The sequence below is a fragment of the Macaca nemestrina genome, chromosome 10 (genome assembly GCF_043159975.1).
Source record: "Macaca nemestrina isolate mMacNem1 chromosome 10, mMacNem.hap1, whole genome shotgun sequence".
Lineage (NCBI taxonomy): Eukaryota > Metazoa > Chordata > Mammalia > Primates > Cercopithecidae > Macaca > Macaca nemestrina.
The window spans coordinates 79,108,636-79,249,375 of NC_092134.1; the positions used below are offsets into that span (position 1 = coordinate 79,108,636).

The window sequence follows — 140,740 nt, forward strand, 5'->3', positions numbered from 1 at the left end:
CTTCAATATTCAGCTACCTAGGTATATATATGGAGAAGCTGAATTGTTGGATTTAACTAGAATTGGATTTTTTTCCAGAAGTTCTATGGAGGGCAAGAGGGACAAAGAAGTTAACAATGTCTGCAAGTTTATAGTTCTGGATGTGAAGGGGAGTGAGTGGATTATTTAAAAAATAAAAGGCCAGGTACAGTGACTCACACCTGTAATCCCAACATTTTGGAAGGCCAGGGTTGGGGGATTGCTTGAGTCTGGGAGTCTGAGGCCAGCCTGGGCATCATAGTGAAGCCTGGTGTGGTGGCACGCACTTGTAGTCTCAGCTACTTGGGAGGCTGTGGTGGGAAGATCACTTGAGCCCAAGAGTTTGAGGTTGTAGTGAGCTATGATAGCACTACTACATTCCAGCTTAGGAGTCAAACCCAGACTCTAAAAAAAATAAAAAAACTGGGGCCAAGCTCGGTGGCTCACACCTGTAATCCCAGCACTTTGGGAGGCTGAGGCAGGAGCATCACCTGAGGTCGGGAGTTTGAGACTAGCCTGGCCAACATGGTAAAACCCCATCTCTACTAAAAATAGAGAAAAATTAGCCAGGCATGGTGAGGGGCGCCTGTAATCCCAACTACTCGGGAGGCTGAGGCAGGAGAATCGCTTGAACCCGGGAGACGGAGGTTGCGGTGAGCCAAGATCATGCCATTGTACTCGAGACTGGGCAACAAGAGTGAAACTCCATCTCAAAATATAATAAAAATAGGCTGGGCGCGGTGGCTCACACCTGTAATCCCAGCACTTTGGGAAACCGAGGAGGGCAGATCATACGAGGTCAGGAGATCGAGACCATCCTGGCTAACACGGTGAAACACCGTCTCTACTAAAAATACAAAAATTTAGCTGGGCGTGGTGGCGGGTGCCTGTAGTCCCAGCTACTCTGGAGGCTGAGGCAGGAGAATGGCGTGAACCCGGGAGGCGGACCTTTCAGTAAGCCGAGATCACACTACCGCACTCCAGCCTGGGGGACAGAGTGAGACTCTGTCTCAAATAATAATAATAATAATAATAATAATAATAAAAATAAAATAAAATAATAATAATAATTTTTTTTTTTTTTTATACAGGGTCTCTCTCTGTTGCCCAGTCTGGAGTGCAGTGACATGATCACAGCTTACTACAACCTTGACCTCCTAGGCTCAAACAATCCTCCCACTGCAGCCTTCTGAGTAGCTGGGACAACAGTTGCATGCAGCCACACCTAGCTAATTAAAAAGAATTTTTTTTTTTTTTTTTTTTAGAAGAACCCTTTTGTAGAAGGGTCCCACGATATTTCACAGGCTGGTCTCAACTACTGAGCTCAAGAGATCCTCCTGCCTTGACTTCTCAAAGTGCTGGGATTACAGGCATGAGCCACCCTACCTGGCCTCAACTTTTATTTAAATTCAGAGGGTACAGGTTTGTCATATGGGTATATGGCATGACACTGAAGTTTGGGGTATGAATGATCCTGTCACCCAGGTAATAAGGATAGTACCCAATAGGTAGTTTTTCAGCCCTCCCTGCCATCAGTGGTCCTGAGTGTCCATTGTTCCCATCTTCAGAGCCAAGATTTGAGTGCCGGCATTTCTGACTCTGAAACTCATGCTCTTAGCCATTGTACTATGGTGCCTGAGACAAATTTTGTTCAATATCGTTTTTACCAGTGGCATGATCTCAGCTCACTGCAACCTCTCTCTTCCCGGTTCAAGCGATTCTCCTGCCTCAGCCTCCTGAGTAGCTGGTATTACAGGTGCGTGCCACTACACCCGGCTAATTTTTGTATTTTTAGTAGAGACAGGGTTTCACCATGTTGGCCAGGCTGGTCTCAAACTCCTGACCTCAAGTGATCCACTCGCCTCAGCCTCCCAAAGTGCTGGGATTACAGGTGTGAGCCAACATGCCTGGCCTATTTTATTTTTTTGAGTAAAAAAAAAAAAAAATTTACCGTTTTACCGTTATACTATTATAGGATGGTATAATGAAACACAAAATCATGTGGTCCAAATAGAAAAATATTTAAATGAGGCTATTAATTCTCTGGTACATATAATTGCAAAATAACTTAGAAAAGAGGAATATGGCCAGGTGTGGTGGCTCACGCCTGTAATCCCAGCACTTTGGGAGGCCAAGGCAGGTAGATCACCTGAGGTCAGGAGTTTGAGACCAGCCTGGCCAACGCGGTGAAACCCCATCTCTACAAAAAATACAAAAAATTAGCCAGGCATGGTGGTGGGTGCCTGTAATCCCAGCTACTCAGGCGGCTGAGGCAGAGAATTGCTTGAACCCAGGAGGCAGAGGTTGCAGTGAGCTGAGATTGCACCACTGCACTCCAGCCTGGACGACAAGAGTGATACTCTGTCTCAAAAAAAAAAAAAAAAAAAAAAAAGAGAGAGAGAAAGAAATTAAAGAGGACTATGTGTATGTGCGAAAGTAGCCAGAAAGAGTGTTGTAGACCTAGAGCTTGAAATGAACTCTCCTTGGAGAGTAGATTATAAGAAGGGAACCAACATTAATGTATTTCCTGTGTAAGCACTGTATGTGCATTGCTTCATCTGATCCCTTTCACAACTTGTGATGGAAACTCTGTTCTCCCTCATTACCAAGGGGAAACTGAGGTTCAAAGGAGGTTAGATAATTTGCCCAGGTCCACGCTGCTAGGTGCTGAGCTGAGACTCAAACCTAGATCTCTTGTCTACTCCATACTGCCTTAGATTGGTAGAAAGGGCCAAGGAAGGCATTCCAGGTAGAGGGGAGCAGCAGGGGCAAAGATGGAGGTCTGGAATGAGAAGGATGCCTGTGAAAAGAAGTTAGTAAACGGCCAGGGATCTGGCCTTCCATCCTCTAAGGAGGAGCAAAGGGTGGGACTTCCTAGGCAGTTCCACCCACTTTAAAGGGTTGCAACAGTGTGAGGTGGGGCGGAGGTTCTGGGGTTCCTGGAAGGTGACTGAAGCCCATAAGCCTGGCACTGCGCCCATGGTGTGGCTGGAACTAGCCCTGCCCAGTAGTGCTGGGATGGGAGAGCCATGGCCTGCAGGCTAGTTCCTGGAAGTCTAGCCCCCGTTCCTCCCCACCAACACTGGTGCAGCCTAGCTCTTGCTCTCCCCCACAATCAGGCTCTTCACTGGCTTCAGTTTGTCCCAAGCATCTCTCTACCAGAGTCTGACCTCCAGATAGGGCATTCGAAGTTCCTCAAGCCCTTGGGTCACTCTGGCCTCCAGGTATCTAAGCTTTCATCTAATAAGTAACAGACTAATTTTTGTATTTATCCCATTTTATCTTCCTAACAACTTCACTAAGTTGGCATTCTCATCATTGTCTCCATTTTCCAAGTGAGGAAATAAAGCTCAGAAGCTTTGGGTTGGCCGGACTTGGTGGCCCACACCTGTAATCCCTGCACTTTGGGAGGCTGAGGCAGGTGGCTCACCTGAGGTCAGGTGTTAGAGACCAGCCTGATCAATATGATAAAACCGCATCTCCATTTAAAAAAATACAGAAAATTATTTGGGCATGTTGGTGCGCACCTGTAATCCCAGCTACTCAGGAGGCTGAGGCAGGAGAATCGCTTGAACCCAGGAGGTGGAGGTTGCAGTGAACTGAGATCGTGCCATTGCACTCCAGCCTGGCAGCAAGAGCAAAACTCTGTCTAAAAAAAAAACAAAACAAACAAACAAAAAAAACCCAGAAAGATTGGGTTACCCAAGTCTATACAGCCAGTAAATGCCAGGACCCAAGCCCAAGTTTGTTTGTTTGTTTGTTTGTTTAGAGATAGGGTCTTGCTCTGTCACCTAGGCTGGAGTACAGTGGTTGGAGTACAGTTCACTGTAACCTCAAACTCCTGGGCTCAAGTGATCCTCCTGGCTCAGCCTCCTGAGTACCTGGCACTACAGGTTCAAGCCACCACACTCCACACGAAGCCCAAGCCTTTTTTTTGTTTTGTTTTGTTTTTTGTTTTGTTTTTGAGACAGAGTCTTGCTCTGTTGCCCAGATTGGAGTGCAGTCGCACTATCTCAGCTCACTGCAACCTCCATCTCTTGGGTTCAAGCAATTCTCCTGCCTCAGCCTCCCAAGTAGCTGGGACCACAGGTGCCCACCACCACATCCAGCCAATTTTTTTTTTTTTTTTTTGAGACGGAGTCTCTCTGTGTTGCCCAGGCTGGAGTGCAGTGGCCGGATCTCAGCTCACTGCAAGCTCCGCCTCCCAGGTCTACGCCATTCTCCTGCCTCAGCCTCCTGAGTAGCTGGGACTACAGGCGCTTGCCACCTCGCCCAGCTAGATTTTTGTATTTTTTAGTAGAGACGGGGTTTCACCGTGTTAGCCAGGATGGTCTCGATCTCCTGACCTCGTGATCCGCCCGTCTCGGCCTCCCAAAGTGCTGGGATTACAGGCTTGAGCCACCGCGCCCGACCCCAGCCAATTTTTATATTTTTATTAGAGACAGGGTTTTTGCCATGTTGGCCAGGTTGGTCTCAAACTCCTGACCTCAAGTTATCCACCTGCCTCGGCCTCCCAAAGTGCTGAGATTACAGGCATGAGCCACCATGCCCAGCCCCCAAGTCTTTTTATTTCTTTTCTTTTTTTTTTTCTTGAGGCGGAGTCTCGCTCTGTCTCCCAGGCTGGAGTGCAGTGGCACGATCTCAGCTCACTGCAAGCTCCCCCTTCCGGGTTCACGCCATTCTCCTGCCTCAGTCTCCTCAGTAGCTGGGACTACAGGTGCCCGCCACTATGCCCGGCTATTTTTTTGTATTTTTAATAGAGACAGGGTTCCACCATGTTAGCCAGGATGGTCTCGATCTCCTGACCTCGTGATCTGCCCACCTCGGCCTCCCAAAATGCTGGGATTACAGGCATGAGCCACTGCGCCCGGCCTTTTTATTTCATTTTATTTATTTATTTATTTATTTATGAAATGAAATATTGCTCTGTCACCCAGGCTGGAGTGCAGTGGCACGATCTCAGGTCACTGCAACCTCTGTCTTCCTGGTTGAAGCTATTCTGCCTCAGCCTTCTGAGTAGCTGGTATTACAGGTGCGTGCCACTACACCCGGCTAATTTTTGTATTTTTAGTAGAGATGGGGTTTCACCATGTTGGCCAGGCTGGTCTCAAACTCCTGACCTCAAGTGATCCGCTCACCTCAGCCTCCCAAAGTGCTGGGATTACAGGTGTGAGCCAACACACCCAGCCTATTTTATTTTTTTGAGACGAGGTTTTGCTCCATCACCCAGGCTGGAGTGCACTGGCACAATCACAGCTCACTGCAGCCTCAACCTCCCGGGCTCAAGCCATCCTTTCACCTCAGCCTCCTGAGTAGCTAGGAGTACAGGTGCACGCCATCATGCCCGGCTAATTTTTTTTTTTTTTTTTTTTTTTTGAGACGGAGTCTTGTTCTGTCCCCCTGGCTGGAGTGCAGTGGCACTATCTCAGCTCACTGCAAGCTCCACCTCCCGGGATCATGCCATTCTCCTGCCTCAGCCTCCCGAGTAGCTGGAACTACAGGCCGGCTAATTTTTTAAAATTTTTTGTAGAACCAAGGTCCCACTATGTTGCCCAGGCTAGTCTCAAACTCCTAGGCTCAAGTGATTCTCCTGCCTCAGCCTCCCAAACTGCTGGGATTAGAGGTGTGAGCCACCGTGCCCAGCCTCAAGCCCATGTGTTAAGACTCAAGATCTATTATGTACCACAAAACTACTTCTCTTTCTAGATTTAGAATTAAGCCCCAGGCCAACATGGTGAAACCCCGTCTCTACTAAAAATACAAAAATTAGCTGGGCGTGGTGGCAGGTGCCTGTAATCCCAGCTACTTGGGAAGCTGAGGCAGGAGAATCGCTTGAAACTGGGAGACAGAGGCTGTAGTGAGCCGAGATCGCGCCATTGCACTTCAGCCTGGGTGACAGAGTGAGACTCCATCTCAAAATAATAATAATAATGAGGCCGGGCGCGGTGGCTCAAGCCTGTAATCCCAGCACTTTGGGAGGCCGAGATGGGCGGATCACGAGGTCAGGAGATCGAGAGACGATCCCGGCTAACACGGTGAAACCCTGTCTCTACTAAAAAATACAGAAAAATAGCCGGGCGAGGTGGCGGGCACCTGTAGTCCCAGCTACTCGGGAGGCTGAGGCAGGAGAATGGCGTAAACCCGGGAGGCGGAGCTTGCAGTGAGCTGAGATCCGGCCGCTGCACTCCAGCCTGGGTGACAGAGCAAGACTCCGTCTCAAAAAAAAAAAAAATAATAATAATAATAATAATGATAATAATAATAAATAAAGTAGAATGAAGCCCCAGGGATTATTTCTTCTGGACTATGCTAGGCTTATCTATCAGCCTTCATCCATTTTGGTGTTAGTACTAGGCTCTGCTAAAGGGCATAACTCTTAGATGCCTGGGTATGGGAACCTCAGTCACATCCAACTCCCTTGAAAGCCCCAAACCCTTTTGTCCTGAGAATGGGCTTCAGTCTCCCCTTAATTCCTGAGTCAGTCGTCTAAAAATTCTTATCTGAGGAAAGAAACCTCCTCAAAGACTTTTAAAAATCCTATCCTTACCCAAACTGGAACACAAGGAACAATGAGTTAGATGCTTTAGGAAATCTAGTCCACCATCTGAGCCTCGGTGTATAACAGGGCCCTCCACTACTTTAGTAAGAGGGGCCTCACTATTCCCTTGGTCCCAGACCCCTCCACCACCTCCCCCAACCATTGGGGTAACCGCCCGGCTCTGCTGCCTAGGATAACGCCCAGCCCTCCCCTTGCCCCCTGTGGCTGCCTCCCCTTTCCGTCTGTTGAGAGAGGAAGCCAGGGGGTGGTGGGTGCAACCCTGCAGGGCACTGATAAAGGGCCAGCCCTGCCCCCGCCCTCTGGGGCCACTGCGGTCAGACCAGCAGGCAAGCAGGCAAGGCAGCCAGCTCCCTCTGGGACCCATGGCCCTCCCCTGGTTCCACCTCTACACACCCCGCCCTTCTCGGGAAGCTGGTTGCATAACTCAGTGGGGTGTTTGGCAACATTGCTTGTGGCTTGACCTGCTGCTGCTGGTGGTGTACACACACGTTATGAGGGTGAGGGTAGGGGTGGGTTGACCAGGTGTGACAAGAAGTCAATCTTTTAGGGAGTTAGTTAGCAGTATACGTGGAGAATGATAAAAGAGTAAAGATATGTGGCCATGGTTTTCTCCATATCGTATTCCATCTCTGCTACCTTTGATGAAGTGGGAGAGTCTTGATAGGAAAACCTTAGACATCCCTGCTTTAACAAGTCATAGGCACTATCCAACCCATTCAGGCTGGCTCCTAATGCTTTGCAATTTGTAAATCAAAGGAGACTTAAGGTAGAAGGGTGTTTGGTCTGGATTTCAGGAATCTGAGAGGAATGGGCTAAGGAACCATCCCTTCCTTTGAAGCCTGTAAAGGGTGTCCTGGAGGCAGGACACAGCCTGAGAACCACAGTGAAGTCCTCTTTTTCTGTAGGAGAGGAGTGAGGGTGAGATGGGAGAGCCATCTCCACCTAGCCAGTCCCCTTAGTGAAGGAAGGCTGTCTCTTCACTTAGAACACCCTACTTGACTATGTCTGTCCCTTCAAATAAGTAGTAGATGACCTCAAACACTTCTATGAATCCCTATTGTTTATAGGATAAAGTATACTCTCCCTAGATTGACTCTCAAGACATTGTATAATTTAGCCCCTGTCAAATTTTCCAGGCTTATCTTCTCCTACTTCCCATCTCATACGCCAATCTAGTAAACCCAAAGTATTGCTCTGTATTTTATGCCTCCATGCCTTCACATCTTTGCTTGGAATACTCTTTTCCCCTTCTGTGCCTGGGAAATTCTTAGCTTTTCTCCACAGCCTAACTTAATTGTCATCTTCTCTGTAAAGCCCTCCTTGAATTTCACTTGGCAGAATTTATTTCCTCTTCTGCTCCATAGCACTGTATATACACCTTTATTTTTTTAATTCAATTTTTTTTTTTTTTTTTTTTTTTTTTTTTTTAGCTAGAGTCTCGCTCTGTCACCCAGGTTGGAGTGCAGTGGCACGATCTCAGCTCATTGCAACCTCTGCCTCCTGGGTTCAAGCGATTCTCTTGTCTCAGCCTCCTGAGTAGCTGGAATTACAGGCACATGCTACCACACCTGACTAATTTTTGTATTTTTAGTAGAGACGGGGTTTCACCATGTTGGTTAGACTAGTCTTGAACTCCTGACCTCAGGTGATCTGCCTGCCTCGGCCTCCCAAAGTGTTGGGATTATAGGCGTGAGCCACCGCATCTGGCCTATTTTATTTTATTTTATTATATACACCTTATTAATGTAATTCCCTGACTAGACTTGACTGAGGATACAGACTCTCTTGCTCATCTTTGTGTTCCTGGGATGTGAAACATAGTAGACACTCAATAAATATTTGTTGAATGAATGAATGATGAGCCTTGTGTTATCCATAATTGTCTATGCAACAACAGTATCCTGAACTGATAATTCTTATTCAATAAATGTTTGTTGACTATCTGTAACCTGATATCATTATATAGTCAGCCACAAATGTGACTGTTACCATTCTTCATCCCCTCCAAGTGGCCCAAATAAGTATGCAAATGAGAGAATTATATCTGAGAGCCTACCTATGTGACCCAGATTCATGCCCAAGTCTCAAGAGATTCTGAACCCACATGTAACATGCAATGAAGTCATTGGATTGCCTCCTGTCCTACCTTGATCATGCATGTGCAGTCATGATCTACTGGAATAGGGATGGAATTCAAAGCATTTAACCATAGGTTTGGCATGGGCATTGGCCAATTCCAGCACAAGCAGGCAGCGCAGGAGACTCCTTATGGTACTAGCATTGCCTCTTTACTTCCATGGTTGTGTTGCTGGGTTGTTGGGGATCTTAGAGGAGAACTAGGCTACTGGTGGAGTCGTGGGAGACACTTAGAGGGCTCACAGCAGCTGCCCTTTATCAAGTAGGACAGAACATTTTCATTATTTTAACAGTAAACGCAATTCCATCAGAGCATGCTTGTTGAATGCCAGTCCTGCCTCAGAGTGGCACCTATCTGCTTCCCCAGTCTTGAGATGTTTCTAATTTAACTTGAACACCGTAAGAAGAAAAAAGGTAAGCTGCAGATGTCAGGATTGAAGCCAGACATATAGAGCTGAAAGCCATTACAAATCAGGAGGAAGAAAGGCTCTTTTCTCATAGTCTCTGAAGAAAGATGGGTTTGACCTGGGGCTTTGGTTGTGTAGCTTGGAGGCAAAAAGATGAATAAGTGGGCTGGGTGAGGTGGCTCATGCCTGTAATCCTAGCACTTTGGGAGGCCAAGGTGGGAGGATTGCTTGAGCCCAAGAATTCAACACCAGCCAAGGCAATATAGTGAGACACCACTTCTAAAAAAAAAAAAAAAAAAAAAAAAAAAAAAATTAGCTGGGCACGGTGGCGCTGACCTATAGAACCAGCTACTTGGGAGGCTGAGGTGGGAGGATTGCTTAAGCCTGGGAGTTTGAGACTGTAGTGAAACATGTTCACACCACTGCACTCCAGCCTGGGAGACAGAGTGAGCTCCTTTCTGGAAAAAAAAAAAAAAAGATAAGGGTACTTACTGGCCTAACAGAGTTGGGTGCCATGTGGCTGGGGTGCTTTGCCTGGGAGAAAGGAGGACAAAGGACATCTGGGGTCCCCTTTAAGGGAGGTGAATAATCTCCTTGCTGGGCGGCCCCCCACCTAACTCCCCTCACACACTGACAAAAACCTGGCCAAGAAAGAGGCCTTTGTCCTAGGATATCTGAGGCTGAGGGGGGAGGGGAGAAGGCTACAGGTGAAAGGACACATCAAAGCAGCCAGCTGCCCCTCCTCCTCCAAATAGTTCCCCTGCCCTTGTTCCCAGAGTCGAGGTTTTCCTTAAATGAAGGCTATGCCCTAAACGTCCACCTGCCTAGACAGCTGGTAAGCTAGACACCTGGTCCTTACCTTCAGCTGCCTTCCACCTTGATATGACTCAGTTTCCCCGTCCCTAGGAGAGCCATGGGGACACAAGGCGACGACAACCTGCATAAAGTTTAAAGGTCACGTTCGAGGGGACCATCAAGTTGGAATTCATCAAACGCATGGGAGAAACACAGACCTGGCTGGACTCCTGGGCTGAAAACACGGCTGTGAGAGGCTTGGAGCCATGTGTGCCCCCGCTGGCCAGGAGCAAGGTGGGGGCGGGGTGTGGGCAGAAACCACATCAGGCTCAAGTTTCCTCTCTTGGCCGAAAGGGGCAGGAGGAGAGGACAGCTACGGGGAAAGGGGAGGGTTGGAGGAAGGACTGAGAACTCAGGCTGAGGGTTTCAGACGCTGGTGCTCCTGCCTGGGGCTCCTGTGCTCAGCCCAGCCTGAGCCTCCATACTCAAGGCTCAGCAATGGCCCGGGGGCGGGGCGCGGTCCTCGCACATTCTCAAAGGTAGCCGGGATCCTCGTCCAGCAGTGTCAGCTCAGGCTCAGCCTCCCCAGAGACAACACCGGGAGCCTCATCTCTCTCCTCACTCCGCTGGGACTCTGCCACAGGTGCCTGAAAGGCAGGGTGGGTGGGGAGGATTCCAGTGGTATCTGAGGGCCAGGCTAGGGGGGTGAAGGAGGTGAGGGGGGAAAATAACCAACTTTCGGTATGTTCTTAGGAGACTTCAGACTTTTAGATCGCCCCTGGTTTAGGAATCTGATATATTTGGGAACTCCTCTAGGAGAAGACCTAAATGGTTTCTTGGGTGCTCTGGGATCCTTGGGGTGGCGGCTGTGAATGGGGACCAGAGAGTGGTCTCCCCAGGCAAGGCACCGCTGAGGGACTGGGGAGTAGCCAGGAGGAATCCTTCAACTGGTGGGCTACCCTGGGGGAACCAACAGACTACCCTTTCCCCAACTCCATTCCATTACTCTGCCCTGTCTAGGCAGCTGAGAAGGTTTGGGGAAAGCTGAGGAATTGGAAACACTGGATATCTGAACCTCTGAGAAGCGTTGCAAGGTGGGGCGGTTGGATGAGAGATCGCCTCTGGGTTCTTGCCTCCCTTGCCGTTTCTCTTCTCTGTGCCCAGGGGCAGTAGAGATCAGCTGGACCTGGAGGGAGAAGGAAGGCATCCCAACCCCAGCATAGTTGCTTCTAACTGGAACTCTTGGCTGCTTGGGAAATAGGGGCTTGGGAAGCAGTGGAAGAGAAGAGAGGAGGTATCAGAACTGCTGGGGCTGGGATCCCCTAGACATCGGTACCAAAGGACTGGAGTTTGGGGTCCAGGGATGAAGTGACAGGATAGCAGAAACTTGTCCCCCTCTCCTTTGTTTTCACACATTTGTTTGAGTCATGCATGTCCCCAGGGCACTGAGCTCACTATACTCAAATCTCTCTCCCTCCTTTTTTCCCCCTTCATTCTGTCTCACCTCTGTGTGCGTCTCTCTCTTTGGGAGTTCTCCCTAATCTTTCTAATAAGTTGCTTACCTGCCAACCCATATCCCATGTTTTACTAATCCCTCCTCATCCTTTCACTGCACCTATTGACACATGGAGAGGTGAGGTGGTCAAATAAGCCTCCGAAAAGGGATCCTGAGGCAAGCCCCCTCTCATTGTTCCCCCTTGTTAAGGAAGTTAAGAGCCCTGGGGCAGCAGCCAAGGCCAAATGTATTCCTCTCTCCATTATCCCTCTCCAAATGGTCCTCACTCTGTATTCCTAAGCATGAATCTCCAATATCATTCTGTGAGTACTTAGGGATTGTGATAAAAATCTTTCTGGGTAGGACCACCAGGATAAGAGTAAGGAGGATGGACTTTAGTCCCTGGTGACAACCCCATTTCTACCTAATCCACAATGTTGGGGAGTAAGAGAAGGAACAGACAACCCAGTGGGAGTAAGATGGTTGTGTGACCTCAAAATGAAAGCTGAACTAAAGTGGGAGCTTCTTATTGTAAAAGAAAGGGAACACAGGGAAGCCCACTTCACTTTCCCAGTATCTCCTCAGTTTCTATACCCTCTATGGTGTTCTATTTGATCCATCTCCCTGATCTATCCCACTGCCTGCCAGCTCTGCTGTCCTCTGAAAGGTAGGCTCTGGAGACCCAGAGGGACCTATGCCTGGTGTATAGAACACCACCCATTCTTGAGTGTCTAGGGAAAAGCATCCTGTTCCACCTGCCACCTGGTACAAACTTGCTACTGCACCCAAAAGCTGGTTGGAATGGATCCAGAGGTTCTCCTCAACTCTCTCCCCTCCAAACTCCTGCCTCTCCTTGCTCCCCCCCGCCCTTTTTTTTTTTTTTTTTTTTTTTGAGACAGAGTCTTACTCTGTTGCCCAGGCTGGAGTGTAGTGGCATGATCTCAGCTCATCGTAACTTCTACCTCCCGGGTTTAAGCAATTCTCATGCTTCAGCCTCCTGAATAGCTAGGATTACAGGTGTGCACCACCAGACCTGGATAATTTTTGTATTTTTAGTAGAGATGGGATTTTGCCATGTTGGCCAGGCTAGTCTCAAATTCCTGACCTCAGGTGATCCACCCACCTTGGCCTCCCAAAATGCTAAGATTACAGGCATGAGCCACCACACCCGGCCACTGAGGCACTTTAAAATGCTGATTCCTGGGTCTATGAATTAAATTCAGTAGATTTGAAGTGGCTTTCAGGAATCTGTGTTTTTACATGTAGCCCAGGTGAATGTGGCACACAATGAAGTTTGTGACTCCCTGAGCTAGATGCAACCTACAGCCTTTCACAGCAATTGGTTTCTAGTCCTGTCTCCATTTAGGGAAGGGACTGAATGAGAAGCAATTTGCCCAAGGTCATGTATCCTTTTTTTTTTTTTTTTTTTTTTATTTCAGTGTTTCACTCTTGTTGGCCAGGCTGGGGTGCAATGGCATGATCTCGGCTCACCGCAACCTTGCCTCCCTGGTTCAAGCGATTCTCCTGCCTCAGCCTCCCAAGTAGCTGGGATTACAGGCATATACCACCATGCCCGGCTAATTTTGTATTTTTAGTAGAGACAGGGTTTATCCATGTTGGTCAGGCTGGTCTTGAACTCCCTACCTCAGGTAATCCTCCCACCTCCTCCCAAAGTACTGGGATTACAGGCGTGAGCCACCGCGCCTGGCAAGGTCATGTATCTCAAGTGCCAGAGAACCTAGGTCTCCTGCCTCCTGGGGCAGGACCTTTGTACTGCACCTTAGAGTCAGATCCAAGAAGATAAAAGGAGAGACAAATGCGGGGTGGGGTGGGGTGAGTGAAGAACTATGAAGCAAGAGTCATTGTCTCTGCCCCCTAAACCCCTTCTCCATTCACTTTGCCTTTGGGCAATTTCCGCCAGAACCTGGGTGGAGGAGGGTGGGGTTCCGGTGTTGAAATGGCATCCTGGACAGACATAAACACCCCACCCACTCTGCCCACTGGCAGAGTTGCCTACACCAACTCCCATCTCTGGGGATGGCAATAAAACAAGGGGATGGAGGCAAGAGCTAGGGGAGATACTCTTTTAAAAGCATCATTTGTAGTTCCTACTAATTTTGTCGTAAGTTGAAGAGAAGATTCCAAATTAAATTGCTGTGCTGGGCCATCCTTGTGGTGAGTGGTCTAAGGTCATGCAATTTGAGATCATACAATCCTATCCTCTGTCCTTCTTTTTCTTTTCTTTTTTTTTGAGACAGAGTCTCGCTCTGTCGCCCAGGCTGGAGTGCAGTGGTACGATCTCAGCTCACTGCAACCTCCACCTCCCGTGTTCCAGCAATTCTCCTTGTCTCAGCCTCCCAAGTAACTGGGATTACAGATGCCCACCAACATGCCTGACCAATATTTGTATTTTTAGGAGAGACAGGGGTTTCACCATGTTGGCCAGGCTTGTCTCAAACTCCTGACCTCAGGTGATCCACCTGCCTCGGCCTCTCAAAGTGCTAGGATTAGAGGTGTGAGCCACCGCACCTGGCCTTTTTTTTTTTTTTTTTTTTTTTTTTGAGACGGTCTTGCTCTGTCACCCAGGCTCGAGTGTGGTGGCACAATCATGGCTCACTGCAGCCTTGACCTTTCAGGTTCGAGTGATCCTCCCACCTCAGCCTCCTGAGTAGCTTGGACCACAGACGTGTGCCACTATGCCTAGCTAATTTCTTTTTTTTTTTTTTTTTTTTTTTTTTTTTTGAGACGGAGTCTCGCTCTGTCGCCCAGGCTGGAGTGCAGTGGTGCGATCTCGGCTCACTGCAAGCTCCGCCTCCTGGGTTTACGCCATTCTCCTGCCTCAGCCTCCTGAGTAGCTGGGACTACAGGCGCCCGCCACCGCGCCCGGCTAATTTTTTTTTTGTATTTTTTAGTAGAGACGGGGTTTCACCGTGGTCTTGATCTCCTGACCTTGTGATCCGCCCGCCTCGGCCTCCCAAAGTGCTGGGATTACAGGCGTGAGCCACCGCGCCCGGCCTGCCTAGCTAATTTCTGCATTTTTAGTGGAGATGGGTTTTTACCATATTTCTCAGGCTGATCTCAAACTCCTGGGCTCAAGCGATGCTCCCACCTCGGCCTCCCAAAGTGCTTCCCCTCTCCCACGTTTCCTTCATCCTAGCCTGCTTCCCTTTACTAATATGGCAGGGTATGTCTGTGTGCGTGCACACACACACAATGTGTGACCGTAGAGATCAGGAAGACCTTGCCAAATCTACTTGGAGTCTCTTGCTGACGGCAGGGAAAACAGATGCAAGGAAAGTGGGTGTCAGGGAATAGGGAGGTAGCATGAGGAGAGGGACTGACAGAGAGAAGATAAGGACACGGGTGAGGGTTTGCTGAGAATTCTAAGCTATCCAAGCAGAAAGGGACCTCCAAGGTCAATTTGTCCAACTCCCTGGTTTTACAAATGAGGAAACAGAGGCCCAGAGAAGTGAGATGGCTTGCTCAACATCACACTGCTGCTTTGTGGCAGAGCTGCAACTAGAACTCAGGTCAAAAGAAAAGGGACTGGATGGCAGTGTGTATTCAAGGCTCTAGAGGGACATTGCCCAGAAGGAGAAAGAGAGACTGACACTCCACAGAAAGAACTGATGAATGTAGATTTCCAATAGAGGTTTGGAGTATGAAGATACAGGGGCAGGAGGGGAAGATGCCTAGAAGAAATTATAGTCAAGTGGAGTCAGGTTCTAGACCTCATCCTGCTATTATTTATCAGTTTCAGTCTCAGCTTCTGATGTACCTTTAGAATCTTTGTGAAAACCAGTCTTTTTTTTTTTTTTTTGAGACAGAATCTAACTCTGTCACCCAGGCTGGAGTGCAATGGCGCGATCTCAGCTCACTGCAACCTCCACCTCCTGGGTTCAAGTGATTCTCCTGCCTCAGCCTCCTGAGTAGCTGGGACTACAGACATGTACCACCCCATCACACCCAGCTAATTTTTGTATTTTTAGTAGAGACGGGGTTTCACCATGTTGGCCAGGCTGGTCTCGAACTCCTGACCTCAGGTGATCGCCTGCCTTGGCCTCCCAAAGTGCTGGGATTAGAGGCCTGAGCCACTGCACCTGGTGAAAACCAATCTGATAAACTAAGCTTGCAACATCAAGCTTAGTTCTTAACAAGTGCTTACTAAGTCTTTACTAAGGTTGTTGTATTACCTCAGAAGAGGAAAGACTTCTGGTTGTGTGGGTTAAGGTATGGCCCAAATGACCCTGTGAGGACACAGGACAGAGGTCCAGTGTCTCCAGAGCTCATTCCTTCTGTGCCTCTGCCGCCTGCAGCTGATAAACCTCTTATCTGGCCCAGGCAGGGAAGCCCAGGGCCAGGATAGGAGGAGAGGGCAGAGCTGCTATCAGCCACCAGGCCTGGGCCATATCTTTGAGAGGGGGAGGGGCTGTCTGCTTGGCTCTTTCCACAACATGCTCTTGGGGATCCTGAAGCATATACTGTCATCATCTTGGAAAGAAAAGGCTGAGAACTTAAAACTGAGGACAGAGGAGGAAAGCAGGGTGACCCCTGATGTTGCCCTAGAAAATGAAAAACAAAATACAGGAAAACAGAGAAACAGAAGATCTGACTCTGCCCTTAGCCAGGAAAACAGTTTGGGGGAGTGAAAAGTAGGGGAAAGAGTGGGCATTTTGCCTGGAAAAAAGGTAAAGACCTTCTGTGCTACCAAAGGAACTGACTGTGGCCATAGTTGGCGAGGTGGAGATCATACCACAGGAAAAGATTTTCCGTCTTAAGGGATTGGTTGATGAGTCCAGCATGAGTGAGGATGGGGAGGAGGCAGTCTCTCCTTCCCTCAGGGGAAGCTGGAGGGAGCCCCTCCAAGGAGGTAGTGCAAACTTGCTGATCCTAGCAGGTGTAGCTCTAACACCTCTTTTCCTTTGACACAGGTTTCCAGAGCCATCTAGGCTTTCCAGGAACCTGGACCAGACTCTGGCCCAGTAGGATGTCCCCGTGTCCTCCCCAGCAGAGCAGGAACAGGGTGATACAGCTGTCCACTTCAGAGCTAGGAGAGATGGAACTGACTTGGCAAGAGATCATGTCCATCACTGAGCTGCAGGTGAGTAAGGGCGGGATAGGGTGGGGAGAGCGTGTGTCAGAGAAGAGAGAAGCAGGGAGTTGACCTGGACTGAGGCAGAGGGCGGGAGCAAGCAGGGCTCAGAGCTGGTAATGCTTCAGGCACTGGGAAAGGAAGAACTGGGAAAGATCTGGATGGAAGACACTGAGGAACATTGAGGAGGAGGAGTGGAGGAGCAGTGGTGGGAAGGGAATGATCTGATAGGGAGTGTATGCTCTCTCAGCAGCCACTTGACTCACATCTCTCTCTATCCCACCTCCTGCTGTCCTTCCCTTGCTCACCTTCTTCTCTTCTGACATGCCTCTCTGATCCTGCCATCTTCTTCCGTCATTACCTCTGCCTGCCCTTGGCAACTGGGTCCGTTTACTCCAGGTAGCAGAGCAGTAGCTCAGGGGCCTCAGGAAGGGGAGTTGGACTATGCCAGGGTCCTCTCCTCCTGCTACTTGGACAAAGGGGTGTCTGTTGGCTTAACAATGATGCCTTTGTCCCCAGCTGGGCTGGAGCAGGGTGGCTCCCCGATGTGGGTTGGGGGCCTTGTTTCTAGCACGTTCTCTACTTCTCACTGCACCTGGGCAGGGACAGAGGGACTGAAGAGGAGACGGCAGAGTTTGTGCTGGCTCCCCAAGGTGCTTCTTAGCCCCCAGCCCACCCCCTTTTACTGCCCTGCTACCATGCCTAGCACCCTCAGGATCTGCCCTAGGCCCTCTTCCCACACAGCAGCTCCCTCTGCTGGGCATCCGGGGCATGGCCAGGATCTGAACTTGACCCTTTGACCCTAGATAACTGCAGCAGGAAAGGGTTCTGAGGGGTCATCTTGAATAACAAGGCTTTGACTTCCTGAAGGAAATAAAGGAACATGAGCCATTTCTTTCTTTTTTTTTTTTTGAGATGGAGTCTTGCTCTGGCGCCCAGGCTGGAGTACAGTGGCACGATCTTGGCTCACTGCGAGCTCTGCCTCCCAGGTCATTCTCCTGCCTCAGCCTCCCGAGTAGCTGGGACTACAGGCACCTGCCACCACACCTGGCTATTTTTTTTTGTATTTTTAGTAGAGACAGCGGGTTTCACTGTGTTAGCCAGGATGAGCTCGATCTGACCTCGTGATCTGCCCGCGTTGACCTCCCAAAATGCTGGGATTATAGGCCTGAGCCACCACGCCTGGACGAACATGAGCCATTTCAACCCAGTAAGAGCTTTTCCAAGGAGAGTTCATAATTGTTCCAGTGTTAGGTAGACTTTTCTGCAGTCCAACCTCAGTGACTTCCATTCTTGCTAAAGCTGCGTTTTTCGTTTTTTCTTTTTTTGAGATGGAGTCTTGCTCTGTCACCTAGGCTGGAGTATAGTGGCACCATCTTGGCTCACTTAAATCTCCACCTCCAGGGTTCAAACAGTTCTCCTGCCTCAGCCTCCCAAGTAGCTGGGATTACAGGCGTTCACCACCATGCCCAGCTAATTTTTGTATTTCTAGCAGAGATGGGGTTTCACCATGTTGTCCAGGCTGGTCTCGAACTCCTGACCTCAGGTGATCTGCCACCTTGGCCTCCCATAGTGTTGGGATTACAGGCGTGAGCCACCGCTCCTGGCCTTAAGCTGCGTTATTCTTGGAACAACTGTATCAGAACTTTGCAAGAAGCTTCCAATGATTATGGCAACTTTGTTTCCTTGTTACTATCTCACTGGGTCTTTCAGAAGAATCCAGCTTGGTCCTGAGAGAGTGTTGGTTTTTCTTCCTTAGTCTGTCTCCAAATCTCTTTGTGTCTTTCCTTGCAGGGTCTAAATGCTCCAAGTGAGCCATCGTTTGAGCCCCAAGCCCCAGCCTCATACCTTGGACCTCCACCACACACAACTTACTGCCCCTGCTCAATCCACCCAGATGCTGGCTTCCCACTTCCTCCACCACCTTATGAGCTCCCAGCATCTACATCCCATGTCCCAGACGCCCCATACTCCTATGGCAACATGACCATACCAGTCTCCAAGCCACTGAGCCTCTCAGGCCTGCTCAGTGAGCCACTCCAAGACCCCTTAGCTCTCCTGGACATTGGGCTGCCAGTGGGGCCACCTAAGCCCCAAGAAGACCCAGAATCCGACTCAGGATTATCCCTCAACTATAGTGATGCTGAATCTCTTGAGCTGGAGGGGACAGAGGCTGGTCGGCGGCGCAGTGAGTATGTGGAGATGTACCCGGTGGAGTACCCCTACTCACTCATGCCCAACTCCTTGGCCCACTCCAACTATACCTTGCCAGCTGCTGAGACCCCCTTGGCCTTAGAGCCCGCCTCAGGCCCTGTGCGGGCTAAGCCCACTGCACGGGGGGAGGCAGGGAGTCGGGATGAACGTCGGGCCTTGGCCATGAAGATTCCTTTTCCTACGGACAAGATCGTCAACTTGCCGGTAGATGATTTTAATGAGCTATTGGCGAGGTACCCGCTGACAGAGAGCCAGCTGGCGCTAGTCCGGGACATCCGACGACGGGGCAAAAACAAGGTAGCAGCCCAGAACTGCCGCAAGAGGAAGCTGGAAACCATCGTGCAGCTGGAGCGGGAGCTGGAGCGGCTGAGCAATGAACGGGAGCGGCTTCTCAGGGCCCGCGGGGAGGCAGACCGGACCCTGGAGGTCATGCGCCAACAGCTGACAGAGCTGTATCGTGACATTTTCCAGCACCTTCGGGATGAATCAGGCAACAGCTACTCTCCTGAAGAGTACGCGCTGCAACAGGCTGCCGATGGGACCATCTTCCTGGTGCCCCGGGGGACCAAGATGGAGGCCACAAACTAAGCTGGCCTAGAGGGGTGGAACTGGTGATGGGATTTCCTTCATTCCCTTCTGATAAAGGTACTCCCCAACCCTGAGACCCAGAAGGAGCTGAGTTCTCTAGACCAGAAGAGGATGACAATGGGAACGGGTGTTTGGAAGTTCCAAGGTGTGTTCAAAGAGGCTTGCCTTGACGAAGGGCTGGCATCTGTCTTCCCTGACTCAGCTTCTCAGGTCTTCAGCCTCCACCTCGTCTAAGCTTTGGTCTATAAAGTGCGCTACAGAAATAGCCTTTTACTGTGTCTTCCTTCTTGAGGGAGGGTGGTGAAGCTGAGATAACTATCTGTTTGAATCTTACCACGTTCATTTCATTCCCCCCAGAGCTCTGTATGAGAGGTACCATAAAATTTGGGCTTGAGGCTGGGCATGGTGGCTCACGCCTGTAATCCCAGCACTTTGGGAGGCCGAGGTGGGCGGATCACTCCTTGTGAGGTCAGGAGTTCAAGACCAGCCTGGCCAACATGGTGAAACCCCATCTCTACTAAAAATACAAAAACTAGCTGGGCATGGTGGCGCACGCCTGTAATCCCAGCCACTCAGGAGGCTGAGGCAGGAGAATCACTAGAATTCGGGAGGCAGAGGTTGCAGTGAGCTGAGATTGTGCCACTGAACTCCAGCCTGGGCGACAGAGCAAGACTCCATCTAAAAACAAACAAACAAAAAAAAAAACCAAACAATTGGGCTTGAGCAGTACGGGGATCTACCACCTTCACCTCCTTTTCAGAGTAAGGGGCCATGGATGATCTGAAGAACCCCACACTCCCTGGTGGTGCCCTATTTGTAGAGCTTGGAGAGCTGCCCAAACTGGCTAAACACCCTATGCAAAGGTTCCTGATGTTTACATCTCTTTTCTCTCAATCCTCCCAGCACAAAAAAGCCCAGAATGCCCATAGGCCTTTCTTTTTTTCTTCCCCTCCTGCTTGCCTCTCAGCCTGGGTCTTAATATGCCAGAGTTCTCTCAGAAGATTGAATGGGCTATTCTTGGCTGGAATTTATACATCAAAATTTCAGAAGATTTCACACCCAAGCTTTGGTAAAACTCGCTCCACAGTGGAGTAAAATATTCATTCCTAGGCCGGGCGTGGTGGCTCACGCCTGTAATCCCAGCACTTTGGGAGGCCGAGGCGGGCGGATCACAAGGTCAGGAGATCGAGACCACGGTGAAACCCCATCTCTACTAAAAATACAAAAAATGAGCCGGACGCGGTGGCGGGCGCCTGTAGTCCCAGCTACTCGGGAGGCTGGGGAAGGAGAATGGCGTGAACCCAGGAGGCGGAGCTTGCAGTGAGCCAGGATCGTGCCACTGCACTCCAGCTTGGGCGACAGAGCAAGACTCCGTCTCAAAAAAAAAAAAAAAAAAATTCATTCCTGTGAAACGTTTTCTCTGGTTATGTTAGACAAACACTACCCAGATCTTTACTTTTTTGAGAGACAATTTCACTCTTGTCGCCCAGGCTGGAGTGCAATGGCGCGATCTCCGCTCACTGCAACCTCCGCCTCCCGGGTTCAAGCGATTCTCCTGCCTGAGCCTCCCGAGTAGCTGGAATTACAGGCATGTGCCACCATGCCCGTCTAATTTTGTATTTTTAGTAGAGATGGGGGTTTCTGCATGTTGGTCAGGCTGGTCTCGAACTGCCGACCTCAGGTGATCTGCCCGCCTCAGCCTCCTAAAGTGCTGGGATTACAGGAGTGAGCCACTGCACCCAGCCAACACTACCCAATTCTTGTTTTGGGGCCCTCCTTTTCTAGAACCTTAAAGATCTTGTTTGTTTTCTTTGAGATGGAGTTATGCTCTTGTTGCCCATCCTGGAGTGCAATGGTGTGATCTCAGCTCATCACAACCTCTGCCTCCTGGGTTCAAGTGATTCTCCTGCCTCAGTCTCCCAAGTAGCTGGGATTACAGGCATCCACCACCACGCCCGGCTAATTTTGCATTTTTAGTAGAGACAGGGTTTCTCCATGTTGGTCAAGCTGGTTTTGAACTCCTGACCTCAGGTGTTCTGCCTGCCTCGGCCTCCCAAAGTGCTGAGATTACAGGTGTGAGCCACCGTGCCTGGGTTTTTTGTTTTTTTTGAGACAGAGTCTCACTCTGTCGCCCAGGTTAGAATGCAGTGCTGGGATCTTGGCTCACTGCAACCTCAATCTCCACCTTCTTTGCCTCAGCCTCCCGAGTAGCTGGGATTACAGGTGTCCGCTACCATGCCTGGCTATTGTTTGTATTTTTAGTAGAGATGGGGTTTCACCATGTTGGCCAGGCTAGTCTCGAACTCCTGACCTCAAATTATCCACCTGCCTTGGCCTCCCAAAGTGTTAGGATTACAGGCGTGAGCCACCATGCGTGGCCTAGATATTTTTTATTAGTCTATTTTGTTTCTTCTTGAAACAGAATATAATTGACTAAGTTTCAGATTCCTTAGCCATATCAGTTAAAGTCCAGTCAAACCTCCCTGATATGACACAATCTCCTTGCTTGGAGTTGTATGGTCTCCAATATTCCCAGTCCCTGAGTTACACAGCTTACTTCTTCAGAATATTTTACGTTTACTTTTTATTCAAATTTACTAGCTCCATTCCAACATTAAAACCTTACATCCAAGTTCTGATCTAGACACCACAGGCTGAGGTGGGAGGACTGCTTGAGCCCAGGAGCTTGAGACTAGCCTGGACAACATAGGGAGACCCTACAAAAAAAAAAAAATAATAAAAAATAAAAATTAGTGGGTGGGTACAGTGGCATATGCCTGTGGTCCCAGCTATGTTGGAAGCTGAGGTGAGAGGATTGCTTGAGCCTGAGAGTTCGAAGCTACAGTGAGCCATGATGATGCCACCGTACTCCAGCCTGGGCAACCGAGTGAGTGTCTCAAACCAAAATGGGCACCACAGATACTGAGACCTAAAAGCAGCACAGTGATTAGGGAGATATGGAACGTGGTCTCTAGCCTAAGTTTAGGGAATGAAAACAACTTGAAGCGCTTCCTATTTTATTTTTATTTTTTGAGATGGAGTCTCACTCTGTTGCCCAGGCTTGAGTGCAGTGGGCTGATCTCGGCCCACTGTAACCTCAACCTCCCAGGTTCAATCAGTCTTCCTGCCTCAGCCTTCTGAGTAGCTAGGACTAAAGGTACATGCCACCACGCCTGGCAAATATTTGTATTTTTAGTAGGAAGGGGGTTTCGCCATGTTGGTCAGGCTGGTCTTGAACTCCTGGGCTTAAGCAATCTGCACACCTCGGCCTTCCAAAGTGCTATCACAGTCACGAGCCATCCAATGTTTCCACATTGTTTTTCTCTTGTTTTTTGTTTTGTTTTGTTTTTGAGACAGCATCTTTCGCTCTGTTGCCCAGGCTGGAGTGCAGCAGCAGGATCTTGGCTGACTGCAACCTCCACCTCCCAGGTTCAAGCGATTCTCTTGCCTCAGCCTCCCAAATAGCTGGGATTACAGGCACCTGCCACCACGCCCAGCTAATTTTTGCATTTTTAGTAGAGATGGTTTTCACCATGTTGGCCAGACTGGTTTCGAACTCCTGACCTCAAGTGACCCTCCTGCCTAGGCCTCCCCAAGTGCTGGGATTACAGGTGTGAGCCACTGCGCCTGGCAATGTTTCCACATTTCTTTTTTTTTTTTGAGACGGAGTCTTGCTCTGTTGCCCAGGCTAGAGTGTAGTGGCATGATCTCGGCTCACTGCAATCTCTGCCTGCCAGGTTCAAGTGATTCTCCTGCAGCCTCCACAGTAGCTGGGATTACAGGCACGCGCCACCACGCCCTGCTAATCTTTGTATTTTTGGGGGGGTGGGGGGACAGTCTCACTCTGTCACCCAGGCTAGAGAGCAGTAGCGCGATCTCGGCTCACTGCAACCTCCGACTCACCGGTTCAAGCAATTCTTCTGCCTCAGCCTCCTGAGTAGCTGGGACTACAGGCACGCGCCACCACACCTGGCTAATTTTTTTTGTATTTTTTAGTAGAGACGGGGTTTCACCATGTTGCCCAGGTTGGTTTTGAACTCCTGAGCTCAGGCAATCTGCCCGCCTTGGCCTCCCAAAGTGTTAGGATTACAGGCGTGAGCCACTGTGCCCGGCCAATTTTTTTATTTTTAGTAGAGATGGGGTTTCACTATGTTGGCCAGGCTGGTCTCAAACTCCTGACATTGTGATCCACCCGCCTCGGCCTCCCGAAGTGTTGGGATTACAGGCATGAGCCACTGCACCCAGCCATTTTGTCTCCCCATTTCAAGTTGCAAAGGGCAGGGGCTTGGGCTAGCTGTTCAGAAATTTAATTAGTTCACCTAAGAGATGTCAGGTACAGACAATCCCCGTGCTCTCATGAAAATCACTAGTAAGACCATCTCACACACACGCACACACACACGTTTGGTGTGCTGACCTAAACAAGGTGGAACGTAAGTTTGAAAATAGAGCAGCCTGGGTTACATGGTCCAGTGGTTGCAGGAACTTGGGACAGGATTTTACCTTCAGCCTATTTCCTGATTTAGAAAATATGGAATTTACTTTTCACAATCCCATATAATGAAGTATGTAGCAAAGTACATGGAATGAAACAATGCTTCTCTTCAATAGGCATGCTTTTAGGAAACTACTATCCTCCAGTTGCCCTTTCCCTTCAAGGAAATCTGATTGTCCACAATAAAACCTCTAGTAAATGCCAAGTCACAAACTGAGACCCTGACATTACTTCCAAGTACCACAAGGCTGATGGAACTTAGTCCCACATACAGCTATTTCAAAACAGCATGGGTGTTAAGAGGCAAAAATTTCCCAATAATTCTACCTCCACTTTTGTTAGGTTCAAAACAGGCTGGATAAACTTTCCTTGAAAATATCAGAAAAATTTAAGTGGCCAGGCACAGTGGCTCACAGTTCTAATCTCAGCACTTTAGGAGGCTGAGGTGGGCAGATCCCCTAAGGCCAGGAGTTCAAGAAGACCAGCCTGGGCAACATGGTGAAACGCTGTCTCTATTAAAAATACAATTAGCTGGGCACCTCTAGTCCCACCTACATGGGAAGTTGAGTCAGAATTGCTTTAACCCAGGAGGCAGAAGTTGCAGTGAGCAAAGATTGTCACTGCACTCCAGTCTGGGTGACAGAGGGACACTTCATCTCAAACACACACACAGAAAAACCTAAGCATTTGCTAGAGGGTACAATTATTACTTCCAAGATAGCCCTTACATTTTTAGGCTATCTTTGAGAGGCTAAGTCTTGCCTCCCATTCAGTTTACTTTCTTACTCCTAGCTTGATAATTCTACTTTAGTATGAGACAGCTGGCCAATAAACCCAACTTGTTTGCCAAAGATGAAATCCATTATGTCCTTCTGCAACAGATGGTGAGCATAAGTCCCAATAGAGACCTACTGAGCTCAATGGCAGTGCTACAACTTGATTTTCCCTTGCCAGGGGAGCTAGAAAAAGGACATGCTCAATTGGATCAACAGTAAAGTTTACTTATTATAATGAGCCAAAAATTACTCCAGCAGGGAAAACTTATTTCTATTTTCATTAAACCATAAAGCTGAATGGGATGAATCTAAATATAGCAATTCACATTGTAATCAACCATATCCTCTCTAACCTGAATTTCAACGTTATTAACCATAGATATCACAAAGGAGGACAAAACAAGCAGAAATAAGTCAAATACAGTTTATTTAAAAAAAAACAAAAAACCCCATTTACAAAATGGAATTTGAGCTGCAGAACAGCTCATGTCAACTGCATGGCAGTCATAACGAAGCACAGTGGCTCAGATAAAGGTCTTCACAAGGATGTTCCTGCAAAAGGCAAAAGAGGTTATAAAGTATTTATATAAACAGAGGTGAATGACTACACAATTATATCCATTGTCACTACTGGGAACACCTGGTTGTACCAGTAACTTTTTGCAATTGGATGAGATTACAAAATGTTTGGTTTGAGGTACAGCTTGTCCTTCTCCCTTTTTACTTTGGGAACGCAGGGCATTCTTTTGCTGACCACTAACTTGTAAAAAACTTACCTTTCTGCCACGAACTTGGACAGGTGAGTTTCTGTTTTTAAGAGCTGATAAGACTAGTAGCAGACTCCTCCCTAGAAAAGTAAACAGCCTTTAGAAGTAGCTCTCTTCTAAGACCAAGTCCCATCTCAAGCTAAACCCCCCATACCTCCCATTGATAGCCCACCCATCCCCCCACCATATGGGGAAGAGTATTACTTTGAGCCATTATTTTAAGGAAATGGGTCAAAGGAAGATAAATAAAAGGGCAAAAATTAATATTCACAGTACAAATAATGTGCTCACTTCCTTCAACTGGGAGCCACCAATAGGGTGTCAATTTAAAACAATTCATCTCCAGAAAAACCAAGTTCAGCTTAACTGGACTAGTTTTGGCTCAATATATTAAGAAAAATGTTTAACAGAAAACTGGACTTCAAGCCACTATATGGATGTAAGTAAAATCTGTTCTTACCTACCCGCATAGCAATAAAACCTTTCCTCCTGGTTCTGACTGCTAGTCCTAAGAGTCAGGTGTGCCTTACTCTTGTCTGCCTCCTTCCTTGCGATGATCACTGAAATTTCACTCCCTCCTAGCTTTCATGGAGCGTGCCGTGGCCTGCCCCTGGCTTATCTGTACTCCACATACCACAAGTGTCTACTCTCAGCTGTAGAGTGTCTGAGCTCGGAGCCATTCGCGCTATACTTGCTAGCAGTTCCTAGTAGCTGAACATCTCTCCTGGATCTTTAAAGGCATTGTCACGAATCCTGAGGTATCTGCAAACTCCCTCAATAGTTAAGGTTCCACCTGCTATTGCAAACTCAGCCAGTATCATGGACTATCACCCATGCTTTCCCACCCACCACCATCTCCCACCCACCTCCCACCACCCTCCTCCCCAAACTTCCAACACACCCATGTGATGGAATATACAGTACTATTGATAAACAAATCTCTATGCTACTAGGTACAATAGCACTGAAATTGAGAGCACCAAAGGTAAGGCTCAAAAGAATCTATGTACAAACAACACATTATTGGATATTAACTGTTAAAGGTTTAGAAATCATTTTCTATACAATTAACATTTTAGGTAGGTTGTGTGACCTTGTGCCATAAAGGGAAACTGCAGTTAACACGAAATTACATAGAAAAATTTAGTTTCTATTGGTATGGTTTTCATCTCCAAATTAGTAAACTGATAAAACCTCTGAAGGCCCACCCAACCAGAACCCAAACTGCAGTTTTCCTTTAATGTAAGCCTATCTTTATGTTCATTAAATACTTTCTGATATTGCTTATTTTTAAAAGGCCTCCCAAACACTTCAAATCTGTGGATTTATGGAGCGGCATTAGCCAGCAGCTAGTTTCTATTCCCTGGCAGAGCTTTGAACTTGAATTGTGATAGAAGCATTCAACATCATCAAGGGGAGTGGGTAGGGAAAGTCCAAATCTCTGCCAGTCCCAAATCCATACAGTTGTCATTTCATTCAAGAGAATTAAATCGTTTATTGATTACACATGATAATGGATGATACACAAGCTTCATTCCCATCTATAATTTTATCTGGTACCATTATTCAATTTAGATATATTGCATAGGATGTGCCAACAATCACTTTTATAACCAATAATTCCATGATTTTGCTTGGGTAATCCCTTTTAACGGTGAACTTCAGGTCACAACAGTAACTATCAGTTCAACTACACCAAGGTTTCCGAAGACAATGGCTTCTCCACCCAAGCAGGTTGTATATAAATTCCAAATAGAACCTGGCATCACCCTGAAGGAATTCTAACTTCACACTGTTGGGGAAGTTTACCAAGATGGCTTCAGAGTAGACTAACTTTACACAGCACATTAAAAAAAAGACATTTATTCAGCGTCACGATCAGACTATTACATTTAGCAATCAACAGCATGGGTGCAAAAAAAAAAAAAAAAAATCTACATTAAAACCCTTTGTTGGAATGCTTTACACTTTCCACAGAACAGAAACTAAAATAACCTGTTATACAATTAGTCACAAATACAGTCCTCGAGTTTTTTGCCCATACACATGAGTATTTGTCTAAAACATGTCTTCTTTGTAGCAGCTAGGCCCTGCCACCACTGTGCTTGGCTGAGTTCACAAATCTGTTGTAACCTGTAGCTTCCCTGTCACTTCTCTGGCTCTCCTCTCCTGCTAAGCTTTGTTTCCTGTTGAACAATATGGAATAAAGTTGTTAATCTAAACATATTAACACTCAAGGCTACAATCCAATATCAAGTTTGCTTCCCACAAATTTTGCTGATCTGAATATTAACTTTATATCCACAATTACTGCAATTATAATGTTAACTATGTTGCACTGCTCAGCTACATTAGGGTTATTGGGTTCATCAGCAATTTAAAAAATTATGTCCACACACAAAAAGGTGCTTACTTACCTAATTAAAATCTTCTGCCACTGCCATAGCTACTGCTGCTGCTGGAACCGCCATAGCCACCTGAAGAGTACAATTTTTCTTTTAAAGTTTCAAAGTGCCAACAGTAACACAATGTTTTCATAGTTGAGATAATAAAAGTTAAATTCAAGTGTCTGGCCATTTAAAAATGGCCCCTACTCCAAAGGAAGTGGTAAAGCAGTCCCATGACTTTTTAAATTTGTGATCAAATTATCACTTTCTGAAGGTTCTAAACTGTAAACGTTTTGCTGCCTAGACATAGCAATTAAAGGGCTTTCTTCCCAGCAGTAGCTACAGATACTACTCTTTTGACATGATCCCAAATTACAGATACCATACCTTGGTTTCGTGGTTTTGCAAAGTATTGACCTCCACCGCCATAGGGGCCAGAGCTTCTGCCTCCAAAATTTCCTCCCTTCATGGGTCCAAAATTTGAAGACTGATTGTTGTAATTGCCAAAATCATTGTAGCTTCCACCACCTCCAAAATTGCTTCCTATGAATGGGAAAGAGGGCCTTCGTCTGTTACCTGAGGATGATGCTAGTTTCCAATTCTGTTTAGTGGTCAGAATAAAATAAGGTTGAGTTATCTGCCTTCCTTTCTCCCAAACTATGGTGACTCCAATCTTTGCATTTCATTCTCTGGGAAAGGCATTCAGTTGAATAATCCAGTAATAAAAAGAAAACTGGCCTAACTCACCATGACATAAAATAAAGAGATTTTCATAGTGGCTCAAGCATATTCTCCAGCCTTGAAGGCCTTCATGGATCCAGGGCCACAGCAAGCAGAAGTATCTTGGATACATCAACTAAGCGCCTAAGGTCCCAAAGGAGTTAAGATACTAAATCCTTCTATGATACTAATCTAACTCAAAGACAATACTATCCACTTATCTCTACTAATTGGGAGTGAGGCGGCCCCAGCTTAAAGCTAGGAGGAGGTAGCATAGCAAGCCCATTTGTTTTTAATATACCATGCAATGTACCACATAATGCTTTAACAGCACCAGAACCCAAGCTCTAAAAGGCTAATCTAGCTGTCACACCAAGTACTTGGATCACTGGATACCTACCACTACCACCGCCAAAGCCGCCTCCGCCTCCGTTGTTATAGCTGTCATAGCTGCCACTCCCGCCATAGCCACTGCCCTGGTTTCCATAACCCTGTCCACCACTTCCATAGCCTCTGCTTCCTCCAGAGTAACCAGGGCCGCCTCCTCCATAACCACCTACAAGAATACAATTCTTCTCAATAAGACAAAAGTATTTGACAATGAAAACGTGTGCAAGTGTAATGGCTGAAGGCCTGCTCACAGCATGCGTGTTATGGGCAAGGTTGAGTTTGTCATGCACCAGAATTTTAGTCTCTTATCAACCTATTCTAAAGATCCAGGTTGCCAGGATTTTTTCTCTACTTAGTCCTAAAAAACTTACCATCATTACCAAATCCATTATAGCCATCCCCACTGCCACCATATCCACCACCACCACGGCTGCCACCAAAGCCACCTGGAAGAAAAAGTTTCAAGTTTTAAGTATGACTTGCACTGAAAATGACATTCTGAATGCACTTCCCACACTGTAAAATCTACATAGCAAAGACGGTGTGACGTCAGAACTACACGTACATAAACCATACATACCACGACCACTGAAGTTTCCTCCACGACCGAAGTTGTCATTCCCACCGAAACCACCTCCACGACCACCACCAAAGTTTCCAGAACCACTTCGACCTTAAGAAATGAAGTTTAAGCATTAAATCATTCATACTGAAGTAACTCAAAGTTACCTTTAAGGTTTAATTAAGCAACAAGCATACCTCTTTGGCTGGATGAAGCACTAGCCATCTCTTGCTTTGACAGGGCTTTCCTAACTTCACAGTTGTGGCCATTCACAGTATGGTATTTCTGAACTAAAAAAAATATAAATACATGGCCTCAGGGTTTAGAATGCCACACATGGATTGTGGAACCCTTACTAAATGCCACTATCGGATACTTACTGACAATCTTATCCACAGAGTCATGGTCGTCAAAGGTTACAAAGGCAAAGCCCCTTTTCTTGCCACTGCCTCGGTCAGTCATGATTTCAATCACTTCAATTTTCCCATACTGTTCAAAATAATCTCTTAGGTGATGTTCTTCGGTGTCTTCTTTAATGCCACCAACAAATATCTTTTTCACAGTTAAGTGGGCACCTGGTCTTTGAGAATCCTAATAGGAGGAAAACCACAGGTTTAGATTAGCAAACCCTATATTCAAATCAAAAATTGTTCTGGTAAGTTTAGAAAACTCCTGAATCTTAAGTCCATAGCAGCACATCTCTAAATGAGTTGAAGGGGGAAAAAAAAAACCAAAAAAAAACCCAACACAAAACAACTCACTTCTCTTGAGACAGCTCTCTTTGGTTCCACAACTCTTCCGTCCACCTTGTGTGGCCTTGCATTCATAGCTGCATCCACCTCCTCCACAGTGGCATATGTGACAAACCCAAAGCCCCTGGAACGCTTGGTGTTTGGATCTCTCATTACCTGAGAACAGTGTTAATTTATGTAACAAAGTCTGACCGCAGCAGCTTTTGTCATTTTAACTTTGAATAGGGCAATAGGAAACTTTATACCAGCCTTTTATGAAAAGCGGTCCAGTTTCCCACTACCCTAGATTTAACAGGTAGCTTTTAAAATCAAAGCAGAATATTCCTTTGTCGACAAAGCTCTAACTATAATGCTACTAACAACTTTCATAAGCATTCAGAGAGGACTGCACCAAGATATGCCAAGGAAATCTCGGCTATTTTACTGCTTTGTCCCAATTCTTACCACACAGTCCGTGAGCGTTCCCCATTGCTCAAAATGGCTCCTCAGGCTCTCATCGGTTGTTTCAAAGCTCAACCCTCCAATGAAGAGCTTCCTCAGCTGTTCGGGCTCTTTAGGAGACTGGAGTGGGGGAAGGGGGAAGTGTTAAATGGACTACAACACGAAACAATTTCCATCAAGGAAAAGAAAAACTAGACACCAACTGTGTACCTAGCACTTATTGTTTGTTCAGGTCGCAACAGGCCACGTGCTTCTCTCCACCAAGGGAGGCAGTATGCTGGGGGTTGGGAGTGCTGGGAAATCGCAAGCGCATGCGTCTCTAGTCGTCTTCCGACGCACGCGCAACAAAGGCTTGGGCGGGAGGGGTGCATCTCCATAATGGGACTAACCGCTCTTCAGAAATCTCGCTCACCAAGGCAAGGTTTAAAAAAAGACAAAGATCCTGTGTGCCTAAGAATTTTGCTACGAGTAGCGAGTCCCGCGTGATAACTCGTGGTTGGCGGAGAGCGGCCTCATGGCGATCAAGAGGACAAAATGGCGACTTGAACTTTGGGAGGGGTAGGCCTTGGCAGCGACCGAAGTTAACTGTAGAATCGGCTGGTGCAAGGAACGAAACCAAGCCGCATCTTACCGATTCAGGAAAGGGAGACGAAAAAATTCAAGTTGGAAAGCTCGCCTAACTCACCTCTGACTTAGACATGACGGCAGGGAGAAGAGAGACTTTAACGATGCTTCTCCGGCGGCGTCCACGGGCAGAAAGGAGCAAGCTGACGAACGTATCTGCCAGCCTACCTTCGGCCTCTCTTTTTTACCCCGCCTCCTCGCTTTCGGCATTGGTAGACTCCGCCCTGGAACAGCTCTGATTGGACATTTGAAATCGCTTCCCCTTGCTATTGGCCTGTGGTACCACATTGCTGTGTAACGTCATTCCTTTGGGCGTTCTACGCGTCTCCACCCCTTGGAGTCAATTGGTTCTCGAGTAATATTACTGTTAACCAGTCTGATTGGCCAACCGACCAATCATTCATGTTTGAATCTACCTGGGGTGTTTAACGCCTTTTTCATCTTCCACGCGTAAATATTACAGTCATGTCGCTTGGCAAAGCATGATTAACACTATGTATTAGACAAGCAGCCAGGAGGTCACAGTTTTTTTGCAAAGAACGCTTGTTGACCGCACGTGTAGCAAAATGGCGAATTTTGCGCAGGCGCATTAAGAAGTTCCACCTGCCTCTGGGAACACGTGAAATGGCGGGCAGGACTAGGCAGTGAACCTACGGCGCCTGCGTGTTGGCGGGAGTTGGTTCTAGCTTTGCGCATGCGCAGTGGGCGGAGAAAAAAGGTCCGGTCCCAGGATTGGTTGCGCAGGCGCAGGGAAGGATCCGTTTTGGCGGGCGGTTGGCGTTGCGCAGAAGGCGGCGGCGGTGGTGGCTAGTAGTGCGGCCTCACCAAACAGGAACAGGGCAGACGTTAGCGTGAGTGATCACTCTCAATCCCGGGTAAGTGGCAGACAGTCTTATCTACCCATAGTAGGTCTTGAACTGACTCCATTTGGGCCCGTTATTGTGTGAAATGAATGGACCGCGGGGTGGGGGATAGTCAAGGGGCAGCGGTGGATCGGGTCAACCAATAGAAGAACAGGGGGCGGGATGTTTTAATCCCTGTAGGTTCTTGGGAGCTGTGCAGCCGAAGACTTTGACTGGCTTGTGTATAGGCCAATTGGGTGTGCCTTGAGCTGCCGACTGATCGGCACTTGGGCCATCGGAATGTGGGAGATGGGTTTTCCCCTTCTGAGCAGCGTCTCACTGAGCCAGTGAGCAGGAAGCGCGCGGTAGGTTGGGCTTCTCCAGGAGGCAGCGGTTTGACTCCAATGGGGAATGCGGGATCGGGCGGTTAAACGGATGGAACGAATCTGGAGCCAGTAGACGGACAGCCTAAGGAAAGCACTGGGACCAGTCGTCCAATCGGCTCTCCAAAAGAGAGAGGTCTTCGATTTGGGGTTGTGAGGAAGGGGAGTCGGTGCCTGTAATGGCGTGTGAGGATGAATGTTTTATCCACAATGACTTTTCTAATGTTCTAACGGAGCCTTTAGGCCTCAGTCCCATACACCTCCCTGAAAGCCTAAGTTTCCTCGTGTATTCCTCGACTTGACCATTTTTCCCCCGCCTCCTCACCACTTGAGGTTTGGGGAACAGAGGAGGTTTTTGTTTGTTTTTTTATAATACTTTCAGAAGTCGCTTCTTTAGGAAGACTGTTAAAATGTTAGAACGATTAGGAGAAATCTCTATATCCTGATAGTGCATATTTCCACGAACAATATGTTTGTAGGTCCATAGAAAAGTTTTCCAAAGCTACACACCAAAGTGTGTCAGTCCTAGGGACACAGTAGGATCGAGGCAGGCTGGTTCTTTAATGTTTAAAACTTTGCAAGATTAATGATTTGTGATTAAAATTAAATAAAAAATGAAGTCAATTGTTTTGTGTTTCTAATCATAATCACATACTTACCACCCTTTTTCTGATTTATATAATCCATGTGCCCAGTGCTTTTATTTTAGTCTCTTTCTCCCGGGAACTTTCCCTCTCATACATTTCCTTTCTTTACACCATTAAAGATATCCTAAAACCCCTCTTTTTGATGTTCATTTGAGGATATCTGACTTTGGATTAAAAAAGAAACGCTTAAAGAGGGTAATATTTAGGGTTCTGGGGACAGAAGACTCATCCATCACCTGGATTATTCCTTGCCTTTTAATTAGATTTCCTTCGAAGTGTGTTTTACATGCAGTCTATCTCCTTTTGGTAATGCCCCCTCTGCTTATTCCAGGATCTTTTGGAGAAATAAATAAATTTTGATAACATTGGCTGTATCAGAGTCTTACTGCTTTATTCAATAATTCAGGATCAAGGGAAAATACTTAAATACTGAAAATCAACTACCTATGAAGTACACTTATGACTAGAGACCTTTCCGACTTTATACCAAAGACAAACGATTTTAATAGCAGTTTATGAACAGAGGAAAAATTTCCATGTTCTCTGGCACTAGCAAAAGGACAAAGTATTTATATATAATTTATCCCTGGTTTTAAACCTATTTGTAGGTATGCTAGTAATGGGGTTGCTGAGCTTCTGAGAACTAAAGTGATACTGGTTAAGGGTATCTGTCCTGGATTTATTTAGGTTTGAAAGGAATACAGTCTTAACCTGCAGCAAGATTTCTCAGCGTTAGCACTGTTGATATTTTGAGGCAGATAATAATTCTTTGTTAAGGGTATTCGGGGTGTCCTGTGCATAGTAAAATATTTAGCAAAATCCCTGGCTTCTACCCACTGTATGCCAGTAACATCGCACCTCTCGCCACGTCCCCATTTGTGACAATCAGATTGTTAACAGACATTGCCAAATGTCCGGAGAGGTAGGGATCGGGGATAAAATCTCCCTCGGTTGAAAATCATTCTCCCAAAATTCTGGAGTATGCAGGGCACAGTTTCGTGTTCCTGTAGTCCCAGCTACTATGGAAGCTGAGGCAGGAGGCTTGAGCTCAGGTGGTCAAGGCTGCAGTGTGAAATGATTATGCCTGTGAATAGCCACTGCACTCGTCTGGGCAGCACAACAAGATCCCATTGCTAAAAAATAAAAATAAAATGCTAGAGTTTATTATTTTTTCAAAATCCATTATTTTACCAATTGGAAAATAGGTAAAAGTGAGAGAAGATGGTTGAAGTGTTTAGGGAGTGGCCTTTGGTAAATGGATCGCTAAATCCTGATGTTTATCTCCTTAGATACAGAATTGATCATTGTTCCATTTGATAAAAGGAAATTTTTATTAAAATTTTTACCACTTGATCTGGTGCCAGTGGCTTACGTCTGTAATCCCAGCACTTTGGGAGGCTGAGGTGGGCGGATCACTTGAGGCCAGGAGTTTGAGACCAGCCTGGCCAACATGGTGAAACCCGTCTCTACTAAAAACACAAAAATTGGGCCGGGCGCAGTGGCTCATGTCTGTAATCCCAGCCCTTTGGGCGGCCGAGGCGGGTGGATCACTTGAGGTCAGGAGTTCAAGACCAGCCTGGCCAACATCGTGAAACCCCGTCTCTACTGAAAATACAAAAAAATTAAGCGGGCTTGGTGGCAGGTACCTCTAATTCCAGCTACTCGGGAGGCAGAGAGAATTGCTTGAACCCGGGAAGCGGAGGTTGCAGTGAGCAGAAATTGCACCACTGCACTCCAGCCTGGGTGACAGAGCGAGACTCCGTCTCAAAACAAAAAACAAAAACCCCCGCAAAAATTAGCCAAGCATATTGGTGGGCACCTGTAATCCCAGCTACTCAGGAACCTGAGATGGGAGAATCGCTTCAACCTGGAGGCAGAGGTTGTAGTGAGCCAAGATCGTGCCACTGCACCCCAGCCTGGGTGACAGAGTGAGACCTTGTCTCAGGAAAAAAGAAATATTTACCACTTTTTGCAACTTAAACTTACACATATGATTGATTGCATCTTGTCCTTGTTTGGCTTCCTAAAATAACGGCAAATATGTTTTTGAAGAAGGTAGACTTTGCCTCACATCCGTCTTTTTCACTTGATTCTAGCTAGCCTCTTTACTGGGGTTCTTTACTGGGATTCTTTTGGATCCACGTTTCAAAACTTTTTTGACTTCAGTAAGAAATGTATTTTACAGTAATCTTGTACACACATTGAAACAGATTTCACTAAACAAACAAACGTGCAGAGCACTCTGATACTCTTTTGTCTGCAGTATACTATTTCATTGTCTTAAGAAAGCAGTCAATTTCCACCGAACTGATTTCGCAGCTGTTTATAGACCCAGAGTTTTGGGGGAAAAAAGACTGCTGATCTGAACAATAGGTCACCAAATCATGCCACCTTTGATTACTTTCTGAGTCAGTTCCTTCCATCTCCAGCCCCAGCCCCTTGTACAGATGGTCCCTTACTTGTGATATTTCGACTTAAGATTTTTTCACTTTTACAATGGTGTGGAAAACAATTTCCTTTCAGTAGAAACCATACTTCAAGTATCCACATAACCTTTCTGTTTTTCACTTTCGGTACATTAATCAACCAATTACATGAGATATTCAACACTTTATTATAAAATAGGCTTTGTGTTAGGTGATTTTGTCCAACAGTAGGCTAATGTAAGTATTCCGAACACATTTAAGAGTAGGCTAGGCTAAGCTATGATGTTCGGTAGGAACACCTTAGGTGTAGGAAATGAATTTTCAATTTTTCGTATTTTCAACCTGTAAGTCAAGGAGTATCTAAACAGATTAAGCAGTGACCTGTTACTTGGTGTTTTTACTCATGTGTTTTACTTTGAAAGATTATAGGAGCCAAGCTGAGACTTTATAGTTTGGTGTGCAAGTGAAAATTGCTTGTTTTATTGTGAAGTCTCACAGTGCTTAAAGAGGGAAAACAATAAAAATATTGCAAAATCTCTCACAGTGTGATAGGGTTTTTTGTTTGTTTGTTTGTTTGTTTTGAGACGCTCTTGTTGCCCAGTCTGGGGTGCAATGGCGCGATCTTGCCTCACCTCAACCTCTGCCTCCCGGGTTCAAGCGATTCTTCTGCCCCATCCTCCTGAGTAGCTGGGATTACAGACGTGTGCCACCACGCCCTACTAATTTTTAGTAGAGACAGGATTTCTCCATGTTGGTCAGGCTGGCCTCGAACTCCTGAACTTAGGTGATCCGCTTGCCTTGGCTTCCCAAAGTGCTGAAATTACAAGCGTGAGCCACTGTGCCCAGCCTCTAATGTGATAATTAATAGATATGATGAACTTTTCTCTCTGGTGGTGAAATTTTAGTGGGTAATTTTTCATTGAAATTCTGGGAATCTCACAGAGTTAGAAATCCTAACTTCCAGTGTGATATGTGTTGGGCCTCCAATTACAAAAGTTACAGCATTTGTGCTTAGAACTTAGAGACATACCGGCCGGGTGCAGTGGTTCATGCCTGTAATCCCAGCACTTTGGGAGGCCGAGGCAGGCGGATCATGAGTTCAGGATTGAGACTATCCTGGCTAACATGGTGAAACCCCGTCTCTACTAAAAATACAAAAAATTAGCCAGACGTGGTGGCGGGCGCCTATAGTCCCAGCTACTCGGGAGGCTGAGGCAGGAGAATTGCTGAACCTGGGAGGCGGAGGTTGCAGTGAGCCGAGACTCGGCACCACAGCACTCCAGCCTGGATGACAGAGCGAGACTGTCTCAAAAAAAAAAGAACAACTTAGAGATATACCTAACCATTGCAACCAAATCTAAAAGGAGTGTTTACTATAAAGGGGAATATATTTTTTCACTGTTCTGCCTGAAAACTAGTAAGTGGAAAGCTTCAATTTGGGTAGTAGGTAAGCAGGGTGATAGTTGGGGAAAGAAGGAGTGAGCCTACATTTGAAGCGGCTGGATTTGTATATGGCTGGGGAAATTCTGGAGATTCTCAGAGCCTTTTAACAATACTCTAGAAAAGAGAAAGGTTTGGTATCAGGGTACAAAGATTTTTGAGGAAGACCAAGTATTTTTTTGCTTCTGTTGAGGTTTGTTTGTTTTTGAGACAGTCTCACTCTGTTGCCCAGGCTGGAGTGCAGTGGCGTGATCTTGGCTGACTGCAACCTCTGTCTCCCAGGTTCAAGTGATCCTCCTGCCTCAGCCTCCCGAGTAGCTGGGATTACAGGCATGTGCCACCATGCCTGGCTAATTTTTTTGTATTTTTAGTAGAGACAGGTTTTCACCGTGTTAGCCAGGATGGTCTCGATCTACTGACCTCGTGATCCAACTGCCTCGGCCTCCTAAAGTGTTAGGATTACAGGCGCTAGCCGCTGTGCCCAGCTCTATTGAGGTCTTTAACTGCATAGCATGATTTCTGTATCTTATTGATATAGCCCATTTAATTAATAACTGTCGTGGTAAAGCATTTCTAGTCTTTATTTTGTCCTTTTACTTAGATTGTTTTTATTTCCATTCACCTTACATGAAACTGGGCCTAAAGCTATGTTATGGATATTGATTTTAAAAGTAATAAATTACAACATGAGATACCACTTGACTCAGTATGGCTGTTTACGTATCTGCTATTCGTGAACTTGGACTCTGGGCAATCATCTTTTTCTCCTGACATAAACTTTTATTTTTCTTCCTTGCTTATAGAGAATGATTTTAACTGATCATTGTACTAATAGGAAGGAGTCCAGGTGATCCTGAGAAGAGTTCGCTTGTCCAGAGTCCAAGATGCAGATTTGTTGGATTTCTGTAAGCCACTCGAAGCCACATATTCATTTCTGATGACAGCTTTACACTTGTGCTGGAAGAACACCCACTGTGACAACTGCTGCCTATGTTTAGTCTGTCCAGGAGCTCTACCAGCTAGCATGTTTGCAGAAAAACCTACACTGTTCCTGTTAGCAGCTATGTAAATATTAGATCTTTCTGAGTTTCTCTTCTCAGATCTGCCAATTTCTTTGGGGCAAATTGTATCCTGCAGTTGCCTCAATTTACTCTTTGAAAATGAGAGATTAAAGGTTTTAGACATTCTTTGGGTTATCTGAAACACAATTCTTTTTCGATCAGTAATGTTTTATATATGTCTACTTTATGATTTTTAAAATTTTATTCCCCCTGTGTATTAGTTTCCTGTGGCTGCTGTAACAAATTACCACAGACTTGGTGGTTTAAAACAAAAGGAGTTTATTCTTCTCACAATTTTGGAGCCCAGAAGTCTACAATCAAGATATTGAGGCCCTTTTGGAGGCTATAGGAGAGACTGTGTTCTTTGCCTCTTTTAGCTTCTGATTATGGTCAGCATTCCTTGGCATGTCTCTCTGTTCTGTTTTCACATTGTCTTCTCTCTTGAGTACTTCCATCAGAACTCTCCCTCTACCTCTGTATTATAAGGATACGTATGATTGCAAATAAGAAACCACTTGGATGAACCAGGATAAATTTCTCCTCTCCTATCTTTTAATTCAACCTGAGAGAGCAGATTTAAAATACATTTTATTCCTAAAGTGGCAGGTCCCTGAAAAAAAAATGTAGATTCATGTTTATTTTATTTTGAGACAGAGTCTCGCTTTGTCGCCCAGTCTGGAGTGCATTGGTGTGATCCCGGCATACTGCAACCTCCGCCTCCCAGGTTCAAGCTATTCTCCTGCCTCAGCCTCCTGAGTAGCTGGGATTACAGGTGCCCAGCCAATTTGTGTATTTTTTTTTTTTTTTTTTTTTTGAGACGGAGTCTCGCTTTGTCACCCAGGCTGGAGTGCAGTGGCCGGATCTCAGCTCACTGCAAGCTCCGCCTCCCGGGTTTTTCACCATTCTCCTGCCTCAGCCTCCTGAGCAGCTGGGACTACAGGCGCCCGCCACCTCGCCTGGCTAGTTTTTTGTATTTCTTAGTAGAGACGGGGTTTCACCGTGTTAGCCAGGATGGTCTTGATCTCCTGACCTCGTGATCCGCCTGTCTCGGCCTCCCAAAGTGCTGGGATTACAGGCTTGAGCCACTGCGCCCGGCAATCAATTTGTGTATTTTTAATAGAGATGGGATTTCACCATTGTGGCCAGGTTGGTCTCAAACCCCTGACCTCAGGTGATCCGCCTGCCTCAGCCTCCCAAAGTGCTGGGATTACAGGCATGAGTCACCACGCCTGGCCAGATTCATCTTTTAATCACATCTTTTGCTATATAAAGTAACATTTACAGGTTCAAGGGGTTAAGATATGAATCTCTGTTGGGAGAGGGCCATCATTCAGACTACTACACATTGGTTCCCTAACCTCTACCCAAATAGATTTGACCTAATTCAGAAAAGAAAAGGTTATTTTTAAAGAAAGAGAGGCAAGTGAAAAAAGGCTCAGAAACCTGGGTTCTTGTCCTACCTCTGCCATTATCTAATGGTGTAACCATGGGTGAGCCATCTGCCCTTTTTAGTCCTTAGTTTCTTCATCTTATAGGGAAGGAGTTGGATAAGTGATCATTAACAAACCTTCTAAACCTTAGACTTTATGAAGTGACTCCTAAGTCATCTTGGAGTTTGCTTTTTAAGTCAATAATTTTTTTTTTTTTTTTTTTGAGACGGAGTCTCGCTTTGTCTCCTAGGCTGGAGTGCAGTGGTGTGATCTCGGCTCACTGCAACCTCCGCCACCCGGGCTCATGCCATTCTCCTGCCTCAGCCTCCCGAGTAGCTGGGACTACAGGCGCCCGCCACCGCGCCCAGCTAATTTTTTTTGTATTTTTAGTAGAGACGGGGTTTCACTGTGTTTGCCAGGATGGTCTCGATCTCCTGATCTCGTGATCCGCCCACCTTGGCCTCCCAAAGTGCCAGGATTACAGGCATGAGCCACCGCACCCGGCCTTGTCAGTAATTTTAAATGTGAATCAAAACATTACAAATTACAACGTTTTGTGTCAGTGTAGTCCTGTTCTTGCCTAGGACTTGAAGGATGGAAGACTGAGCTGTTGGCTGACTGTTAACTCCTTGGGGTATTAACACAGGATAACCTGTATTTGTTAGCTGTGTGCTTAAGCCTTTCTAAAGAAAAGGTTTTCTACAAGGAATGTAATAGACTAGCTGGGACATTTTCACTATATTTCTAGTGAGGCTATAGATTGTGTAGCCTGGATTTTCTTTCCAGTAGTAGTAGTTCATCAAAATTAAACACTGACAAATTTTTTTCTACCTGAAACTAGGTTATAGAGAGAGTAAAAATTTTCACTTGCAGTCTTATTCTTCATACTCACTGAATGCCTGTTCCATCCTGTTTCATTACTAGGAAGGACACTAGATAAAGCCCTGAGCTTGAGATGGTGTACTTGAAAGGACTGTTTGAAGATTAGGTTTTATAACATACTCGTTATTTATTTCTTCTGTGGAGAGGAGGAACTAAATTGGATTCAAGTATTTTTCTGATAGTAATCTATGTTTCTTAGAATAAAGCAAGTTCATATCTGAGCCAGAGGGCATAATTATGTCAGAATAAAATATAATTATGTCGGAATAAAATGCCCTGTACTAAAGAGGTCAACTAACAGGCTGGGAAATCTTAAGTTTTGTTTTTAAGGCAAATCCTTGAACTCTCCGTGCCTCGTTTCTCATCCCTAAATCTGTGCACCTCACCTCACTGTGAGTTGTGGAGGGTAATATACTGCTAATTTGTTCAGTATTTCACAACAATAAATTATGCCTAAGATCTGATAAAACATAGCAAACCTCATTTATATGAATAGAGATAAGCATAGATAAGACTTACAGATAATAAAGAAAATTTATTAAAATTTTAACTTCCTTGATTATTAAACATTTTTCCTTCTGTTTCCTATATATTTTCCAAAGTATTTTCTTATTATTTTTCCATGATAGACTTACGAAATAGGGCAAATAACAAACACCAGGTTATGTAATAATGAATAAATCCATCAAGTGGATATAACAATTCTAAATGTTCTAAAAGCTAATAATAAAGCTTCAACATACACAAAGGAAAACAGAAATGAAGTAACAAGCCAGGCGCGGTGACTTATGCCTGTAATCCCAGCACTTTGGGAGGCTGAGGTTGGTGGACTTCTTGAGGTCAGGAGTTCCAGACCAGCCTGGCCAACATGGCGAAACCCTGTCTACTAAAAATACAAAAATTATCTGGGCATAGTGGCATGCGCTTGTAATTAATCCCAACTACTCGGGAGGTTGAGGCAGGAGAATCGCTTGAACCTGGGAGGCGGAGATTGCAGTGACCTGAGGTTGCACCACTGCATTCCAGCCTGGGTGACAGAGCAAGACTCCGTCTCAAAAAAAAAAAAAAAAAAAAAAGGAAATAACAGACATCTGCAATTATATTTGGAAATTTCAGTGCCTCTCAGTAACTGATAAAACAGGTAGACGAAATCAGTAAGGAAACAGAAGACTTGAACAACACTGCCAATAACCTGATATAATTGACATTTATAGAATAGTACAAGCAACAACAGAATACATGTGCTTTTCAAGTGCACATGGAACAGTTACACAGTTTATCTTCTGGGTCATTAAGTCTCAAATTCAAAAGGATTCAATCATAAAGGTTTTTTAAAAAAAATTTAAACAGGGTCTTGTTCTGTCACCCAAGCTGGATTTCAGTGGCACAATCATAACTCACTTCAGCCTGAAACTCCTGGGCTCAAGTGATCCTCCTGCCTCAGCCTTCAGAAAAGCTGGGACCACTGGCATGTGCCACCATGCTTAGCCCCCCCACCCTTTTTTTTTTTTTTTTTTGGTAGAGGCAGGGTCTTGTTATGTTGCCCAGATTGATGTCAGACTCCTGGGCTCAAGTGATCCTCTCATCTCAGCTTCCCAAAGTGCTGGGATTACAGGCATGAGCCACTGTGCCTGGCCAAGATATGTTTCTTTCCTGATCATAGTGCAATTAAATGAAAAATCAGTAACAAAGATATCAAGAAAAATCCCTAAATATTGTGAAACTACACAACACACTTCAAAGTAACCCACCTACAAAGAGGAAATTGCAAAGAAAACTAAAATATACTTGGAACTGAATGAAAATGAAAAGACGATATATCAAAACTTTTAGGATGAAGCTGGGTGCTGTGACTGATTCCTGTAAACCCAACACTTTGAGAAGCTGAGACGAGAGGATCACTCGAGCCCAGGAGTTCATGACCAGCCTGGGCAACATAGTGAGACCTAGTTTCTAAAAAAAAAGTATCCAGGAGTGGTGGCTCACCGGTAGTCCCAGCTACTTGGAAGGCTGAGGTGGGAAGCTCAGTGGAGCTTGGGAGATCAAGGCTGCATCGAGCTGTGATCCTGCCACTGCACTTGAGCCTGGGTGACAGAGACCCTATCTCAAAAACAAAACAAAAAAAACTTGTGGGATGCAGTTAAGACAGCGCTTAAAGGGAAATTGATAGCATTAAGTACTTTAATAACAAAAGCAGGTCACTGACAGGTTTTGCCCTATGAACCTAGAAAAAGAACAAATTAAATCCAAAGTAAACAAGAAAATAGTAATGATAAAAGCAATTATTGGGATATAGAACAATAGAGAATATCAGTAAAATGGAAAGTTCTTTGAAAAGATGAATAAAATTGATAAATCAGGAAAAGAGATACTAATTGCCAATATTAGGAAATAAGGAATATCGCTACTGATCCTACAGATAAAAGTAATAGGGGAATATTTTGAAAAACGATACGGGCTGGGCGCGGTGGCTCAAGCCTGTAATCCCAGCACTTTGGGAGGCAGGGATGGGCGGATCACGAGGTCAGAGACCATCCTTTCCTGGCTAACACGGTGAAACCCTGTCTCTACTAAAAAAAATACAAAAAAAAAAAATAGCCGGGCCAGGTGGCCGGCGTTTGTAGTCCCGGCTACTCGGGAGGCTGAGGCAGGAGAATGGCGTAAACCCGGGAGGTGGAGCTTGCAGTGAGCTGAGATCCGGCCACTGCAGTCCAGCCTGGGTGACAGAGCGAGACTCCGTCTCAAAAAAAAAGAAAAATGATATGAATACATTCAATGTCTTAGTTGAAGTTAGAAACTTCCTTGAAGACAGACTACCAAAACTCACTTAAATACAGAACCTTGGGTGGGCATGGAGGTTCACACATGTAATCTCAACATTTTGGGAGGCCAAGAGTTCAAGACCAGCCTAGGAAACATAATGAGACCTCTCTACAGGAAAAAACAAGAAGAAAACTTCCGAACCTTACTAGCCCTATCTCTGTTAAGGAAAAGGAATTTGTAGATATAAATCATCCCACAAAGAAAACGCCAGGCACAGGCCAAGCGCAGTGGCTCGTGCCTGTAATCCCAGAACTTTGGGAGGCTGAGGCAGGTGGATCACGAGGTCAGGAGTTCAAGACCAGCCTGGCTAGCATGGTGAAGCCCCGTCTGTACTAAAAATACAAAAATTAGCCAGGCATGGTGGTGTGCTCCTGAGTCTCAGCTACTTGGGAGGCTGAGGCAGGAGAATTGCTTGAACCCCGGAGGCGGAGGGGTGCAGTGAGCTGAGATTGCACCACTGCACTCCAGCCTAGACGACAGAGCAAGACTCTGTCTCAAAAGAAAAAGAAAACTCTGAGCCCAGATGGCTTCACTGAAGAATTTTACCAAACTTTTTAGGAAGAAATACCAATTTTATACAAACTCTTCCAGAAAACAGAAGCAGGAACGCTTATCAAAACATATTTATTTATTTTGAGACAGAGCCTCGCTCTGTCACCCAGGCTGGAGTGCAGTGGTGCAATCTCGACTCACTGCAACTTCCGCCTCCTGTGGGGTTCAAGCAATTCTCCTGCCTCAGCCTCCTGAGTATCTGGGACTACAGGCACGTGCCACCATGCTGGGCTAATGTTTTGTAGTTTTAGTAGAGACAGACTTTCACCAGGTTAGCCAGGATGGTCTGTTTTTCCCGACCTCATGACACGCCCACCTCAGCCTCCCAAAGTGCTGGGATTACAGGTGTGAGCCACCATGCCTGGCCCAAAACAGTTATTTTTAACTTCATCTACTGTCAGACATTTAACTTCTATTTGCTTTATATTTTTCAGAGTATTTTCTTGTTTTCCCCACAACAGATGTTTAAGTAGGGCTGATAACTAATACCCATGAGAGTTAATGAAATTGTCCAACTTGACCTTTTAATGATCTAGTTGGGTTAAGACCCACATGTACTTACTCCTGTCCTGATCTTTCCACTATTGACAAGTTACCTTTTTTTTTTTTTTTTTGAGGCAGTCTTGCTCTGTCGCCCAGGCCATAGTGCAGTGGCACGATCTCGGCTCACTGCAAGCTCCGCCTCCCAGGTTCACGCCATTCTCCTGCCTCAGCCTCCCGAGCAGCTGGGACTACAGGCGCCTGCCAGCACCACGCCCGGCTAGTTTTTTATATTTTTAGTAGAGACGGGGTTTCACCGTATTAGGATGGTCTCGATCTTCTGACCTCGTGATTCGCCCGCCTCGGCCTCCCAAAGTGCTGGGATTACAGGCATGAGCCACCGCGCTCGGCGACAAGTTACCTTTTACCTTTTCTATAACAACCTTTGGAGGAGGTGGTAACTTGACCAAGGAGGAATTCAAAAATCCTCGCCTTAAAATTGAAAACTGGAATAGACTCTGTGCTCATGCAATGCTTGATACTTTTTAGGCCCTCAATAAATATCCCATAATCAACCAATTTTAGAACAAGGATCAGAATTACTATATTAATCATGTTTTCGGCATAGGATTTGAATTGGGAATGTAGTTGGAAACTGGACAAAAAGGGAGTCAGAAACATCTTATGTAACACATCAAAACACTCAGTTGAAGAGCTGGGTGGTCTGAGATTACCCATCCCTTTAGCCATTTATCTGATGCCTTTCTTTGCATTTAACTATCAATATAGCTGAAGTGTAGAGCATACTTTTATGATATTGTGGCATAGTAACTCAACTTAAATGTCAATAGAGATACTTGAAAAGACCTGCAAGGTTCGATAACTTCTGGTGTGGGTTTGTTTCTCCTGTCATCACCCATTATGTATTTTTTTTTTAACAGCTTTTAAATTCCCACAGAGAGAAATTGGTCAGGATCATAATACATGGCCCAGGAGCAGCCAAGGATACCCTTGTATTTTTTTTTGTTGTTGTTTGTTTGAGATGAAGTCTAGCTCTGTTGCCCAGGCTGGATTGCAATGGTGCAATCTCAGTTCACTGTAACCTCCATCTCCCGGGTTCAAGCGATTCTCCTGCCTCAGCCTCCTGAGTAGCTGGGATTACAGGTGCCCACCACCACGCCTGACTAATTTTTGTATTTTTAGTAGAGATGGGGTTTCGCCATGTTGGCTAGGCTCTTCTCGAACTCCTGGCTTCAAGTGATCCACCCGCCTCCCAAAGTGCTGGGATTATAGGCGTGAGCCACCATGCCCAGCCAAATGTCTTCTTTAAACTGATGCTAAGAAAACAAATTGTCAGCTGGACGCTGTGGCTCATGCCTGTAATCCCAGCACTTTGGGAGGTCGAGGTGGGTGGGTCACAAGGTCAGGAGATCAAGACCATCCTGGCTAACACTGTGAAACCCCGTCTCTACTAAAAATACAAAAAATTAGCCAGGCATGGTGGCAGGCACCTGTAATCCCAGCTACTCGGGAGGCTGAGGCAGGAGAATGGCATGAACCCGGGACATGGAAGCGTGAGCTGAGATCGTGCCACTGCACTCGAGCCTGGGCGACAGAGCTAGACTCCGTCTGAAAAAAAAAAAAAAAAAATTGCCTGACTTAACACAGGTTCTTTGTTAAAATGGATGATTTGGGCCGGGCGCGGTGGCTCAAGCCTGTAATCCCAGCACTTTGGGAGGCCGAGATGGGCGGATCACGAGGTCAGGAGATTGAGACCATCCTGGCTAACACGGTGAAACTCTGTCTCTACCAAAAAATACAACAAAACTAGCTGGGCAAGGTGGCAGGCGCCAATAGTCCTGGCTACTCGGGAGGCTGAGGCAGGAGAATGGCGTAAACCCGGGAGACGGAGCTTGCAGTGAGCTGAGATCTGGCCACTGCACTCCAGCCTGGGTGACAGAGTGAGACTCCGTCTCCAAAAAAAAAAAAAAAAAGGATGATTTGTTGAAATGACCTGAAGGAGCCTTTGTAACCCTTAAGCTATTGAGGTCTAACATCTGCAAGCTAGATAATGCCATGGTAAGGACTGAGTCTTAATTTTATGACAAATATTTGGAAAATGCTTTATCACCATAATTTTATTTGGGAATGAGCATTTTCAGTTTTCTTTTAATCCTTCCATATTTTGTGAACATGATCTGCCAAAGTGGTATGTATAAATCTAAGATTCATGATAATGTACTCAAATGTTGCTCTTACCCATTTTCCTCAAGATTTATTTATGATGGTATTGCCAGGTTCTTTGTGAAAGGTGACGAGGTCTCCAAATTCATGTTTCATTACGCTTGAGAGGAGTGGATGTGAGATTAACACCCACCTGAGAGTGTGGTGCCTTGAGATGAGTTCAGTACATTTCCAAGGATAGAGTTGTTGGAAAACACCATCTGGAAGGCATTTTCCCATGGTGGTGCCAAATTCTGCTTTCTCATAAATCTTGAAACAATTGGATATTTAACCTCTTGCCCAGTGGTGGGTTTAGGTGTACCCTAGCTAAATTTAAAGAAAACTGATACTTTTTTTTAATAGGGCAACATCTTATTCTATAAAATAGAATGCGTGTTTCTGAAAACTGGTAGTTGAGAGAGGAAATTCAGTGGATTTTAATGAGGGTGGAAAAAAAAGAAAATCCAGTATAAAATGTTGAGATATCAAACAAGAATTTTTGTGTTACTACTAAATACACCAGTTTATCAGACTGATACCTTCAAGCAATTCTGAAAATTGAGTCTTGTAACCCACATTCATTTATAATATGTTGGTAATCAGAGCTGGGGGGACATACAACCAAATGGAACTTACAGGGCAGCCTTTATCGCCATTTAGAATATGTATATATACAATTATTATTTTACATATTGGGGAGGTCCCCCTATGTTTGCTCATGCTGGTCTTGAACTCTGGGCCCAAGCTGTGATCCTGCCTCAACCTCCCAAATTGTTGGGATTATAGGTGTGAGCCATGGTACCCAGCCAAGTATATGTTTTTGTTTTTGTTTTTGTTTTTGTTTTTTTGAGACAGAATCTGGCTCTGTTGCCCAGGCTGGAGTGCAGTGGTGCGATCTCGGCTCACTGCAAGCTCTGCCTCCCAGGTTCATGCCATTCTCCTGCCTAAGCCTCCCGAGTAGCCGGGACTACAGGCGCCCGCCACCATGCCCGGTTAATTTTTTTGTATTTTTAGTAGAGACGGTTTCACTGTGTTAGCCAGGATGATCTTGATCTCCTGACCTTGTGATCCGTCTGCCTTGGCCTCCCAAAGTGCTGGGATTACAGGCGTGAGCCACCGCTCCCAGCCAAATATACTTTTGTTTTGTTTTGTTTTGAGGTGAAGTCTGGCTCTGTCGCCCAGGCTGGAGTGCAGTGGCGGGATCTCAACTCACTGCAACCTCTGCTTCCCAGGTTTCAGCAATTCTCCTGCCTCAGCCTCCCAAGTAGCTAGGATTACAGGTGCCCAGCACGATGCCTGGCTAATTTTTGTATTTTTAGTAGAGACGGGGTTTCACCATGTTGGCCAGCCTGGTCTCAAACTCCTGACCTCAGGTGATCCACCTGTCTTGGCCTCCCAAACTGCTGGGATTACAGGCGTGAGCCACTGCGCCCGGCTGGCTTTCATTCTTAATAAAAAGAAAGCTTAGTGAAAGATCTAGAATTATGTGTACTTTTGCTCATAAGTGGTGATGAAAATAAAATGGCTATAACAAGATGTAAGAAAAGCCACAGGAATTGGTATTGAGAAGTAGTGACTGCTTTGTGGGGGTAAGGCAGGAGGATTGCTTCAGCCCAGGAGTTTGAGACCAGCTTGGGCAACACAGTGAGACTGCATCTCACCAAAAAAATTTAAAAATGTAGCCAGGCATGGTGGTGTGCCCCTGTGGTCCCAGCTACTCAGGAGGCTGAGGTGAGAGGATTGCTTCAGCCCAGGAGTTTGAGGCTGCAATGAACTGTCTGCGTCACTGCACTACAGCCTGAACAACAGAACAAGACCCTGTCTCAAATGACTGGAGGGATGAGAGTAGAGCCTAAACTGGACAAAGCAGATACCAGGGACCCTATGTGGGTTGTTCCAGGATTAAATGGTCAATGCCAAGGGCTAATCATTACCTCTTTTTTTTTTTTTTTTTTTTTTTTTTATATTGAGACGGAGTCTCGCACTGTCGCCCAGGCTGGAGTGCAGTGGTGCGATCTCGGCTCACTGCAAGCTCCACCTCCTGGCTTCACGCCATTCTCTTGCCTCAGCCTCTGGAGTAGCCGGGACTACAGGCGCCCGCCACCATGCCCGGTTAATTTTTTTGTATTTTTAGTAGAGACGGTTTCACTGTGTTAGCCAGGATGGTCTTGATCTCCTGACCTTATGATTCTCCCACCTCGGCCTCCCAAAGTGTTGGGATTACAAGCGTGAGACACTGTGCCCAGCCTTTTTTTTTTTTTTTTTTTTGAGATGGAGTCTTGCCCTGTTGTCCAGGCTGGAGTGCAGTGGTGCCATCTCAGCTCACTGCAACCTCCGTCTCCCAGTTTAAGTGATTCTCCCGCCTCAGCCTTCTGAGTAGCTGGGATTACAGGTGCATAACTGCCTCAGCCTCCTGTGTAGCTGGGATTACACCACGCCTGACTAATTTTTGTGTGTCTTTAGTATAGATGGGGTTTCACCATATTGACCAGGCTGGTCTTGAACTCCTAACCTCATGATCCACCTGCCTCGGCCTCCCATAGTGCTGGGATTATAGGCAGGAGCCACTGTGCCCGGCCTGCCTCTTGTTTTTCTGGGTTGCCCTAGCTTGCTTGTGATGCCCTCTCTGTAATTGCTGGGAGCTGATTTTTTTTTTTTTTTTTTTTGAGACGAAGTTTCGCCCTTGTTGCCCAGGCTGGAGTGCAATGGCTCAATCTTGGCTCACTGCAACCTTCTGGGTTCAAGCGATTCTCCTGCCTCAGCCTCCCGAGTAGCTGGGATTACAGGCGCCTGCCACCATGCGTGGCTAATTTTTGTATTTTTAGTAGAGACAGGGTTTCACCATGTTGGCCAGGTTGGTCTGGAACTCCTGACCTCAGGAGATCTGCCTGCCTCAGCCTCCCAAAGTGCTGGGATTACAGGCGTGAGCCACCGCACCCAGCCTCTTTTCTCATCTCTATGGGCCTTAGGTGCTGTAATCTATCTATAGTTACTGGGTAGCTTTACCAGATAGTTCCTATCTATATTTAAGAGAGAAGGCTGAGAGCAATTATTCCTGAAAGACTCTAGAAATTTGAGAAGCTGCTCACCCTTTCCCTTGGAGATTTCCACAAGGATAAGGTTGTGTTCAGAGGCTCACCTTCTTTTCGTCTGTCATCGTATTGGGATTCTACCTTAATCACTCCATCATCCTGCCAACCATGTCTCATTTCTCATGCTGGAAAGCTCCCTCCCCCTAAGCTCAGTGTGAACCACCAGTCTTGATGCTCTATCTGGTCCAGGCTCTAGCCCTTAAATTGTTTGACTGGCTTTGTGTTTCATTTGACCCTAATACTCTGGGTCGCACTGTCTAAAAGAGAATTATGTCCCCTCCGATGTCTGAGTGCATTTCTCATTTCTTACTGCTGCTCCTGAGCAGATCTGTAACTTCAAGGTTAAGATACGACACATTCCATCAGAAGTATGTCGTCATCCTTGCCAGCTTCTGATCTGTGACTGTCCAGGAGATTTACAAGACAATTGCATGCCATCCTTTAAAGAATATTATGGTTGGACTCTGACTCCTGGCATCAGGCCTAATTTGATTTGTCAGTGGTTACAAAACCCATTTCCCAAAAAGAAAAGGACCTCAGCCCATGTGCCCTTTAGGCAGTTCTTAAGAGTGGAAAGGAGGGAATTGAACTCAATCTTTTACTTCCTGATGCTTTGTGGGGAGGGGTGGACACCAGAATATTTTTGTCTCTTTCCTCTTTAAATTCACTTTTCTTTCTCTGAAAGATTTCACCAAAATGTTAGTATTGCTGTCATTCTTTCCTGTTCCTTATTCCTTCACAGAGTTACTATTAGTCTTTTCATTCTGCCATCTTTAAAGTTTGTCTGAGTTTTAAGGAATAAGTATTTTGCCCTTGAGAGAGAACATACCTACCCTGTTATCTGAAGGTTTATTCGTTTTCCAGTGCCTAGTTAACAAAGACACTGTTCCTCATTTTCTTGCTATCTACTAATGTGTTGAGCTGCAGGAGTTACTGCATGTGATTTGGTTTACTAGCTTAGGAATTTGGAAGGTCACATATTTTCTTCTGCTGTTGTATTCAGCCCTGACATATTTTTACAGAAGGTTCTCTTTGGGGGACTTAATAGATCTTTGGTTTCAACATAAACTCACTTTTTCCCTAGGAGGTAGGTAGGGCGGGTAGTACAGATTTATTTAGTCTGTTTAAATGATGCCGGGGTCAGATGGAAAATTTATTTACTCAAGATCACACATGGCAAGTTAATCAGAGTCAAGATCCTGTTTAAATGTTTGGTATTGTTTTCATATCCCTTAATTATGAAAAGTTTAAAACAAAAGGTAAGAAGAGTTGAAAAATGCAGTTTTTATTTTTTTGAGACGGAGTCTCGCTCTGTCGCCTGGGCTGGAGTGCAGTGGCCGGATCTCAGCTCACTGCAAGCTCCGCCTCCCGGGTTTTTTTTTTTTGAGACGGAGTCTCGCTCTGTCGCCCAGGCTGGAGTGCAGTGGCGCGATCTCGGCTCACTGCAAGCTCCGCCTCCCGGGTTCATGCCATTCTCCTGCCTCAGCCTCCCGAGTAGCTGGGACTACAGGCGCCCACAACCGCGCCCGGCTAATTTTTTGTATTTTTAGTAGAGACGGGGTTTCACCGTGGTCTCGATCTCCTGACCTTGTGATCCGCCCGCCTCGGCCTCCCAAAGTGCTGGGATTACAGGCGTGAGCCACCGCGCCCGGCCCGCCTCCCGGGTTTACACCATTCTCCTGCCTCAGCCTCCCGAGTAGCTGGGACTACAGGCGCCGCCACCTCGCCCGGCTAGTTTTTTTTGATGGTCTCGATCTCCTGACCTCGTGATCCGCCCGTCTCGGCCTCCCAAAGTGCTGGGATTACAGGCTTGAGCCACCGCGCCCGGCCGAAAAATGCAGTTTTTAATCGGAGGTTTGCTGATGATCCATTCCAATTTGAGGAAATCTTTTGTAATTAAAAAATTTCTGGACGGGCGCGGTGGCTCATGCCTGTAATCCCAGCACTTTGGGAGGCCGAGGCGGGTGGATCACGAGATCAGGAAATCGAGACCATCCTGGCCAACGTGATGAAACCCCATCTCTACTAAAAATAACAAAAATTAGCTGGGCGTGGTGGCACATGTCTGTAATCCCAGCTACTTGGGAGGCTGAGGCAGGAGAATCCCTTGAACCAGGGAGCTGGAGGTTGCAGTGAGCCGAGATTGCGCCACAGCACTCTAGCCTGGTGACAGAGCGAGACTCTGTCTCAAAAAAAAAAAAAAAAAAAAATTTCTCCTTTGGTCTTATACCCTATGGTTTCTTCTGTTTGACAGCCAAAATAGTCACCATTCTATGCTGCTTCTCAACTGCGTTCTTTCTTATTTATTTATTTGGTTTTTTTTGAGACAGAGTTTCGCTCTTGTTGCCCAGGCTGGAGTGCAGTTGTGCAATCTCGGCTCACTGCAACCTCTGCCTCCCAGGTTCAAGCGCTTCTCCTGCCTTAGCCTCCCAAGTGGCTGTGATTACAGGCATGTGCTACTATGCCTGGCCAATTTTTGTATTTTTAGTAGAGATGGGGTTTCACCATGTTGGTCAGGCTGGTCTCGAACTCCTGACCTCCTGTAATCCATCCGCTTCGGCTTCCCAAAGTGCTGGGATTACAGGTGTGGGCCACCGTGCTTGGCTCAACTGAGTTCTTTGCTTTTGATTGTCCCTTTTTCTTACTCTCCTATGGCAGCCACTTCTGGCTTTAAAGTTCCCATATCTATAAAGCAGAGTAGTTTTGAAGCTCTCAAAAATGTTCTTTAGAGCCAGAAGAATGGAAAACTTATAGTATTTCAAGTCTCTGTATGTCTTTTTTATTTATCCCAGTACTCCTTTTCTCAAGAATTGGGACATACTGATACAGAGAGTTGTACATTAATAATGTATCAGGTGATGAATAATTATTTAAAAATCTGTTTCATAACATTATAGAACAACCTAGAAGTGGTTTTAATTTATCAACCATTAGGTTGTGGCAGAACCGCTCTCCTTTTTTTTTTTTTTTTTTAAACTTCTTAGGAATTTTTTTCCACCTAAATTTTATTTTATTTTTTTGAGACAGTCTCACTCTTGTCACCCAGGCTGGAGTGCAGTGGCACGATCTTGGCTCACTGCAACCTCCGCCTCCCGGGTTCAAGCGATTCTCCTCCCTCAGCTCCCTGAGTAACTGGGACTATATGCGCCTGTCACCGCGCCTGGTTAATTTTTTTGTATTTTTAGTAGAGACGGGGTTTCACCATGTTGGTCGGACTAGTCTCAAACACCTGACCTCAAATGATTGCCCTGCCCCGTCCTCCCAAAGTTGTGGGATTGCAGGCATGAGCCGCTGCGCCCGGCGCTCCACCTGTAATTTTAGTTAAAAGATTTTTTTTTTTTTGGGTTGTTGTTTTGGTAGTGCTTTGTGTCTTTGGATTTTATCTCTAGTAATCACCCCAAAGAAGGAAAGTTATATAGTGTCTTTAAAATACTTCCCTTCCCCTGTTTCCTGTTATTTTTCCCCTCAAGCAATTTTAATTAACTGTTCTGTGACAGATGGTAAAATGGGGTTGCCCGAAGTGCTCTGGTGGGCTGTATTAAGTGATGGGTGGTTTGTACTGATCGTATTGTAGAAGGATCGAGCCTTTCCCCTCCCCCCTTCAGTTGAGCTGTAATCTTGTTAGATGATCTTAAAATGCTATTGATTAATTTACAGTGCTGTTAGAGGAATAAGCATAAATACTGGATTTAAAACCTAAGAAGTAATTCCCTTGAGCTCTGAATGCCTTAGCCTTGAGGCCAAGAGAGGTACCTTCCAACTTCTCCACCCAGTCTTCACTGAAAAGGAAAGTTAAGCCTTTTAACTTTTCCATTTGCTTCTCCCCCTTAGTGTAGTACTGCTGCCAGTTGCTATGGCAACGGACTGGGACAGCTGCGCAGTGGCGCCCAGGCAGCTGGGTGGGGGCGGGGGAGCTGCCAGCCCGCCAAGACCCAGACCTGGGAGGGGAGGCCCCTCCTGTTAGCCCAGAGGGAAAGAAAGAACTGGGGCGATCCGGTAGGTAAAGGAGGGAACCCCCCATTCATTTTCTACCTTTGGGGCTCCTCTTCTGCATGAAGGTATAAAGGGAGATTTTTCTTTTCTCTCCCTCAAAATGAAGAACACATGTAAATCCTTGTTTTTCCTGGTGAGGCAGGGGAGGCCATAGCCACAATGCTTAACTGCATGCATCTAACATGGGGCTGGTTTTAACCCCAGCGCTCTGACCTAAACTGCTCAGCTCCCGGAAATTCCAAGGTGAGTGGGGGTGGGGGTGGGGTACTCTCCCTGGAATATGACATTTCCTGTCTCTGGTGAGGTTGGAGGCTGTTTCATTTTAAATAAACCACATAAAATATTTTCTTGAAGCTTAGGACTCTTCTAAATTCATGGAAAAATTATTTTAATCGCCCCCCGCACCTACATTTTCCTACTACTTCTTCCAAATAGAGTATTTTAATAAAAACTTAGTCTTATAGGGCAGTAATGGGTATAGGCAGTGTTTTAGGTGGGGAGACCTATTGCTAATAAGTTCTGGGGATATGGTTTCCAACTATATATTCTTGTAATAATTTCTAAAGTTTTGCTAATTTGAAGTGAATTGATAATTGCCACTTTTTATGTGACTTGAACATCATTGTGAGATTAGTAGTGGGCCCTCCCTGACCCAGTGGTTTTCTGGTCAGGGTGGAAATATTTAGAGGGTGCTGATAAACATCTTTAAAGATTACAGGAAAACAATAATGGAGTTCAGCTAAGAAAACAATTTCTGCTACTCTGTAATCCAGACTGTAGGCGCCATTTAGCATGGTTAAGGAAGAATTCTTAAAAATGATTGTGGAAGAGCAACATGGGAATTTTAAAAACTAGATTCTCTGTTGAGTACCCCCTGGTGTGCATATTTCTGAGCTTAACTCAATTTCCATTTGTGTTTCCTTGCTTCAGCTTTCCTTGGGCCTATGAATGGTTCCTCTGTATTTTGAGGAGGCTTCATGTTGATGCTGAGTCTGGGGCCAGACTTCTTTTTCCTCCTCCTCTTCCTTTGGCCCTGAGTCAACTTCAGTTAAGAGGAGAGGTACCTTCTTAACTATTTGGATTAGTTACATCTTGGGAATTACTCAACAATCTAGTGACTAATTTTGAATTTTAGGACTGAAAATTTTTTTCTCCTTTCTGCCTCCCTGCCATCCCCAAATTAGCTTTCTAAAAAGGAAGCTTGGTGTGTTTGAGATGTCAGCCTTGCTTTTGTGAGCTGATGGATGCTCTGAAGGGACAAGCTCAATTTGTTTAAGGGAAATGTACCAAGTCACTGAAAATGTGGTGAAAGATGCCTGAGCAAGCCTTTTTTTTGTGCTGGTGAGAGACTGGGCAAGATGCTCAGAGCACAGAAAACTCATATTTTAGTGGCTTTTCTTTTTTCATTTTTATAAAGACCCTTATTCACTTTGGAGAAAAAGGTTTTAATTTTATCTTGGTTCATTTAACTGAAGATTTTGCACATTTCTGTTTGAGTTCCTGGCTTGTAAATAGTTATAAACATAGCCAGGAATAACATACCACACTACTTGTCTTTTGGAATCTGAAAGAAGAGTTAGACAATTGCGCCTTCTAATAATTTTGGTCTCTTTAGCCGAAGAGAAGGTTGTGGTTGAGGAAGTGAAGACTGATTCATTTTTAAATTAAATTCTTAGGACTCATCTGTAGAATGATTTGAGACTCAAGAGCAGGGCACATGACAACTTGGTGTTATCCCCTTTTCGTCCCATCAAGAAGAGACAAAGTTTTTAACTCTTCACATGGATTCTAACTATTTTGTCCTTTGCCTTTACAGGGACCCGGTGGCCTTAGTCTTTCAGGTGGAACGGTGTGCGACATGGGAAAGAAAACCAAGCGGACAGCTGACAGTTCTTCTTCAGAGGATGAGGAGGAGTACGTTGTGGAGAAGGTGCTAGACAGGCGTGTAGTTAAGGGACAAGTGGAATATCTACTGAAGTGGAAAGGCTTTTCTGAGTAAGTTCCTTTTTTCCCCCAGGCTTTGGTACTCTGTAGAGATAGACATCTTTGGTTTATTTCCTTAGGAATCATGAGCATCTTTGTCTTTTTCTTCCCCCTCCCGCACTCTTCCTAAGAGTTAGAAGACACAGCAGTAAACAAAACAAAATCTCCCCGCTTGTGGAGCTTATGTGCTAATGATACTGCTTTTGAAAGGCAGTATAGGCCGGGCGCGGTGGCTCAAGCCTGTAATCCCAGCACTTTGGGAGGCCGAGACGGGCAGATCACGAGGTCAGGAGATCGAGACCATCCTGGCTAACACAGTGAAACCCCGTCTCTACTAAAAATACAAAAACTTAGCCGGGCGAGGTGGCAGGCGCCTGTAGTCCCAGCTACTCGGGAGGCTGAGGCAGGAGAATGGCGTGAACCTGGGAGGCGGAGCTTGCAGTGAGCTGAGATCCGGCCACTGCACTCCAGCCTGGGTGACAGAGCGAGACTCCGTCTCAAAAAAAAAAAAAAAAAAAAAAAAAAAGGCCGGGCGTGGTGGCTCAAGCCTGTAATCCCAGCACTTTGGGAGGCCGAGGCGGGCGGATCACAAGGTCAGGAGATCGAGACCACAGTGAAACCCCGTCTCTACTAAAAATACAAAAAATTAGCCGGGCGCGGTGGCGGGCGCCTGTAGTCCCAGCTACTCAGGAGGCTGAGGCAGGAGAATGGCGTGAACCCAGGAGGCGGAGCTTGCAGTGAGCCGAGATCGCGCCACTGCACTCCAGCCTGGGCAACAGCGTGAGACTCCGTCTCAAAAAAAAAAAAAAAAAAAGAAAGGCAGTATAATGAATTGGTTAGGAGCACAGACTCGTGAGTCAGATTGCCTGGATCTAGATTCTAACTCCACCACTTGTGATACAAACTGGATAGCCTTGGCTAATTTCCTTAATCATTTTATCTCCTTAGTGGAATAAGGATAAACAGTAGTGCTTATAAGGCCAGGCGCGGTGGCTTGTACTCCAATCTCAGCACTTTGGGAGGCTGAGGCGGGTGGATCACCTGAGGTCAGGAGTTTGAGACCCGCCTGGCCAACATGGCGAAACCCCATCTACTAAAAATAAAAAAATTAGCTAGGTGTGGTGGCGGGCAGCTGTAATCCCAGCTACTGGGGAGGCTGAGGTAGGAGAATCACTTGAACTCAGGAGGCAGAGGTTGCAGTGAGCCAGGATTGTGCCACTGCACTCCAGCCTGGGTGACTGTGTTTTTAGTAGAGGCAGGGTTTTGCCATGTTGCTCAGGCTGGTCTGGAACTTCCAGGCTCAAGTGAGCCATCTGCCTTGGCCTCCCAAAGTGCTGGGATTACAGGTGTGAGCCACCGTGCCCGGCTGTGAAATTAATTTTAATAATATTTTATTTAACCTAGTATATGAAAAATACTATTTCAGCGTTAATCAGTACAAAAGTTATTAACGAAATTTTGTGTGTGTGTGTGCTAAGACTTGAAAATCTGGGATATATTTTACACTTTATAGTGCATCTCCATTCAAACTAGCTACATTTCAAATAGGCAGATGTGGCTAGTGGTTACCATATTGGATGGCACAGCTCTGTAGTATAGGACCTAAATACACTGAAAGATACAGTGGTTTACCAATACTTTTGGATAAAGGCTATGTGTCAAGAACCTTTGAAACATACGGGAGGTTATTTCATTACATGATCAAGGTTTCTCATCTGGAGAATTATTGGCGTGTAGGAGGGATCATTCACGCTTTTTGCAGGATGCTTAGCATCTCTAGCACCCAGAGTGCAAGTATGGGGTAGCACAACAATCAGAAGATGCCCTCTTTCTAGAGAGGAGTGGTATCATGGCTTCCACTAGTGATGAGAACTGTTCAGTTTGAGAGACCTCTAGAGCACTAACAGATAGGAACTAAAGTAACACCTGAAGATTTTGAAGATGTTTATTGGGCCCATTGAATCACCACTGGAAATATTTGGGGTATTTGAAAGATACTTGAAACTCTTTCTCTGTCATTGAGCTACTGGTGCCGTACCATAGATGAAAGGGGGAAAGATAAGGTTTGGGGTAGACAAATTAAACATTGGTCCTTACTTTTTCAGAAATGCCCTGGATTTCATAAAAGACTGCAACAAATCAGCATTGTCTATAACTGAACGCCTACTTTGTGCTAGACAGTGATCAGATTCTACCTCTCGTGTTTTTTTTGATTCTCATAAAAGCATTTAGAGTCCAGGCGTGGTGGTGTGTGCCTGTAGTCCCAGCTACTAGGGAGGCTGAAGTGGGAGGATTGCTTGAGTCCAGGAGTTCTGGGCTATAGTGCACTAAACGGATCAGGTGTCTGCATTAAGTTTGGCATCAATATAGTGACCTCCCAGGAGTGAGGGACCACCAGGTTGCCTAAGGAGGAGTGAACCAGAGCAGGTCAGAACTCCTGTTCTGAGCATTAGTGAGATCAGGCCTATGAATAGCCACTGCACTCCTGTCTGGTTAACATAGCAAGACCCTGCCTCTTCAAAAACTTTAATTTTTTTAAATTTAAATTTTTACATATTTTTATCTTTAAAATAGAGGCAGGGTCTCACTGTGTTACCCAGGCTGGTCTCGCACTCTTGGGTTCAACCAATCTGCCTGCCTTGGCCTCTCGAAGTGCTGGGATTATAGGTGTGAATCACTGTCCCTGGCCAACCCAGGCTCTTTTTAAATCATACTATGTTGTCTTTTGGGTGGAAACCAAAGTAGAAGCAGCAGTGCCAAAGTGTTAGGAAAAGGGATAATCCCCTTATAGGACTGGCTTTCCTAGCTTTCAACAGACTCCTCCCAACCCCCAAGTCTATTCAGCTTGTGTAATAGTGTTGGTACACCTTTCAATATTGGTATGTTAATTTCCTCTGGAATGGTAAACTATGTGGTATGTGGGTTTTGGGGAAAGTTACTGTGTGAGGAATTTTTTTTCTTGACCTTTTTTTTTTTTTTTTGAGACGGAGTCTCGCTCTGTCGCCCAGGCTAGAGTGCAGTGGCGCGATCTCAGCTCACTGCAAGCTCTGCCGCCTCCCAGGTTCACGCCATTCTCCTGCCTCAGCCTCCCTAGAAGCTGGGACTATAGGCGCCCGCCACCAGGCCCGGTTAATTTTTGTTTTGTTTTGTTTTGTTTTGTTTTTGAGACGGAGTCTCGCTGTGTCGCCCGGGCTGGAGTGCAGTGGCGCGATCTCGGCTCACTGCAAGCTCCGCCTCCCAGGTTCACGCCATTCTCCCGCCTCAGCCTCCGAGTAGCTGGGACTACAGGCGCCCGCCACCACGCCCGGCTAGTTTTTTGTATTTTTAGTAGAGACGGGGTTTCACCATGTTAGCCAGGATGGTCTTGATCTCCTGACCTCCTGACCTCGTGATCCACCCGTCTCGGCCTCCCAAAGTGCTGGGATTACAGGCTTGAGCCACCGCGCCCGGCCAACTTTTTTTTTTTTTTTTTTTTTTGAGACAAGAGTTTCGCTCTTATTGCCCAGGCTAGAGCGTAATGGCGCGATCTCGGCTCACTGTAACCTCCCTCTCCTGGGTTTAAAAGATTCTCCTGCCTTAGCCTCCCCCGATTAGATGGGATTACAGGTGCCTGCCACCACGCCCATCTAATTTTTGTATTTTTAGTAGAGATGGGGTTTCACCATGTTGGCCAGGCTGGTCTCGAACTCCTGACCTCAGGTGATCCACCTGCTTCCACCTTCCAAAGTGCTGGGATTAGAGACGTGAGCCACTGTGCCCAGCCGAGGAATTTTTTTTTCTGCTGCGAGAAGGGATATAAAGGAGAAGCTTTCCCATATTAGCTCAAATGATTTAGAAATAAATTTTGTCTCAATTTTGTGTTCCTTTTGTAGAAACTTGTTTAGGTCGGGAGTAAATAGCTCAGATTTTTCCATCTTTCTGCTTTCTACTTGAGTCAGGTTATTATGGCATGTGTTCAAATCATTCCCATCTGAAGAAACATTATTATTATTATTTTTTTTGAGATGGAGTTTCACTCTTGTTGCCCAGGCTGGAGTGCAATGGCTCGAACTCAGCTCACCACAACCTCCTGCCTCCCGGGTTCAAGCGATTCTCCCAACTCAACCTCCCGAGTAGCTGAGATTACAGGAAGGTGGCACTATGCCTGGCTAATTTAGTATTTTTAGTAGAGATGGGGTTTCTCGGCCGGGCGCGGTGGCTCAAGCCTGTAATCCCAGCACTTTGGGAGGCCGAGATGGGCGGATCACGAGGTCAGGAGATCGAGACCATCCTGGCTAACACGGTGAAACCCCGTCTCTACTAAAAAATACAAAAAACTAGCCGGGCGCGGTGGCGGGCGCCTGTAGTCCCAGCTACTCAGGAGGCTGAGGCAGGAGAATGGCGTGAACCCGGGAGGCGGAGCTTGCAGTGAGCTGAGACCCGGCCACTGCACTCCAGCCTGGGGGGCAGAGCGAGACTCCGTCTCAAAAAAAAAAAAAAAAAAAAAGAGATGGGGTTTCTCCATGTTGGTCAGGCTGGTCTCAAACTCCCGACCTCAGATGATCTGCCTGAATTGACCTTCCAAAGTGCTGGGATTATAGGCGTGAGCCACCACGCCCAACAAGAAACCTTATTTAAAACAAGCAAAGGCCGGGCGCGGTGGCTCACGCCTGTAATCCCAGCACTTTGGGAGACCAAGACAGGCAAATCAGTTGAGGTCAGGAGTTCAAGACCAGCCTGGTCAACAGGAGGAAGCCCCATGTTGGGTGAAATTAGCTGGGTGTGGTGGTGGGTACCTGTAATCCCAGCTACCCGGGATGCTGGGACAGGAGAATCACTTGAACCCAGGAGGCGGAGGTTGCAGTGAGGCGAGATCGTGCCATTGCACTCCAACCTGGGCAACAGAGCCAGACTCCATCTCAAAAAAAAAATAAAGAAAAAAACATAATAAAAAATAATAAATAAATAAAACCAACAAATAAAATACCCAAGATGGGCTGAGTGTGGTAGCTCACTCCTGTAACACCAGCACTTTGGGAGGCCAAGGCAGGAGGACCGCTTGAGCCCAGGAGTTTGAGATCAGCCTAGGCAACATAGTGAGACCCCATCTCTACCCAAAAAAAAAAAAAGTAGCTAGACATGGTGGTGCGCTGCTATAGTCCCAGCTACTTGGAATTCTGAGGCGGGAGGATCACTTGAGCCTGGGAGGTCAAGGCTGCAGTGAGTCGTGATCATGCCACTGCATTCCAGACTGGGTGACAGGGTGGAGGCATTGTCTCAAAAAAAAAAAAATCTAAAAAAAATGAGTAACAGTTATTTAAGATTATAAACTGGCAGTGCATAATATATTATTCTTAATTTTTGAAACAGCGTATTGCTCTGTTGCCCAGGCTGGAGTGCAGTGGCGCGATCTTGGCTCACTGCAAGCTCCGCCTCCCGGGTTCACGCCATTCTCTCACCTCAGCCTCCCGAGTAGCTGGGACTGCAGGCGCCCGCCACCACACCTGGCTAATTTTTTGTATTTTCAGTAGAGATGGGGTTTCACCGTGTTAGCCAGGATGGTCTCGATATCCTGACCTCTTGACCGGCCTGCCTCGGCCTCCCAAAGTGCTGGGATTACAGGCATGAGCCACCGCACCTGGCTGCATAATTTATTATTTATTAACTTGTCCTTTCCGGGAGTTGCACAGATGATTGTATGTGTGAAATCATGCTGTTTTTGCCACTTTGAAACCAGAATTCAAATTTGGGTTTTTATTTTTAAGAATTATTTATTTATTTTTATTTTTATTTTTATTTTTTTCATTTTTTTTTTTTTTTGAGACGAAGTCTCACTCTGTCGCCTAGGCTTGAGTGCAGTGGCGCAATCTCGGCTCACTGCAGCCTCTGTCTCCTGGGTTCAAGCAGTTCTCCTGCCTGGCCTCCCAAGTAGCTGAGACTATAGGCATGCGCCACCATGTCTGGCTAATTTTTTTTTTTTTTTTTTTTTTTTTTTTGAGACGGAGTCTCGCTTTGTCGCCCAGGCTGGAGTGCAGTGGCCGGATCTCAGCTCACTGCAAGCTCCGCCTCCCGGGTTTACACCATTCTCCTGCCTCAGCCTCCCGAGTAGCTGGGACTACAGGCGCCCACCACCTCGCCCGGCTAGTTTTTTGTATTTTTAGTAGAGACGGGGTTTCACCATATTAGCCAGGATGGTCTCGATCTCCTGACCTCGTGATCCGCCCGTCTCGGCCTCCCAAAGTGCTGGGATTACAGGCTTGAGCCACCGCGCCCGGCCGTCTGGCTAATTTTTTATATTTTTAGTATAGACGGGGTTTCACCATATTAGCCAGGATGGTCTCCATCTCCTGATCTCGTGATCTGCTTGCCTTGGTCTCCCAAAGTGCTGGGATTATAGGCATGAGCCACCTCGCCTGGCCTATTTTTTATTTTTTGAGATGGAGTCTTGCTCTGTCGCCCAGGATGGTGTGCAGTGGCGTGATCTCAGTTCACTGCAGCCTCCTCCTCCTGGGTTCAAGTGATTCTCCTGCCTCAGCCTTCTGAATAGCTGGGACTACAGGTGCGCACCACCAGTCCTGGCTAATTTTTGTATTTTTAGTAGAGATAGGGTTTCATCATGTTGGCCAGGCTGGTCTCAAACTCCTGACCGCAGGTGATCTGCCCACGTTGGCCTCCCAAAGTGCTGGGATTACAGGCATGAGCCACCGTACCTAGCCAGCAAAGTTTTTTTTTTTTTTTTTGAAAGGAAGTCTTGCTCTGTCACCCACACTGGAGTGCAGTGGTGCAATCTTGGCTCACTGCAACCTGCAACCTCCACCTCCCAGGTTCAAGTGATTCTCCTGCCTCAGCCTCCCAGGTAGCTGGGATTACAGGTGTGCACCACAACACCCAGATAATTTTTTGTTTTTTGTTTTGTTTTGTTTTGTTTTGAGATGGAGTCTCATGTGTCACCCAGGCTGGAGTGCAGTGGCCTGATCTTGGCTCACTGCAACCTCTGCCTCCTGAGTTCAGGTGATTCTCCTGCCTTAGCCTCCTGAGTAGCTGGGACTACAGGCATGTGCCACCACGCCTGGTTAATTTTTGTAGTTTTTGTAGAGATGGGGTTTCACCGTGTTAGCCAGGACGGTCTCGAACTCCCAACCTTGTTATCCGCACGCCTCAGTCTCCCAAAGTGCTGGGATTACAGGCGTGAGCCATCGCACCCAGCCATGATTTTGGCAGTTTTAGTAGAGACAGGGTTTCACCACGTTGGCCAGGCTGCTCTGGAACTCCTGACCTCAGGTGATCCACCCCCTTCAGCCTCCCAAAGTACTGGGATTACATGCATGAGCCACTGTGCCTGGCTGAAATTTGGGTTTTTAAACAGCTTTATCGAGGTATAAACACCATAAAATTCACCCATTGAAATTGTACAATTCAGGCTGGATACGGTGGCCACTCAAATTCCAGCACTTTGAGTGGCCGAGGCAGGCGGATCACTTGAGGTCAGGAGTTCGAAACCAGCCTGGCCAACGTGGTGTCTCTACTAAAAATACAAAAATTGGTGGCGCACGCCTGTAATCCCAGTTACCGGGGAGGCTGTGGCCAGAGAATCGCTTGAACCCGGAGGTTGCAGTGAGCCGGTATCATACCACTGCACTCCAGCCTGCAAGACAGAGTGAGACTCCCATCTTAAAAAAAAAAAAAATTGTACAAATTCAGTGATTTTCTTTTTTGTTTGTTGGTTTTTTTTTTTTTTTTTTTTTTTTTTTTTTGAGACAGTATCTTACTCTGTTACCCAGGTGGGAGTGCAGTGGTACTGTCACGGTTCACTGCAGCCTCAGCCTTCTGGGCTCAAGGGATCCTCTCATTTCAGCCTCCCAAGTAGCTGGGACTACAGGTGCAAGCCACCATGCCTGAGTAATTTTAAAGTTTCTGTGGAGACAGAGTCTTGCTATGTTGCTTAGGCTGGTCTTGAACTGGTGGGCTCAAGTGATTTCCTCACCTTGGCCTCCCAAAGTGCTGAGATTATAGGCGTGAGCCACTGTGCCCAGCCCAATTAAATGATTTTTTTTTTTTTTTTGGTGATAGTGTCTCACTCTGTTGCCCAGACTGGAATGCGGTGGTTTAATCTTGGCTCACTACAACCTCAGCCTCCCAGATTCAAGCAGTTCTCATGTCCTAGCCTCATGAGTAGCTGGAACTGCAGGTGTGCACCACCAAGCCCAGCTAATTTTTGTATTTTTAGTGGAGACAGGGTTTTGCAATATTGACCAGGCTTGTCTTGAACTCCTGAGTGCCTTCCAAAGTGCTGGGATTACAGGCGTTAGCCACTGTGCCTGGCTCCAATTAAATGATTTGTAGTAAATTTATAGAGCTATGCAACCACCACTGTGATCCAGGTTTAGAACATTTTCGTGTCCCCCAAAATTAATTCTCTTGATTCCCGTTTGTAGTTAATTACAACTCCCTCAGCCCCAGGCAATCACTGATCTGCTTTTTTTTGAGACAGTATGGCTTTTTCGCCCAGGCTGGAGTGTAGTGGCGCAATCTCAGCTCACTGCAACCTCCCCTTCCTGGGCTCAAGCGATTCTCCTGCCTCAGCCTCCCAAGTAGCTGGGACTACAGGTGTGTACCGCCATACCAAGCTATTTTTTTTATTTTTAGTAGAGGCACGGTTTCACTGTGTTGGCCAGGCTGGTCTCAAACTCCTGACCTCAAGTGATCTGCCTGCCTTGGTCTCCCAGAGTGCTGGGATTACAGGTGTGAGCCACCGTGCCTGGCTGATCTGCTTTCTGTCTCTATAACTTTGTCTTTCTCAGACATTTCATATAAATGGAATTACACAATATGTAGTATCTTGTGTCTTATTTCTTTCACTTAGTATAATGTTTTTGGGTTTCTTCCAAGTTGTAGCATCTTGTAGTATTTTATTTTTGTTGAATAATATTCCTTTGTATGGATATACCACATTTTGTTTTTCCATGTCACTATCCATTGATGAACATTTGAATTTGTTTTCTGTTTTTGACTATTAAAATGCTGCTGTAAACAATTGTAAATAAGTCTTTGTGTGGGCCTTTTTTTTTTTTTTTTTTTTTTCCTGGGTAGAAATCTAGGATCAAATTTGTTATCTTCTTTAAAGCGTAGGGTTTCTCTGTGCTTTTTGTCTGAATGTCCTCTTTGAAATAAGGCATTGGATATTTTTCCTCATTCTTTACTCTTCCCCCCCTTTTTTTAAAAAAATTTTCCCATTTTTCTTACCCAGGGAGCACAATACTTGGGAACCTGAGAAAAACTTGGATTGCCCTGAGCTAATTTCCGAATTTATGAAAAAGTATAAGAAGATGAAGGAGGGTGAAAATAATAAACCCAGGGAGAAGTCAGAAAGTAACAAGAGGAAATCCAATTTCTCAAACAGTGCCGATGATATCAAATCCAAAAAAAAGAGAGAGGTAAGCTTCCTTTCCCTTTTTCCCCACAAACTATTCTTTTGCCACCAAAATAATAATAATAATACATAGAAGTATCATATTTTGGTTATTTCTATTGTAAGGATGGACCTATGAGGTAAATTGTTGAACAAAAGAGCTTCCAGGGAGGTATGTTGATTACAGCTCCCTCTCCTGGCTAAGTGAGAAATGTAATTTGTGGCCACTGAATTGTATTAAGGTGGCAAAATTAAATCTTTATAAACTGTTAAATCACTCCTCTGCCTTCTCCATAAGTAGAGGACTTAGTTATCTTAGAGAAAGAGGATCATAGGTGAATTTTTTAAGAATAGAAAGGGGCTTTGAAATGTTTTGTTTTGAGACAGAGTCTTGCTCTGTTGCCCAGGCTGGAGTGCAGTGACTCGATCTCAGCTCACTGCAATCTCCGCCTCCTGGCTTCAAGCGATTCTCCTGCCTCAGTAGTAGCTGAGATTATAGGCGCACGCCACCACGCCCGGCTGATTTTTGTATTTTTAGTAGAGACAGGGTTTCACCATGTTGGTCAGGCTAGTCTTGAACTCCTGACTTCGTGATCTGCCTGCCTCGGGCTCCGAAAGTGTTGAGATTACAGACATGAGCCACCATGCCTGGCCGGGGCTTTGAAATGTTTACCATGTCACTTCCTTTTTTCTTTTTTCTTTTTTTTTTGAGACAGAGTATCTCTCTGTCACCCAGGCTAGAGTGCAATAGTATGATCTTGGCTCACTGGAATCTCCACCTCCTGGGTTCAAGTGATTCTCCTGCCTCAGCCTCCCAAGTGGGTGAGATTACAGGCACACGCCACCATGCCTGGCTAATTTTTTGTATCTTTAGTAGAGACAGGGTTTCACCATGTTGGCTGGGCTGGTCTCAAACCCCTGACCTTGTGAGCCACCCGCCTTGTCCTCCCAAAGTGCTGGGATTATAGCCGTGAGCCACTGCACCCGGCCCTTTTTTTTGTTCCAGTGATAGCATTTGCTTTCAATCGTTGATAATCTTTTTTTGCAGTGAAAATCCTATAATATACAATTAAATATTTTATTTATTTTTATTTATTTATTTATTTTTGAGATAGAGTCTTGCTCTGTCACCCAGGCTGGAGTGCAGGGGCATGATCCCAGCTTACTGCAACCTTCACCTCCTGGGTTCAAGCAATTCTCCTGTCTCAGCCTCCTGAGTAGTTGGAATTACAGGCATGTACCACCACAGCCAGCTAATTTTTGTATTTTTATTTTTATTTTTTATTTATTTATTTTTTTGAGATGGAGTTTCACTCTTGTTGCCCAGGCTGGAGTTCAATGGCATGATCTTGGCTCACTGCACCCTCCGTCTCCTGGGTTCAAGTGATTTTCCTACCTCAGCCTTCCAGAGTAGCTGGGATTACAGGCATGCACCACCATGCCTAGCTAGTTTTGTATTTTTAGTAGAGAGAGTGTTTCTCCACGTTGGTCAGGCTGGTCTTGAACTCCGGAACTCAGGTGATCCACCTGCCTTGGCCTCCCAAAGTGCTGGGATTACAGGTGTGAGCCACTGCGCCTGGCTCAGTTAACAATTTTAAAGTGTACAGTTCAGTGGCATTTATATTCTCTCGATCTATTAGTTCTACATACTTGCCGTACAAAATTAATTTTTGTCTTTTGAATCTTCTTCAGTTTGGGAAGTGTATGAAATTTTGGTTTGATTTAGTTGCTTTAATCCTTCTGATTTTTAGCTCTCAAGTAAGTAGAATAAGCACTGTTATTGCCTCTCTCTTTTTTCATCTGTGTGTGGGCGCATAAATACACACACTCTTCCATCTCCTCCCGCCCCCAGCTTCCACTCCTTTCATTTATTTCAAGGTTATGAAGCCTTTTGTGGTGAAGGATGTATCATACACTTTACATTTAATAAAAGCATAAGTCTACTTCGGAATCTTCCAGCCTTCCAGAGTAGCAGCCACAGTCATCCCTATTTATCTTCATTGTAATTAGATATATACCTTTCTAGAACATTAGTTCCTAACCCTGTCTACACATTATAATCACCGGGGGGGTACGTTGAAAAAATTTCTAGTGCCTAAGATGCACCCCAGACCAGTAAAATTAGAATTTTTTTTTTTTTTAAGACAGAGTCTTGCTTTGTCACCCAGCCTGGAGTGCAGTGGCACGATCTCACTGCAACCTCTGCCTCCTGGGTTCAAGCAATTCTCCTGCTTCAGCCTTCCTAGTAGCTGGGACTACAGGCACATGCCACCACACCTGGCTAATTTTTTGTATTTTTAGTAGAGACAGGGTTTCACCATGTTAGCCAGAATGGTCTCAATCTCCTGACCTGGTGATCCAACTGCCTCAGCCTCCCAAAGTGCTGTGATTACAGGCGTGAGCCACCACGCCTGGCCTCTGTCATTTTTAAAAAGGAGCTGTCTGAATAATCTGGCTTAGAAGCACTGGCCAGTGCAGAGAGTTTTTGTTCTTAGGCCAGGTTCTGAAGCTGCCAACCTTGAAAACAACCCCCACATGTCCCTTACATCATAATGTTCATCTGGGGCCCCTGATAGCATTCTTAGCAGTACTGGCTGCTGTCAGGTAGACAGCTGAGATGATAGGTGATTGTATGTTTTAAAGGTACAGGAGGGGATTGTGTATCTTTTTTAAGACCCCTGGAGAAGAAATTTGTTAGTTTGCATTATGCCTGATTTAAGATTACTGCCTGTATGATGATTTTAGCATTTTCTTCGCCCCGGCTCCTTTTCAGCAACTTGAACATTTTTCTTCCATTTGCCTCCCCTTCCCTCCCTATGTAGCAAACTGTTTTCAGTTGCCAGTTATGATTTACAACTTAGTCCATGTGCCAGCATTCCAGCTGTGAGCAGCTGTGTGAACATCTGGGAACTTCTTCCCCGTAAGCGCCCCTAAAAGAGGCTATGTTTTTAAAAGTCAGTATCTCTCATTGATCCATGCATGGAATTTCCTTCCAATTGTGGATTTTGGTATCTTTGGGGACCACCCGGACCCCAAATGCTTTGTATGTCTCAGAGGAAAGCAAGTGAACATAAGATCAAAGAGATTTTATTATGAAAATCAGGCAGTAGATATTTAGTTCATTTGGGCACCTCTAAATCTTTTTTTTGTGTTGTCACTGGAGAGGCTAACATTATCTTCCATAATAAAGTTTTTAAAAATTCTCTAGTTTAGGCCGGGTGTGGTGGCTCACACCTGTAATCCCAGCACTTTGGGAGGCTGAGGCATGTGGGTCACTTGAGGCCAGGAGTTCGAGACCAGTGTGGTCAACATGGTGAAACCATGTTGAAAATACAAAAATTAGTCAGGCGTAACTGGGTGTGATGGCTCCTGCCTGTAATCTCAGCACTTTTGGGAGGCCGAGGTGGGTGGATCACCTGAGGCCAGGAGTTTGAGACCAGCCTGGCCAACAAGGTGAGACCCCCATCTCTACTAAAAATGGAAAAATTAGCCAGGTGCAGTGGCATGCACCTGTAATCCCAACTACTCGGGAAGCTGAGGCAGGAGAATCACTTGAACCTGGCAGGCGGAGGCTGCAGTGAGCCAAGATTGCGCCACTGCACTTTACCCTGGGCAACAGAGGGAGACTGTCTCAAAAAAAAAAAAAAATTATCTGGCTTGTATAAAATTTTGCTTTTTGGCTCTCATCAGTATTATTACACCTGGATTAGAACCTGTGCTCCTTGTCTAGATTGCATTACTGCATTTAGACCAAGTTTCAGTACTCATCTCATCAATTATCAAATTTTCTTCTTTCTGTCTTAAGAGACAGGTTCTCACTATGTTGCCCACCATGGAGCACAGTGGCATGATCATAGCTCACTGCAGCCTCGAACTCCTGGGCCCTGGGCCTCAGCCTCCTGAGTTGGAGTAGCACACTTCAGGTGTGCACCACTGTGCCCAGCTAATTTACACAGTTGCCTATGCTGGTTTCCAACTTCCAGTCTCAAGCAATCCTCCTGTCTCAGCCTCCCAAAGTGATGGGATTACAGGCATGAGTCACTGCACCAAGCCAGTTTTTTGTTTTTGTTTTCTTTTTTGTTTTTGTTTTCAATCACAGTCCAGTTCTGCCTTCTAATGCTAGCAATCATCTACATCCAGAGGGGATAGGCATTGACCAGGGCCTTCTGTCCAACCAAGCATATAGGTATTGGTGTTTGTGATCTCTGAAATTTTGCTATTTAATAGTATTGGCCTTGCATAATTCTTACCTCTATTCTTTCATAAATATAGGCGACTGTGAAATGTGTTAAAATTATTGGTTAGTGTTAAGGTAAACTAAAAGTCTAAAAAAATAAAGATTGAGAGAGAGGTAGTATATTTGAAGTTCATAAGATGAAAAGATATAGTTAGGGTAAACAGGGTATTCTTTAACATTTCAGAAGCTTATTTACAATATTTAGGAGATTCCAAGTGAGTGGGATTAGAGGAATTCCTAGATGTTGACTCCAGAGTATCTTTTTTTTTTTGAGACGGAGTCTTGCTGTGTTGCCTAGGCTGAAATTCTGTGGTGCGATCTCTGCTCACTGCAATCTCCGCATCCCAGGTTCAAGCAATTCTCCTGCCTTAGTCTCTCGAGTAATTGGGGTTACAGGCACCTGCCACCACGCCTGGCTATGTTTTTGTATTTTTAGTAGAGATGGGGTTTCACCGTGTTGGCCAGGCTGGTTTTGAACTCCTGAGCTTGTGATCCGCCCGCCTCGGCCTCCCAAAGTGCTGGGATTACAAGCGTGAGCCACCATGCCTGGCTGACTCCAGAATATCTTATAGGACATTAGAGACTTTTAGGGTTCACCTCCAATCTTCTGGAGGAATTCCAGGAAAGATAATCACATCTTTTTTTTTTTGAGACGGAGTCTTGCTATGTCGCCCAGGCTGGAGTGCAGTGACCGGATCTCAGCTCACTGCAAGCTCCACCTCCCGGGTTCACACCATTCTCCTGCCTCAGCCTCCCGAGTAGCTGGGACTACAGGCGTCCGCCATCTCGCCTGGCTAGTTTTTTGTATTTTTTAGTAGAGACGGAGTTTCACTGTGTTAGCCAGGATGGTTTCGATCTCCTGACCTCGTGATCTGCCCGTCTCGGCCTCCCAAAGTGCTGAGATTACAGGCTTGAGCTACCGTGCCTGGCCGATAATCACATCTTACAAAAATATCTCTTGGCATCACTGTCACTTCATTGTCACTGTCAGTACTTAGTATTAAGTTCTAAAAATTTTTCTGAATTGGTGACAGAAATGGTATCAGGAGATATTAACTTAGGTTGTGTTTTGTTGAGCCTAGAAACAGGGAGTTTCTTTACTCTTTCCACAAGCTGTAACCTTTCTTCGTCTTCTATTTATAGCAGAGCAATGATATCGCTCGGGGCTTTGAGAGAGGACTGGAACCAGAAAAGATCATTGGGGCAACAGATTCCTGTGGTGATTTAATGTTCCTAATGAAATGGTGAGAGAGATTTGGCTTCATGTTACAATTGTGTTCTTTGCCAGTGACTTGAATTTGTGCGGAAGATAGGGTGGCAAGATTGTGTATTCCCAAACCATGAATTTTCAATGTCAGAGATTTTTTTTTTTTTGAAACAGTGTTTCGCTCTTTGTTGCCCAGGCTGGAGTGCAGTGGCGCAATCTCACTCAGCTCACTGCAACCTCCGCCTCCCAGGTTCAAGTGATTCTCCTGTCTCAGCCTCCCAAGTAGATGGCATTAGAGGCGCCCACCATCCTGCCTGGCTAATTTTTGTATTTTAATTAATTAATTAATTAATTTTGAGGCAGAGTCTTGCTCTTGTTGCCCAGGCTGGAGTGCAATGGTGCAATCTTGGCTCACCGCAACCTCCACCTCCGGGTTCGAGCAATTCTCCTGCTTCAGACTCCCAAGTAGCTGGGATTACAGGTATGCACTGCCATGCCTGGCTAATTTTATATTTTTAGTAGAGACAGGGTTTCTCTTTGTTGTTCAGGCTGGTCTCAAACTCCCGACCTCGGGTAATCTGCCTGCCTTGGCCTCCCAAAGTGCTGGGATTAAGGCATGAGCCACTGTGCCTGGCCCATTTTTGTATTTTTAGTAGAGACGGGGTTTTGCTGTGTTAGCCAGGCTGGTCTTGAACTCCTGGAATATCAAGAGATCCTTGCTGATACCAATTATTGGTGTTAAATGGGAATTATGCTTCAGAATGGCTTGCTATTAAGCCAAATTATATTAGATTACATATCAGAAAAAAAGGTAAATTTGAGGTAGAAAATATGTAAAGGTTGGGTGCAGTGGCTCACACCTGTAATCCCCACACTTTGGGTGGTCAAGGCAGGCGGATCGCTTGAGGTCAGGAGTTCGAGGCTAACCTGCTTAACGTGGTGAACCCCCATCTCTACTAAAAATACAAAAATTAGCTGGACGTGGTGGCGCATGCCTGTAGTCCAGCTACTTGAGAGACTGAGGAAGGAGAATTGCTTGAACCTGGGAGGCGGAGGTTGCAGTGAGCTGAGATCTAGCCATTGCACTCCCGCCTGAGTGACAGAGCGAGACTCCGTCTCTTTAAAAAAAAAAAAAAAAAAAAAAAAAAAAAAAATATATATATATAAAAACAACATGACTTAACCATTTGTTTACACAGTTCTGAATTACATACTGTAAGACTATGGGCCTGTGACCCTGGGCTAGACATCAAATGAGGCTTTCTGCCATCCCTGAGGGCCAAACCTGCTGAATAATGTCTGAAAGAGAAAAATAATCTCAACAAAAAGCATTAAAGCTAATACTGGCCAAAGCACAAGTTATTTCATTCTATAGAGAGAGAATGGCGCTAAGATGAAAAGGAAGTAGTTCTTCTCAATTTGATTTCTCTTTTTTTGAGATGGAGTCTGTTTTGCCTGGCGTGTAGTGACGCGAACTTGGCTCACTGCAACCTCCGCCTCCCGGGTTCAAGCGATTCTCCTGCCTCAGCCTTCCAAGTAGCTGGGATTACAGGCACCTACCACCATGCCTGGCTAATTTTTGTATTTTTGGTAGCGATGGGGTTTCGCCATGTTGGTCAGGCTGGTCTTGAACTCCTGACCTCAAGCAATCCGCCTGCCTTGGCCTCCCAAAGTGCTGGGATTACAGGCGTGAGCCACTGCACCCAGCCCTAATTTGATTTCTTAAAGACAGGGTGATTTATGGTGTGGCCCTCACTACCTCTCTGTTTCCAAGTATTCTGGATTTGTGATACATAGAGGGTTTATGTTACATTGCCACAAAAGAAACATGTTACCTTAAAAGTTATATAATCAAGACCGGGCGTGGTGGCTCACGCCTGTAATCCCAGCACTTTGGGAGGCCAAGACGGGCAGATCACAAGGTCAGGAGATTGAGACCATCCTGGCTAACATGGTGAAATCCCGTCTCTACTAAAAATACAAAAAAAAGTAGCCGGGCTTGGTGGTGGGCATCTGTAGTCCTAGCTACTCAGAAGGCTGAGGCAGGAGAATGGTGTGAACCCGGGAGGCGGAGCTTACAGTGAGCCAAGATTGCACTACTGCGCTCTAGCCTGGGCAACAGAGCGAGAGACTGTCCCCTCACCCCAAAAAAAGTTATATAATCAAAAGGCTTAATATTTTATCTGATGAGAGTACTGCTGGTAAATTACCCAGAAACCTGTATTGGAAGATTTGCCATATTCAGAAGTAAGGAGCTATATGGACTGCTTGTTTTGTTTTGTTTTTTGAGACAGAGTCTTGCCTTATCACCCAGGCTGGAGTGCAGTGGTACCATCTCGTCTCACTGCAACCTTCGCCTCCCAGGTTCAGGCAGTTCTCATCCCCCAACCACCTAAGTAGCTGGGATTATAGGCATGTGCCACCACACCTGGGTAATGTTTATATTTTTAGTAGAGACGGAGTTTCATCATGTTGGCCAGGCTCGTCTCGAACTCCTAAGCTCAAGCAATCCACCTGCCTCAGCTTCCCAAAGTGCTGGGATTACAGGTGTAAGCCACCACGCCCAGGCTGGACTGCTTTTTAAAAATTTTATTTTAGGCAGCGTCTTGCCCTGTCACCCCGGCTGGAGTGCAGTGGCGTGATCACAGCTCACTGCAGCCTTGACCTCCTGGGCTCAAGTTATCTTCCTACCTAGGTCTCCTGAGTAGCTGGGACTACAGGTGCATGCCAACATGGCCTGCTAATTTTTAAAATTTTTTTTGAAGAGACCAGGTTTCCTATGTTGCCCTGGGTTCAAGTGCTTCTCTCACCTCGGCCTCCCAAAGTGCTGGGATTATAGGTATGAGGCACTGCGCCTGGGCTGGACTGCTTTTTCCTACTCAGCCATAAGTGGTTACTTACGATTTACATTAACATTAATTAGCTTTTTCCACCGTAGTCCATATTTGAGTATCTGCTCCAATAAGGTGGTAATTTTTCTTGTCCACATCTCAGGATAATTTTATTTTGTTTTTTATTATTTATTTATTTTGAGACAGGGTCTCACTCTGTTGCCCAGGCTGGAGTTCAGTGGTTCAATCTCAGCTCACTGCAACCTCCACCTCCCAAGCCCAAGTGATCCTCCCACCTCAGCCTCCCAAGTAGCTGGGACCACAAGTGTGCACCACCATGCCTAGCTAATTTTTGTATTTTTTGGTAGAGATGGGTTTTGCCATGTTGCCCAGGCTGGTCTCGAACTCCTGGGCTCAAGCGATCCACCTGCCTCAGCCTCCCAAAGTGCTAGGATTACAGGCGTGAGCTACTGTGCCTGGGCTTCTCAGGATAATTGTAATTTTTTAAAAACTGATTTGGAATCATGTTTAAGAAACCATGTGGCTAGATTTTTTTGTTATACTTGGTAGTAGAGGTTGTGTAACTGAGATAATTGAAATTTGTAGCTAAATTTTTATTTGCTTGTTGTTCCAATCCACAGTTCTGACCAGAGGGGTAATAAGTATTTAAACAGACACAAAGTGAGGAGGGTTAAGACCTCTTCACTTAGATGATCTGGAAACTGGATTGACCAACCTGTGTATAATTGACTTATGCATAATTAATAGAGCTGAATGTAGGTTTGATTGGGTTCACTCACATGCTTGTATTCACAAATAAAAATTTTGGAAGCAGATTAATATTATTTATCATTCAGCTTTTTAACCTAAGCCTACCATGGTTTACATCTAAATTCTAGCTACAGACATCTGTTTCTGTATATTAGGTATTAATCCATTTACTTAAATTTCTTCTTGAAAATATTGAAAGGGTCCTTTTCACCTTGAAACCAAGGTGAGGAGGAAATCAAGTCAATTAAATCCATATAATGACATAAACTTACGTCTGGACAGATTCTTTCACTCTTCCTCTCCTTTTAAATCTCATATTATTTCTTTCCAGGAAAGACACAGATGAAGCTGACCTGGTTCTTGCAAAAGAAGCTAACGTGAAATGTCCACAAATTGTGATAGCATTTTATGAAGAGAGACTGACATGGCATGCATATCCTGAGGATGCGGAAAACAAAGAGAAAGAAACAGCAAAGAGCTAAAGGAGGGGATGGTCTCTGTCATTTCTCTTTGTACATAATACATTCACCTCCCTGCCTCCTCTCCCTTCTACCCACCCCTTTCTATCCTAAACACATCCATAAAAAATGTGCTTATCACTGTGCTCCACAGGAGAAATGTTGGTATTGGTTCTCTTGTAACATAACTGATGGTCTGATTAATGATGAGTGTCTCTCTGTGAAGACCAGGCATTTACATACTGAGTGTAATACCCACAATTTTTTTTTCCTTTGCCCTGATCTCTTCCTTCTGCTCCCCTGTGACCTCAAGATGAGTTTTAACTTTTTAATCACCTTAGAGTCTTGATTTTTAGATTGGGGGATTTTGTCACAATGATGTTGAATTTTGGTTTCTTGCTTTGGTTCTTAGAACATGTTGCTGACTAGCTGGCCTTTGTTCTGACATGTTGAGATGGAAAGGATGTTGCCCGTCTGTTAAAAAGCCAATAGCAACTGCCTACCTGTTGGGGCTTTCCCAACCTTGTTCAGCTCTACCCAGGAGAATACAGGGTTTCTGGTGTGGTCTTCTGGGCCACCCTCTGTTGTTCATCCTCACTTATCCTCCCAGAATTACTCCATCCTTTGGAAGATTTGAAATTTTACACTGAAATTTGTCAAGACACTCTTTTTAGCCCCAGGACTTTTGGTCTTGCTTTTAGCACTCTCCACTTCTGCTTCTGTAAAGTGATATCAATTTGTGATAAAATGACAAGATTATTAACTGTGGAGATTTTTAGCTATAGTACATGAGGATGATGGGGTAGGGTACAATTGTCTTTATTATCGCATATGGTATGTATGATTTCTTTCCATTCCTCATATTTAGACTGTATATTTATGTAGGTGTGAGTGTTTGCCTGGTGCTTGCTTGTGCCAAGGTGCTAGGCACCCTCCAAGCCTGCCAACTTTTGTGGCCTCCCAAAGCATTCCTGTTACCAAAGAGGCTTCAAACCTGACCCTCACTTCTCAGTGGACCCGAGTTTCCCTTCCATGCCATTATTTTCAGTGGGGAAGTTTTAGAGGTGAACTGTTGGCCACAATATCAATTTTAAGTATTCATAGCAGTTAAAAGTCTCTTGCATTCTTGGCTCCTGGATTTACCACCAAGAGTCCCCAAAATATTAATGCTCTTCCCTTTTTCTACCCTCAAACTTATAGTTGTATCTTATTTTTTAAAATGAATTTTCATGGCCCGGCACAGTGGCTACCACCTGTAATCCCAGCACTTTGGGAGGCTGAGGCAGGAGAATTGCTTGAAGCCAGAAGTTTGAGACCAGCCTGGGTAATGTAGTGAGACCCCTGTCTCTAAAAAATATAAATAAATAAAAATAAAGGCATGTTCCTAAAAGACTATCACCTTGGAAAGTGACAGGCCCTGGCATTATTAGCATGTTGACACAACCTTTTCTCCTTACTCAGCAAAATATTTCCTTTTGGTTTCTTCTTGTGTTGCTATTATATTGAGAAATTTGTCTGATCATATCCTTCTGCCTTTGTCCCCCAAGAAATGTCCTACTTTATCCTTTTCTTTTTGTGGTTGAGGAGGGCTAGAGAATCACAATTAGAAGTAAGGAAATAGCAGGGTTTTGAGGACCCTTGTCCCAGCCCCAAAGCTGAGGAAATAAGAATAAATGCTTAATATAGCCTTAATTCTAGAGTGCACCAGCCATGAGGCTGCTTTTCTTGTTGCTTTTGATTTTTAAAACATACAGCTGTCTGGCCAGGAGCATCCACCATTTCTAGATTATTCAGAGTAATGAGGGGAATGGATGGATTGCTCCAGTCCACAGATGAGCCACATAATATGCAAATCATATACCCATTCATAGCATTTGTTAACATTGCTTCCCTGCTCAGCTGCTGATTGAATTCTGTGTGCTTATATAAATTATGTCAAAAATTATACTGCATAATTGAGGTGACAGCTGTTGCTGCAGTGACATGACAGACTGGAACAATGAAGCTTTTGGTTTAAGTCAGCTAGGAAAATCCTTCTGAATGGTAATGTGATTGAGCAAGAGCTCATAAACCATACCTCAAGTGGGTGGGAGTTTTATCTGTATATTCCTTCTCTCTCTGAAGGAATTAAAGGCCTAGATCAAGTGCTGGATAATTGTCAATTGCTTGTACTTAATCTGATCGGTTTCTAAAAGAAGGAAAGGATGGTCAGGAAACAGATTTATCATAAATGTAGCCAAGGATATCAATTAGGGTAGACAAGAATAGGACAAAAATAGGCCAGAGCTCCCGAGGAGGTGATTTGGGTCTCGATTTGCAGAAAATGACAGCCTATCCACGTGGCCCAGTGTATGCCTCCCAGTAGCAGTGGGCATGTAAACTGCAGTGACCAGATTTTTAAAACTAAAAATCTCTAGTATATGGACAAAGAACATGACAATATTTGGTACTGAGATTGGTTCTGAGAAACTTGGGGCACATGGCTGCTGTGGTTACAGGTAATATTTAAGACATTCATAACAATTGATATTCTTTTTACCGAAATAACCCCAGTATCATCTACTACTTATCATCTCTTTAATAGACTTTTGTCTTTCTTGTTTTTGGTTTATTGTACTGAGTGCCGCCAAAACAACTTTTGTTCTCTTCCTGCCTACCTGCAGCTGGTTCTATAGGAATATAGGGAGCTAGAAGCCAATACTGATTTCAGCCCTTAGCACAAAGGAAATCAGATGCCTGCTTCCAGCATTTGTTAGTGTTGAGTAGATGTTCTTGCCCTAGAAGAATTAACAGCCTCAAACAGAAACCTGTTTCATGGAGCTTTCCGCCCTCAGAAGAGTTAATAGTTAAGTGCTAAGCACTCTTAAACTCCTAGGTCTCAAATGCTAAAAGTATATTTTTCCTGTGTTTTAGTCCTCTTTCAAGTAATCTTTCTAATCCTTTCAATAATCAGCATTAAAAGATCTTCCTTTCTTCAGAGTTATAGCACAGCTTTGTCCAGTAGAGTCTACCAAGGACAGCTTAGCAGCTCTTTGATCGCTGGGCTAGGCAGATGGCCTTCAAGTTAAGATCAAATGCCGGAAAATCAGCCTACATGGGAGCACCCATTTTAAACCTGGAGAGAACCATGGTGTTTTCTTCTTCAAATAACAATATGGTTTTTTTTTTCCCCCAGTACTAAAATTTTATTGTCTTTCAGACAACATAATGTTTATTTAAAATTGGAACATACTATCTTCATGCTTTCTTTTTCTTTTTTCTTTTTTTTTTTTTTGAGACAGAGTCTCGCTCTGTTGCCCAGGCTGGAGTGCAGTGGCCGGATCTCAGCTCACTGCAAGCTCCGCCTCCCGGGTTTACGCCATTCTCCTGCCTCAGCCTCCTGAGTAGCTGGGACTACAGGCGCCCGCCACCTCGCCCGGCTAGTTTTTTTGTGTGTTTTTTAGTAGAGACGGGGTTTCACGGTGTTAGCCAGGATGGTCTCTATCTCCTGACCTCATGATCTGCCCGTCTCGGCCTCCCAAAGTGCTGGGATTAGAGGCTTGAGCCACTGCGCCCGGCCTATCTTCATGCTTTCTAAGCTAAATCTTAATTTAGATTTCACTCCTCAGTAGATCTCAGAGGAGAAGCTATATAGGATCCAGATTCAAATTTAACAGTGTCTTCTACTTCTTTAGTTATGTTTTCTATCAACTCCTGCTGCTGCTTCAAATAAGGATATTTCTCAGGAGACTCTTCTACTTGTCCACTGACTGTATTTTTTCCTTTTTGATCTGTAGCCCCGGTTAAATGGCTGACGTCCTTCTGTGGATGATTCTTGGAGGTAGTCTCAGAATTCCAAGGTGATTGTCTATCTTCCTCTTGTCTTTATCCTAATGCATTCACCTCATTTATTTATTTATTTATTTTTAGATGGAGTCTTGCTCTGTCACCAGGCTGGAGTGCGGTGGCACAATCTTGGCTTACTGCACCCTCCATCTCCTGGGTTCAAGCGATTCTCCTGCCTCCGACTCCCTAGTAGCTGGGACTACAGGTATGCGCCACCATGCCCAGCTAATTTTTGTATTTTTGGTAGAGGTGGGGTTTTACCATGTTTGCCAGGATGGTCTCGATCTCCTGACCTCATGATCCACCCACCTTGGCCTCCCAAAGTGCTGGGATTACAGGCATGAGCCACTGTGCCTGGCCACCTGTATTAATTTTTGTGCCCAAAAATAAAATTGTCATTATTTGTTTGCTCTCATGGGGCACTTTCAGTAATATATATTTCTTTAAATTCTAGTTGCCCGCTTTGTTGATCCTTCCTTTGTAATACCAGACTTTGCTAAAGACTTGAGGGGTGGTTTCAGAATAGGGTCAGGTGATGGGAAGGCAGGATGAGAAAAGCCCTGGACTTGCATGTTTGAGAAGGCTTCCAACCACATCTTCACTCACACTCTAGGTCGGAATTCCTGTCCCCAAAACAGGCTTCTGTTTTTTTGTTCACAATGCTATATTTGCTTCTAAATTTTTCTTGAATTGCTGAGAAGCAGTCATTAGCTTTGTTAAGTTTGGTTTGAGGACATCGTTGGTATCAAAATCGAAGTCTTCATTTGATGTAGGCTGTGAATCATCAATAACTGGTTACTGGAAAGCTTGACTATCATCCACTGGGTTGCTATTTTGAGAAGGATTTTTGGGTATCTTTTCTTCTTTATAATCTGCAATTAGTTGATGATTGCTTTCTAGTTTATCAACTGCATTTATATTTGCTTTTCTGTTTGCTAAAAATCCATTATTTGCTGGCACCCCCCCACCCCACTTACAGCAAGTAAAAGTGGTCTGAGGTTATCCTTGTTTTTCTTCACGGTTTGCCATGTGTGAAAGCAGTTTTCCTGCTATTGATATATTCTCATTATAGACAGAATAGTGGAGAACAGTGTTGCCATGGACAACAATCCAGTTTTGGTCTGCCTTGGGGAGCATTTGGACTTGTGGTGCTTCTAACACTTAAAAGTCTAGATGGTTCTTGACTGTCCCCCAGCCATACTGCATACTACTTTGTGCATTCTACTTTGTGCATTCTACTTTGTGTCATTAATGAAGGATTGGTCATGTCCCTGTAACTTAGGCATTTATTATTCTTAACTCTTCGTTCCTGTTCTGTAGCCACCCTGCATATGTCCAGGCCAAGCCACAGGGCATTGGGGAAGGTTTTTGGGATTTTCATATTGAGATTTTATTGAATCTGTAGTTTACCCCAGCTTTCCTAAGATACAGTGAGGGGTTGGAGGGATCTGTGTTTGGCCTGGGGAGCAGTTGTCTGTACCTTAAGGTTATATTTTGAGGGCATAAAATACTATTTTGCAATGTCATGAGAACCCTATTAGATCTGAAATGTGGAAATGGTTTCTCACAATTTAAAGGAAAAACTCACTTTGCACCCATGATCGCATCCTTTTGGTTGAGATTTTAGAATAAAAATTATAGTGTTGAGATCCGTACTTTTGTAATCAGACCACCAAGCATGCCTGTGGCAAGGCAGAGAGGAAAGGTCTAGAGCTAGTATATTGCAGTTTCATGCTACCTTTACCTACTAATCATAAAAATTATGTTTTCAAAAGTAGATAATACTAGCCTTACACCCAAAAACATGTTCTGAATTAGATGCCCCTCTCACCCAATTTTTATTAAGCTTTCTAAATTCCAGCCACATTGCTGTACATCAACATTGGTTTCATTCAACAGACTTTTTTTGGCCTGAAGATACAAAGTTCAGAAAGAGGCCGTCCCTGCCCTCAAATAACTTTCATAGTGGTGTGTGATGAACTGACCATTAATAGTTTAAGTGCTTACAAGCTATGTTTCTGTTAAAAAAAAATAGCTTGGTATAATAAATGCTATTTATAAACCAATACACATTTCTGACTTGGGGGCAGAGACAGACTGGCTGATGTTGTATAGTTTGTAGCCCTAGAGTAAGAAGTTGACATTAATTTTGGCTTATATGTGGAAAAGACCTATAACATTGGGTGAACTGAGCCAGCTAGCCATAGAACACAAGAACATATTCCAGGAAATAAATATAGCTGAGGGTTGGAAATGCTGTTATTACCGAGAGAGAAAACAGGTGAGTTGGGATTGAGAACTCCTGATTTTCATCCCTGGTTTAGATTCTTGGCCACAGTAGTGGTAGAGTTAATCTTTGCTTGTGGAAAGCGTTAAGTGTGTTGCAGATTCAATTGTGTTACATTATTGTGGGTTCTATAACAACATATTCCTCATGGACACTTCACCAGAGTTGCTCACACTTTTTTCAATTTCTCATCCCTTTTGGAGGAATGAACATGAGACTGCCTTTAAGCCTAAAACAGGGACATGCTCTCCAATGACGAGATTTTCTAAAGAGAAGGCTTGGAGCACATCTGTTAATACCTGAGCATCTACTCTGAGCAGAGCAGTTTTATTCAATACTGAAGAGAGGGTGATTTCTAAGCAAAGAATTGTATCACTTATGTGGAAACCTTTCCCAGAAATACATATACCTTGTATATTAAATCCGAGTCTCAGATTTAATCATCGAAGCCTAGCCGGGTGAAGAAACAGTCTGATCTGGCCGGGTGCAGTGGCTCGCCTGTAATCCCAGCACGTTGGGAGGCTGAGGTGGGCGGATCATGAGGTCAGGAGATTGAGACTATCCTGGCTAACACGGTGAAACCCAGTCTCTACTAAAAATACAAAAAATTAGCTGGGCGTGGTGGCAGGCACCTGTAGTCCCAGCTACTCTGGAGGCTGAGGCAGGAGAATGGTGTGAAGCCGGGAGGTGGAGCTTGCAGTGAGCCGAGATCGCTCCATTGCACTCCAGCCTGGGCGACAGAGCAAGACTCAGTCTCAAAAAAAAAAAAAAGAAAAGAAAAGAGAAACAGTCTGATTGTAAAGATGTTGTTGATTCTGACCCATGGGTGACCACAAGAAAAAGATATTTATTTCTGCCTGGATAATTGAGAGTTGACTAATTTTGGAAGTCAGAATTCCCAGGAATTAGAGTAACTGTTCTGGAAAGTTAAAGTGTGAAGTTTTTTAGATAATTTCATAAAAAAATTCTGGTTTCTTTTTGCTTGTGCTGACTTTCTTGGATTTTAATCTACCTCATCTTGTCTTTTTAGAGTTACTTCAACTTGTCACTTTAACATTGTGCTTGACTTTGGTTGTTTTCTATGATGGAATTTTTCGGATTCATTGACAGCGTGTTCTCTTGCCTTTTCATTCTGATCCTCATTTCGTCTAACATCATCTCATAAGGCTCCTCTGTCAAGAGAAATATTTTAAAATAGTTTAAAGTCTTGTTTTATGGAAAGAAAGTGATTCCTCCAATGCTATTTGTTTCTGAGGTCAGTAAGAGGAATTAAGGCAGTGGGGGAGGGAATGAATCCTGCACTGGAGGCAAAAGCTGACAAGGAAAGAGCCATTAATTAAGACAATTTCAAAGTCAACTGATTGTGATCATTAATGTCACAATAGATCAAAACCTAATTATCACAGCCTAGGTAAGAGCCATCAGTATTAATCGGAAAATCTAATAGGAAACTATTATCAAGAAATTAGGCCAAATTGAATGCAATGAACTTTTTATCTTGCCATTCTCTATTTTTTTGTGATGTCCCCTGGCATTGGCAGGTGTGACCCTAACAGTCGATTCAAGGCCAAGTGGCCAGTTTGTCAACCTTTTTTAGGGATTTCTTTTTATTTTTAGGAATTCCAAACAGTTAACCTAAACTGTGATTGCCAAAAGATCAATCTTGAACTTTCTTAGCACCTGTACCTGTTTAATGTGATCAGCTATCAGTGAGAAAAAAAAACAAAATCTGTTTAGGTCTTGGAATGGTTCCTGTATGTAGAATATCCATATTGAGCCTTTTTTTTTTTTTTTGAGATGGAGTCTTGCTCTTTTGCCCAGGCTGGAGTGCAGTGGCATGAGCTCGGCTCACTGCATCCTCCGCCTCCCGGGTTCAAGCAGTTCTCTGCCTCAGCCTCCCGAGCAGCTGGGATTACAGGTGCCTGCCACCACACCTGGCTAATTTTTGTATTTTTAGTAGAGATGGGGTTCACCATCTTGGCCGTGCTGGTCTTGAACTCCTGACCTTGTGATCCACCCACCTCGGCCACTCAAAGCGCTGGGATTACAGGCGTGAGCCACCGCACCCGGCTACAGTATCTTTATTACAGCTCACTGCAGCCTCAGTCTTTTGGGCTCAAATGATCCTCCTGCCTCAGTCTCTCCCAAGTAGCTGGGACTACAGGCACACACCGCGGTGCCTGGCTATTTTATTATTTTAAAAAATTTTTTGTAGACACAGAGTCTCCCTGTGTTGCCCAGGCTGGTCTCCAACTCCTGGGCTCAAGTGATCCACCCACCTCAGCCTCCCAAAGTGCTGGGATTACAGGCATGAGCCACTGCACCCGGCTCCTAGTGAACATTTTACTGTGTGTGTTGATAAATCATCTTTTGAGCTTCTGTTGTATGTGGGGACTTGCTACACTGGCTGCTGTGAAGAGGTATGGGAAAAAGGAGAGGCTTTCTGCCTAGAAATTCTTTGAGAACACCTGAAAAGACAGTTGAATCATGTCACAACACTCTTAAGGCTCAAGTCAGTGTTTTCTGGTTTCCAGTAGCTTTAGGACTGGATTCTTTTAAACCAGGGCTGATGGTGAGTTTGGTGTCTGTCTCATGTCCCCCTCACTCCCCACCTCCTCAGTTTAAGATAAGAGACATAATGATTTCTACCAGAATCCAAAGTAAATCCAAAGGGGGAGAAAAGACATACTGTTTTTTCTTCTACCTTTTTTTTTTTATTAAAGAGTTACGTCTCTGGCAGGAGGAAAGAATACAAGAGTCTATATGATTAGTTAGAGAGAATATTTTCATCCCCTCTCCCTGAATAGAAAAGCAGGGGTCACCATGTGTATCCTTACCCTTGAGGTGTTTTTGAAGATGCTGCAACTCCTGAAGTAGAGCTGAGGCAGAAAGGTTGGAAAAATGCCGCCCTCTGGGTATTGTGGGAAGGGATGTGACATAGTAAGAGGGTGTTTTGTGGTGTTAGGATTCCCACGCCACCAACCTTGCAGCTTTGTAAGAGCGCTACCAAGACCCACCACTGGGGAAATGGTTCTTATTCATTGTTTCTGTTGGAATGTGGTCTTGCTTTCTGGATTTTAGGAATTCAGGTTACTCAATATAAAACTTTGAGAAATCAGTGTGACTTAGTCCTTCACCTCCTAATATAAAGTGAATATTTCTTTATAAAAGAATTCATGTCCTTAATGTTAAAGATATTTTATTTTCAAAACATCTGTAACATGACTTTCAGAAGCAGTTCATTTTTCCAAGATTCCCCACATTATACTAGATAAATAATAGGCCCTCAGTTAATACTCTTGGGTTATTGAATTAATCTAGTTTGCAGAATGAGGTGTACCTGCCAATTTTCCTCTGCTTCCAAGTGTACTCTGAGAAGTAAAATGCTCTGGGAAATGGAACAAGAATTGAGTGGATGCTGACTCTGTGTGCCCACCTCCTCAACTGATTCATAATGGCTGACCTTGGGCAAGTCACTTCTTTCAATGCCTCAGTTCCCCATCTGTCAAATGGGGGTAATAATACTGACCTACCTCACAGGGGTGGTGTTGTGAGGCATTGTAAATCAAAGTTAATAGAATACTTCAGGGTCCTCTGTGGAGGATGTCTTGAGCCGGAGTTTAAGCCTGACACACAGGCTTTCGTCCTCACTGAGCTGTCTCCAAGACTGGAACTACTTAGTGACTCGGCAAATTCTCTGCCCCCCACCCCTCATCAAAGCTGCTAGTTCAGATGTTGACAGTGTTTTCATGAATGTTAGAATCTTATTAGTCCAGACTTTCTTAGGATGTTGTTGGGGAAGGCACTTAGGATTTTCTGTGTTTTGCATTCACAGAGGAAGGCCATTTCAGATTCAAGAGCATTGGATTAGGGAATCGTGAGGCAGAGATGCTACTGCTTATTTCTCTCTGCAGGTTGGGGATTAAAGTTCCATTCCCCATGGGTTTGAAGTAGACTCAGACTGTCTCAGGATCAAAGCAACCCTCAGTGGTTTTGATTTATGTCATTGCTTACCACTCCCCAAACTGATCCCAGGACAGCTGGGTCACTGTACCCCTTTGTGGTATCTGTACCCGGGCCTCTCCTTTCTCATAGGGACCAGCTGATTCAATAAATATGACCACCTTGTTTCCACCCCCAAAAATAGCTACATTGGAATTATTTTTCCTAGAAATGTGTGTAACACTCAGAATTGGGCATTGATCCTTAAAGCTTCATCCAATTCACTGTATTCAGCATCTTGTCATCTCTTTCTCAGTGTCTGCAGTCTGAACCTAACCTTGACCTTTTTTCCCTCTGGTTTGAGAAAACTTTGGACACTATTTCTACTTGCCCAGGTGTGGGCTCAAGAGCCTTACTCTGTCCATCTCAGTTTAGGGGTGCAGCCAGCTCCTCTTCCCAATAGGGCTCTTTCTCCTTTTCCTCTCCTTGGCCCTAGATTTGTAATCCATGAAAAAGCACAAGGTCCTGGCTCCTTGCGGTCACATTCTGGTTCTCTGTGTTTTGTGGACTCTGTTCTCACTGTTCACCCAGCACTAGCAGTACCAGACGGTTCTGTGGAGTCCTGGGGAATGGAGAGAGCACAGTCTGATGCCCTGCCAAGGAGCCAGGAATTGACTTGCCCATGGTCCGCTGGCTTTCCCACCACTTCCTACAGGATGGGATCTAAGAGACTCAGGAGCTGGGTTTCTTTCAGCACTCTGTACTGTCCCAAGTAGCAAACAAATCACTTTGTAGCCAGATTTCTGAATGGAAATGAGAAATTGAATTCTCCATGGACTTTTAGGTTTATGGGGGAGTTTTGATTGTGTTTCTTGGTTTTATTTCAGCCAAACATGTCTGCTTTCGATTTTTTTAAAAAAACTGTAAGTGGTCTATATATATGTTCACCTTTTAAATGTAAATGTTTAAAAAGTAAGCATTTATGTGTTTCCATAACTGACATCTGATGCAGACCTCATTCTCTCCCCCTCTTCTACCCTCCTCTTTTCCCTCTTTTCATACTCTTGTATTGGTTCTAATAAATGGTTGCTTTTCAAATATGGATTCTGAGTGGTGGTTTACAGATCTGGGTCTTACACCCCTTGTTTAATTTGGGCCCTGGAGTGTCAGCTCAATTTCTGAAAGAGCAACAAGACTTGGAGAACATGGGCTTCTTTTCTAAGGATTACTGGTCTCTGACTTCCTACAAATAACCACAGGGTGGCGCAAGCCTGAGGAAATAAGATAACGCATATCCTGTCTCCTACTCTTATTTCCTTAACTGGTTCAGTGTGTACCTTTCCTGGTTTCCATGCTCTTGTGTGCTCCTAATGGTTCAGAGAATAAATATTAGCCTTCAGCAACCTGGGGATCCCTAGAAGAGTCATCTCATGGCTATTAGAACTTACGGAATACCACATCAAGCAAATGCAATCTAAATCAGGTTTGAAAATACATGAATCTGTAAACTTTGTATTTTATCTTTCTGATTTGCTTCGCAAATACCAAAGAAACTTCTCTGAGGACCGAAGGCTTGTGGGTCAGGAACATGGTGTGAGGTCAGTTGGAAGTCAGGAGGAGGAAAGTATGTAGATAATCAAGAAATTATTGAAAAATATAAGCCTGATGTAGTCCTGAGTTTAATGGAGATAGGCAGAAACTCACAGAAGAGAGAAGTGAGGAAGATGAAGGGGTCCCCCAACCCAGACATCCTCTCACTGACATGTGAGGCCTCTGGAGCTGAGCACTTGTTTCTACCATCTCTTATCTGCAATTCTCCCCTCTTGTTTTCCTTTCTTGCTGAGTTATAGGGTCTCCCCAGTCTAATCTCGTAAAGTCTTATGAAGACATCTGTAGGTTGGCTGGCTTAATGGTCCATGACCTCATAAACATGGGACAGGAGAGCCATTTGGTCCACTTCAGAGCCAGACCCTTCTGGACATTATTTATTTCCTACCACGGAAGCCTGAGACTGCTTGCCCTCTTCCCTTTCGATCTCTTTCTTGCTCTCTAAACATCATGTCACTTTGTCTCTGTCTCAGGCCCACTGGAAAGCACAACTCCATGGTTTTGACACCCACATTCCTATTCCTAAACAACTATGTCTTGGTTTTTGTTTCCCTTCAGTGAGGGACTGTGCCGGCATGGCACTCATTCAGATGGGCTCATCATTGCTCATAGCTCTCCTCCCAGGAATCTTGCCTCAGTGTCCTGGAGAAGTCAGGAACTGGGCAATTTTGCCCCTCCTTTTGTCTTCGTTAAAGAGCTTCAGAGCTTGTGAAATCAGTACCGCACTGGCAGCCTGGGGAAAATGGAGGATCACTGTGTGGGAATTCCCTTCACAGGATCACTGAGCACACAGTTCTATGGTTTTTGTTTGTTTGTTTTAAAACGGAGTCTCACTCTGTTGCCCAGGCTGGAGTGCAGTGGCGTAATCTTGGCTCACTGCAACCTCCACCTCCCAGGTTCAAGCTATTCTCCTGCCTCAACCTCCTGAGACTGGGACTACAGGCGCCCACCACCACGCCTGGCTAATTTTTCTTTTTCTTTTTTTTTTTTTTTTTTTGAGACGGAGTCTCGCTCTGTCACCCAGGCTGGAGTACAGTGGCCGGATCTCAGCTCACTGCAAGCTCCGCCTCCCGGGTTCACGCCATTCTCCTGCCTCAGCCTCCCGAGTAGCTGGGACTACAGGCGCCTGCCACCACGCCCGGCTAATTTTTTGTATTTTTAGTAGAGACGGGGTTTCACCGTGTTAGCCCGGATGGTCTTGATCTCCTGACCTCGTGATCCGCCCGTCTCGGCCTCCCAAAGTGCTGGGATTACAGGCTTGAGCCACCGCGCCCGGCCTAATTTTTCTTTTGCTTTGTTTTGTTCGAGATGGAGTCTTGCTCTTGTTGCCTAGGCTGGAGTGCAATGGCACGATTTCGACTCACTGCAACCTCCGCCTCCTGGGTTCAAGCGATTCTCCTGCCTCAGCCTCCTGAGTAGCTAGGATTACAGGTATGAGCCACTGCACCCAGCCTTTTTTTTTTTTTTTTTTTTTTTTTTTTTTAGTAGAGATGGGGTTTCCCCATGTTGACAAGGCTGGTCTCAAACTCCTGACCTTAAGTGATCTGCCCGCCTCGGCCTCCCAAAGTGTTGGGATTACAGGTGTGAGCCATAGCGCCTGACCTGAACACACAGTTCTAAACCGCTCTGTTAGAGTCAGCAGCCCTCAGCCTCTGCTCTTTGGAAGTAAGTGTGAGCTGGGGGTGAGAGCCCCAGTACTGAGGGCTGCTGAACATGAGTGTGTGCAGAGGAGAGCCCATTATATCCTGTGGACACACCAACGTGCTCTCCAAGCCTTGAGAGTGACTTGTGCGTCTGTGTTGGGGAACAGGAAGACAAGGTGAAAGCTGGAGGCCAACTGGTGTGTGTGGGCATGCCACACAGGCCTTGCGGGGGTTCTGCTGTTCAGGCTGAGATGCAGTAGCCCGTGTGAGAATACCCCAAGAACTCACCTGCTTAAAGTTACAAGAAGATGAAGACAGATGAAGGGAAGGGTCTGATTCTCAACTCTTTGTCTCCTTGGCCTTGTTTCCTCTTCCCTGTTGCTCTCCTGCTTTCCCCTCCACCTCTGCAGCTGTAACATCTTGCTTTCCAGGTGCTGACTCCCTCCTTTCTCTTAGCTTCTGCCTTTATTTGTGAGGCTGTATTTTTTATGGTTCCCCTCTTTGTCTACTGTATCGTGTGTATTTTTCTCTTTGTCTTCTTTTCTTCCTTTTCTAGTCTCTCCAGCCCATGTTCTCAACATCCTTTTTAAATTCCATAAGCAACCTCAATTTGGACATTTAATTTAACCCCATCAAATTATTATCTTTCGTATAACAATCTGGGACTCTTTGTGAGCTCTTACTGCCCCATGCTGCCTCTGGAAACAGGTGCTTCTGTTTATGTGTAGAATGTGATGCCCCCTCCCACACTGGGAGAGGTGATGCTGGCTCAATAGCCTCATGCCTCCTCTCAGCAAAGCCTTGTTTAATCATTTGGTTATGAGCCAAGGAGGGAGGAAGAGACGCTGAGAATTGAGCTTGCTGATATATTTGGGGGCTGCTGAGATGAAAAGGTTTAGGGTTATTATTGTACCCTTTCCTGTTCATTCCTCTTTCTGCTGCTGCTGTCTTCTGGAGAAGGAAGCTGGTGGGAAGCTGAGGTATTGACCACAGCTGCTGCAGCTTATGAAATTCTTACAAAATTAGCTACTAGGGAGGCTGAGGCAGGAGAATCGCTTGAACCCGGGAGGCAGAGATTGCTGTGAGCCGAGATCGCACCACTGCACTCCAGCCTCGGCAAGAAGAGCGAAACTCTGCCTCAAAAAAAAAAAAAGAAAAGAAAAAATTAGAAATTCTGCTTCTACATGTGCAGCAAAGGTAAGGGTAGGGATAGGGGGTGGAGATGGGGATGAGGTAGGAGGGCAGGTAAACTAGGGCCCTTGCCTTTGCTATGTAGGAAGGAATGGGATGGGCCATGCAGCACTTACTTCTGCAGCCTGTTTCCCCTTTGCTTCTCCCCACTCCACTCCACACTATAATCCTTTGCTTCTGTACATTTCAGCTATTCCTAGTAGAAGCCAGGACAGCCCAGCTCCTAGACGCCTGGGCCTGTCCTCTGTCACATACCCCCTTGCTCTAGTTCCTGCCTTAACCTTCTAGTCCTATTTGCGCATGGAGCTGGGAGATAGGATGGGGCTGCCACAGTGCTCCCAGGAGAGAGCAGGGCTGGGGCTCCCTGCTGCTCAAGGGTGTGGTGCAGCCACGTCTTGCTTTTGGAGCAGGTCACAGGATGCTTCCTCCCTCTGTGTTTTTTCTGCCCTTCCAATTTCCCTCTCCCTGACCTTTTCACTGTTCATTGTCCTTTCTAGTTACTGTATTTTCCTTTTTATCATCTTCTCAGTTCTTTCCATTTTCCTCTCCCGTTTTTTGTTGTTTTATTTTTTTGATACGGAGTCTTGCTCTTGTTGCCCAGACTGGAGTGCAATGGTACGATATCGGCTCACTGCAACTTCCGCCTCCTGGATTCAAGTGATTTTCCTACCTCAGCCTCCTGAGTAGCTGGGATTACAAGTGTCCACCACTACGCCTGACTAGTTTTTGTATTTTTAGTAGAGATGGGGTTTCGCCATGTTTGCCAGACTGTTCTCAAACTCCTGACTTCTGGTGATCTGCCCACCTCGGACTCCCAAAGTGCTGGGATTACAGGTGTGAGCCACTGCGTCTGGCCCCTGTTTCTTTATTTTCATGTGTCAGAGAGTACATAGCTAATAAGGGGGAGTGAGTGAAAGGTTTAAAAGATGGGCCGGGCGTGGTGGCTCAAGCCTGTTAATGCCAGCACTTTGGGAGGCCGAGACGGGCGGATCACAAGGTCAGGAGATCGAGACCATCCTGGCTAACACGGTGAAACCCCGTCTCTACTAAAAAAAAGTACAAAAAAACTAGCCGGGCGTGGTGGTGGGTGCCTGTAGTCCCAGCTACTCGGGAGGCTGAGGCAGGAGAATGGCGTAAACCCGGGAGGCGGAGCTTGCAGTGAGCTGAGATCCAGCCACTGCACTCCAGCCTGGGCGACAGAGCGAGACTCCGTCTCAAAAACAAAAACAAACAAAAAAAAAAAAAAGAAAAAAAAAAAAAGGTTTAAGATGGAAAGAAAAGTATAGATGGTTTTTCCTCATTTCCTTTGGAAATGTGGGGGAGCAGGGAGACTACCATCTTTCTCTTCCTGAGAACTGGAGCATCTCTCCATCCCCAGCACTCTTGAGTCTCTCAGCAATGATGTTTAAAACAGGGATTCATTATCTTGAAAAATAGTTCCAATTCTAATTTTTTTTGTGTGACTGATTACATATTTGTGAGAGAGAACACAGTCAGTTATCTGTGTGGCATATTTCTGTTAAAAACTTAAAGATGATCACTTTCGAGAATTTTATAACCCTCCTTGACATGATTGGAGCCATCTGGTTGTTGCAAGAAGACTGGAAACTACTGATCTCCAGTGTCCTACTAAACCAGTTGGGTCCTTATTTCTGTCTCAAATTTTTGCTGCCTTATTTAGCATGGGAATGAAAACTTTCTTTGGGGATCTCCTGTTGTCTCATTCATCAGCCTAAGGGATCATGGGGCAGGTAGAAACCATTTGCCTGATTCCTCTCCCCACCAACCCCACCACCCACTGCCCAACCCCACAAAAGACAGGCCCAGCCTCCCTGTAGAGGGAGGTGAGGAACAGTGCCTGGGCTCAGAGACTGAATCTCTCATCCCCACCCTTTGCTTCTCCCCATACTTCTTACACTCAAAACACAGAAGAGGGGTGTTTGGAGACCCAACTTATAAGCTTGGATAGAGGAGGTGGAAGAGAGAGAGGCATAAGGTTGTCCCTGTGAAAAACTAGGAGACTGTAGGATAAAATGAAAAAGGATAGCCAGGGATGGTGGCTTAATCCTGTAATCCCAGCAGTTTTGGAAGCTGAGGCAGGAGGATCACTTGAGTCCAGGAGTTTGAGGTTACACTTATCTATGATGGCGCCACTGCCCTTGGCCTGGGCGACAAAAGCAAGATCCTGTCTCCAAAAAAAAAAAAAAAAAAAGTGGAGATGAAGGAGTTGGAAAAATAGATGTTGTGCAGGGGACATGTATGCATCACAACACAGATGCTAGGAATGTAGAAGCTCATGAAAGGGGCAAGTGAGGCCCTCTGAGGCTGTGTATCCTCTACCTCCAGGCAGTATCTTCACTCAAACAGATGGCTGGAACTTCACTTCTGAAGAGCTCTGGGCAATGAATCAATTTAGCATCCATTCTCATGTGTTCTCAGAATAATCTTTGCTCTGGACTGTATCACCTTCCTGAAAATCTGAGAAATACTTGGATTATTTATTTCTCCATCCTGAATGACTTCAATTTTTACCCTAATATGGGGATTTGGAGGACCTGGAATCCCAACGCTTTAATTCCCAAGCCTGTTTTAGGTGGTCCCAGGAAGGGAATGAGAAGTGGGTGTGTATAAAAGAGGCAAGTTGAGGGGATGGCAGTGCAGGAAGCTGCAGGTAAGGATTCCCCAATCCTCACTAGAGATTTCAATTGAATAACTGTTGCTATCTTCAAAGAAGAGATGGGACAAACAACCCCCTTTACTCCACAAGGAAATGGCAGGTCTGTGTGTATATGAGTTGGAAGGCTATATTCATTTGAATATAACTGAATACATTTGTCCTCATTTGAATATATTGAATTTCACTGAGTCCAAGTTGAGTCACTTTAATGGAGGGGAAGCAATGGCCTAAATAATTCAAGGCAGTAGATAATCCCCAAATCATTTATGAATGTGATTGAAAGGCACTTGGAAGGGGCTTTGGAAGGTGCTTTGTGGACTTCTCTGGGCCAAAAGGAAGAAATAATTAATGGAGGCAAATGAAAAGCTACTCTTAGACCTGTACCAGAATAGCTGTACAGACCCCATGGTATTGGAAGAGCAACAAGCAGGTTGGAAGTCTGAGGGCACAAAGAGAGTTGCAGTTATGTATGGATTGAGAAAAACTAGGAAACAATAAGCTCACAACTGACATCACTCCCAAATTAACCAATATAACAGCTCGGAACAGCCCAGGCACTGGGCAGAATCCTTGCATAAGAATTGAAGTCTGGCTTTGTTATTCACAGGTTGAGTAATTTATTTTATTTATTTTATTTATTTATTTTTTTGAGACAGAGTCTCATTCTGTCGCCCAGGCTGGAGTGCAGTGGCACAACCTCGGCTAACTGCAAGCTCCACCTCCCAGGTTCACGCCATTCTTCTGCCTCAGCCTCCCTGAGTAGCGGGGACTACAGGCGCCCACCACCACGCCCGGCTAATTTTTTGTATTTTTAGTAGAGACCAGGTTTCACCATTCACAGGATGGTCTTGATCTCCTGACCTTGTCATCTGCCTGCCTCAGCCTCCCAAAGTGCTGGGATTACAGGCGTGAGCCACTGAGCCTGGCAGGTTGAGTAATATTGGCTAAATTAATTCCCCTCTCTGGGTATCAGTTTCCTAAGGGGACTCAACTCAAATATGGGATGATTATTTCATTTTTCACAAAGTATTTTATCTTTTTATTGTAATCATAGCAAAAAATTGATAAAAGTAGACACTGGGAAAACTATAATCCTATGATGTTAATATGACATATTTTTCCATTTGCGTGCTTGACCAGATTTTTGTCCATATGAAACAAAATCCCATTTTTACATAGTGTGTATACCATTTTGTATTATTATTTTCTAAGATAGGGTGTCACTCTGTCTCTCAGGCTGCAGTGCAATGGCATGATCACAGCTCACTGCAGCCTCGACCTCCCATACTCAAGTGGTCTTTCCACATCCTGGACTAAGCCTCCCTCCCAAGTAGCTGGGACTACAGATGCATGCCACCATGCCCTGCTTTTTTTTTTTTTTTCCTAAGAGATGGGGCCTCCCTGGCTGGGCGCAGTGGCTGACGCCTGTAATCCCAGCACTTTGGGAGGCTGAGGCTGGCGAATCACAAGGTCAGGAGATCGAGACCATCCTGGCTAACACAGTGAAACCCTGTCTCTACTAAAAATATAAAAAACTAACTGGGTATGGTGGTGGGCACCTATTGTCCCAGCTACTCAGGAGGCTGAGGCAGGAGAATGGCATGAACCTGGGAGGCAGAGCTTGCAGTGAACCAAGATCGCACCACTGCACTCCAACCTGGGGGACAGAGTGAGACACTGTCTCAAAAAATAATAATAATAATAATAATAAAGAGAGATGGGCCTCCCTGTGTTGCTAGGCTGGCCCGGAACTCCTGTACTCAAGAGATCCTCCTGCTGGGACCAGTGCTGGGATTACAGACATGAGCCACTATGCCCGTCCCTATTTTGTACTTTTTTTCACTTAAAAAACAGTTCTGGGCTGGGCGTGGTGGCTCATGCCTGTAATAATCCCAACACTTTGGGAGGCCGAGGCATGAGGATTGTTTAAGCCCAGGAGTTCAAGACCACTTTGGGCATCAAAGTGGTACCTCCATCTCTACAAAGAACACAAAAATTAGCTGAATGTAGTGGTACACACCTGTAGTCCCAGCTACTCGGAGAGCTGAGGTGGGAGGATCGTTTGAACCAGGGAGGTTGGGGCTGCAGGAAGCGTTGGTCATACCAGTGCTCTCCAGCTTGGGCAACAGAGTAAGACTTTGTCTCTTAAGAAAAAAAATTTATCAATGTACTGTGTATGGATTCTACCAGGATCCATGGTTTGGAGGGCCCCCTGGCCACTTCATGTTACCTTTGAAACAGTAATGGTTCCAGTGTTCCATTCTCAGCTGTTGTTCCTTTTTTTTTATTATTCTTATTTTTTGAGACGGAGTCTGTCTCTGTCGCCCAGGCTGGAGTACAGCGGCGCGATCTCGGCTCACTGCAAGCTCCACCTCCTGAGTTCACACCATTCTCCTGCCTCAGCCTCCCAAGTAGCTGAGACTACAGGCGCCCACCACCACACCCGGCTAATTTTTTGTACTTTTAGTAGAGATGGGGTTTCACTGTGTTAGCCAGGATGGTCTCAATCTCCTGACCTTGTGATCTGCCCACCTCGGCCTCCCAAAGTGCTGGGATTACAGGCGTGAGCCACCGCGTCCAGCCTCAGCTGTCGTTCTTACCCCACTTTGTTCCCTTCTTCTAAAATAGCTTCTATACTTTCATTATTTCAACTATTACTTATGGACTTATGACCCCTCACACCGGTATCTCTGGGCCTCAATTGTATGGCTGTTCTCTCTGTATCCACTTGCCCTTTGCTACCTCCTCCTGAGAATCCTGGAAACTCTTCAAATGCAGACTCTTCAAAGTCTGCCCGAGGCCTGCCTTTACTGCATTTTCCTCCACTTCTATTCTCCTTATCCCTCCCAGCATTTCACAGAACTATGCTCTACGCCCCAACACGCTGGTCTCTTGGATTTCAATGCCTCTGCCCCCACAATCCACTCTGCATAGTTTGGTTTCTTCCTCCCTGATGCCTTCATGGGTTCCTTCAAGTAAAATTACTCATTCTGTCTTTGGTGCTTTCACAAACTCTTATGCCTCATCTGTATTATAAAATAAACTGTGAATTCCTGTGGACAGAGTTCATTTCTACTTCATCTCTGGATCTCCAATTCCTGGCTGAGTGTGTAGCACATAGCAGATGCTTATAAAATAATTGTGGGATGAATCAATGGTCAAGTCATGGTTCCCACTTGCTTCGATTTCACCAAAGTTGTCATTGTCACCACTGATCAGTACCCTTACTGTTATCATCATTAACTTGATCATGATCACACTTCCATCATGGTCACTATTATTAACTCCATTGACCACACCACCTCATCATTTACAGCAACAAAAAAAGAACCTTTATTAAACATCTGTTCCTAGAGGATAGTATGCAAAAAGCTTTTAATGGAGTTAATGTCATCCCTGCCTTCCAGCGCTCATAGTCTAAAACATCATTTGTGCTGGGAAATGGTCATATAGACTTTCTGAAGGATGACCAGTGAACAAGAAAGTAAAAATTATTTAAAGAATGACATGAGGCCCGGTGTGGTGGCTCATCCCTATAATATCAGCGCTTTGGGAGGCTGAGGTGGGAAGATTGCTTGAGGCCAGGAGTTTGAGACCAGCCCGGGCAACTAGCAAGAAATCTTTACACAAAATTAAAAAATTTGCTGGTCGTTTTGGTGCACACCTATAGTCCTAGCTACTTGGGAGGCTGAGGTGAGAGGATCACTTGAGCTCAAGAGGTTGAGGCTGCAGTGAGCCCAGATCATACCACTGCACTCCAGCCTAAGTGTCTATCCCCTACCCCACCAAAAAAGACAGACATGATGTGACATTTAGAGAGGCATCATGGAATCCCCAGCCCTCTCACCTCCTACTTGGACTTGTCTCCATCATCACCCACAGTATGAAACTCACCAAAAACACTAATAATGGTTAGGAAGACTTCACTGCCCAGACTTTCTGGCCAGTCCCAGCCCCAGCTCCATGTCTTCCCTTCTGCCTTCCTGCTTTCTCCCTAAGACTGTCTTGGTCTAGATATCCTTATCAGTGAGTCTGATCACAGCAATAAGATTGCACAGTATGCCCCTTGAAGCACCAGAAGTTTTTGGTTTCTGAGTTTGGCATCTCTAAAAGGTGGCTCATAAATCACTTATGCCCTTGTGGTGCCTCAGGCCTGCGAAGCACAGATGACAGTGGAATTGGAGAGAGATGGTGGTGGAGAGTTGTTGCTGGTGGTGGTAGTTACAGAGGAAAGCATTTGGGATGGAAAGAGGACAGGATTTCTAGAGGGTGAGAAGGATGGGAAGAAACCAAGCCCCAGAGGAAAAAGGGGAGAGGAAATGTAAGTAGAAAGGGTGGGTGCATAAAAGGAGAGGAATATAAAAGGCAGTAAAAAGGCAGGAATGATGTGAGGTATGGTAGGCAGTGAGAGAAAAGATGCTATGTGAGAGAGAGCTACTTGAGTGTGTCCAGGCATCTCCTGGGCCCCACAGTGTGAACGAAAGGTGAGATAAGAGTCAGCAGGGAAATTCACCAAACCCTCCTGTTTGTAGGATGGGAAGTGAGAAGGCTGGGGATTCCAAAGGTGCCCAGCGTCTTGGATGGCACACACACACCAGCCTCCTATAAGGTAATTGAGTTTTCTGTTGTTTCACTCAGAAAAGAGGCATGGTGGGAGTGGGAGCCTTATATTAATATCAGTTCCCTCAATGTTGGGCACACCCATGAGTGATGTGAAGCTGGGTCCAGACTGTATCTCTTGGTGCGGTAGGACTTGGTACCTGTAGCCAAGGGGGAGTTAGGGTTAAGGGTGATAGATCTTTGTCATTAGTTCAAGGAGTTAAGAAGGCCAGAAATACGGCTAGTATGAGGGAGGCTCTGGCCTGAGCAGAGATAGGGTGAAGCCTGGATGGAGTGAGAGGGAACAATATTGGATCAGAGCAAAGTGGAGCTTTCCGTGAAATGAATGCATGTATATCTAACAATTCTGAGAGGAAACTGAGCCCAGGAGAAGGCTTTGAGCAGCCCAAAACCTCCCAGTTGTCCCTAGGCCTGGAACTCAGGTCTGTCTTCCTGAGCTCCCCCGACTGTGTTCTGTTCTCAGAAGCTTTGGCTGTGCCCCTTCCAATCCTGGGATGCACACTTAGGGCACAACTGACCATAATTAAGGGCAGGCTGGACAGTTAGGAGGCCTGGACACTTTTTTTCCCTTTCCTTTTTGAGATGGAGTGGCACTGTCTCGGCTCACTGCAACCTCCACCTCCCGGTTTCAAGAGATCCTCCTGCCTCAGCCTCCCGAGTAGCTGGGATTACAGACGTGGGCAACCATGCCGGGTTAATTTTTGTATTTGTAGTAGAGACGAGGTTTCCCCATGTTGGCCAGACTTGTCTCAAACTCCAGACCTCAAGCCATCCGTCCGCCTCGGCCTCCCAAAGTGCTGGGATTACAGGCGTGAGCCACCGAGCCCAGCTGGACATTTGTTATAAAATGACCAAGGGAACACAAAACCAGAGAAGACAGAAAGCACTGGCGGAGGTGTGGTTTGCACACCAAGACCTATCTGGGAGAAGACGGTGGGGACAGGGGAGGGATGTTCAGACTAGGGCTCAATACTCAGAGGAAAGTCCAGAAGGGTCCTTGCTTCGAGCCCCTTTAGGCAGCCTGAGGTGATTTGGGGGGGTTTGTGCTGCCCCCTGGTAGCCACTGTGGGAATAGCACTGAGAATCATGCTCAGCCGATGAACCGGTGTGAACCCCATCCTACAGGATGAATTCTTGCTGTCTCATACTTTCTTGCAGAATGCATGCTGGTAAAATTTCTTAAGCCTCTTGGCCTGGATTGTTAGTGCTCTCCTTCCCGGGGCAAGGGAGTGAGATGGAACCTCATGTCATCTGTCTGGAATCTCAAGACATGTAGTAAACATTTTATGTACTATTCTCACTCCATTATTACAAAGTGACTATTAAGTAGTCACTGTTATTCCCATTTTAAGGTGAGGAAACAGCCTTCGAGGGAGGCAGTTACTTCTCCAACATCATGCAGTGCCAGAGTTTGAACCTCAGTCTCTTGGCTCGGAGTCCAGTGCTTTTTCACGGCATCCGCTCTCCACTCATAATCCCCCTGGTTTCTCACCTCTCACAATCTTGGGCCAAGATGCGTAAGGACCCAAAAAGTACCAAGAGGAGGGGCTCTCCCATGGGCTCGCAGATGACATGTAAACGACGCTGCTTGGGATCACCAGAGCCCTGGGTATCTATGTGTGCCTGAAATAATCAAGGCCTCACTCATTTATTCAGTATTTGACTATCTCCTGGGCTTCAGACTTTGTGCCCAGAAGTGGGATACAGCAAAGAACAGACATGTTCTCTGTCTTAAGTGAGAGAGCTCACAATTTAGCAAGTGCAACTGACCAAATGTTTTTGCAGTAAGTGCTAATAGATGTCATTATCAATTGCCATGGGGAATCGCGGAGGTCTTTCCAAAGGAAAGCATATCTGAGCATTGATTTTTAAAGAATGTGTCTGTCAAGCAGACAAGAGGACAGAAGAGCAGTCGAGGTGGAAGCAAGGTGCAGGTAAGTCCAGGCAGAGTGAGAGAGCTCATGAGGAGCTTAGGGACCCTCAGAGCAGTTTTGTGTAACTGAAGCGCTGGCTGTTGTGTGCCTGAGTCTGGCCATGATGCAGAAGATAAGGATAGAGAAGGGGGATGCTGACAGAATGTGAGGGGCTTTCTTTGGCAAGGGTGAACAATATAAGCTTTACTCTGCAAGCCTGGGAGTCCAGAGTTTTCAGCTGTTGACCTCCATTAGACCAATTTTTTTAGCAAGGTAACCCCAGAGGCAGGACTACCACCTAGGAGGCTATGCACCAGTTCTGGCAGGAAAATCCCACCAGAAGCCCCTGGTCCAAGGCGTCAGGTAAGGATGAGCGCATTCAGGAGACATTGACCAAGTCGAATCCAAGAGAAATGGAGGAACCAGAATCTGAGATTGCAGGCTTGGCCTGCGCCAGTGCAAGACAGACATGCCGGAAGGTGGCGCGAGCCGGGGGAGCCGCGCTCCCGCGGTTACTCACTCAGGGAGGGGTGAGAACGCGCCAGTACCCGGGGAGTGAACAGCCGCGGCGGAGGCGCGCAGGGAGAACGCCTGCCTAGCGTGGGGCCTGCTCGCCCGGAGGCGCCAGCCGCGAATATATGGCCCAAAGCCGAATGCAGTTGTGCTGGCCCAAAGCCGAATGCAGTTGTGCGCAGCTGGGTATGCAAATGTACGCAAATCCGTGCTGCCCGGCCTGGGCTAAGTTGCGAGCGGAGTCAAAGGGTGGGGGAAGCGGCACAGGATTGCTACTGTTCTTCCGCTCCCAGAGGAGTTCAGACGCAGTGCGGGAGGGGATGCAGGGGGAACAAATGCATCTTCCCTGTCCTGACCGTCCCACCTCAGGACCGTGACAATCTATTGGGACAAACGTGGGTTCCCTCCATGTCCTCAATGACCTTGTTCCCCCACGCCCTCAGCCCCATCCTGCGTAAGATGCGTGCAGGGGGAAGGGCCCTGGCACCCAGAATACCTGAGCCCCTGTTGGTCAGAGCGTCCTTCCTTCACTACGAGCGGGAATGAGCCGCAGGGTGGGTAGATGATCCCACACCCGACCCGGTCTCCCATAATTACCCCTCCCCACAGCCAGGGAAGGGGTCGTCCGGGAGATCTGATTTATTTCATCTCTTCATTGTGACCCGTCCTTCTGCCTCCCATCCGCTTGAGAAGTCCCTCCAGAAGTCTAACCATAGTCACACTTGCTATTGTTTCTGTTTTATTTTTCCGGGTGGTTTAGTGAGAAGATTATTCCCAAAGTCCCAAAGGTTGGGTTCTGAGGGTGTGGGAGTGGGGCCTGGGCATCAACTCCGCCCCCTCTCCCCCACCCAAGGACCAAGGAATAAGTCCCTACCCAAGGCACGAATTGGAAGGGAGTCTGGGCTGTCATCTCCCGGCTCTGGCTTTTTCTTTTCTTTTTTTTTTCCCCTTGCCGACTCTTCCCTCAATGGCCACAAGGGGTCTTCCTTGCGCTAAGAATGGGAAATCCGGCGTTAGGTTTGAGCGCTGGGAGGGTGGGGCGCCTAGCGAGGCTTCCTCTCCACGGTTTGCGAGCGCGGAGACCTGCAGGCGTCCCCCCACCCCTCCTCGGTGGCTTCATTCAGTCGCAGACGACTTCAGCTCTCTCACCCCACGCTCCAGACGGGAGATTGGTATTTCAGGATCTCCTGCTCCTTCACCTAAGCCTATGGAGCAACCAGAGGACTGTGAGCCGAGACAAGAATTCGGGCCAGACATACAGTAGGCGCTCAATAAATGCTTTTCAGATGAATGACAATGTGGCGGTGTCCTGTTCAGAAGCTTGGGAAGGGAGGAGACGACTCGGGTGAGTTGAGCAGGACACCCCTCCTCCCAAAGCAAGAGGGTGCCAAGAGGCGGCTCAACTGCCTAGGAGGGAAACTGAGGCCATCTGTGGGACTTACATATTGATACAGCAGGGGAGGTCCTGAAGTGACAGGGGCAATTAGAAGGGAGGGGTTAGCCAATCAGAAAGCTGTCGTGGATTGATCTGATGTCGGAAGGCGGGAAAAACGGAAGATCCAGGCCCCTAAAGGGAAGCCTTGTTAGAACGGGGAAATGGGATGTGAGCGTGGAAAAGGGGCTGGAGATTTGGATTGTTTAGCTCGGAAAAGGAAAGTTAAGGCAACCCCTTTCTCCTGTGAGGGCAGAACTTGTTAGGTTTAGCTGAAGCTGCAGCAGGAGGAACGGCGGTCGGACCCCAGGAAGGACTTCCCCGTTGGAGTTAGACATGGGGGCAGAGGGTGAAGGGGTGATGACGTCGTTCCTGGGGTGGGAGGTGAGTTACCTGAAACCGTCTTATAATGGGAACCCGTCAGGGGTGGTGGGGGCGGGAGATACAGTTAAGGGTTAGATGCAGTGGGTGGAAGCTTAGGTGAAGTCGGCTGCCCTTCCCCCAAGGAAGCGGCTGCAGGACCCGAGAGGTGGGAGGTTCCTGACCAGGTGCTCTCACGCTCACTGCCCACCTGGAAGGACACCTGGGTGGCCCTGCCACACGCCCCCACCCAGGGCTTACAGGAAGTCCTTCCCCAGCCGGATGGGGCGAGGTGTGTTTGGATGAACCGTAGCCTCAGGCTGCACCCGGTGACCTCCTCGAAGACCCTCACACAGGCTCCCGTGGCAACTCGCCAGTCCCATCCCCTAGCTTTGGCGCATTCAGGGCCGCTCCTGAAATGTCCTCCCTGCAACCCTAGAAAAGGCTCCTCTGGGAAGCTTGCCCTGCTCTCGCCAGCCTGGTCAGAAATCCTATGGCTCTTCTACTTTGTTTCTCTGGGTGACTTGGGTGAGCAGGAACCACACCTTGATTAGCACATAGTAGGGATACCAAATAAAGTTTTGGGTGGAGGCCTGGTTTAAATCTTGCACTGTTCTGGTCGTGTGACCTCGATTTGAAGCCCCATGTGCTGATCCGTGAAATGGGTACTTCTGTCTTGCTCACTTCTTGGGCTTTTTTTTTTTTTTTTTTTTTTGAGACAGAGTTTTGCTCTTGTAGTCCAGGCTGGAGTGCAATGGCACGTCTCAGTTCACCGCAACCTCTGCCTCCCAGGTTCAAGCGATCCTCCTGCCTCAGCCTCCCAAGTAGCTGGGATTACAGGTGCTTGTCACCACGCCCAGCCAATTTTTGTATTTTTAGTAGAGACAGGGGTTTCACCATGTTGGCCAGGCTGGTCTCAAACTCCTGACCTCAGGTGATCTACCCGTCCCGGGCTCCCAAAGTGCTGGGATTACAGGCATGAGCCACCGCGCCCGGCCTTCTTAGGCTATTTAAAGGACTATGTGCCTGAAATAAGGAAAGGGAAAGCATTTTGTTTTATGCAAATGCAGGCCATGCAGACACCCGTGTGCTCAGGGGTGGGTACACCCACATTCACACAGGTTGAATCTCTTGGAGGGGCTAGGTCCGCGTCTCTTGATTTTGCAGTCAAGCAAAAGCTGGAGACGGTAGGCAAGAGGGCCAGCTAGGGAGAGCTAGCTGTCAGATGCCAGAGAGGGAACCCAAGAATGCGAGGGGTGGTCCCCAGAACTGGCTAACCTAGACCCAGGATCTCATTCTCCAGGGCGGGATCCCAGTTCCCTGGAGGATTCTGGGTACAGGCCAGTGGGCCCGGACCCTGGCGCAGAAACACGGGACCGAAGACCTCGCTGTGGGAGCCCCGAGTCGGGGCTGCCCGGCAGAGGGCGCCCAGGCTGGCTCGGGCACAGCCCTCTTTGGGTGCGGCCCGCCTCCTGTTGCGCCCTCTGCGGGCCAACAGGGACACTATCGCGCTGCCTGTCTTCTGTGGCCACAAAATGGGCGGGGTTCTGCTTATTCAGGGTCTCTTGGCCACGCCTCTCCTGCAGAAGCCTCCTGCATCCTGGACCCTGGAACTCCCAGCCATGCCTGGCTCTATCTCCTCCACGCTTCAACTCCTTGTGGAGAAGGGAGCGCCTCTCTATCCCTCAAAAGGTGAATCCAAGTACCAGGTTTCCTGCCCAGCTCAGCTCCACACTCAAGCTCCACTGGGAATGATGATGAGAATAATCCCCCAGCAGCGTCATGCTTAGGGTATCTTTTTTTTTTTTTTTTTTTTTTTTTTGAGACGCAGTCTCACGCTGTTGCCCAGGCTGGAGTGCAGTGGCGCGATCTCGGCTCACTGCAAGCTCCGCCTCCCGGGTTCCCGCCATTCTCCTGCCTCAGCCTCCTGAGTAGCTGGGACTACAGGCGCCCGCCACCGCGCCCGGCTAATTTTTTGTATTTTTAGTAGAGACGGGGTTTCACTGTGGTCTCGATCTCCTGACCTTGTGATCCGCCCGCCTCGGCCTCCCAAAGTGCTGGGATTACAGGCTTGAGCCACCGCGCCCGGCCTTTTTTTTTTTTTTTTTGAGATGGAATCTCGCTGTGTCTCACAGGCTGGAGTGCGGTGGCACGATCTCAGGTGACTGCAAGCTCCGCCTTCCGGGTTCATGCCATTCTCCTGCCTCAGCCTCCCCAGTAGCTGGGACTACAGGTGTCCGTCACCACGCCCGGCTAATTTTTTTTTGTATTCTTAGTAGAGACGGAGTTTCACCGTGTTAGCCAGGATGGTCTTGATCTCCTGACTTCCTGATCCCCCCACCTCCGCCTCCCCAAAGTGCTGGGATTACAGGCGTGAGCCACGACGTCCGGCCAGGGTATCTTTATATCCAGATTATGGAGGTTTAAAATTCAGCCTGCGTGCTCCCAGCTCCCTGGCTACTGTCTCGTCCCAGCCTGTCAGTCCTTCAAGGATGTCTTAGCTTGGGCATGTTCCAGCCTTCTCATTGGACCCCCTGCCTACCGTCTCTCCTCTCCACTTACCAAAATTATCTTTCTAAAACACAAATTGGCTGGGCGCGGTGGCTCAAATCCTAGCACTCTGGGAGGCTGAGGTGGGCGGATCACTTGAGGTCAGGAGTACAAGACCGGCCTGTCAACATGGTGAAACGCTGTCTCTACTAAAAATACAAGTTAGCTGGGCATGGTGGCCTGCGCCTGTAATCCCAGCTACTCGGGAAGCTGAGGCAGGAGAATTGCTTGAACCTGGGAGGCGGAGGTTGCAATGAGCCGAGATGGCACCATTGCACTTCAGCCTGGGTGACAGAGCCAGACTCTGTCTCAAACAAAACAAAATAAAAGCAATAACAAAAAAACACAAATCAGTGTAGGTCACTATTTTACTTTAATCTCCAGTAGATCCCCATTGCCTAGGAGAAAAAAGGTCCAGACTCCTTCTTAGCTCATTTCCATCTTCTATGTTTGGCCAAATCTAAGCCTCTGATCTCATCAGATCACCTCTTTGCCTACTCGAAATTCTCCAAACACATCCTGCTCCCTTTCCTTTTCCTTTCCTTTCCTTTCCTTTCCTCTTTCCTTTTTTGACAGGGTCTTGATCTGTTACTCAGGCTGGAGTGCAGTGGTGTGATCTCAGCTCAATGCAGCCTCAACCTCTGGGTCTCAAGCCATCCTCCTGCCTCAGTCTTCCTAGTAGCCGGGACTACAGATGTGCTCCACTGTGCCTAGCTAATCACATCCTGGATTTTGGTCTTTATTTGGTAAATTTCTACTCATTCCTCAAGGCCTAGTTCAAATATCCCCTTGCTGGGCATTCTTTTCTCTAACACCCCCAGGAAGCATGTTTCTGTGCCCCCATGGACTTCTTTGTACTCACCTCTTTTTTATGACATTTATGCTGGGGCATTATCTGTTCACAAATTGGTTCCCCGCCCCACCCCCACCACCACCACTAGAAGTTGAGCATCGCTAGGTCCGAGTCTGATTCTTATCCATCCTGATACATACTGGGAATCCAATCTAGAGCTGCTTGGCCAAGGACCCACTGGTGCCTCAGCCCCAGATTGGAAGAAGTGGTGTCTCATGTCTGCCCCAGGCCTAGAACATGGCAGAAATGCCTCTGCCTGTTCAAAAACTGACTGGACAAGACAGTTAACTCATTCCCTCATTCCTGGGGTGAGCCTCTGCTTCCCTCGTTTCTTTCCAGGAGATCAGCCATCCTTTCTTTCTCCTTGCTGTTTGCTCCCTTCCCTGCTAGGGGGCAGGTACTCCAGACCCTCTGGGTTCTAGGAACCTAAATTTAAGTCTGATCCAGAGGTTTATTTCTTAAGAGCTCAGAAACCGATGGTAGGGGAGGCTTCTCCCCTCTGCACAGTCCCAAAGATTCCCCACTGATTCTTGGACCCCACTCCAAGTCAGCCTCCCCACCCCAGAATTTACCTAGTCCTTGCTTGTCTAGCCTGGGGCTTGGGGGCAAAATCATAAATTTGGGAGACAAGAGGCGAGATAAAGATCATTTGTTGAAAATGATGTCATCAATCATTTGCTGGGGAGAATACATCTAAGAATTCCCCAAACCTGGGTGCTCAGATGCACCCCCTCAAGCTCCCTGTTATGCTCCCCTACCCCAATGTCCCTGGCCTCCCTGGTCAGCTGTTTTCCTGGGCTTGAGGTTGCCTGGTCATTTTTGTTTCATTCTTTCCAGCCTGCATTCTCAGAAAGCCCTCAGGCCCTTTCCTACCTTGGGAGGGTCTCAGGATGGAGAATTTCATCCCCCACCCTTCCCAGCCCACACTAATGATCATATTTCTGAAAGAGCCTGGAGGGGAGATTCCTAAACTCCTAGTTGTAGAGTTTCAGGCTGAGGATGAACAGATAAATAATGGCTTGCCAAATTAATTAATTATTTTATTAGCCTGAGTAATTATTAATCAGGTAATTAATCACCCAGTTGTGCACTATGAATAGTAATTATGTGGTTGGGGGTGGGGGACGACAGTGGTGGAGCAAGTTATGATTTTAAGGTCTGGCAATGTATGGACCTTCTCTTGGTCCTAGGAAGATTTTGGAGGATTTATGGGCTCCATCTCTCCCCTCAGCCTCACACCCATGCTTAGAGATTAGGAACAGAATGGGATCTACCTGGATCCTTTTGCAAAGGCAGACATCAATTTCATCCTTCCCCTCTTGACTTCCAGAGTTCAGAAGGATGGAGGACATGGAGGCAGGGACGTGTACATGGAGATGAAAGGAAAGTGAAGAGAACGTGCACTTGTGAGTGTGTGTGTGTGCAAGTGTATGTATGTGAGTGTGTGGTGTGGGTGAATGTGTGAGTGTGTGTGTGTTGGGTGTGTGAATGTGTGTATGTGAGTGTGTGTGTGAGTGTGAGTGCCTGAATGTGTGTGAGCGTGTGTGTGAGAGTGTGTGAATGTGTGTGAGTGTGCGTGTGTGTGTACCAGGGTGAGACTGAGACAGAAGCAATTCCTAAATGTGCCAGATGTCTCCACAGCCTCAATTTGGTCATTTGATATAAGAGAGCAATGCTGGGATTCACTAAAAATGTTGCCTTTGAACCTGATGTTTTGGAAGGTAGAGATGCCACCAGAAGCAAGGAAAAATAGAGGAGGCTGAGAACAGAGACAGGAGGAAGTGCAAGGCGAGACAGGAAATAAGGGGAAGAGGGAAGGAGGAAAAGTAGAACCGGCTCTTTACCTTTGAACTGACTTCACGTTTTTGTCTTGCTGGGCTGGGTGGTGTTCCCTTCCAGGCTTTCTTTTCCACACTCCCCATCCTACTCAGGACCTTCTCTCTTCGGAGATCTGGAGTGGGCTCCACCTTCAGAATCTTTCTCCTTCAGCTATTTCCCAAGACTCTGTGTACTGCCCTGTACGGTTGGAAGGAAGGGAGTGAGGATAAAAAGAGATGGTGAAGTGATGGCAGGTTACACTTGCCCTTGACACCAGGAAATCATTCTGCAAGTCCCACCTCCATGCCTCCTGCTGTTTGGAGATCCCATCAACTCATATCCCTGTGTGGTATCCCTTTGGATAACAGTAAGCTCCTGTCTCTCAAGGTGCCCCTTCCCCCAGACCTCCTTTTCCCTGGGCCAGGTGCTCCCAGGTTCCCTTCCTTCCCCTGCTCACTTGGGGAGGGTCACTGATCATGCTTTTAAGCCCCCTGAGGCCCTCTGCTCATAGCCCCTTTTACTTTCTGTTTATGGTAAATTTCACCCTTTATTTACAGTGGGTCCTGCTTTGTTTATGACCTGCTTGAGGTCAGTTTTATTTTTGTATCTCCAGTTCCTCTCCCATGCACTGTTTGTTTATGCCTCCTCTTGGTGCCCCCTTTGCAGGCTCTTCCCCAAGACCCCACTCTGAGAGGGCACAGGGGAAGGGGAAGGCCTGGATTTGAGAACCTGGGTCCTGCAACTCCAGGAGATGGTTGGGCTAAGGAGGGGCGGAGGGGTGGCCGTGGTAGCTCCATCTCCTGGGTCTTACATCAAATGACCAGTCAAATTGAGGCTGTGGAGAAATAGAAAGATACCTAGGAAGAGGAAGGAACTGGAGGTGGCCCCTAGGTCCTGAGAAGCATTTGCATAAATTGGCCAGGGAAGAGGCCCTCACATGCCCGGTGCCACCTGTTTGGGGCTCAGGCTGCTGTGAGAATATGGAATCTCCATGCTCCTCAGGCCCCAGTCCCTGCAGGGCCTGTCCACTGGGCATCCCTGTTCAGTGTATCCTCTCAGCAGAGCTCTGGGGGCAGGGCAGGGGGTCAGACTCAGGGGCAGCTCCTGACATGACAGAGCCTGCCATGAGATAAACATGGGGCCTGGAACCCAGCCTCTTGTTTGGAATTCTTGGTGGCTGGGGAGGGTGGTGGTATGGGGAGGGAGTGGTTGGTGGGAAAATGAGTGGAACGGGGAGAGCAGACCTCATGGAGGGCCCGTGCTGAAAGAGGAGACCATAGCCCAGCGCCCTTGACATCACTCGGGGCCTTGCTAATGGCTCTGGGGAAAGGGCTAGCATCCAAAGTCCCTTGAGATTGACTTACCCTCTTATGAAATCACCCAGCACCCACTCTGAGTAAGCACCTGATGGGCACTGGGGAGGGAAGAATGGAGGATGGAAAGAGCTGTGGATTCTCAGCACCTTAGGGTAGCGCAGCTGCGCTCACAAGTTCTTCCTCTCTGACTTCCACCTCCGTCTGTAAGGGATGGGGGCGTAGAGAAGGTGGAGTGAGAGTGGCTCAGATTTCTTGCTCTTCCCTCCAGAGTCTCCCTGGGAGTTGTTGATCTTCAGCCAGGTTCTGAGCGTTATCTAGAAGACACTCCAGGGAACCAGCTCCAGCTCTGTTGGAGCCTTATCTTGTCTGCAGACAGACTCAATTAACCTCTTCTCGCCCTCAGTGCATGTGTGGAGGGCATCTTCCTCCCATCCCTGGTGGCCCTGCTTTCTTTTTCTTTCTTTCTTTCTTTTTTTTTTTGAGACGGAGAGTCTCGTACTGTCACCCAGGCTGGAGTGCAGTGGCGCGATCTTGGCTCACTGCAAGCTCTGCCTCCTGGGTTCACGCCATTCTCCTGCCTCGGCCTCCTGAGTAGTTGGGACTGCAAGTGCCCACCACCACGCCCAGCTAATTTTTTGTATTTTTTAGTAGAGACGGGGTTTCACCGTGTTAGCCAAGATGGTCTCGATCTCCTGAGCTCGTGATCCACCCGCGTTGGCCTCCCAAAGTGCTGGGATTACAGGCGTGAGCCACTGCGCCCGGCCTGGCCCTCCTTTCTATATGTCTCTAGGGGCATCCCAGATATTTCTCCATCTCCATGTCCTCCCCCTCCCCACTATTTCTCAGGCTAGGACACCTCTGGAAAGGAGATGTCTTCTATTTTCTCTTGCTCCTTTCCCCTGAGCTAACCCTACCCTGCATCCCTGCTAAGCCCTTCTTAGGATCTTCCCTTCATCTCTCCTCTTCCATTCATCCTTTCCTTAGAACACAGGCACTCTATGGCCAGGCACAGTGGCTCACTCCTATAATCAATTCCAGCACTTTTGCAGGCCGAGGCTGGTAGATCACTTGAGGTCAGGAGTTCGAGACTAGGCTGGCCAACATGGTGAAACCTGTCTCTACTAAAAATACAATAATTAGCCTGGTGTGGTGGCACATGCCTGTAATCCCAGCTACTTGGGAGGCTGAGGCAGGAGAATGGCTTCAACCCCGGAGGCAGAGGTTGCAGTGAGCTGAGATCGTGCTGCTGCACTCCAGCCTGAGCGACAAAGTGAAACTCCGTCTCCAAAACAGCAACAACAACAACAACAACAAAAACAAAACACACACACACACAAAACCCAGGCACTCTAATTCCTGACTCCTACTCCAAAACCTCTCTGGGGCCTATTGTCTATGGTTCTTTTATGGATTTCACAGTGGTACCTCTTCTCCACTTGGTCCAAAGCCTCAGCTTTCCAGGCTGCAGAGGGGAGAAGAGTGTGTAGTTCTTCCCATTGCCAGCAGAGAGCAACACACACACAAAACCATGCAGAAGGGTTGGGAGGTCGAGAGGCCTGGAGTGGGACCACCCTACTGAGAGGTGGGACAGATGACACTTGCAGCCTAGGGACTGCCTTAGGAGCAGGATAAGCAAAATATTTCTAGGACCAATAAGTGGGGTGGGAATCTCTAGTTTTTAGCCTTATTTACAAACTCTGTAATAGCTAATAGTATCAGCTACTTTTTTTTTTTTTTTTTTTTGTGAAATGGAGTCTCGCTCGGTTGCCTGGGCTGGAGTGCAGTGGTGCAATCTTGGCTCACTGCAACCTCCGCCTCCTGGGTTCAAGCAATTCTCCTGCCTTAGCCTCCTGAGTAGCTGGGACTATAGGCGCCCACCAACACGCCTGGCTAATTTTTGTATTTTTAGAAGAGATGGGGTTTCACCATGTTGGCCTGGCTGGTCTCGAACTCCTGACCTTAGGTGATCCACCTGCCTTGGCCTCCCAAAGTGCTGCAATTACAGGCGTGAGCCACCGTGCCTGGCACAATATCAGCTACAATTTGAGGCAGGCACTTTATATAACACATCAAATTCTCAGCCGGACACAGTGGCTCACGCCTGTAATCCCAGGACTTTGGGAGGCCAAGGCAGGTAGATCAGGAGGTCAGGCGTTTGAGACCAGCCTGGCCAACATGATGAAACCCCTAAAAATACAAAAATTAGCTGGGCATGGTGGTGTGCGCCTATAATCCCAGCTACTTGGGAGGCTGAGGCAGGAGAATCGCTTGAACCCGGGAAGCAGAGGTTGCAGTGAGCCAAGATTGGGCCACTGCACTCCAGCCTGGGCAAAAGAGCGAGATGCCATCTGAAAAAAAAATTATATATATATGTGTGTGTGTGTGTGTATGTGTGTGGTATGTGTGTGTGTGTGTATATATATATATGTTAAATTATCAAAATAACCATGAGGAACTATTATGTCCATTTTACAGAAGGGTAAATTGAGGCCGAGGAAGGTCAAATCATGCTAAATCATGTGCCCAAGATCACACAACCAGGAACTGGCAGAGGTGGGATTCAGTGGTCCTTTCGAGGTGGCCCATGCCTGAGGGAGTTGGCCCCCTCCCTCCCAGTCTCGATATAAGGAGCCTGGAAGGGGCCCTTGTGGCGCCCAGGCAGCCCTCTCCTTCTGGCACCCAGCAGGCTTCAAAGGAGGGGCTGGGAAGCTGGGCGGGGGACCCCTGCCTCCACAAGCCTCCCCCAGCCTGGCCAGATGCCTTTGGGGCCTGGAGACAAGGGGCAGAGAATGGGGCTGCCATAAACAGTGTCCGGCTGCACCATGAGGCTGTAAAACCAGCCCAGCAGGGCTGGAATGTGGAGGGATCTAGGAAGGATTTTCCGGTGGGTCTGGCCTGATAGCATCTTTGGGGCCTGGGGTCAAAAGGGAGCCCACCTCCCTTCCCTCCCTCTTCCCAGCCATCCTGCTGCCGTCTCCTTTCCCCTTCTCCCACCTCCGTTGCTGCCACTTCTCCCCCCGTCTTCCTCCTCTCTTCTAGAGACTTCTATCATGTTTCTGGAGCTGTGTCTAAGTGTCTCCACCCCTGCTTGGTCTCTCTTGGCCCCTTCCTCTCTGGCAGGTGGTGCAGCACCCACTTGAATCTGTTCGCCGTGTAACTTTGGGGCTCCTCTGCCTTATTCCCCCTCATCTGTAAAATGGGGAATAATGAGGCACTTATCTCAGAGGCTAGATGAGGTAAGATCTGTAAAGCACTTAGGACAGTGCCTGACTCATATTAAATACGATCTAATTGTCTGTTAATGTAATAAATATCAGTGTGTCTGTTTATTCCAGTTTCTCTTCCCTGCAGAGGGATCTGGGTCAGCTGGTGGGCTTTCCTCTACTTATTCCTTCTCACGACCTTCACTTGGGTCCAGGAGGCGGCTGGTGGTGCGACTCTAAGGACAGGATGAATGCTGGACATCCCACCTCCCACCAGGCCGGGCCCCGAGTCTAGCTTTGCAGAATCAGGCTGCCATCCCTTCTGTGGCCAGCAGGGGGCAGCAGATGCCCGGACTGTGACCTCCAGGAAGGGGTGTGCGCTCACGTGGCCCTGCTGAAGGCCGAAGACAGCGATGGGTAGGGCCCAGTGGTTGTGTGTCTAGGTTAATTTCCAGGTGCCTCGCTCCTGTCCCTGCGCTTCCATGTGTGAGGATGAGGTGGGGAAGGGGTGTCTTGCCTTGTTACCCATGTTGTGACATGTACAGGGGCAGTTGTATGTTTCAGCGTCCTGTGGCCCAAAGGGACTCAGTGATTGTCTAATGGGCCAATCCCCTTATCTTCAGCTGGGGAGGCCAAGGCCCAGGGAGGGCAACGTGCTTGTTTAGGCTTGCACGGTGAGCTTGTGGCCGAGCTTTCAGACGCTTACTGCACCGCTCTTACTGGTGTGTGTCTGTGAGTCCATGAGAAGTGGGTGTGTCTGCTGTGCCATACAGAAACCCAGGTCTCAGAACAGGTGCCTGCTTCCTCTGACCCCCACTGCTGAGGCTAACTCCTGGAAGAGGCCTTGTCCTCCCCTTCTCTGGCTTCCTTGTCTCTCTGCACCAGCCTCTTCTTCATGGCCCAACTGACCAGCTGAATGAAGGATATCCACCTCCTTCCCTAGAATCTAGGTGTCTGGAGACGGGGGCTCTTGTAATGATAGTGAAAGCTGCCGTGATTACTACCGTGGTCAACCTTTGTAGAGTAGTCATTGCCATGCATCAGATCATTTAATTACTTAATCCCGCATCAATCTTTCAAGGGAGGCACTCTGGCTATTCTCATTGTATCCATGAGGAAATTGAGGCACAGAAAGGTCGAGGACCTTGCCCAAGACTGCACAGCCAGCAGGCAACCAGGCTGTCCCAACCCAGCGACAAGTACTAAGCAGGATGGATCCCATGTGATGGTGCTAGCCATACCCCCAGTAACCACCTCTGGCTGCTTGTAGAATGCTCAGCATGTGCCCAGCACTTCTCATTTGATCTTGACTGCTCACAATAACCCTGTGGCATATGTTTTATCTTCACTTTGCAGACAAATGAACAGAAGCTCAGCTAGTAAGCAGAAGGGCCAGGTCTCTATCAGAGCTCTGGGGGGCTCTATGGTAAACCCATGCACTTAATCATCCACTGGTCTGGTGCTCTCAAACTTTACATCACCTTAGGACTTGTCAAAATGCAGACTCTAACTCAGTAGGTCTGGGGGCAGGGCCTGAGATGCTGCATTTCCTTCTTCCTTTCCTTTTTTTTTTGAGACGGAGTCTTGCTCTGTCGCCCGGGCTGGAGTGCAGTGGTGTGATCTCGGCTCACTGCAACCTCCGCCTCCTGGGTTCACGCCATTCTCCTGCCTCAGCCTCCCGAGTAGCTGGGACTACAGGCGCCTGCCACCACGCCCAGCTAATTTTTTGTATTTTTAGTAGAGACGGGGTTTTACCGTGTTAGCCAGGATGGTCTCGGTTTCCTGACCTCGTGATCCACCCGCCTCGGTCTCCCAAAGTGCTGGGATTACAAGCTTGAGCCACCATGCCCAGCCTCCTTTTTTTTTTTTTTTTTTTTTTTTTTGAGATGGAGTCTCGTTCTTGTCACCGAGGCTGGAGTGCAGTGGCATGATCTCAGCTCACTGCATCCTCCACCTCCCAGGTTCAAGTGATTCTCCTGCCTCAGCTTCCTGAGTAGCTGGGATTACAGGGGTGCGCCACCACGCCCAGCTAATTTTTGTATTTTCAGTAGAGATGAGGTCTCACCATCTTGGCCAGGCTGGTCTCGAACTCCTGACCTCATGATCCACCCTCCTCGGCCTCTCAAAGTGCTGGAATTACAGGCGTGAGCCACGGGAGAAGCTGCATTTCTGTAAGCTCCTCCAGGATGTGTGGATGCTGCTGGTGCATGGATGGTGCTTTGAGCACTAAGGGTCTATAGCTTCTTCTAGTCCTCATACAATGGGCTTTCTCTGGACTTCAGTGTCCCCATCTGCAAAACAAGAGGATCCTAGGAGCTCAGATTCTCGGTTTAGCCTTGTTCCATCCCCTCTGTTCCCTCCCTCACAACCTTAGACCATCTCTAAGCACTTGGCATTATGTTCTCTTAGAGGGCAGCGGGCAGACATGACTTTAAAGGCTTTGAAGTGTGCTCCCAATTTCTAACAGAAGGAAAACACAAGGCCCTGGTGGGAGTGGGTCCTTTTTCAAAGTCACAAAGCTCATTAGTAGGTACAGAACTGAAACCCAGATTGCTGACTCCCAGTCAAGCTCTGCACTCCTCCTGAAAGGGCCTTGGGTGCTCCAGGTATCCACAGGGAGGTCTGGATGCTGGGAAGTGGGAGGCCTAAGGGCTCCCATGAGAGGCTGGATGACAAACCCATTGTTATGGGCAATAGCTTCAAAGGGGAAATTGAGGCACCTGCGGGGAGGCTGCCCTCCTTTTGTTGGCCCCATCCTGTTTGTCTGGGGTTCTCCCTCCTTCTTCCCCACCTCCTCTGCTTCTTGCTGTCTCTACTCTCCCAGCCCTGGCATTTCATCTCATTTCTGTTCTCTGGTTGACTCTGTTCCCAGCCCTCCAGGACTCAGAGTCACGGGTGTGATTTTGAATAGTCATTGACCAGCTTGCGTGGCCAGCTCCACTCTCCCTTTCTCCAGCTCCGTCCGACCTTCCCATGACCTGTGCCTGGCTTGCTTCAGCAGACCTTTAGGGGAGACAACACCCAGAGGCTGACAGAGGGGACCTCCCCATCTGAGAGGTCCTAGAGCAGGAAAGTGGGTCTCATCCAGGCTGTGGGGATGGACCTTCTGCAGGAGCCAGACTGGATGGGGGCCTCTAGAACCTCATCCCTGCATTCAGCGGCAGCATTCAGATTAGCCTCTCTCCTGGCTGTCGGCTGGGAGTGCCGTGGAGGGTTCACAACCCTTGGTCTTTTCATGCCAATGACACCGTCTGTCCTTCTGGGAGGTCTGCTGGCCTCACATTTACCTGGAGAATGAGCTGCTCATCAATTCGCTCACCAGGGCAACCACACCACAGAGCAGGCATGCAAAGCCGGGCCCTGCGGCTCTCCTGGCCCCGGTGGGGCTCAGCTGGCTGAGGAAGAACTGGGAATGAAGATATCCCAGCTCTCAGCTGGGACTCAGACTGGAGAAAATAGGAGCAAGCAGCTCTCTTCCTGGCCTTTTCCTGGGTACTCTAGGAAAGTTCCTGCCCCCCCTCCCCGCCCCAGGTGGAGGCCCGATAATTGTTCATACCACAAATGCCTACTGAGCCCTGCCCGTGTGTGAGGTGCTCTGATGGCCATCAGAGCTTGAGCCCACCTCAGGTCTTGGTGACTGAAAGAGGAGGGCTCTGTCCATGGGCCAGAGAGTGGGAGGGAGGTCCCAGCAGTACCAGACACAGAGGAAAGGCCAGACAGACCGTTTTCTGGAGTCAGGAGCTGAGGAGACATGGAGGCGGAGTGAGATGCCTCCTTGCCTTCTCTAACTAACCCCCTCCCGGGGGGGTCCGGTCTGTAGATGGTGAGCTGGGCAGGTTGCTCTCTCTGCCTCTCCTGGCCTCATTTCTCTTCTTTGAAATATGACAGCGTGAGGCTAAGCCAGGAGTTCTCAGGAGATGACTTAGAAGCACCTGGGAACATTACAATTCTGATTCCTCAGCCCCTCTGATCTAAGTGCTCTGAGGTCCTGGGGTCAGTACCTAGCATTTGTTCCTCTAAGCCCTGCCTGATTCTAATGGGCAGCCAGGTGATGGGTAGTGGAGGCGGAAGGCTGGAGGACCTCCTACAACCCCTCCTGAAGGCTAAGGGGGCACCCAGGGTCCTTCCTGCTCTGCCGGGCCGCAGTCTGGGGGAAGCCGCTGTGCTTGAGTTTTTATAGTGCTAGGCACTGAGCAGCGTTCACTTAGACTCCAGACAGGCACTTATTATCCCCATCGTGGGAAGGAAACTGAAGCCCAGAAAGGTAAGTGGAACAACCCTGAGCTTTTTATTTATTTATTTTTAATTTTCATTTATTTATTTATTTTTATTTTTTGAGCTGGAGTTTTGCGCTTGTCACCTAACCTGGAGTACAATGGCACGATCTCAGTTCACTGCAACTTCTGCCTCCTGGATTCAAGCAATTCCCCTGCCTCAGCCTCCTGAGTCACGGGGATTAGAGGTGCCTGCCACCACGCCCAGCTAATTTCTATATTTTCAGTAGAGATGGGGAGTCCTTATGTTGACCAGGCTGGTCTCAAACTTCTGACCTCAGGTGATCCGCCTGCCTCGGCCTCCCAAAGTGCTGGGATTACAGGCGTGAGCCACCGCGCCCGGCCAATCCTAAGCTTTTAAAATATTAGGTCCCCACCACTGCAGGTCTGTAGCTTTTTTCTCCACTTTCTCTGTGTTGGTTTCTCTTCTCTTGACGGACAAGACACTTTGTTTTTCCACCTCCTGCCCTCTTACCTACCTCTTCCTCTCTTCTCTCTCCCTCTAATCTCCAGAGAAGGTGCTTATCAACTCTTTTCTGAGAAGTCCTCCCTGTCGTCTGTCCCAAGTTTCTTCTCCAAGGAGAGTCCATATTCCCAGGTCTCCCTTTGTCGGTGGGGAGGAGAGAGCGCCGTGGATATTGCCTCTGACTCACTGCTGTTCCTGGCTCCCCCGGCCTCCTGCTCCCTTCTTCTCATCTATCACTAGTTCTTACCCTTCCTTCCTCTTCAGAATTCTTTGTTTGGTTTCTAACAGAGGCAAAAATCCAGAGTAACTAATTCCCAGAGAGAAATTCTCTCCAATTCCAGCAGGAAGGATTGAGTCTAGATGCCTGGACAAACTTTCTAATAGCCAAAGTGAGTAGTTCTGAATAAGGGTGTGGATCCAGGGGGAAAGACTGGTCTCTCTCCAGGTTTATAATCCTCTTGTTCTTCCTGGTCCCCCCTTTTCACATGCCCACAACCCCCTGCTAGGGTGACTTTGTGCCCATCCCCTGACCTCTTCGTGAGTGCTGCCAGGGGGTCAGAGGTCATGGGCTCCTCAGGGCCACACTGATGCTGAAGGATGGGCTGGGGCACCCAACCACCCTGGCCTTGGCCATTGTCCCTGCTCTGGGCCCTGTGGCCTCACCATCCACTCCAAACATCCCTCATCTTCTCGGGATGGGACTCATGGTGGGTCTGTGTGGGAGATCTGAGGGTGTGCCGGGTGTATCTGTGGAGCCAGCCGTGTGTGTGGCTGTGCATGGAGTGAAGGCATGCCTGGGGGTCTTGGTGTGCCTTTGCCTCAGCCCTTGCCCCAGAGCTCCAGAAGGCCCCTCTGGCCTCCATCCTGCCTCTGGCCCTGGGGTCAGCTGGCAGGTGTGATGAGTTGGTGAGTGCACAAACTTGGGAGAGCCACTGACACTATGAGGTGGGCACACTGACACCTGAGGCTTTCCCGATGTTGCACTGAATGCCCTCAGGTCCCAGGCCAGCTCTGCTGCCCACTATCTGGCTAAATGGTCCCTTACCAACCGGGCCCACCCTTCTGAAAGTAGGAACTGGTGGAGGATTGAAGGGCTGCGTTGGGGACCTTTTGGGTCTTCCTTCTAAGGGCTCCTAGTGTGCCTCCCTCCAGGAGCTCTGGAGTGGTGGGTTTCGAGATGGGCAGAACCCCTCAGTCCCAACTGCACCCTCCACTGCAGGTCCAGAATTATTCTGTAGTGGGTCAGTTCCTGACCCCTCTCTCCACACCTTTGTTTTTGTTTTTTGTTTTTTGAGATGGAGTCTTGCTCTGTCGCCCAGGCTGGAGTGCAGTGGCACGGTCTCGGCTCACACTGCAAGCTCCGCCTCTCAGGTTCACGCCATTCTCCTGCCTCAGCCTCTTGAGTAGCTGGGACTACAGGCGCCCGCCACCTCGCCCGGCTAATTTTTTGTATTTTTAGTAGAGACGGGGTTTCAACGTGTTAGCCAGGATGGTCTCGATTTCCTGACCTCGTGATGTGCCTGCCTCGGCCTCCCAAAGTGCTGGGATTACAGGCGTGAGCCACTGCGCCCGGCCCACACCTTTGTTTTTATTTTAATTATTTTTTTTTGAGACAGGTTTTGCTCTGTCAATCAGACTGGAGTGTAGTGGCTTGATTAAGACTCACTGCAGCCTCGACCTCCCAGACTCAAGTGATCCTTCTGCCTTGACCTCCCATGTAGCTAGGATCACAGGTGCACCCACCATGCCTAGCTTTTTTTTTTTTTTTTTTTTTTTTTTTTTTGTAGAGATGAGGTCTCACGTTGTTGCCCAAGCTGGTCTTGAACTCTTGGGCTCAAGCAATCCTCCCACCCTGGCCACTCAAAGTGTTGGGATTACAGGAGTTAGCCACTGTGCCTAGCCTTTATTGAACTCCTGGCCTCAAGTGATCTTCCAGCTTCAGTCTCCCAAAATGCTGAGATTATAGGTGTGAGCCACTGTGCCCAACTCTTCCCATATATTTGAAGAAGGGTTTTTTGCTTTTATTTTTTTTTTGAGACGGAGTCTCGCTCTATTGCCCAGGCTGGAGTGTAGTGGCGTGGTCTTGGCTCACTGCAACCTCTTCCTCCTGGGTTCAGTCAATTCTCCTGCCTCAACCTCCCAAGTAGCTGGGATTACAGGTATGCACCAGTATACATGGCTAATTTTTGTATTTTTAGTAGAGACGAGGTTTCACCATGTTGGCCAGGCTGGTCTCAAACTCCTGACTTCAAGTGATCTGCCCGTCTTGGCCTTCTAAAGTGCTGGGATTACAGGTGTGAGCCGTGGCGCCTGGCCTGAAGAGGAGTTTTAAAAACGATTCAAGTTCGCGTACAGAACATTATCATTACGTTTGGTTCTTTCCACACTTCTTTAAGGTAAAATGGTGGGCCAGGGGGAGTTTTACTTCCTTTTTTTGAGACGGAGTCTCTCTCTGTTTCCCAGGCTGGAGTGCAGTGGCGCGATCTTGGCTCACTGCAACCTCCCTCTGCCTCCCTGGTTCAAGCAATTCTCCTGCCTCAGCTTCTGAGTAGCTGGGACAGGCACGTGCCACCAAGCCCAGCTAATTTTTGTATTTTTAGTAGAGACGGAGTTTCACTGTGTTAGCCAGGATGGTCTCGATCTCCTGACCTCGTGATCCGCCCGCCTCGGCCTCCCAAAGTGCTGAGATTACAGGTGTGAGCTACCGTGCCGGCCTTTTCTTCCTTTTAATGATTGAGGTCACTGAGGCTCTGCGGGGAGGTGTGCCCAGGGTCACTAGCTGGAGAGTGGCAGATTTGGAACTGAATGGGGTTAGCCTGTCTCCTCTTCCAGGGCTCCTTCTGGGCCCTGCTCCTTCCTGACCAGGTGCCCTCAGGGCTAGGGCTGCCGATTTGGCCTCTCACAGAAGGTGGGGCCCTGGTTTCCCTGTCCTCTGCATCAGCAACCCTGGGCCCCAGCTCTAACCACGGGTGTGGTGGTGGGAGGCGGAACTGCCTGTCCTGCCTCTGCGTGGCCACAAGGGGGCTCCAGGACCAGGTTTTTACTTTTGCTGGAGCTGCAAGGGTTCTCAGCAATCCCGGCACCCTGAGCTTTTCTGGAAGTGCAGGTTATCCTTCTGAAGCTACCACTGAAGGGTCTCTGCCAGGCTGGGAGGCCACCAGGAAGCGCGCAGCCTTTGTGCTTTATAATCCTATTCCAGAAGTACCTCCCTTCTCTTGGCTAGGAAGTCCTTCCAGTTGTCTACCCTCCATTTCTACTGCTACAGGCAGGGAGAAATAAGGCTGAGTGAGCCACTCTTGTTTCTTTGCATTACTACTCCCCTACCCAAGGCTTGAAGGGAAGTACTTGTTTTCGTCCCCATTCCCTGACCTTTAGAGCTCAGACTGGTCTCCTGTCACTGCTAAGGGCTGGATAGACAGCAGCAGGAAAGATGTAAGTTAGACATCAGGAAGGACTTCCTGACAGAGAAGACCATGGGCTGCTGGGTTTGGGTATCTGAGGGAGGCTGAACAAAGGGAAGTTGGCTGTTCATCTGGGGTGAGGCTCTGGGAAAAGTCCTCTGTGCTCCACACCCCACAGCTATACATCCCTGGAGGTGGGTAGTGGGGCCTGGGTACAGTCATTTGCTACTGTGTCTCTCTGAACCTCAGGGAACCACAGATATTGCTGACTCCTTGGGCTTCTGGGATGGGGAGAAGATCTGCATGGGGGCTTTCAAAGGAAAACACCTGAGCCACTCCCTCCCTTGGCTGGTGACCCAAGGCAGAGGAAAGGATGACATGATGGAAGACTTTTCCGCATCTACTTCAATGGGCTTTCAGAGTCCCTGTGAGGTCTTCAGATTCTTAGGTTATCATCAACCTACTGGGCAAAGACTGAGTCATGCGCGTGGGGTGATTCTTGCGGCAGGAGATGACGCTGCGCAGGATATGAAGGAGTCTGGTCCCCTCCATTTTCTACACCTTGACTTTCCAAGTGGGACATGAAATGTCATCTGCCTTTTTTTCCTGTCTGTCTTCAATGCTAAGGGGACCCTGGGGTCGAGGGAAGAGCAGGCCTTTGGAGTCAGACCCTACCTGATGGAGCCCCATGGCGGACCACTCTGTCTCAGTCCCTGCATCAGAAGGGGAGGGTGGAATAAGAACTCCTACTTCCCAGGGCTGTGGAGAGCTTCGGGAGACCACGGATGTGAAAGGGCCTAGTGCAGGGGCGGGGGGACGCGGCACAGCACAGCAGGTGCTCCCTGCCCAGACTCCTGTGCTCCTGGAGAAGGGGAGATGTGTCCATTTCCCGGATCGGAACATGGTGGTGGGAATGATACTAAGCCGCAAGGCCAGGATCTCTGCTGGATGTGCTCCAGAGTCAAAAGTTTGGCCTCCTCCTCCCCTGGCCTCCTCCTGTTTCCTCCCCTCCCTCTTCCCACAAGACCTTCCTCTGGCTCTTCTTTCTACCCTGCATCCACCTCTTTTCTTCCTTTTTTATGATTCTCCCTTCCTTCTTTTTTCCCCTTTCCCCTTCAGTTCTATTTCCTATTTCCTCTGTTTCTTTACTCCCTTCCTTCCTTCCTTCCTTCCTTCCTTCTTTCCTTCCTTCCTTCCTTCCCTCCCTCCCTCCTTCCTTTACTAAGCATTAAGTTAGGTGAAAGAGATGATCAAGAGTACTAAGTAATGCACGTGCTGTATTCCTGATCATCACATCAGGCATTTTCTTCTCAGTCTTTCTTTCTCACCTCCCCACTAGGCTGATGCTTCTGTTCTGTGGGCCTGGGATGGGAAGGGAGGTGGTAATAAAATCTGGTTCAATTAAATGTGTGCCTGTATTTGTGTGTATCCTGGGGAGAGAGCTGCACAGCACATGGTAGTCCCTGCCCTTGAAGGTCTTGTGGCTAGAGAGGGAGGCTGGGCTACCAGGAGCAGTGTGACAAGTGCTGCCTCAGATGTTTGAATACTTTGCTGGGATCTGAAGAAGAACATCAGAAAAGATTTCACAGAGGAGGTAATAGTTGAGATGGGTTTTGAGGGATGAGCTGGAGTTTGCCAGGTTCAGGAGTTCATAGAGATAAAGGCAGTCCTGTCAGAGGGATCACCACAGGCAAAGACATGTTGCTAAGAAAGGGCAAGGAGAATTTAGGGAACTGGCAGTGGTTCTGTATGGCTGAAGCCTAGGGAGCTCATGGGAGACTGAAATCCCAATCCAGAAGGGGAGCAACGATGCCCAATGGTCAGCTCACTAGCCATGCGAGAGTGGTCCAGAATAGGGCATTGCTCCCTGCTAAATGAATGGCAAAGGGCGGTGGGAGCTGGGGGTGTTGAGGGGTGTGCCCTGGGCTCTCATGTCCTCCCTACTTGCTGGCTATTCTGCTCTGGGAAACCTACATTAACTGATCCTGGGCCTTGGTTGCCTCATCTATAAAATGAGGATGGTGAAGCCTTATCTCCTGAAGATGGGTAAGACAGACCTGGTTTCTTCGGGTGCCTTTCAGCATTGAGAGCTGTAGGATTATGATTACTTGGAGTTTGTTTACCAGGGAAAGCTTCATGGAAGTGGAGGACTTGGTATCTGGCTTTAAAAGATGGCTAGGCTGGGCGCGGTGGCTCACGCCTGTAATCCCAGCACTTTGGGAGGCCGAGGCAAGTGGATCACGATGTCAGGAGTTCAAGACTAGCCTGGCCAAGATGGTGAAACCCTGTTTCTACTAAAAATACAAAAAAAATTAGCGGGGCGTGGTAGTGGGTGCCTGTAATCCCAGCTATTCGGGAGGCTGAGACAGATAATTGCTTGAAACTGGGAGGTGGAGGTTGCAGTGAGCCAAGATCGCACCATGCACTCCAGCTTGGGTGACAAGAGTGGAACTTCATCTCAAAAAAAAAAAAAAAAAAAAAAAAAAAAAGGCTAATAATGAGCGAAATCGAGAGGAGTGGGGAAGACTGGGAGGACCATGACAAAGGTTGGAGACAAGACAGTACAGGGCATGTCTGGAGGACGGTGTGTCCAGCTGGCTTTTGGGGTTGAGGCTGGCTCTAAGGTAGGAGACGACAGGAACACGCCTTGGGCTGTCAGGAGGTATGTAAGAGTCAAGGCTCTGGTGCACAATCCCCTCCCCACCCCCAGGCCTCTTGGAACCAGACTGAACTGGGAGCCAGGAACATGCAAATGAGATGCAAACAGCAGGTGACTCACACCCCTGCACCCACTGCCTGAGGCCTGTTTTGTGTGGGTTTGAGCCACAGGACAGAGGGTCCTGTACTCTTTACCTTCCCTGCCCGGGCTCCTCTTGCCTTACTGGCTAAGCCTGCTAGATTTTGGGGACCCAGGCCTATCAGCTGTTTCCCTTCCCCAGGCCCAAGAGCTATTCCTTTCCCACCCCTCCCCGATACAGCCCTTGCCCCTCCCGTTCATCCCTGGTGGACTGGTTCAGTTCCTGTGGAAGCTTCCCAAAGCCCGCAGGAAGTGTCTGCATTTCTTTTTTTTTTTTTTTTTTTTTTTTTTTTTGAGACGGAGTCTCGCTGTGTCTCCCAGGCTGGAGTGCAGTGGCGTGATCTCGGCTCACTGCAAGCTCCGCCTCCCGGGTTCACGCCATTCTCCCGCCTCAGCCTCCCGAGTAGCTGGGACTACAGGTGCCTGCCACCACACCCGGCTAGTTTTTTGTATTTTTAGTAGAGACGGGGTTTCACCATGTTAGCCAGGATAGTCTCGATCTCCTGACCTCGTGATCCACCCGCCTCGGCCTCCCAAAGTGCTGGGATTACAGGCTTGAGCCACCGCGCCCGGCCTGAAGTGTCTGCATTTCTCTGACAAGGAGAGTGAAGAGCAGGCCAGAAAAATGACCTGAGACAGAGGGAGTGACTGGGATGGGGTCTCAGACAGGGGAGACCAGAAGGTAAGGGACGGTGTGTTGAGAGGCCCGAGAAAAACAGAGATTTCCAGGGAAGTGGATAGATGCAAACTCAGTGAGCAAAAAGCACCCCAGAGACCCTGAGAGACACATTCCAGCAGAGACCCTGAGTGACAGAGACAGACGGAGAGAGCCCTTCTCATGTGTCCAGCCTGGGACATGCTGTACCAGCGCCTCTGTCAGCTTTCTCTCGCCTGTCTGCCTGTCCCTGGCTGACGGTCCCTTTGTCTGTCTAGCTCTTTGTTTGTTTGTCTCTTTGTTTGCCTGTCTCCCTCCTGGTTCCCCCTTTCTTCCCCTCTGCTGTCTATCTGTCGGCCCAGACTTCTCCGTCTGTCATTGCCCTCTGCCTGTCCGTTCTCTATGGAGAGCACACTGTCAGTGGGGTCGCAGGGCCTGTGTCCTCGCCTCCTGATCTTGGACAGGTTCCTGCTTTTCCTTCTCCTGATTTTGGGTCTCAATTTCCTCCTCTCTAAGGTGGCCCTACTTTCTGCCTCCTGTCACGTTTATGAGCCTCAGGAGTGTGGAAGAGTGACTGTGTTTATGGTTGCTCAGGCATCCTAACAAAGGGTTTAATGCCTTTGAGGAACAATACTGCTCTTTAACCTTCTAAGGACAAAGCAAGAAGACAATAATGGCTGCAGCATGGAGCACAGTGGTTAGACATTCAGAGGGACTTACTAAAAAGGCAGTGTGGAAGATACTAGAGTAGGCCTGCTAAGAGGTTAAACAACCCCTTTCATAATCTCCTGAGGAGGAGTCCCATGGCAGGAAGATATGCAACAAGCCCTTCCTTAGTCTGTGTGGTCTGAGAAAAAGGCTTTTGATGTTATGAGGCAGCAGAGACTTGCAGGAGGAGGCTAGGGTACAACCCTTGCCATCAGTTCTCCTAGGCTTCCACCTGCACTGCCTCTCAGGTGGCTGGGGATTGGGCCCTGAGAGAAAAAGGGTGTGGAGGAAGTGCTATCTATCTCTGCACCTCCACCCTGTTTCCCTGTCACCTTCCCAAGCTGAGGACCACCCCGCCCTCGCCCCCCAACAATCCATGAGAGATGGCTGCTGGGGACGGAGTGATGTATGTAATGCAGATAAAATGTCAGCAATTCTAAATGGGTCCGGAGATGCAGCCGTGGGTGCGGGGGGAGGGAGAGAGGGCGGAGCAGGGGGGAGAGAGGAAGGGAAAATGAGATGTGGTCCTTACCAGGGATGGCAGCAGGGACAGACACCCTCCTCCCCCCAGCAAAGGCCAGAGGAGGGGTGGGCCCAGGAGGCAGGAGCCCAAATGAGATTTTGAAGAGGGAGCTGGAGGGTGGGGGGTAGAGGGGAGGAGGAGGCGGGCGGGGGCAGTGGGGCCGGAGCTGCTGATGTATAGCGGTTTCATAACTTCCTCAGTATTAAAGGCAGGTTCATGGGGAGGGCAGCGCCATTAATCACTAGGCTGAATGGGGCTGGGATTTGCTGAGAGGCGCGCTTGCTGTCTGCTGCGCCTGCTTGGCTCAGGGTGGGAGGGGGCAGGCAGGGATATCCCTCCTGAACTAAGGGGTGAGACCCCAGGACGCTATTCTGGGTGTTGAGCAAGTGGGTCCTTGCCTGAAGAGGCGGGGAGCCAGGAGCTGGGGACCCTGGCAGGAAGAAAGAGAAGGATGAGGAGGGTTGTGGCAGGGGCTAGGAGAGGAGGGTCAGGGGCTGTGGGGAATGATGGGGGCAGAGGCTAAGAGTACTCTAGGGGAGGAAAACTGGGGAGGGAGGATTGTGCATTTGAACATGAAATGGATCACATGTAAATATAATGCAAATGCATGCAAATGAGCACAGGATTTCTCTGGGTCCACAGCTCAAGCACTCTCTTTCTTGGATTGAGCATTGGGGCCAATTTGCATTCAGTTCTGGGTCCAGTGCCTTGTTTCTTTATTATTCATATTTTCAGAGGGAGAACTCCAATCTCACTTGTTAAGAGAGTGGTGGGGCCAACGTGGGCTGGTCCTCTGGACTTCTTGGAAAAGGGTAAAACATCAGGAAAATCAACATGCTTGAGTGACAGTGAGTGACAGTGAGGGAGCTGAGTGGTAGGACTCCTGGGCTACATGCCTGAATTAATGGGGGTCAAAGAGGCAGAGACTCAACAGTAAGGTAGAAAGGTGGAGAAAACAGACATATCTCCATAGCTTATCTGATAGACTCAGAGCAGATAAGACAAGAATGCATCATGTGTCTTGCGAAGTAGGCATTGTCATCCTCTCTTCCAGGTGAAGAACAAAATGATTAGCCCAAGGTTCACAGAGGTCATGAGCTTCCTAAGTTCACACTGCTGGCAAGTGGCAGACTCCCAGCTCCAAATTTCCTCGAAAGTTCAGTGCTCTTTTCAACCTACCATAAGAGCATCCTTGAGCTGTGCACCGTGGCTCATGCCTGTAACTTCAGCACTTTGGGAAGCTGAGGTGGGAGGATCACTTGAGCTCAGGAGTTCGAGACCAGCCTGGGCAATATAGTGAGACCCCCGTCTCTACAGAAAAATTTAAAAATTAGCAGGGTGTGGTGGTGCACATCTGTAGTCCCAGCTACTTGGGAGGTTGAGGTGGGAGGATTGCTTGAGTCTGGGAGGTGAAGGTTGCAGTGAGCTAAGATTGTGCCACTGCCCTCCAGCCTGGGCAACACAGTGAGATCTTGTCTCAAAAAAAAAAAAAAAAAAAAAGGCTAGGCACGGTGGCTTACGCCTATAATCCCAGCACTTTGGGAGGCCAAGGCAAGTAGATCACCTGAGGTCAGGAGTTCAAGACCAGCCGGGCCAACATAGTGAAACCCTGCCTCTTCTAAAAATACAAAAATTAGCTGGGCACGGTGGCAGGTGCCTGTAATCCCAGCTACTCAGGAGGCTGAGGCAGGAGAATCCCTTGAACCCGGGAAGCGGAGGTTGCAGTGAGCTGACATTGCACCACTGCACTCCAGCCTGGGCAACAGAGCAAAACTCCGTCTCAAAAAAAAAAAAAAAAAAGGGTATGTCCCTCAAAGTGTTGCTGTGAGGATTAAAGGAAACGATCCACATAAAGCACTCAGGGTAGTGTCTGGTGTGGACAAAGCACTCAGTAACAGTTAGTTATTGTTGTTATCACCCTTATCACTATTCTGAAAGATGTAGAATGGAGGACAGAGACAGGGAGAGGGGTCACCAGAGATATGAGAGGGGCAGTATGGGTGGGAAGGAAAGGACAGGTTCAAGAGGGCTGCAGGAGCAAGAGAAGGCAAATGACAGAGCCAGGGCCAGAGGCAAGAAAAGTGTCTTTTGGGAACATTGCAGGGGAAGGAGCAGGGCTCAGAAGAATCACCCCAGGTTCAAGTTCCTGCTCTGTGACTGGTTCCCTGGGAGTGCAGGGCAAGGCAGGGCTGGGCCTCGGTGTTGAGTAGGCTAGAAGCTAGGATTCTTGGGTCATCCTCCCACTTAGTCCCATAGCCACTCTCTCAGACTCATCTTGACTCCTCTTCCTTGTTGCTTAATTTGGCTCAACCTGTGGGAAATGCTCCTCCCATTCTCCAAGTCTCACTTTCATCCTTCCTGCTAAAGGACTTGGGGATAAGTCCCGTTCCCTTGGCTGTCTGTCTGTCTGATGTCTGTGTGGTCCCTCAGGATAACTGCTCTGGACAACTCTAACACCACTCAGATAGATTGTCCAGCCTCCTGGCCCCGACATCTCCCACCACTGCATCAAGCCAAATTACTCAGCCCCCCCAAGCCTCGGGCTCTGGTGAAATCCGATTAGCGAGGAGAGAGCTGCACTGAGCTGACAGCTCCTCCAATAATTGCTTCCCAAGTAAGTGATGCAAATCAGCCCATCCAGCCTATTCCTGCTCCTCCTTTGGGGACCCAGGAGTCCAGGCCCCAGGAGATGGGGGACACCAGAGTTGAGGAGACCTAGACGCTGTCATCTGCCTCCAGTTAAGTGGGCATAATCCATAAAGCTAGGTTGCGGTGTCTTGGGGCTGAGGTGTGGGTATCAGCGTGGTGAGGCTAAGCCAGGGACCCCACTGTCTCTGCATTTCTGTCTTAACTGAGAGGGCGTCACATTGTCACCTTATTCTCACCCCTTGGAGAATAATCCCATTTCCTTGTAAGGTAGATGAAGGCGGAGATATAGAAGATACAGAGACAGCGAGGTGGCTGAACCTGTTGAGAAACAAATCAGGCAGGTGCGGTGGCTTGCACCTGTAATCCCAACATTTTGGGAGGCTGAGGTGGGAGGATCACTTGAGCCCAGCAGTTCAAGACCAGCCTGAGCAACATAGCAAGATCCTGTCTCTACAAAAAAAAAAAAAAAAAAATTAAAAATTAGCTGGGTATGGTGGTACGCACTTGTAGTCCCGGCTACTGGAGATGCTGAGGCGGGAAGATTGCTTGAGCCGGGGAGGTCGAGAGTGCAGTGAGCCATGATCATGCCACTGCACTCCAGAGTGAACCCTGTCTAAAAAAAAAAAAAAAAAAAAAAAAAGACACAAATGGATAAACTCACAGCCTAGCTCCTCTGGCTGTGGGCCCTGCAGATAGTTTTCTCCCGTTGTGAGTCCCCCTCCTCACTAGGCTGAGGAAAAGACATGGAGTGTTAAGTCCCCACAGAGGGAACAGGGACGTTTAGGGAATCTGATCAAGCCTGGAGACTTTCGTGCGTGTGCCAAGGACATGTCCTTGCGATGCAGTGGCCCTTGCTTAACTAACACATCAAGGAGCCCTTTTCCCTTCCCCAAATCAGGGCACTTTAAGGGGCCTGTTAATGCTTCTTCCATAATGCATTTCCTTCCCACATCTTTATTTCAGGCTCTTTCTTGCTGTGACCTCCTTATCCCAACTCCTGCTGACCTTGGAGACCTGAAGAGTTACTTTCCTTACAATCCTGAACTTCCAACTCCAAACCTAACCCTGCATGCAGGTCACTGTCTTCGTGGAAATCTACAGGGTGAGCTCCCCAGTCTTGTCCACCATGCTTGTGTGTCTGATAGGGCTTCATGGCCTGGATCTTGGCTACTCAGACTAGCATCTGCCTGAGACCCTGGCAGCGCAACAGCAATAACTACCCTTTGTAGAGCCCAAATTCTGTATTAAGCACTTAATGTAATTAAGTCATTTAATCATCACAAAAGAAGATAGAGATTACAATGATTATCCCATTTTACAACTGAGATAACTGAGGCACAGAGAAATTAAGTAGCATGCCCAAGGTCACCATGAGTAAGTGGCACAGCTTGGATTCAAATCCAGCAGTCTGATTCCAGAGCCCACAGTCCTGAGGCCTCTGCTATGCTGCCTTCACTCTCCCATGCTCTTGTGATGTTTGTTGGGCTAATCGAGACAGGGCCCAGTGTAGTGGAAGTGGGGAAGGTGGCTACACTGAAAGTTAAACACCAGATCCCCCTTTGGGGTCCCCCAGGTCAGAGACAGTGAGTGGGAGTTGAGCAGGGTGACACTCCGTATCTAGGAAGGGGGAAACATGGCCTTCACCTTCTCCAATTCCGGACCTTTGTTTTCTGCAGTGGGAGGCCCTGCAGCTAGACAGCCCTTCCCCGTTGAGAAGAGGGGAGGCAAGGGAAAGGCTGAAAGATCCGCCTAGAAGCCCAAGTGAGCAGAGTCGGAGCTAGGACCCGAAGAGGCCGATAGATGGCGCTCATGGCCCAACACAGCTCCAGCAGCCCGAGGAAACCAAAGGAAAACAAGTGAGCAGGTTAACCCCTTCCCTCCTGGGCTCAGGACAGAGTTGCTGGCTGGTGGGTATGCAGGGAGCACTGCCCCAGGCCCGGTGCCTCAACTCTCTAGGCTCTTACCCAGGCGATAATCTGGGTCATCTTCTGTTCCTGCCCAACAAGGCTTTACCCATAAATCATGGTCAGCAGCCTCCTGAAGACTTCCCAGAAGACATGAAGACTAATAAATGGAAGACACGGGTTGGGAGAGCTGCACCCAAGCCCATGTTTCGTCTCTTGGGCTCTATCTCTTGAAAGCCTCAGGGTCTCTGTTTCTAAGCACCCCTACTTCAGGAGAGAGCCTCACCTCCATCTTTCCTGGGAGTGACTCACTGGGTGGGGAGGAATAGCATGCATGGACTACAGACAGAGAAGGCCCCAGGCCCCTCTGGCATTAGCTATAGGGACTCACTGTGGGCTGCCTAAGCCTCAGTTTCTCCTTATATCTGGACTTCCTATCTCTGGGTTCCCTGGGGTGGATGGGCTTATAGGGAAAGAAACAGTTATTCAAGTCTTCTAGGAAGTTGAAATTGGGTGGAGGTCCTGGGGGATTTCTGCTTGCCTGTTACTCATTTCACTCATTACTGTTCTGCCAGAAGCTGACTTTGAATGTGGAGGGGTTGCCAAGATGACAAACTAGAACAGAAGTGCTGGGCAAGCAAATGACAGAGGGGTCAGGGGTGGGCAGGAGGGTTGTCCAAGGGATGGTGGAGATCCTGGAATTTTTAAGCAACGAGATGACACCACAATGAGGTCCCCCCACCTTATTTTTGGTCAGAAACACAGAAATACATAGATACACAGAGATGGGGGAACTTTTTCTAGACGCTCAGATCCTCTTATTCCAGTCATTCTAGAGTAAGAAGCAGAAACAGGGAGATGTTCACAGAGGGAGAGAGAGACACACAGATACAGAGAGAAAGCTACACAAGAGACTAGAAATAGAGACAAATTTACATAAGTAGAGAGGGGCAAATAACATAGCAGAGAGAGACATAGACAGGGAGAGGATCTGGTAAAAATTAAAGCTCAGAAAATTATGGGCTTCATGAGGTGGATGATTAATTCCATTTCCAAAGTCTTGCAAGGGTCAGGGTAGTTTCTCACCCTTCATGTCAGAAGGTCACTGCTCACAGCTCCCTGAAGCTCCTACTGCACCCATTAAGTTTTTGTTGATAGGAGATCAGACAAGTCCTGGTGAGGGGGTAGCATCCTTTTTCTCTCACTTCTTCCTGTTCTGGGGTTTATAGTTCTCCTTCTCTACCACTCACAGGGAGACCTTGCTTCTGTGATTAGAGCCTTGGCTGTGCTAAGGTGTGTGGAGAGTGTGGGGTGGAAGGAATATAGAAGATAACTAACCTTAGGGGGTTCCCAGTCTAATGAAAGTTTTAGAGTCAGGACACAGAACCAGACCCAAACAGAGCATAAGAACAAAACTAGGAATAGGACAGATTTGGATATAGATATTGGGATGGGGGAATGGGAGGGGAATGGGGGGGAATGGATTGTTAGGTGCAGCCATGGGATTAGGATTGATCACTCTTCCTAGAAAGTCCAGATACTTTGGACAAAGTATTTGAGGGAGAAGATTTGGAAGGAAGAGTGGCAGCTAACTTTATGTGTCTACTTGAGTGGGCTAAGGGACACCCAGATAGCCAGAAAAACATTATTTCTGGATATGTCTGTGGAGTGTTTCTGGAAGAGATTCGCATTTGAATTGGTAGACTGAGTTAAGAAGATCACCCTCATTGATGTGAGTGGGAACCATTCAATCCCTTGGGGACCCAGTAGAACAAAAGGGTGGAGGAAGGCAAATTCTCTTTCTTGGTGAGCTGGGACATCTATTTTACCTGCCTTTGGACATCATTGGAGTTCCTGGTTCTTCGTCCTTCAGGCTCTGGGACTTAGCAGTGAGCCCCCTCCCCTGCTTTGGACTTTCCTGAATTATACCACCTGTTTTTCTGGTTCTTCAGTTTATAGACAGCATAGCAGGAGACTGTGGGACTTCTTGGCTTCCACAATCCTGTGAGCCAATTCTTGGAGTAAATCTCCTCATATAGATAGATATCCTGTTAGTTCTGTTTCTCTGGAAAACTCTTGACTAATACTGAGGTTATAGGGTTGGGCAGATAGCAAGACAGAGAAAGAAGTCAAAATGGTGACACTCTGGAGATGGGCTTGGACAGTAATGGGGGATGCTCCTTGCTAAAGAGTTGTTAGGAGCTACCAGAAATGTCTTCGTGGATGTTCTATATACAGTAATGGTAGGCTGCAGAGGAGAGGTCTCTGATACCCAGGGTGGCAGGGGGCCTAGAAATGGTCTTTAGGTATTGTTAATACCTCAAGTGGATGAGGGATTGGGGATGGTTGAAGCTTCCTGATTTGTAATCCCTTTGGGAAAAATGTGAATGAACTTTTGGAAGGGCGATGCCCTTTAGGGATAGAACTCAGGATTTCCTAGGTACTTATAGGCTCTGACCTTTCGCTTCTCAAGACTTCCTGATTTAACTCTGATGGAAAGATTAAACTACAATTCCCAGCGATGTTTAGAGCTAATTTAGCGCGCCTTCCGGGATTGAGCATTTCCGGCGGAAGTGGCCGTGGGCACGCCAATCTCCTTCCCTAAACAATGTAGACTACGACTCCCACTGTCCTTAGCGCCGGGGGTTGGGTTTGCGGGGGAAAGGAACCGGAAACGGGATGGGGAGCTGGACCAGGTGAGGAAGGAGGAGGCTGGGAACCTCGGACTGTGGGGGAAAGTTGAGGGCTCCCAGGGTCGTCGGGGCTGAGCCGAGAGGGTAGTCAGGATTTCTATGTTTTGGGGTCCGTCTCTCCGTATGGGGTTAGACTCGGTGCAGGGAGAGCCCAGCCTATGAAACCGCCTGGGAGGTCTGCAGGATCAAGGCTTTCCTGTCGTCCAGAGCCAGCGAGCGCCCCCGGAGGTTTTGTATGATGCCTTAGTAGTCGGCCCCTTCGGACCCAGATGAAATGGTCTTTTTGAATTTATGCTTTATTATTATTTATTTATTTTTCCGAGACGGAGTCTTGCTCTGTCTTCCAGGCTGGAGTGCAATGGCGCGATCTCGGCTCACACTGCAACCTCCGGCTCCCGGGTTCAAGCGATTCTCCTGCCTCAGCCTCCTGAGTAGCTGGAATTACAGGCGCGCGCCACCATGCCCGGCTAATTTTTGTATTTTTAGTAGAGACGGGGTTTCACCATGTTGGTTAGGCTGGTCTCGAACTCTTGACCTCGTGATCCGCCCGCCTGGGCCTCCCAAAGTGCTGGGATTACAGGCGTGAGCCACCGCGCCCAGCCTATGCTTTATTATTATTATTTAGTTTAAGGGTATTTCTTATTGTCCCTTGGACTCCGCTCCAAGGGACAGGGGAGTGCATACGTGTCTTCGATTCCTTCCTCACTTCCCGGATTTGATGTCAGAGAAGTTTGACATCAGTCTGAAGTCTGGCCTTGGTGGTCAGCCTTATCGCTGGGTCCAACTCCACTGCCTTTGTGCTTAATGTAATATGACACTGTATTTTATAAAATGTCTACATTTCTTAAGCCTCTGGCTCTTGAGGCGACTTTGGGTAGAACTTACAAGTTCTTTTTTTGAATTCTTCTAGTGTTTTGTTCCGGGTTTTAAAGCTCACATCACACTGTATTACAGTTAGTTGTTTATCTGCCCTCACAGCAGTTTATGAGCTTACGGAAAGCCCTGGCTACATTTTACTTATTTTGGATTTCTTCCTCACCAAGAGACTGCTGTAGTGCCTGTCATGTAAGAGACTCATAAGTATTGAAAAAAAATAAATGAGTTAACAGGTGGTAGGTTGGATGGAATATGTGATTTTCATAGAGAAGAGAGTTAAATGAGTTGCTCAAGAGAACCTTCTTAGAGATGAAACAGGAGTAGAATTCAAACCAATTGCCTTCCAGCCTGTGGTTCTTGCTATGAGATCAGGCTTTGAAGTTATGGAACAATGAAAGTAGTGTCTTGTCACTCTTTTCCCTGGCCTTGCTGTTTCCAGCACAGGTGTCTAAATGTCAAAGGTAGGCTCAAGACTTCTCTTGAGATTCTAGAGCTAGAGCAGCTAATCTGCTAATGTTGGTATTGCATGGGGAGATGCAAAGCAAGGTCCTCTGAAACACTGGCGTTCTCCACAGCACCCTTCTCAGCTTTTGTATGAGCCCAGTTTGTCCTGGGTAGCCACCTGGACAACCGATCAGTTAAAAACTACTGAGATCAGTCAGGGAAGGACTTCTTAAGTTGGGCCTCTGATTTTTTTTTTCTTTCCCACTTCCTCTAGGCTAGGGTGAGAAAATAGGTTTATCAAGCTGTTGTGTCAACCTTGAGTTCTCATCTTGGAGAAGAGGTCACAGATGACCCAGGCAGAAACTTGAGAAGAAGGAATGACAATGGTTCTTGTCGCATGGGAGACGCAGATATGATGGCCACAGACCCAGGGCCTGGAAAACAAGCAGAGTGCAGAGTGGGCAGCTGAGCCTTGAGTGAACTCAGGATATAGAAGTGGAGAGGGATCCATCAGGAGTGCCTCCTTGGTAAAAGGTGTTTATTTTTATTTTTTAGAGATGGGGTCTCACTGTGTCAGCCAGGCTGGTCTTGAACTCCTGGCCTCAAGCAGTTCTTCTGCCTTGGCCTCCCAAAGTGCTGGGATTACAGGCATGAGCCACTGTGCCCAGCATAGAAGGTAGTTTTAAACAAAAGTGAAAAAGATGATGGACATTGCTGAGCAGGTGTTTGTTGAGTGCCTAATAAGGGCCAGGACCTTGGGCTTATGGAGGGAGATTGAACAGGGCCTGGCTCTTGATCTGCCCAAGTTTAGCTGGGGAGGCAAAAGGAATTCATTAAGACAGTGGTAACCATGGTGCTACACAGTGGTTCTCAGCCTTCACCAACCATCAGAATCACCCTGGGAAGCTTTTCTAAAATACAGATTCCCAGGCTGGGCACGGTAACTCACGTTTGTAATCCCAGCACTTTGGGAGGCTGAGGTGGGCAGATCACGAGGTCAGGAGTTCGAGACCAACCTGACCAACATGGTGAAACCCAGTCTCTACTTAAAATATGAAAATTAGCTGGGCGTGGTGGCGCGCGCCTGTAATCCCAGTACCCAGGAGGCTGAGGTAGAAGAATCACTTGAACCTGGGAGGCAGAGGCTGCAGTGAGCTGAGGTCACGCCACTGCACTCCAGCCTGGGCGACAGAGTGAGACTGTCTCAAAACAAAACAAAACATAGATTCCCAGGCCTCACATGGGACCTACTTGTGTTGGGGGTGGGGGTGGGACACTATGGCAAATACTGCACTGTTCTGAGGAGGGAAGACTTTATCAAAGGGATGGTTTGAGCTGCATTTTGAAAGATGGGAGTGATTTGGATATGTGGGCAGGTTGGGGAATCACAGTCCTAGTTGACTGGATGACTGTTGGATGATGTCCTGGTTGACTTCAGGAGTGTATTTGGTTGGATTGTAGAAATGGTATATGCAAAATTTTGGGAGCTGAGGTAGGAAAGGCATTTTGAAAATGTAAGTAGAATGGTCAGGTTGGAACACTGGGTTTGAATGGGAGTGGATCGAAGGAATGGCCTTTGCAGTTTACGAAGCTTGCTGTCTCCTCTCCTTCTACCCCTGCCCCTCCCTTCTCCTTCCTCCCACCTCCTTTCTCTCTTCCCTTTCTTCTTCCTCTCCCATTTCTTCCTTTTCTCCCTTCACCTAAACATAACATCTCATTCCATCCTTATGCCTGTTTGTTTGTTTTGAGACAGAGTCTCCCTCTGTAGCCAAGGCTGGAGTGCAGTGTCATGATCTCGGCTCACTGCAGCCTCCGCCTCCCAGGTTTTGGTTCAAGCAATTCTCCTGCCTCAGCCTCCCGAGTAGCTGGAATTACAGGCATGTGCCACCATGCCCAGCTAATTTTTGTATTTTTAGTAGAGACGGGGTTTCACCATGTTGGCCAGGTTGATCTTGAACTCCTGACCTCGTGATTCACCTGCCTCAGCCCCCCAAAGTGCTGGGATTACAGGCGTGAGCTGCTGCACGTGGCAAATTTTTTTTTTTTTTTTTTTTTTTGAGACAGAGTCTTGCTCTTTTGCCCAGGCTTGAGTGCAGTGGCGCGATCTCGGCTCACTGCAACCTCCACCTCCCGGGTTCAAGCAATTCTCCGTGCCTCAGCTTCCTGAGTAGCTGGGATAACAGGCGCCCACCACAATGCCCAGCTATTTTATTTTTTTGCGACACAGTTTCACTCTTGTTGCCCAGGCTGGAGTGCAATGGCGCGATCTCGGCTCACTGCAACCTCCACCTTTCGCGTTCAAATGATTCTGCCTCAGCCTCCCGAGTAGCTGGGATTACAAGCGTGCATGACCAAACCTGACTAATTTGTATTTTTAGTAGAGGTGGGGTTTCTCCATTTTGGTCAGGCTGGTCTCCAACTCCCGACCTCAGATGATCCACCCACCTCGGCCTCCCAAAGTGCTGGGATTACAGGCGTGAGCCACCTTGCCCAGCACGCCCAGCTAATTTTTGTATTTTTTAGTAGAGACGGGGTTTCTCCATGTTGGACAGGCCGGTTTTGAACTCCTGACCTAAGGTGATCCACCCGCCTTGGCCTCCCAAAGTGCTGGGATTACAGGCATGAGCCACTGTGCCTGCCCTTCCTTATGTCAACATTATTAAGTGGATATTATTATTCTTTGTATTTGAAGGCAGAAACCCGAAGCTCTGGCCGTGGTTGCATAGCTTGTAAGATTCTATGAGGAGTCTGTAATCATCCTACTAGGTATTCCTGAATGTGGGAAAGAAGCCAGGCTGGGGTTAGGGGGTTGTAGAATTGGCAGGGTGGCTGATCAAACCATCTAAGGCAAGATGGTGTGGGCGGTTAAAGCATAGCCTTGAGCCAGAGAGATTGGGCTCAATCAAATCCCAGCTTTATTTCTTACTAACTGCAAGACCTTGGGCAAGTTGCTTAATCTTGCTAAGCCTCAGTGTCCTCACTTATAACAGGGGAGCAGTAATACCCACCTCATGGGATTGTTGTGAGGATCAATGAGGTGTACCTGGCGCAGAGTAGTCGCTTACCACCTGGAAGCTATTGTAATTAGCCTTCCCAGGTCTCTGGGCTATGGCTGTGCACTTGCATTTCATTCTTCAGCACCGTGCTTTCCAGAACACAGTTCATTCTGGCTGGGCTTTTCTTTTTTAGGATGACATTAAAGGTGCTGAAAGGATGCCACCAGTAAATGTTCATTGAAAACCTACTATGTGCTCGGCATAGCCCAGGAACTAGTGACTCAGACCTATGCCTTATGGAAAGGAGATTTAGAGTGGGAGATGTTTGGTGGCTATGGCTTATCCTCACCAGGTGCCATGTGAAGAGGACAGATACTGGAAGTGGGGAGGGAATAGGCCCTTCATTACCGTGAATTGAGATGAGTTCAGTCCTACTTGGTGGTTGGTAGATGACTGACATGGTCTCTTAGGGTCCTTTCTGAGCCCAGGAAATGGTAGTGGGGGCCCTGGCAACCATGGATCCCTCCTACTTTGTGGCTGAGGGATGATGGGGCCTCTGTCCATCTCTTTTCCCAGGTGACAGCAGCATGGCCATATGCCCCAGGCTTTCCTGCTGGGGTCCATCCATGAGCCTGCAGGTGCCCTGATGGAGCCCCAGCCCTGCCCTGGAAGCTTGGCTGAGAGCTTCCTGGAGGAGGAGCTTCGGCTCAGTGCTGAGCTGAGCCAGCTGCAGTTTTCGGAGTCTGTGGGCGTCATCTACAATCCCTTGGAGTATGCATGGGAGCCACATCGCAACTACGTGACTCGCTACTGCCAAGGCCCCAAGGAAGTGCTCTTCCTGGGCATGAACCCTGGACCTTTTGGCATGGCCCAGACTGGGGTAAAGGGTTTGGCTGCCTCAGTGGGTGGAGTGGGGGGCTCTAGGTGGATGCTTGGCTGGGTGTGCTGTGAAGAAAAGGAGCATGTGCATGGCTGTAGATGTGTGTAGGTCCCCTCACCCCATTCTCTCTCAACACACATACTGGCTCCTGTGGTCTGAGGCCCTCTCCCAGCGTCTCTGCCCGTAATTAACCAAGCACATTAATGGTAGTTTCATTTTCCCTGTGAGCTGGCCACTAATTGTCTCTGAGAGCCCTTCCTTCCACCAGCCCCATCCTTCCTTTACTGGATCTCCCCTGTCCCTGGAGTGTGGTTGGGGTCAGAAGAGGGACTAGGACTGCTGGGTCCTCAGAAGAGACTGGTTGACAGGGGTGGGTATGTAAGAGATGCAGGGTGTTCTGGGAACCTGGGTTCTGTTTCCTAGCTAAGGCGAGGTTCAAAACAGAGCCTGCCTCCAGTGCCTGCCCGCTTTTCTTTCAGAGCTCAGGATGAGTGACTGCCCCTCAGTGGGGGTGCTTGGCAGTTGGGGGAGGGCAAGAGGCTTCAGGGCAGAAGGCTCAATCGCTTTTATTGACCCCAACTGGGTGATGAAAGGTGATCAATGATGATTGATGGAAATGACAGCCTGAGGCTTGGGGCTGGGAGGGCACCCAGAGAGCAGTGGTCAGCCTGTCCTTGTGCCTCCTTTAACCCTGGCTGCCATTCTGTCTCAGGCCATCTGTCTGTCCCCAGTACTAACCATCAAACCCTGTGTAGGGCTAGATACCTCCATGTAGTCCCTGTACTTGGTCCCAAAGACTACTTGGGCTAGAGGCAAACAGATTCTTCTGAGCCACAGTTCACAATGAAGAAATGGAAAAAGATGGACAGGTTCAAACCATAGGGCCAAGAATCCTTGTCTCAGGCCTTTGGGTGAAGGTGGGGTGGGGGGTGCAGGCTGGATTCTCATGGAAGGTATAAAGAAGTCAGTCGGTCCAGAGCCCGGGCCTCAGGTCTCCAGTTTGAAGCCTTTCATGTCTCTTTTCTTCCTCGCAGGTGCCCTTTGGGGAAGTAAGCATGGTCCGGGACTGGTTGGGCATTGGGGGGCCTGTGCTGACTCCTCCCCAAGAGCATCCTAAACGACCAGTGCTGGGACTGGAGTGTCCACAGTCAGAAGTGAGTGGTGCCCGATTCTGGGGCTTTTTCCGGAACCTCTGTGGACAGCCTGAGGTGTTCTTCCATCACTGTTTTGTCCACAATCTATGCCCTCTGCTTTTCCTGGCTCCCAGCGGGCGCAACCTCACCCCTGCTGAGCTGCCTGCCAAGCAGCGAGAACAGCTTCTTCGGATCTGTGATGCAGCCCTCTGCCGGCAGGTGCAGCTGCTGGGGGTGCGGCTGGTGGTGGGAGTTGGGCGACTGGCAGAGCAGCGGGCACGACGGGCTCTGGCAGGCCTGATGCCAGAGGTCCAGGTGGAAGGGCTCCTGCATCCCTCTCCCCGTAACCCACAGGCCAACAAGGGCTGGGAGGCAGTGGCCAAGGAAAGATTGAATGAGCTGGGGCTGCTGCCACTGCTGTTGAAATGAGTGCCCCTGGGGCCTTGTATGCGACACGTTCAAGACCTCGAAGTCATTCTTGGCCAAACAGGTGACAACACATCTCCTGGACTGGAGCAAAAGGTCCTTCTGTGCTCCCTGGTCGCTGGGAAATGTATTCTTTGATCTGTTGAACTGTCTTCCAACCTGCCGTGGCAGTTTTGACACTACTCCTGTTTGCCCTCCTGATTCCTGCTTTCTTTACCTTTGAACATTGCCCCTTTCAGGGGACCCCACTTTGTAGGGAATCCGCAGAAGGTGTGTTTTTGCACTTGCAGACTGCTCTACCTCAGTGTTTCCTCGGGAGACTATTCAGCTGAGAGTGCCCTAGACAGTAACTTCCAAGGTCACATTTACTATTTCCATGGAAGTACCTTGCCAGGACACCTACCCATCCTTATAGAACAGCTACCTTCAGCTGACCCCTTTCCTCACAGGGACCAAGACAAAGCATGGGACATGAAATTAAGAGTGAACTTCTTATGGGAGGCTGCAGCTGGATCAGAGGAAAAATCCAGTGTGGCAGAGTGAAAGTCAGAAGACCTGGCTTTTCATCCCAGCTTTGAGACTTGGAACTTTTTGATGGACAAATTGATAAACCTCTTTAAGCCTCAGGGTCCTCATCTATAAAATGGGGATGCCTACCTTATGGGGTTGGTATGAGGATTAACTGAGATAACACTTGAAAGTGCCTTGCATGGGCCTGGCATGTGGGTGCTCATTACATAGTCCTCTTGCTTTCTTGCCTCTGGGTTGGGGATTCACAGCACTGCACTACAAGGGTAGCCCCTCTCCATTCTGGATACCTTGCTAGGGGAGAGTCTGGGCTTCTACCTGTGGCCAGGGTGAGGGGAGAATTCTTGCCTTGTCAGAGATGGATCAATGACTATGAAAAACCTAGCCTGTGATTTTTTTTTCACTCTAAGCATTAAAAGCTCCCAAAGCCTTTTGTCTTGTTACTTTCTTCCCCCTCTTGCATGCTAGAGGGGGAAGATAGTCATTTAGATTTCCCCCCTCTTACCTCTTCATTGTTGGCAAGGGGTTCTCTTGGGTAGCTGGGAGAAGGATGTAGTAGATCTCTTTTTTTTTTTTTTTTTGAGATGGAATCTCATTCTGTTGTCCAGGCTGGAGTGCAGTGGTGTGATCTCAGCTCACTGCAACATCTGCCTTCCGGGTTCAAGTGATTCTCTTGCCTCAGCCTCCTGAGTAGCTGGAATTACAGGCATGCGCCACCACGCCTGGCTAATTTTTGTATTTTTAGTAAAGACAGGGTTTCAGCATGCTGGCTAGGCTGGTCTCAAACTCCTGACTTCAAGTGATCCACCTGCCTTGGCCTCCCAAAGGGCTGGTGCCTGGCTGGATTTGGTAGATCTCTAATTGCCTTACCAAACCTGCAGGGTCTCTGTTAAGTGTCTGTTGGGATCTTATATGATACCGTGGACACTGCTCGAAACAGATGATGGGGCAGATGGGAACCTGGGATCCAGCTCATTTTTTATGTCTGCTGAATGGTTGATTGGGTGCCCCTTTGTTTGGTAAGGGCTGGGAAAGTGAACCAAGTTGGAAGCAGAGCAGGTCTTGAGACCACCTTAATGAGGAACACATGGTCTACTTCCCATCTCCTGGGACACAGGTAATTTCCAGCTTCCAAAATTAATAAAATTTTTCATATAATCCTCCCCTACTTCATTGTATAATAAATAATTTGGCCTTTGTCTTCAGTTCCTGAGAAGAAGACTCTAAATTCTTAGAATTTCCCAAGTGATAGGAGTATCTTTGTTTTTCGTGGCGGGTCCCTGAAACTACACCTGAATTTATGTTGAGATTTGACCTTAGGCCACACCTAATTTTATACTGAAATTTGATCTCAGACCACACCTGAGTTTATGGTAAGATCTGACTGAGGATAGAGGCTGACCATGCCAGAATGACCAACCATACAGTTAGATGGCTGGGACTTTGAGCTGGATGATATCAGCTTGATCCCTAGGGAGGGGAGAGGGGCTAGAGATTGAGTTCCGCCACATGCCCATGATTTTAACCACATTATACCTATGGTAAAACTCTCCATATAAAAACTTCTGACACTGAGGTTTTGGTCAGCTTCCTGGCTGGTGAACACATGGATGTGCTGAGGGATGTGCAGGGGATGTCCTGTTTCTATGAGCAGAGGGCACACATCTGTGCCTGGACACTCCTGGACTCTACCATATATTTGTCTTCATTTGGCTGGTTCTGATTTGTATCTTTTGTGATAGAATTATAATCATAAGTATAGCATTTTCCTTAGTTCTGTGAGTCATTCTAGGAAATTCTGCAACCTCAGGGTGGTGGGGGATGGGTTATGGAAACTCCTGAATTTATAGCCAGTTGGTCAGAAGTGCAGGTGGTCTGGGGATCCTTGAGCTTGTAGCTGACATCTGAAGTGAGAGCAGTCTTGTTGGGGACTATGCCCTTAAACCCATAGGGTATGCACTAACTCCCTGTAGTTAGCGTCAGAGTTGCATTACAGTATTGAATCTCCACATGCTGTAGACTCCTTTCCTTCTCTTTTTTTTTTTTTTGTCAGTGCTATGTAGTGAGTGTCCAATGTTGCAGAGCACTGGATTAGGTACTGTGGAATAACTGCACAGAGATAGAAGCCATCATTTCATTATATATTAAGCTGAGATAATCAAGGAAAGCTCTCTGGAGGAGGCGGCATTTCAGGTAGCCTTAAGACTGGGAAAGTTTTGGATAACTTAGAGAACAGCATTGTTATGTTCAAGGGGTGGCAAGTTGTATTAGGGTCTAGAGAGACAGAACTAATGATACATGTATGTATGAAAAGGAGTTTATTAATGATTGACTCACCCAGGGTGAAGTCCCACAATAGGCTGTCTGCAAGTTGAGGAGCAAGGAAGTCAGTAGTGGCTCAGTCCAAGTCCCAAATCCTCAAAAGGAGAGAAGCCGACAGTGCAGCCTTCTGTCTGTGGCCTAAGGCCCAAGAGCCCCTGGCAAACTACTGGTGTAAGTCCAAGAGTCCAAAAGCTGAAGAACTTAGATCTAATGTGTGAGGGCAGGAAGCATCCAGCATGGGAGAAAGATGAGGGCTGGAAGACTCAGCAAGTCAGCTTCTTTCACCTTTTTTCTGCCCGCTTTTTCTAGCCGCCTTAGCAGCCAATTGGATGGTGTCCACCCACATTCTGGGTGGGTTTTTCTGTCGGTGGGTCTTCCTCTCCCAGTCTACTAACTCAAATGTTAATCTCTTCTGGCAACACCCAGAAACACCCAGAAACAATACTTTGCATCCTTTAATCAAGTTGACACTTAATATTAACTAACATACAAGTATATTCCTATTGGCTTGGCCCAGTTGGGAGAAAAAGATGAAGAGGTAGATTGAAGCTAGCTTGTGAAGGGCCTTGGGTGCTAGAATAATCTTTGAGAATTTAAAGTGTAGTGGGGGAAGTGAGATACACAGAACACACACTGAAAATACCCAACGATAGGTAGAAACCCATAGAAGGAGATGAAGGGGCAAACCATGTAGGAGGCAGTGTGGGTGCAGTGGGGAAACGGATGGGAAGGGAGGGGATGAGTCTATAGGGAGGACATCTGGGGTATAGCAGGTCTGGTTGAAAGCCTAGAGTTGGGGTCTCTAGGTGATGAGATAGTGGGATAGGATTGGGTAGTACGCAGAGGCACTTGAACAGTAGTGACCAGAATGACTTGAAGGCCTGGGTATGGCAGAGTCACTGCTGGGTCTGGGTCCTTGTGGGGCTGTTGCTTTCAATTCCTGGGGT

General features: G+C 47.3%; 4 protein-coding genes and 2 long non-coding RNA genes across 13 annotated transcripts in view; 3 read left to right on the forward strand and 3 right to left on the reverse strand.

Moving 5' to 3' along the window:
• Window positions 1–10,295: 10,295 nt before the first annotated feature.
• Window positions 10,296–19,569, forward strand: LOC105474226 (nuclear factor, erythroid 2). 4 transcript variants are annotated; one of them, XM_011728722.2, is made up of 3 exons: window positions 10,296–10,558; window positions 16,342–16,511; window positions 18,297–19,569. In XM_011728722.2, exons 2-3 carry the CDS (start codon window positions 16,398–16,400, stop codon window positions 19,302–19,304), a joined length of 1,122 nt encoding a protein of 373 aa, XP_011727024.1. In that variant the 5' UTR covers window positions 10,296–10,558; window positions 16,342–16,397; the 3' UTR covers window positions 19,305–19,569. The 4 variants fall into 4 exon arrangements, with proteins under 4 accessions (XP_011727024.1, XP_011727027.1, XP_011727026.1 ...); XM_011728725.3 differs by lacking the exon at window positions 10,296–10,558 and adding an exon at window positions 10,777–11,209; XM_011728724.3 differs by lacking the exon at window positions 10,296–10,558 and adding an exon at window positions 13,400–13,585.
• A 7,620-nt stretch (window positions 19,570–27,189) lies between these two features.
• Window positions 27,190–31,419, reverse strand: LOC105474229 (heterogeneous nuclear ribonucleoprotein A1). Its single transcript, XM_011728728.3, is given in 12 exon segments — window positions 27,190–27,528; window positions 27,760–27,782; window positions 27,785–27,819; window positions 28,117–28,272; window positions 28,850–29,005; window positions 29,211–29,285; window positions 29,420–29,512; window positions 29,599–29,691; window positions 29,782–29,992; window positions 30,163–30,309; window positions 30,598–30,714; window positions 31,280–31,419. Coding segments are annotated over 12 exon segments (1,224 nt in total). The 5' UTR covers window positions 31,295–31,419; the 3' UTR covers window positions 27,190–27,425.
• Window positions 31,420–31,934: 515 nt separating this feature from the next.
• LOC105474228 (chromobox 5) lies at window positions 31,935–81,321 on the forward strand. Of its 2 annotated transcripts, none has more exons than XM_011728726.3 (5): window positions 31,935–32,093; window positions 55,309–55,487; window positions 64,702–64,888; window positions 70,244–70,344; window positions 74,241–81,321. In XM_011728726.3, exons 2-5 carry the CDS (start codon window positions 55,351–55,353, stop codon window positions 74,389–74,391), a joined length of 576 nt encoding a protein of 191 aa, XP_011727028.1. In that variant the 5' UTR covers window positions 31,935–32,093; window positions 55,309–55,350; the 3' UTR covers window positions 74,392–81,321. The 2 variants fall into 2 exon arrangements, with proteins under 2 accessions (XP_011727028.1, XP_011727029.1); XM_011728727.3 differs by lacking the exon at window positions 31,935–32,093 and adding an exon at window positions 53,385–53,495.
• An 18,378-nt stretch (window positions 81,322–99,699) lies between these two features.
• On the reverse strand, window positions 99,700–107,102 carry LOC112425265 (uncharacterized). Its single transcript, XR_003016327.2, has 3 exons — window positions 106,964–107,102; window positions 105,626–105,797; window positions 99,700–99,791 (listed from the first exon to the last, which is right to left on the reverse strand). It is a non-coding gene; the product is annotated as an uncharacterized lncRNA (long non-coding RNA).
• Window positions 107,103–112,239: 5,137 nt separating this feature from the next.
• LOC139356555 (uncharacterized) lies at window positions 112,240–130,055 on the reverse strand. Its single transcript, XR_011608558.1, has 3 exons — window positions 129,954–130,055; window positions 129,325–129,497; window positions 112,240–112,409 (listed from the first exon to the last, which is right to left on the reverse strand). It is a non-coding gene; the product is annotated as an uncharacterized lncRNA (long non-coding RNA).
• A 57-nt stretch (window positions 130,056–130,112) lies between these two features.
• Window positions 130,113–140,740, forward strand: part of LOC105474231 (single-strand-selective monofunctional uracil-DNA glycosylase 1) — a 12,784-nt gene continuing 2,156 nt past the window's right edge. The window contains exons 1-5 of one of the 4 annotated variants that reach the window (XM_011728732.2): window positions 130,198–130,421; window positions 131,232–131,253; window positions 131,783–132,042; window positions 135,081–135,384; window positions 136,419–140,740. The exon at window positions 136,419–140,740 is cut by the window's right edge and continues 2,156 nt beyond it. In XM_011728732.2, the coding sequence (XP_011727034.1) occupies window positions 135,100–135,384; window positions 136,419–136,946 (813 nt within the window). In that variant the 5' untranslated portion in view covers window positions 130,198–130,421; window positions 131,232–131,253; window positions 131,783–132,042; window positions 135,081–135,099 and the 3' untranslated portion in view covers window positions 136,947–140,740. The other 3 variants (XM_011728733.2, XM_011728734.3, XM_011728735.2) reach the window with 3 other exon arrangements.

Bases quoted from the DNA above. Each gene is read 5' to 3' on its own strand.
- LOC105474228 (XM_011728726.3), top strand. From the start codon at position 55,351: ATGGGAAAGAAAACCAAGCGGACAGCTGACAGTTCTTCTTCAGAGGAT. The intron at 55,488-64,701 runs GTAAGTTCCTTT...TTTCTTACCCAG, and splicing joins AAGTGGAAAGGCTTTTCTGA to GGAGCACAATACTTGGGAAC. The intron at 70,345-74,240 runs GTGAGAGAGATT...ATTTCTTTCCAG, and splicing joins TTAATGTTCCTAATGAAATG to GAAAGACACAGATGAAGCTG.
- LOC105474226 (XM_011728722.2), top strand. From the start codon at position 16,398: ATGTCCCCGTGTCCTCCCCAGCAGAGCAGGAACAGGGTGATACAGCTG. The intron at 16,512-18,296 runs GTGAGTAAGGGC...CTTTCCTTGCAG, and splicing joins TGTCCATCACTGAGCTGCAG to GGTCTAAATGCTCCAAGTGA.